Consider the following 144,179-nt stretch of genomic DNA (forward strand, 5'->3'; position numbering starts at 1 on the left):
GACACCTAACTGTCTATACCATCCCCAAACCGGAGTAAACCGGACTTCACCTAGCTCCGTTTCTCACAGTTCTGCCGCTAGTCCCTCGAGGTCCCTATTACTTCCCAACCCCAGAAATCCTTCCAGCCGCACCAGGCACACTTTGCACCCCTTACCCGCGGCTCTGCGAGCTTGGCGCTGTGGCGGAGTAGGGCGCTCTCCCAGGGCGTCCTGGGCTCCCGCCCCACCTCCCGCCCCAGCCTTTCGCGTTCGCAGCCCCCACGCCCCGCCCCAGGACTCTGCAATCATTTTCCGCTCCTAAACTCTCTGGGCGCTCTCCCGGAGGACGCACTCCTTCTTGCAGCCATCCAGGGAGACCCTTTCCTTCCCCTCATCCCCAGCCTCCCCGGCCAAAGCGAGAGCCAGTCAGTGGGCAGGGCGCCTGGCACAGTGGAGCCTCTCGGACCGGCCTTCTGCTGGGCGGGGTTGGGAGGAGGCACCCGTCCTCTCTGGGATCGGGGGTGCCGGCTGGCCAGGGGTGCTCAGCTCTGCCAGGCATCCGCTCGGCAGGATCGGATCTGGAGAGCAGCCTCGCGCTTGAACCCATCACCTAAGCGCCCGAGTCGCAGCCTCCCTCCCGCGGGCGCCCCCAGCGCTCCCCTCGAGCCAGGCCAAGCCGGAGAGTCCCGGGCGCGGCTGGAGCCCACCGCCGCTTGCCAGAGCTCCAGCTGTCCCGCTCGCTTTTTGCCGGCGCCCTCCAAGTAGGGGCGCGCGGGGGCCCAGAGAGGCACCTCCCGTCTGCCCACCCTCCCCCTTCCCCGCCCGCCCACCCGGCCCGAGCTGCGCGGCGCGGCGCAGAGCTCGGATTCCGGGAGGGAAGCGCCGCGCTGTGTCCCTGGCGTCCTCAGTCCTGCCCCGCGAAGTGGAGATGCGCGAGAGGCAGGCGAGGGCGCGCAGCTCGTGAGAAGCCGCGCCAGCCGGCACCATGCGCCTGCGGCCGCTGCCCCTCGTCGTGGTCCCCGGCTTACTGCAGCTGGTGAGTGTCCGGCCAGCGCGCCGCCCCACGCGCCGGGGACGCGTTTCGGCGGGAAAACCGCGCCGGAGGCTGACTCGGAGCCCAGCCTGGGCCTGCTTAGGAAGTGGGGCTGGAGGCGCGCGGAGGGCAAGGAGTTTTGGGTTGCCTTAGAGGTTGAAAGGGAAGAAGGGAAGAATTGAAGAACGGAATAGAGAGTATCTAGAGGCGACTGAGGGGCTTAGCACAGGTTGGGACTTGAGCGCTGGGGTAAAGTGACCGAAGGTGGCCCGGAAGAAGGTCCGGGAGAAGGAAGAGGTTTGTTGGTGCAGCGGTTAAGGAAAGAATGGGAGGTAGATGGATAGGATGAGAAGGGGCAGAAAGACCTTCCTCCAGTTCACAGTTTGAGAGGCTTGGTGGTGTTTATTTTTCACGTGTTTTGCCCCGATGCACACCGACACTTCTTCCAAAGCAGGGCTTCGTGCATCCTCGTTCTTCCAGCCAGGTAGTGGCTTCTTACTGGGGGAAAACTTAGGCAAAATACAGATTTGGGGACAGCTTGGATTCCTCTGCGTATTCCGTCTGGCGCTGGGGACTGGGATGGGGTTTTCTGCCAGCTGGGGAAGCAGGATGTAACTTTTAAGCCCCGCTCCGCGCCGGGGCCCCCCCTCTCGGGCATCTCTAAGCTGCCTTTTCTGGGAGACCGCCCCGGCCCGTCTGGGCGGCTCGGGGGCGCTAAGGAATAAGAAAGGTATTAAAATGCGGTTTTGGGTTCGCGTTGTCAGTCTCTTCACTCTTCCCGCGAGTCGCCACGCTCTCCTCCTCCTGATGCGTATATTCTGTATGCAAGGCCAGTTAATCATATTTAAGGGAAAACCAAAGCAAGACCTTCGAGAAGAAACTTTTAAAGTAAAATTATAGAAGGGGAGTGCTTTAACTGGGTCCGCCTCTGTGATGGATTTCTTCTGGTCACTTAGCACTTGCCTTGACACGGTGCTATTAAGAGGGCTTTCTCCTGATGCCACAGTTTCTTTGGTCCTCATACTTAAGTCTCTAACCAAGCACTTAGAAGATGACAGATTCTCTCTCTCTCTCTCTCCCCCCCTCCCCGTGTTCTCTTTCTCTCTTTTCCTATTAGAGGGAAAATCAAGTAACTGAAAGTTTCTCTATGTTATGTATGATATTGTTAAGGCAGAGGTACTTTGCAAGTTCTGAGGGTGGAAGGAAGAAACTCTAAAAGGTGGAGAGGCCACTGAGGTGCCCGTGGTCCGTGCTTATTACGTTGGAGATTAGCTTCACCTGCACAGCGTTAACTCAGAAATTCTTCAATGGCATCAAGAAGAAAATCCAATGATATGCCCAAATGTCCTTGAATGAGCTAGCATATACTGTCTATGTACAATACTGCATATTAAAATACACTTTACATATTAGGCATTATGAATCCAAAATATATGCCAAATTAATCTTTAGTATCCCTTGCTTTAAAAATTTTTATTCTGGATTCTAATAAAAGGTGAGCTAACAAAGCAGCATTTATATGGTGCGTGTAAACAAATGCCTGGGGAAATCAGGTGTTTATGTGGGGTCTTCAGAATATCTTTATGAACCTTAGTTCCTTCATTTTGCGTTTAATGATCATGAACTGTGTATCTGCTCCGCAAGCACTGTGATAGGTTCTTAAAGATGAGAAAATGTATTTGGGCATGTGTCAGGGAAAAGTTCTCCTCCCAGCTACTATACTGGAAATGTTAGATTCTTTTTTTTTTTTTTTTTTTTTTTTTTCTGCACCGCCATAGTCAATAAGGAATAGGAAATACATCTTGAAGGGATTATATGCCCTCCTTAACAGCTAGATTCTAATATTACAGCATGGATTGATTGATTAGTTTTTAAGAAAGCTTATGTCAAATGCTAATCCATTTTGGGTTTGTGCTTGGGTTGTAATGTTTTTCTCCTGGAGCACTTTATCGTGGTCAGTGAGGTGGGGAGCTGCAGCTCTGTGATAAGCACACATTCCTTACCTTGCCATCCTTTCCGAAAATAAAAGGCTGTTTACATTCGCCACATTCTTAGAGCAGTTGCCAGCCTAATAACACAAGGGGGTTAGAATGTGAAAGGAAAACAGAGTGGCAGCGCAGATGTAAATTGTAACATTCCCCAATCCCACTACATACTCCACTCCAGTAGATCTCAAAAAGGACAGATCATATTTTGCTCCTTTGGATGGCTCGTGGTTTTGTTCTGCCTTTTTCAGCTGATACTGAACTTCTTTGTTAAACCCTAACAGCAAGGGGATAAAATGGTTTCTAGATGTGAAACTAGTCTTTGACTTTTCTAGGAACCATATCTACTCAAAAAATCTGCGCTTTGCTGACATAAGGCTTTTCTTTTAAATTTTTTTGGTGAGGGAGGAGGGAAGTTACTTTATTGCTGAAATTGGATTTTACTTTTCCATCTGCACTGCTAGCCTGAAGAACATACTTTTAAAAAATATTAAATATTTTAAATGAGTAATAGATTCATGTGGGCATATTGAACATCTGGGGATATGAAAATTACCTGTTTTTTTAAAGCAGTCGCAGGGAGCTGACCCCAAATAATTCACTATGGTCATATATAACATATATAATATACATATACATATAAAATACAATCACAACAACTAAAACTATTTTACTTGTTTATGGGATATTTAAAACTTCTAAGAAAACAATAAGCGGAATTGATAAGTACTGCAGGTAGCCTAGGAAGAACGTGTGTCTATTACCCATGCTTGCCCAATTTTCCTGCCTGTGCATAGTGTTTTTAACAGACAGGTTGCTATAGTGAATTAATGAGATCACTAGGCATTTGCAAAATTTAAGTATCCATCTTGAACGTATTCCTTTTTTTTAGTTCTTATTCAGCAGCATACTGTTGTAAAGAATATTAAGAGCACGATATTTCTCTTCTGCTATCTAATGAAGAAAAAATTAGCATTTGAAGTGAATATTATAATAAAATGAGTGTTGTTTCATCATGATACAAGGTAAAGACTTCACCAGATGTCAACTGTTTACAGATCTGCATGATGATTTGTAACTGGTAATAAGTGTGATATTTTGCCTTCAAGTAAAATGAAGATTATAAAAAGATTAAATTTTAATTTAAATGAATGATTAGCTAGTGTTTAAGAAAAAATTAAGTGCTGATTTAAATAATCAGTTTCTCACACATTTCAACTTGTTTTTCTGTGATACAATGCTTAGTTTACAAAATAAAATAGTTAAAAGCAATGTAAGTTGGGAAATTTTTAGAATCCTATAAAATCAGATCCTTGTGATAAGCAATAGTAAAATTTTAGGTTAATCCTTATAGTGTCACATAATTTATTGAGGGTAATTTATCTTCATGAATCTACATTAAAACAAATTAATAGTTTTAATACTTGTTTAGTCTGATGATCCTATTTATTTCCTGTTCTATATTTATAAGAATTGATAACTTTTTACTATCTTCCATTCAAAAATCACAATTTTCCTTATACAGCCTTAATCAATAAACATCAAAATAGTATTTTCCAGTGCCGGATCAATAGTCTTCTGTTGGTTGTATGACAATGTGGAGGGGGAAAAAAAAACACCACTATATCATTGTTATAACTTAGAGTTGGCTGGGCTTTAAAATTAACTCATTATAAGTATGATTATTTTAGACATTAAAAAAATGAAAATTTTTAAAATTAAGATTAGACAATTAAATCCTTGGTTCCAGCTACCCACCTCCCAGTAAAAGTTGTATTCCCTTGGTTTTATTGTGATAATATGTTGTCTGGTCCAGTTTTAAATGCTTTCCATTTTAGATGCCTTCTATACAAAAAACTGACTCCTGGGGAAATTATTTTATTGTTTAGTTTCCGAATGGAAAAGAAAAGCCTTCTTAATCTGTGTTCTATATATTTTCATAATTTATTCTTTTTTGTTTTTTATTAATAATTGGAATGCTAAATAAGGCAGATGGCTTTTTGAAAAATCTTTTAGAAATTTACATTGTCAGCTTAAACTGTGTAGTTATTGCAAATCAAATGTATAAAGAAATGTTGGTCTTCACAATACATTGCCCACTTTTTACCTATTAAAGAGCTAATCAATACATCTTGAATGATTTAGTCGTTTAGTGGTAGCAATCAAAGATGAATATAAATGTGTCACAGGTTTGTGATTTTGTAAAAGCTCTAGGCTGTCTCTTACTGTTTACATATTCTGCGGACTCTTACCTGAAGCTTTGCTGGAGAAGATTTGAAAAAAAGAATTATAGCCGAACACTCAAATGCTTACGGTTAAGGCTGTGTCAGCATTTCTGTAAAGAATCTCATTTCTATCTTAGCCATAAGCATTATTGCCGGTTAGAAGCTGGCATTTAATATCTTGATTTGGTAGTAAATTATTTCAAAACTGCTTTAAAAAATTGGACCAAATGATTTTGAGTGCTCCTGATATGAGGCTACTCTCTAGGTATCCTTATAGTATGCAGGATGGTGATTTAACAAACTAATATCTATATTATTGACTTGGTGACTAAATTAACAGGCACAATCCTGTTTTGACTTGCACGATGGTTGTAATTTAAGTTGGGATACGTTTAAATGATTTTATATAAACTTTTCCCAGTTAACATGTTTAACACTATTTCATCATAAGTATTTTAAATTATGCCAAAACAGGTGCCCTTTTATATGTCTTTATTTAATAATGTAATTTTTTCATTTTGATTTAATTAATGGTATTGATGACAACTCCTTTCTTTATTTCAAAATCATGCTAAATAAAAAAGGGATCTAAAGCAATTTAAAGTATAAGTTGTGGTACAGAGTTTCATATTACAAAAAGAATCTTAAGATGTGATTGACTGAAAACTTCTATTTTATGTTATTTTTTAATTTATGAAAATCTAGATTAAAACTCTCAAACAAGTGTTTGGTTCATTATGCTGTAAGATTAGTATATAATAAGGAATTCTCTTTCCTTATAGAATTACCATTAAAAATGAAATTTCCATTATTTAAATCCAAATGCTGTAGGAAATATTTTTCTTTTTCCTAGTCAGATAACTCACAAAGTTCAAATAGCTGGTTTTAAAATCGCCATTCTTGTGTGTGCTTCAGCAGAACTAAAATTGCCATTCTAGTTAATTTTTCCTTTCTTAAATGGTAACAGAAGTGAGACATTTTATAAATTTAAACTATAATAATACTGACTTAGATTTCCATACACTTACATAATTTTAAGTTTCTTTCATGTAATTTGTCACATTTTTTTCTCCCAGTAAGACTAGAAGATAGAGAAAGATATTTTAAATGTTTCCATTCATGATTTAGAAAGAACAATGAATTTCGTGTCAAAAGACTTGAGGTCTATTTCTGAATAAGTTGAACATTCGACAAATATTTGTTCACTATCTGTTTTGATCCAGACTTTACAGAGGCTACAGCAAGCAGTGAGAACATAACAGTTAACAAAATAGAACTGGTCCAAGTGCCTATGTGTGTATGTATATGTGTGCATGTGTGCACATGTGAGTGTGTTTGTGTCTTGGGCAGTTCGTTTAATAGTCTGAGATCTTTCATCTATTAAATGAAGTCATTAATGACAAAGTAGATAAAAATTATTTCTAACATCTCTCCTTTTTAAATATATTATAAAGGGATTCTGAATTTTTCTTCATATGATTTACAACTTAGTTACTGTACATATGTGTTACATATAAACGTAATTGTTTTAAATATAAATTTTACAATATTTTATGCTGTTAACCACATCACAAGTATTGTATACACTTAGAAGTAGATTTAAAACACCACAACACTTATTACTATATCTGTGCTTATGGAAAAGGAAAATTTAGTAAAACTAGGCAGGAATTGATGAGCACTTATTTAACATATAATCAACAAAATCAATAAAAATTTAAATTAAAATGGTGCATTCAGGGATTGCTTCCTGCATACCATTTTAAATTGTAAACTCCTAACATCTAGTCATTGCATTAATTTAAATAAAAGGCAAATTGACTCTCAGTTAAATTCTAATTATTAAGATAAACAACATTACAGATTAATACTGTTCTTCAACCAGAAAGCTAGCAAGTGACTTTTGTATGCTTGAGTAGAATACAGTCTCTTTAAATCAAAAAATACTTTTTAACTAACTCCAATGCTTTCAGGAGTTCACATGTAAATGTTACAAAATTTTAAAAATAAAACAAGCAAAAAGCTGGCGTGTGAGACCTACAAAAGATGGAGAAAATCACCAATGGTCCTAACCTTAGGAGAAAATCCAAGTGAAACAGAAAGACTAACTAGTCCTGGGATTCAATCCAACTGTAAAGACCATACATGTCTCTACAAATGAAACCTCACTTTGAGATATGGCTGGTTTTTGGCCACATAAAGTTATTCTAACGTCATAAAAGCAAAATTTACATAAATTATATGTCTCTTTATGCGAGAATATGCAAGATTATGGTTTTCAAGCATAATCATATATAATGATAATTTTTAAATCTCATCAATTTAAGTTATATAGCATGTATATTTAGTCACCCAAAACAGTAATTTAAGAAATAGTGTATATTATTCAAAGGGAAAGAAAACATTTGTAATATGGCTGCTCCCAAATTCTATTCCCAAATTCCATTCCTCATTTGTGTATGTAGACAACTACTGAAAGTGATTGGTTAGTATGAAAATCTGCATGATCTTTTCAATAGATAAGGCATACAATAAATGAATAGGGACCATAAAGTATCATTTAACGTTTTGCAGTAAAGGTAACAGGAATATATATTAATAAAGTTTTGCACTTGGATAGGTCAAACAGGAGACGATTGGGATTGGCTTGAAGAATATGTCTATGGAAATGGAAAGAAAGGTGAGGTTTTCAAAAGCGTGTTTTCCATAGTCTTGAATTTACCTGTTGCCTCTGTGTTGCTGACTCTCAAATTTGTATCTCAGTTCCTAACCTATTGCTCAGGCTCCAAGCCCATGTCTCCATAATTTACTGTTCCATTTTACTTGAATATTTTACTGTCAACTCACACTCAACCTGTGCAAAACTACGCACATCTGTCCTGAACAAATGCCTTCTAACGTTCATGGATTTGGATCTTGAAGTCACCACCATCCCATTTTTAATGTTTGGAATCTTTGTACTAAGACAAGTGACATGACGTCAAGCACTAGATGGTTTGCAAAATTCTTTCATGGTTAATCTTTACATCAGCTCTGAAGAGTAAGTAGAGCAATAGTTATTGCATCCATTTTACAAGTGAAGCAATGAAAGCACCTCAGGTTTCAGAGACAGACTATAGACTGCACAAATAGCAAACTTGAATCATCCACTTTGATGATGACTGCTGTCTTTCTAGGTAGTCATCACTGACACCCAGAATGATGGACTTAAGGGACATTTCTAGGAAACATCCCATTCTGCTCAGTGACTACTGAGCTAGAAACCTCAACTCATTCATTTTAGGGATTTTAAAAATAAGCTTTGCCATAAAGTCAAACAAGTTGAATAGAATAAATGAATTCATGGAGCATTTCTTTAATCTGGAGTTCTATTTAGAATTTAACCTCATGGAGCCTAGCTGCCAAGGGTCCCAGCTTTAAATGGTGTTTTCATGTTAAGTTGGTAGCCGAGTACTGTGGCTCCAGTTAGGATTAGCAGAGGTTTTGAGAGTTCCTCTAACTTCTCAGGATCTCACCTATACCATCCCAGATGGAAAAGATAAAAAGGAGAAAGTGTGGGTTCATGGGTTGCTAAATCCTGGTTTTTCTAGTGGACAAATAGGAATACGAGAAGGAGCAGGTGGGTGTGGGAACCTGTCTAGTAGGTGCCCAGAGTTGTGAGGAATTTGAGAGCATTAATATATGATTTTGCTTTACTAGTAGCACATGGCTCTTGCTCTCTTTTTCTTTCTTTTAGTGAAAATACATATTTTATTATAAAGGTAATATTGTAGTGATGTTGTTGGTCCTCCACCCAGATTTCTTTCGGGGAGGCACTTTGCCAGAATGCACCAAGTGCCACAGGTGCCATTCACTTCCTCTGGAAAACTCTTGACTAATGACTGACAGATGTCAGAATGAGAAAGCTCAGCTCCCTTGCTCCCACTCTGGACAGCTCCCAGGTGTAACAGCGGTGAAAGAAATACTCTGTGGTGTCCCTGCATGAGCAGGCTGAAGCTACTCTCTGCAGGACTTTGCCTGAGATCACACGCTTCCAAGACTTTCTCCCATTCTCTCACCAGCTGCCCTGCTCCCTTACCAGGCTTCCCTGGAAGTGTTTCTGTTTTAAATCAATAGCTTTCGAATACTTACTTCAGTGTGTTCTTCTGGGGAACTCAACCTAATATTTCTGCGTAATTTTAAAAAATAATTCTCAGAAATTTTTTAAGTAGCCCTCCTAGCCCCTGCCTGCTTTCTGCTACCTCATACCTTATCCTCAGGGCATTATTAATAGTTTAATGTATGTCTTTCCAGTTATTATGGATATGTATGCTTTTATCATAATTATATCATCCACAGTACCATGTTCTGTAACAAGCTTTTTTAATGCAATAATATATTTGGCTACTTTGACAGAGCAACTTATATTTTTAAGGATTCATAGTATTTCATGGCATTGATATGCCATAATATATTTAATCAGTTCCTAATTAATGTTTCAATTGTTTTGAATTCTTTAATGTATTTGCAAGTACACCTGTAACACAAATTCCTAGATTTGAAAATCTTGGTTCAATATTGAAAATGTACATATTGAACTTTGATAATTATAAATGTTTTCCTTAATGACCGTACTAATATAAGGTATAACACTATGTGTGTGCCTGTATCACGCTACCTGAATTATGGTATTTAAAAAAAAAAATTGGCAACCTATTAAAGGAATATACTTCATTGTTTTTAACATGTGTTGTATACTGTTTTATTTCTTAGGAATGTAAAGCATGTTTTCATATTTAATAACCATTTTTATTTCTTATTTTGTGAATTGCCTTTGTAAATAATTTCCTATGTTTCAGTTTTTTACAGCCTTTAAGTTTTATACTTTCTTTTTAATATTGCTCACACACAATTGTTCTTTATTACTCCTGAATATTTTGTACATTATGGGGTTGCTATGGATATCTTTTTTATGCCTGACATTTTAAAATTGGTTTTTGCCTGAATGTAAGGAACACTATTTATTTTTGTATATTTATGTTTGTATCTGTTCTATTTCGGAGCTCTATTATTAGTTGTAATATTTTTTTTATTTGATTCCCCTGGATTTTATGTCTAGACAATCATCTCATCTGCAAATAATCTTGTATTTGACTTTTTTTGAACATTATGTCTCATATTAAAAATTATTCTCCTAGTGAACTGGATAGAACCTTTAAAATATTGTTGAATAAAACTGAAATTAAGCATCTCTTATGTTTCCAAATTTAACATATACTTTACTAAGTATGAAGTTTATTATTTATTATTTTATATATGTGTTTTTAGTATACTATTTAGAAACACTGGCTATATTCATAAACGAAATATAACTAAAGTGAAATATGCCAGATTTTAGCATAAAGATTATGCTAGGATTAGAATTAGAAAGACTTCTATATTTTCCCCCTCACTTCTAGGAAAAGTTAAAATATTTGAGAGCTGCTTTTTTAAAATTTTTTTGGTAGTTTGTTGGGAACCATTCTAATCCATTTGGACCTTTTCGTTTTAGGAAAAGCAGTCTTTTATAGACTTTTCCTTTTTGACTACTTACCACTCAGGTTTTTTCCTCAACCAACCTTATTGAATCCCTTTTATTAACTGTAAAATTACGCATGTTTGTGTATCCTTAAATTTGTTTCACATAAAATTATGTATACTATTACCTTAATTTTTAAAAACTTACTCCACAATGTGAATTTGCACCTTGTTTTGCCCTCAAGTTTGTATTATATTAATTGTTTTGGAAGAATGGTAGTTAGGGGAGTGTCTTAATTTTCTTTCTAGGTCTAACACCATAAATAGAAGACTTCTGGGGCAAATTTCATAGATGAGTTACTAAGAGGTCCAAACTGAATGGAGCCTCAGGGTAAGGAGTGAGCATCCAAATCCCCACCAGCTTTGTGCCTACAGGGGAGCCTCCTGGTAGCTGCCTTGTTGCCTGCTTCACACCCAAGTCCTGCTGCACTAACCTCGGTGGCGAGAATTGGGTGCACATGGGGATAAGCCTCAGTTTCCTGCCCAGGTGTGGTTCTCCTTTGCCTTTGTTTGGTTACAGGCTGCTCAGCATGCTTGGCTTTTCCATCATTTTTATTTACTCTCCTTTTTGTCTTCTGGGGATTCTAATTTTATGGACTCTTTTGGCATCCTTCTCTCTTTCTAGCACCCTTATGCATTTATTCTTGTTTTTGCATTTCTAGTTCATTTCATTGGGATTTTTAGAGGGAGGCGAGTGCATGCATTCTTTCAGCTTTCTTCATGGCAACTGGCAATCTTGTAGTCATTTTTGGCTCATCTTTCCTCATCCCCCTATAATAACCATTCAGTCACAAAACCCTATGAAATTTCCTTCCAAATCCCACTGTAAACTCTCTCTTCCTCTCCATTCCCAGCCACTTCATCACTACCACAGCCTCCTCACTGGTGTATCTCATTCCAACATAAGCCTTCTGAATTCATCCCACATATCACAGAATCATCTTTCTTAAATTCTCCTTTGATTTACTATACCACTACACTATTAAGAGTGAGATTGAGATTCTCTTTTTCTGAACATAGTGAGTCTAAATTCTTCTTCCTGGCTTTCCCCACCTTAAATCTCTCCTCCAATATTTATCACATACTATTTACTGTATCAGGGCCTGTACCTTCAATGCTCCATGAATATTTCAGGGTGGAGGGAAAAGTGTAGGTTTTGATGTCAGACTGACTTGGATTCTGGTGCTTCCTCTGGCATCTTGGATAGGTAATAAATCTACTGAATCTCAGTTTCTTTCCTTATAAAATGATGTGAGTTATAGCTATCTCAGAAAGTTATGCTGACTACTTACAAAAATATAAAATACCTGGCCCATAACATAAGCTTGACAAATGTCAGTTTTCCTTTCCACCTGTATCAGCTTAGGGTCTTTGTGCACAAGCAACATAAACTAATTCTGACTAACTTAAGCAGAGAAGAAATTATGAAAATGGGGCAGCTTACAGAAAGGATATGAACCGGGCATGTCTTGGAATCCAGGGTTTGTGTGTCAGGAAATTGTCAATTCGCCAAGATAATGAATAAATGCCAACCATTTTTCCCGTGTTTCTCCAATCCTTGCTTCACTTCATTTAAGATGTCATGTCCCGATTGAGAAAGTCTGGTTGGCTTGGATCATAACTCTTAGCTTGAGAAGGACGGGGCACTTTGATGAACAGTTCTTCGTATCTTAGGAAATACACACTAGATGTTCCCCTTCGAAAACTTGTGATCAGCACTCTCACTAAAGAAGGACCTCTGTTAGAGAAAGAGACCCAGACAACTACAGAGAAGACCCAGTCCAGCTGTTCATATTAATCCACATGGTCTCTACTCATAAATAGGCACAGATAACCAGAGATCACCAGACATATAAGAGAAATTATCAGGAAAAAAACGGACAGAGAAAACAGAACAACTTACATTGGAAGCAAGCAATAATACAAGGAACCAATTATAATTTTTAAACTGTCCAATCAGTATTCTCAGAGAGTCAAAACGATATTGTATCTTGAAAATAAGAACAGGCTGCTATGAAGAAAGATCAACTGGGGAACAAAAAATAATTATTAGAGATGAAATTTTTAACTGACAGCATAAAAAGTTAAGGAGAAGGCTGAAAAGAATAGAGATAATAAAGTCCATGCTGGTGAAGTGTAAAGTACAGTCACGGAAATTTCCTATGGAAGAGAGCAAGGAGACCAAACTGGAAAATATGAGAGAAGTGTGAAGAGACACAGAGGATAAATCCAATGAAGAGATCCAGAAACAGAGGACAGAAGTGATGAGAGGAAGGACATGGTCAAAGACACAGTATTGAATAGCCTGACTTGAAAATTTTAAAAACTGGTGAAATTTCTACACTGAAATGAAAAAACTGAAAATTCTAAAAGCTTTCAGAAAAACAAGATAGATTATTTAGGAAAAAAAAGTTCTATCTTATTAACAACAAAATAATATCTTTAAAGTTCTTAGGATAGGAGTTATTTAATCAATAGCCAAATTATCCATCAAATATGAACAACAGAAGAGGAAAAAGTCAGAAAAGGTAAAAATGATTAGGTGCAGCCGACCACCATGGCACATGTACACCTATGAAACAAACCTGCACATTCTGCACATGTATCTCAGAATTCAAAATAAAAATTTTTTAAATGATATTTCGGGCATGCAAGGGTCTCAGGGGAGTTACTTCTCTCTCTATTCGGGGAAATCTTCAAAGAGAAGCTTCAAAACAAGAGAGAGATAGAACAAAGGGATGACAAGGCACTCAGTTGCACCCAAGTCTGAGTGTCAGCCTCTGGCCCTGGGAAAGCATGGGGTTCCATTTCCTTCTGTGGTCAGGCCACACTGTGACTCTATAGGGGGTTCCACTGAAGTTATATCAGTTTTATAAGTGCTATTTATTAGTTCGCTGTTTCTGAAATGGATTTATATTCAAAGCATGAATGATTTAGATATTGCTTAAGAACAGAGTATAATATAATAAATATTGATGAACTAAAATAATAAAAATTTAGAGGTGAAGGGAATACAAGAGGTAAAAGTGGGCGAGCATGCCACGTTCCTTATCTTACATAGTAAGAAGTTAATAGAAGCCGTCTAATGTTAATAAATTAAGAAATAGACATAAAGTCTTAAAAGTTACCAAATACTAGAAGAATTAAAAAAAATACAATCAACAAAAATCCAGTATGCACCTTTGTTTATTTTGTGATTTCATTTCTTCTGTAATTTAACTAAATTAGAAAATAAATTTAAAATTAGCATATGGAAAAAGCATTTTGGCCTTAATATATATTTTCTGTTTTGTATTTAACCTCAAAGTATACTTCTTTTTCTGTAGTGCTTTTGATAAATGTTTATTACTCCATAAATTTCAAAATGAAGGTGGTTTTTTCAGCAGGGAGAGCCATCCAGCAGTGGTAAAATCATGCTCCTGTAGCCATGAGTTGACTTCTGGAAGTGCAAAAACAGAGGCCATCTGCCAGATCGTGCTGTAGGGCAGGGTGTGTCAACCTCAGCACTGTTGTCATTTTGAGCCAAATAGTTTCTTGTTGTTGGGAGCCATCCTGTGCATTATAGGATGTTTAGTAACACATCTGGCTTCTACCCAGATGCCAGTAGCAACTTCTCCCACTTGTATGATCATAAAAAGTCTCCAGACATTGACAAATGTCCCCTGGGGAGCAAAAACAACCCCATTTGAGAAACCTGCCATAGGTGATTTCTGGCTATGTGAGAAGCCGAACAAAGTGACCGCTTCAGCCTCTCTCAACTAAAGGCTTTGTCTTTGAACTGTTAGGAAGGGGGTCAGCATTTTGCTTAGACCTAATTTCTTTCTTAACATTTTAGTTTTTCCAATTCAGACAAATTTCCCTTGGTTCGGTTCAATTCAACCAATATCTCTGAGTGCCAACTCTGTCAGGCACTGTGCCCAATGCACACATCTCTGTTGGACAAATTTTCCTTTTTGAGAGTAATAAATGATAAATGTTCCCCCGGATATTTTTTGCCTGAACAAGATTTCCTTTCATACTAGACACTGTCACACATTTCATTTTGCCTCAGGTACAGATATTACCAGTTACTAGGGCTTGCTCTGAAAGTTTTAGTAGAGCCTTCTAATTCCCACACTTTAAAATGAAGTAATGAGAGAAAAATTACTTTGTAGAAGACAGTAAATAAAACTGAAATTGGCAATCATAAATATTGGTTGGTTAATAAAAACGTGAACTTGAAATTTGCATGTCACACTTGACATTCAAATTTGTTACAATTAAAATATAGTAGGATTCCTCTCTTCAAAGAGTTTATCACAAACCCAGAATATATTTTTGGTATGAAAAAGAGTGCAGTGGTTCTCAGTGTAAAATTTGATTCATTGTTTTTGAGCTGTTAGAAAGCAGCTTACAGCTATTATATTTCACTCCCAGGAGCTAGGTTATGTTTCCTTTTTATTGAAAAATTGGAGACTTTCAAGTTTACTGAAATGTAAACTGTGAGTTACTCTATTTTTATAGATGGCATGAATCATTTTCTTCTATATTGGAATACACTTTTAATTAAGTTTTTCCTTTAAGGCAATTCTTAGTTTTTAAAAAACGTGTCTATGAAGACATCCTATGAGGATTGCATGTTAACCTCCAGAGATAAACATGATAATAGAAAAGTAAACGGAATCCCTGGTGGTGTTAAAATTTGAAATATATTTTCACAAAATTTTACACTATGCGTAAATATTGACCTTATTTATTGTGATAAGGTCTGAGAACCACAGTGGACCACAGCTGGGCTGCTGCTCGATCCCTTTGTATATATGGAGAAAGAATCTGCACATAGGCTTCGTAGCCTTCACAGTGAGTGGGTCAGGACACCCTGCACAGGCCAGCACATTCCTGCACTTGCCTTTATACACATACATATGCAGGCACACAAATAACGCTCTCTTACTGAACTTTCTCACTACACAAACGGCTGTATTTTTCATTTGCTTGTCTTTGCCTTGAAAGTTATAGACCTCATTATGCTACTACCATTCTCTGTACACATCCCTAAATAAATCAAGCCCTTCTTTATCAATGTATTCTTAGCTTCTATTAAAGATTAATGTAGGAAATGGCCATAGAAAAATATTTTTTGCTAATACTTGTGTTCATATTTTTATTCATCCACACAGTAGTTTAAGTGTCTACCATAGGCATGGCACTATGCTAAGCTTTTCCTTAGAAAATATTTCTAGGGGCAAATTATTTCTTTCTGATAAATCAGGTATTTTTAAGAATGAGAGTTTCAATTCAGTGTTTTCATGTATAATTTTCCTACTGGGAAGAGCAAAGTTACTTTGTAGCTCAGTTGCAACAAGTACATTTACTAAACCTCATTTTCTTGATGTATTCTTACCAATTATATAATTTGCGACCATCATATATATATATGATGATATATGATATATAATCATCATATTAATGATATATGATATGTAATCATCATATATATATAGTCTTTGTACATTATATAGTCTTTGTACATTCTCTGTACACATCCCTAAATAAATCAATCCCTTCTTTATCAATGTATTCTTAGCTTCTATTAAAGATTAATGTAGGAAACGGCCATAGAAAAACATTTTTTGATAATACTTGCATTCATATTTTTATTATATATCTGTATCATGATACATGCATCATGTTAGGAAGGGGGTCAGCATTTTGCTGATACCTATATATGTGTACATATGTATGTATGATATATATACATATGTACATAATTTCTCAAGCTTAACTGTTTTCTCTACCAGGATGTATCATATGTATCAGCATATGAAACATACTATATATATGTATACAGCATATATATATAGTATAGCTAGCATATACTATATATGGTATAGCATATACTATACATATGTATACATATGCTGTATACATATATTTAGCATGTATAATATGCTGATACATATGCTGTATACATATATATAGTATGTATCATATGCTGATATGTATGCTGTATACATATATATATAGTATCATATGCTGTCTGTATCAGCATATGATACATACTATATATATGTATACAGCATATATATCAGCATATGATACATACTATGTATATATATATACACACAGTATATGTTACATACTATATATATGTATACAGCATATGATACATACTATGTGTATATATATATATACAGTATATGTTACATACTATATATATGTATACAGCATATGATACATACTATATGCTGTATGTATCAGCATATGATACATACTATATATATGTATACAGTGTATGTTACATACTATATATATGTATACAGCATATGATACATACTATATATATGTATACAGCATGTTACATACTATATATATGTATACAGCATATGATACATACTATATGTTCAGAAGCCTTGGAAATGTTTTTTGAAGATATTTGTGCTAAAAATTCCTTTGCCAGATGTTTCACTATTGCTGTCCTAATGTGCCCATAACACTAATTTGCTGAAATCATTTTAATTGTATGAATATTAATTTTCTCTGATTCTTCCTTCTGCAAATTGAAATGATTGGATTCAGTGATTCCCAGATGTAGCTGGCCCATGGGTCAGCTACAACAGCCACAGCAAGAAAGCATTTTCAGAACATTTAGGCATGCTACATCAGTGTCTCTGGGCTGGAGCCAAAGTGCCAGGTGATACTGGGGCCCATCCAGGTTTGGAGACCCCTGGACCAGATTTTCTCTTACATATCCTTTGGTTTTGTGAGTTCATGATGCTTTTGGAGCCCTGGTTTTGGTGGGTGGAATGTAAGTCAGCACAAAGGGAAAGACTGCCAGTGACTCAGGAAGGGGAATGCCTTAGGTCATGAGAAGGTTTTCCAGCATTCGCAGACCTCTCCCCCAAAGATATGTTAAGTGCTTCTCTGTGGTCTGTTGTACACTATGTGCATACCTCTGTTGTAGCATTTATCTCATGGTATTGTAATTGCGGATGCACATCTTTGTATATTCCACTTAGCTCAAGTGAAATCTATGAACACAGAGAATGTGGATGTCAGTCTCTGCAATATCACAGCCAACCTCATAGTAAGCATCAGATAAATGCTTGAATGGATTAATGAATGAACTATTGAGAGAAATCACTCAGTAACTCCTTTGACAGGTTATGCTTCAGAGCCCCTGGAAAACTAACTGTAACAGATTGCAGGGGAAAATATTGGGTGGCATATTCTATCTAATCCCTTAGTCTGCTGGTTCAGTGTCACTGATTTTCTTCAAAGCATGCCCAAAACCCCTTTGTTTTGGAGCTCTGAGTTTATTTCCTTTCCTTGCAGTATGGGCATAAAGATCCTTTGGGACAAGACTTCTACACTTAGGTTAAAGCACTGTACTAAAATAGATTGTTACTTGCTCTACATGATTTTCTCAAGCTTAACTGTTTTCTCTACTAGGACAAAGAAAGGATATTCTCAGTAGCCAGAGAACCGGTTGAGTCCATTGTTTGACCTTTTGGAAGTAAATACATGTAGCCACAAAAGTTTGATATTCAGTCAACAATATCCACATTATAAGACTTTATAATACTTATTATTGACTCACTTTTTTCTACTACGTGCAATATGCTATGCAATATTTTTAATGTATTTTTATAATTAGAGGAATCATTAATTAATATAGGGAAAATACTATTTCGAACATTTAGATTAAATTCTTTAATAGAAAAATATTATGAAAAGAAAGATTTACACAGTCAATAATTTAAAATTTATGATCAAAATTTCTGATTTTGTGTTTATTCTGATATTTTAGTGCTTTCCTGCATTGATCTTACTTCATTGATTCATGATTTTTCTGGTGAGGTAATAGATTTAATTTGCTAATATTTATATGCTAAGGACACTTTCTTAATATAGCTTAATTTACTGTCATTATAGCTTAATTTACTGTCTTTTCAAATTCTATTCATCATGTATCAGATTCTTATTTTAGTCTTAATTAAAGTGATTATTTCATGATTTAAACTTTAAAATTTTTGAAAGACCAGATAAGATTCTAGCAGTTATCACTTCACCTACCAATAAGCACTGTAACTTATTTGTAATAAGCTCTCCTTTATATGAAAATATATACAATGCAACATAATTATGCATATATTAATACATAGATATGGTCTGGCCTAAGGAGTCAAGCTTGGTCTGTATGCAATAGCTCCTCTTCTTATTATACTAAGCAAGCTTGTTTCCAGTAGATAAAGGGGGCAATCTACTTTCAGTTGAAGAGTGTCATCTGCAGACTGTTCTGGAGTAAGCCAGACACAGCCCACAGTCTCCATTTAATGAAGGCATCTTATCTTAGACTGTCAGCCCCAGCATCCCATCTTAGGGCAGTCAGAGAAGGGACTTGCATTTTCATCTAGGAACAGCTTGACTTCTGGATTCTGAACAAGAAAAACATTAGGGTGTAATAATAAACCCTTCTCATCTTTCTTACCGCCTTTAGTTAGTAGACCAGAATTGATATGATGAAGGCATGTGACCAAATCATTAAGCAAATTCCTTCCATAATATTTTATTTTGTCTTTGGATTTATATTGAAATGAGGTGGAACCAAAGCAACTGTACCCAAGATATTATCAAAAGAAATGCCTGCAATGGAAGAGCAGTATTATATTAGTGCCTGCAGTGGGCAAAGGCTGTGATCTTTGAATGCTATTCATGAGAGCTTTGACTACTTTCATTAAGAATTTTTGGATTCTAGAAGCTTCTGAGTAATGTCTGAACCATAGAAAGTGATGTGCTAGGATAGGGGCACAATCTGGAGAAAGAGCAAACGTGGACCTCTATGACCTCAAGTTGACCATTGTTGATCATGTGATAAAGTATGTTTTGACCTCTCATCTCTAGATATACCAGAGACAAGCTGGAAGTGTCATCACAGAAACAAAACCTGTGATTTTTGTCCTCCCACCTGCTCCTTTCTCCCTCACTCACATTCAGTTCTGAATCTGCTTAGTGCATTTTCCAACAGAAATTCCTGCTAAGCTCTTTCTCTAAGGACTCACAAGCTTATCTAAGTTTCAGTCGTGCTTATGCTACTTGATTTTAACCAGCCTAATCTAAGATTCCTGCCTTTGTGACTCTATACTCTCTGAAATATGATGTTTTTGTGTGTTTAGCATTACTCCCTTGACATCATCCCTGAACACTGATCAGTACTTTAAATGGTTAGCTTTGGACACCTGCCATTTGGCTACATAAGATAAAACATATTTTGCTTTAGATATGTACTTCAACTAGAATCTTTGAAAGTTAAATATTCTTATATCTGCAAGGGGCTAGATAACCACTTTCCCAACTTTTTTTAGTGAACTTTGGGGGTGGGAGAAGATGTACTTGGGTACTAAGCCCAAACTAGGATCCTTCTTTCTTAACTTCAAGTGGCACAGGAAACCCCCTTCGGATTTTCTACATCCTCTCTCAGAATAGCACTCCTTTCTGTGCGACAGAATATACTTTAGTTTCTTGCTTGAAACCAACAGGAGGCACAGCAGATGTATTCGTAAGTCAAAGGAATTTAAAACCCATAAAGAAATGTAGCCAAATGACACTGAAAAGCTCTGATGCATAAATGTGCCTAGGAGTGTGTCCTGGCCCCTGACTACTGGAGACCTGGCCAGGGAAATGGTCATCAGGTTTGCCCCGTTGCTAGAGTAGTTGACAGCCATTGGTGATTCGTGAGATCAGATGACAGATCAGACGAAACATTTGATGTAGGGGTTAGCAATGGGACCCTTCAGAGAATGCATTGGTGAAAGAATTAGATGGAGTTAGGCAGAGCCTAGGCAGGGGAGACTTGAGGTAGACTGGATATGCTCAAATGGAGATGAGGATTGGGGCAGATGCTGGCAATAGGTTTGGACAAAATCTTTCAATATTTGTAACTTATAGAGCTTTAGGTAGAGCGAACTCTGGCACCCTGAAAATCCTTTTAGGATAGATATTTACCTGGAAAGGTTATTAGTTGAAAGAGTATACGTGCAGAGCCTGGATTTAATCAGGTGTCTGCTCTTGCCATGGTTTGCCTAGCCAAAGGAGTTCAAGCCTTTCTCTGAGCTCACTTTCCGTCTGGAGTTGCAATGATTGTTCTCCTATCAGCATTTGGCTTCAGACAGGAAGTCTACACCTGGCTTGACTGGGAAATCTGCCAGCCTGTCCACTCCATCCAATAGTCTAGTGTTTTAATCTAAGAAAGCAGTTCACAACTTTTAGTATGCAATGATCTGGGATAGTTACTGAAAATGCAGGTTCTTGGCTTTCTGCCTGGGAGATAGCTACCATGGGTTTAAGGTGGTGCCAGGAACCTGATTTTAATTTTTAACCGTCATCTAAGGACTTTTAATGCAGTTTTTGAGATGAGATAACACTTTGAGAACACTAGTCTGAAGGGAGCTAGTTATACTTACTTTTAGAAAATCCTATAGACACATTATGATTTTTGATGATAGATGATTGCTTCAGGACCCTGACAGCATTTTCCCTCCAAAGCAGGGGCTTCTGTGCAGTGGATGAGGTATGGTTTTCTCTGTTCTATATGTATCTTCTCAGAATTTTGCTGTTAGGAAACTTGTTCCTAACATGTATAGTTGTTTCTTTGTTTGTTTCAAAGGGTCAGGCTGAGAGATCTCAAAAGTTAAGCAATGAGATGGGGACAGACTCCGTATGCAACAGGGAACAAGGGAGATGGTCTGCAGATGAGTGTCTTATCACTCATTAGTAGTTAGGGAGGAGGTAGCCTATTTATCTTACTGATATGTCACCCTAGATATATGGGTATTTGTCTGATGTAGAGTTGGGTTTGATAATTTTCCCACTTCTTTAGGAATGAACAAATGTAATAAGTTTTTTTTATTTAAAATAAAAATTCTAGAAGTAAGTTTTGAATTTAAAGCCTTATTCAGAATGATTCTTAAACACTTTATAGAAAAAGAGTGGCAGAGGAGTCTGTGGCAGACACTGTTAGTTGGTTGTCACAATCTCAATCCATACCCACTTTGTCTTTTGTAAAGTTCCAGAATGATTAATAAGACAGGTATGGCTGGTGGTACCACAAGTGTAAATTTACTAAGCTTTATTTCTGGATCAGTGGTTGCCAAAGGTTCAGAGGATAGGGGAAGGTTTGATAGCGAAGGGCAGGATGTATTTTAGTCTGGTGAAACCATTCTATAAGATACTCTGATGATAGATATGTGATCCTACGCATTTGTTAAAGTCTATACAATTTTTGCAGCATGGCCACTGAATCCTTACATATGTAAAATTTAAAAAGTCAATAAAGAGGCTGGGGTATTTCAGGATGGAATACAAATATGACAAAAAGCCTAATTGTATTAAAATTAATTGAAACTGTAGTTCCAGGTATTTGGGAGGCTGGGATGGGAGGGGATCACTAGAGCCCAGGAGTATGAGTCCAGACTGGCAACATGGCAAGATCCCATCTCCAAACAAACAAACAAAAAAAATTGAAATCACCCCACTGAAGACAATAGGGAGGGGGTGATGTTTCCAGATCTAAGTAATTGTATACATGAATGACAAGTGGAGTCTATAAAACTAAAGGCAAGACACTGTATATAAGCACTGTACTCTAGTTGACAAAGTTATTGTCCATGATGTTATAGGTTAACAATTCTTATATCACAATACATAAATACTGAAATAGATCAATTAAGTAAATGTACGGTGTACAGTGGGAGCTGGTTTTCTCATTATGAAGCTGGAATTTACAGATATAAAGGGGAGGAGCTACAGGGATCTATTTGATGATGAATTAGAATTGGAGACATCAATAGAAACTCAGATTTAGTTTAATATAGATATACATGGTTGCACATAAAAATATTTATAGATATATGTATATATTTACAAGTTAGTACACACATATATATTTTCTTGCTCTTACCAGAGGAGAGGGCCTAAAAACAACAACACTCCAGTAGCAATGAGCATGCTCAGAAACCAGATTTTGGTGTGTAATACCATTTTCCCTACAAGAAAAGAATTAAGGCTTCTTAAAGAAGTGACTGATTCTAGAGCCTGGACAGAAAATATACAACATGGTCGTAGACAACATGGTCTAGTCTTGCAGTGCTAAGAAGTAAGGAAATGCTCAAAAACAAAATTACCAACAAATACACAAACTGCAAACAAATCCTTAATGTCACTAGGACACAGGAGCCAACTGGAAGAACCTTCGATGGTCAAATCTGGGGCAATGTGAACAATAGAATAAATTAATGTTAGATTATAACCCAAAGTATAAAATTAATAACCATGTGTCCTTACTGATATAAATTATTGAATGAACAAATGAGGAAGAATACACAAATCTCCCATGCAGAAGGATTCCAAGTGATTTATACAGATACTTCACCCTCAAGGAGGGGAAACATAATTAAGCATGGGCTGTGCATAGTAACTTCCTTCCAAATTACTGTATGAAAAGGGGAAACAAATTTATGATGGAGAAAGCTGACAGCCATACCTCATCCAGATGATCAAGGTTAAAATTAACAGTGATGCCATGTTGATTTTATATGTCCTTAATATTGTGGATGAAAACAGCACATTATCTATATAGTATTCCTCCCCCAAACAGGTAATCCCAGTCTGATTATGAGAAAAACATCATACAAACATTTTTCAAAACCTGACCGGTACTCCTCAAAACTGCTAAGGTCGTCGGAAACAGAAAGTCTGAGAAAGTGCCACAGCCAAGTGGAGCCAAGGAGACATGACAGCTGAACAAAATGTATACCTGGATGGGATCCTGGGACAGGGAAAGGACCTTAGGAAAGAACTGAGGAAATCTGAACAAAGTATGGGCTTCAGTTCAAAATAGCATCTCAATAGTGGTTTATTAATAATATCAAATAGGCCGGGCATGGTGGCTCATACCTGTAATCCCAGCACTTTGGGAGGCTGAGGCAGGTGGATCATGAGGTCAATAGACAGAGAACATCCTAGCCAACATGGAGAAACCCGACTCTACTAAAAGTACAAAACTTAGCTGGGCGTGGTGGCACACCCTGTAGTCCCAGCTACTCGGGAGGCTGAGGCAGGAGAATTGCTTGAACCCAGGAGGCAGAGGTTGCAGTGAGCCAAGACTGTGCCACTGCACTCTGCCATGGTGACAGAGTGAAATTCCATCTCAAAAAATAAGTAAATAAATAAATAAATAAATAAATAAAATGTGTTATACTGACATACGATGTTGAAGCTAGGGAAATTAGGTGTGGAGTATATGGGAAATCTGCTCTCTTGACAATTTTATGCAAACTTAAAACTGTTCTGACATTAAAAATACGTTTAAAATGTGTAAGAACTGTGCATGACGTATAAAGTTGTATATGTCTCAGATGTAGATGTCTCTTTTGAACTGGACCAGTGCCAGACCTAAAGGCATCAGATAAGAGGCCCTCTCCTGAAATCTCTGTCATTAATTCTGCGCCAGGAACTCTACTGGATGCCTGACTTTTATTATCTCATTCAGTCCCCATCACGACCCCACTGGGACAGTGTTTTTCTTTCAATCTATGGATAAGGAGTCTGAAGCTGAGAGAAAATGAGGGATTTGTCAGAATCCTGTGCCTAGTAAATAAGATTTGAGTGTAAAAGAAATCATATGTGGATTTTTTCTCTTTATGTCACCTTATCGCAATGTGAGATACATGAGGCCTTTAATACCATGTTGTTAGCTAAAATTAAATCATTCTTTATTGCTTTATTCTCAAAATTTATTTCCTATCCTTTTCGGCCTCTATTTCATAGTTTAATGTATCTTTGAGACCAAACTCAAAGTAATTTAAGCTTATTCCTAGAGTTATCTCCCCACAATTTCAACAATGTCTGTTACTCAGTTCAGTATTGAGCACTTCGAGTATTATATTTAGAATTTAGTATTATAATTCAAATTCAGAATTACCTACAACCTTTCAAATAAGAATTGAAGACACCTTGGAAAAAAAATAATAAAATTAATTTTAAAAATTCTAAACAGAATTATGAGGGAATAAACAAATACTTTAACCATAAAGGTTAATACAGTTATTATAATTCATCATGAAAGCTGACACTATTTTATCTTGTGGCCAAGAAAAATAAGGAAATATGATTATATTATATGTCTCCTTTGAAGAGGGAACATACCAATTTCTCAGAGAAGCAAAACTGTCCCTTGTCACAAATTCTGAATGAATTTATTAGGATATTTTAAGTAGGTAAAAGGAAAGAATTGTTCACAACAGTTTCACAGCCAATATGAAAATAAAATTTATATGGTTATTTCTCATAAAATCTGAGTAACAGATTGAAGCCATAATTAAAAAAAGCAATTCAATGCATATAGTTATTTGAGATGATGTTATAATGTAGTTCATGTATTTTTGGAGTACATTCCAAATTTTAATTTGCTTTGAGGATATGTTAGACAACTGAGAGAATTACACAGTTATCTTGTTCTTAAAATTATCTTCCCTAAATATTATCTTTCTTATCTGGGTTTCTGTGGGTAGCTGGATCACAGAGAGTGCATGGTCTAATATGTGATATGTACTGCTCACTGATGCCATGCACAAATATTTTTGCCAAGTACCTTCTGTGCCCCAAGATATTCTGGTTCATTTGACAACTAGCTACTTGCTCTCCTGAGCAAGTAAATATCCAGAGAGCAAGTAAATATTCTAGCAGAGAGAGGAAAAATAGCAGTAAGTCATCAGGAGACTGTTGGGCAGTAAAGGATACTATGCAGGAAACACAAGGTAATGGGAAAGAGATGGGGGTGGGGATGGGGGAGGGGCGAGGACATGGAGTTGAGCAGGAGAGCACAGCTTTATAGAGGGTGGCAAGAGAAGGCCTAGCTGACTTGGCATTTGATCTGAGTCCAGATTGAAGTGAAGAAGCCAGACATGGGAATATCTGCAGAAGATCCAATTACCTCCTGCCAGGTCCCACCTCCAACAGTGAGAATTACAATTCAATATGAGATGTGGTGGGGACAGCGATCCTACCCATATCAAGCCTGTAATATTTAGATTTTTATGGTTGTTGTTATTGTTGTCTTAAAGTTACTGAGACTGTGTTTACATCTCTTTTTATTTGTAACTTAATTTTTAAAGTGATATTTTTGTCCAGCAGATTTGTCATCATTCACTTATCTGCAAGGCCTTCAGTAGCGACTGGGTCTTATTCACCTTTGTGTCTCTGATACCGAGGCATAGTTCCTGGCCTGTAGCAGCACTCAATAAATATTTGCTGAATGAATGAGTAAATGACTGAATGATTAGACAAATGAATGAGACTTCATTCTACTGGTCTACATTTATAGCTCTACTTGCTGATGATGTTTATAACTCTATAATTTAGCTATTTACTAGATAAATACTTGTTTTAAAATTTCATGAGGTTTTTTTTATTTTAGCACCCCACAACGATAAATTATTTAATCCTTCATTTGCTTATGCCACAGTATATATTTGGACTATGTATTAATGTTTAGAATTAAATTATTTGCATCTATTCCAGGTTACTTACTCTACTTACTTCATGAAAGATAATAAAACCAGAATACAATTTTTACATTTACAAAAATGCTTCTTTGAACATAGTATATGGTGGGATATAAAAGAAGCATCATTTCAATCTTCATCATGGAAAAGAATAAAGTAAGAAGACTTGTATTTTGGAACTAAAAAAAAAAAAGGCATTATTATTTTCATCCTGTAGAAGCTTCCTGTCACCCTGAACATCATTGTGTGTGTATTACTTGTGCATTTTCTGTTAAGACTGAGAAGAAAACGATGTTTAAGTTGGAATGTCTTCTAATAAGTGAAATGCCTACTATGCTTTTTTTCTTTGCCTTGAGACTGGACAGCTGTGGCCTTAGGTTCCTAGCTTCAACCTGACTTCTAAGCATCATTTGAAATGAAAAACAAAACAACCCCTTTTTATAAGCAACACATTCTGTGTTATTTAGATACCAGGAAGTGCTTTCATGGGTCTTAAGTTTGTAGAGGAATATTTGCTCATTTAAATTTTATCCCTTACAAAGAACAAAATGTAGGTTGTGGTATTTCTATAAATGTTTTATGTCAGTGAAAGTTATTATTTTATTCTGACATTATAAATTGTATTATTAACTATTTGAAATTTAAAATTACTTTCTCTGCAACTATCTTCAAAACCTTGAATATTTTTGTTTTATATTTAAACTAATAATTCTGCTTGGGATAAAGAGGCAGATGAAAGATAAAGCATAAAGAAAACCTCTTAATTCTTGAACTGTGTTAAATTATTTTTTAAATAAAATTTACACTGAACATTTTGTATATTCAGGATTCATTATTGGAAAACATTTCAAACATATCAATAATCAAAGATAAAGTATATAAAAGGAATTTTATAAACATAAAGGTATATCATTAATGTAAGATATTATCATTAATAATAACCTTACTAGTTGTATTGGTCCATTCTCACACTGCTATAAAGATACTACCCAAGAATGGGTAATGTATAAAGGAAAGAGATTTAATTGACTGAAAGTTCCACGTGGCTAGGGAGGCCTCAGGAAACTTACAATCATGGTGGAAGGGAAAGCAAGGCAGCAGGAGAGAGAAGAGTGAGTGAAGGAGGAATTTGGCAAACACTTAAAAAACCATTAGATCTCCTGAGAACTCACTCAATATCACAATAATAGCATGGGGGAAACTGCCCCCATGATCGAATCACCTCCCACCAGGTTCCTCCCTCAACACCTGAGGATTAAAATTCAAGATGAGATTTGCCTAACCATATCATTAATGAAATAAAAGCCATAATGAAACCTAAACCTTTAGGACTGGATGAACTAAAGTAATAAGAAATTGTGTTCTTTTGGTAAAAGCAGTAGCAAAAAAGCAAAAATGCAAAACTGCTTTTCTTTGATTCTTTTTATTATATAATCAGAGCATCCCTTAACCTTGCTGATCACAGTGCATAATTTTCTTTTTTAAAAAAATGCTGTTCTTAGTCTAACCTCAGGCACTCTGCTTTGTACCCTGATTACTCTTATTCTTAGCTTTGCAATAACGTGCCATCTTTGATTTTTAAAAATTAATCCAATAGTCAGTAAGAAGTTTCTTCTTTTACTATTTAAATATGAAAATTTCTTCTTCCTCTAATAATAAGTAGAGTTTCCATGGTATATTACTGTGTGTGTGTGCATGTTCATGTGTGTTGGCAGGGGGAGGCAAAGAGAGAGAATCTCAGATGCAGGCATTCCTTATTTCTAATTTATTTCTAGCCATTTCAGTAATAAGTTGTTCCAGGCACTACCACATTTTTTGCACACCATTTTTTAATTCCTACTCTATTCTTGTCCTAGAATTGTCCCAGATTGGACCATGATGGGGAAACCCTAGAAAGTGGCCTTGTTAGGCAACAGGATGCCTCATTGCAATGCTGACCTGCAGAAGATACAAATGATGATATCGAGTGAACATCTAATGAGCTTTCATTCTCAAACACTACTGAAAGCCTTACAGCAGTCCTCACCAAGTCCACTGTGATAGTCGTAACTGTTTTATTCTCGTGTTTCAGATTAGAAACCGAGGCTAGGGAGCTTAAGCAAACTTTAATTGCTCATTGTCCTTTTTCCTTTGTGACACATGGCAGTGTTACTTGCACCTAGCACAGTGCCTCCCACATGACAGCATCCGTGAAACACTGGATGAATGAATACATGAAATGATTTATCCTGGTAAATGGCAAAGCTAGTAAAGGAACCCATAGCTGAACTCCAGACCCACTCACCTAGCATCAAAAGTCATGTTAGAGGGAAGATGTTAAAATCATCCTAGAGAAGTACGTCCAGAAATAGTGATCAGAGCAAAGAGATCCAGAAGATGAGAGCCTCTTGGGGAGGTTTGGAGGAGAAAATAGAGCCAAGGCAGCATAAATGGAGGCAGTAAACTGAAACTGGAGAGAAGTGAGGCAGTGTAGACAAGTTCTGGAGAGACAGTTGACATCCCTCAATGGGTTTTATGAGTCCTTGGGAAACATCTTCTGTGGTCAGGCTAGTGGACCTCAAAAAGAGAGGGGACTCCCCCAGTCCTTCTCAGGCCTCTGTAACAGGAAGGATATGCCCAGCCAGAGTGACTAAGTTCAGATAAAAGGTCCTAAAGCACACTACCACGTGTGCATGGTGAAACTTATGGCCACCTTTTTGACACCCACTTATTCTAGATCCAGCCAGGGCATAGCAGAGCCTCCAATGTTGCAAGGGTGCCATTTTCCAGAGACATCCATTAATACCATGGTGGTCTCACAGCCACTGGAGGGGACAGGCCACAATCAGGGACCAAGTGTACCACACTGGGCCCTTCGCAGCCCCTGGGATAACATTCAGCTTTTCAGTTGGACCTTCAGTGGTCCATCCAGTTAGTGTCAAAGTGCAGCCCCAGAATGAGGGCAGGTACCTCTCTGAATTTTTATCCTAATATCCAGCCCCTCCTCAAGCAATGTGTCCAGCAACAATCAGCCCCAGAACACCTGACATCCAGTGAGGTTCACTGGGCAAGGGCATCAATTTTCTTTCCCTGCCTGATCTCCTTTAAGCTTAATAGGAACTGAACTGTCAACCTTGTCAAGCCTCAGGATGAATGATAAATGTGCATAAATGTTCATCACAGCACTGTGTATGATAGCAAATAATTAGGAATGACCTAAACGTCCATCAGTAGGAGAATGTTCAAATAGCTTGAGATTTATCTTCAGAGTAGAGTATTTAACTTTAGGTGGGAGGGAAGTATAATGTATTTGATGAAACCTTGATTTGGATTGTTATCTACATATTTAAAAAGAAGCTTCTTGCAAGATTTAGCAAAAAAAAACAAAAAGAGTACCCACTTTTCAGGATCAGGGCCAGGGCCCGTGTTTATCATACAGTCACTTGTCTTTTGCTGTCTTCTGTTTCAAAACCCTTTCTTTGTAGGAAATTTATTTGAGAAAAAGAAAGTGAAAGGCAGTATGTGGTGGCAGAGGGACCTTTTGTGGGGTAGACAACACAAACAGCAGAATTCTAACGTGAAATTGATAGTAGGAATTTGTTCAGTGATTGTGTTGTCTGGAGTTTTGAATAAGAGAGGCCAGGATGAGTAGGTAATGAGCAATAGAGAGCAGTAGTCTTTTGGGTGTCTTCCCATGTGCTCAATTCAACGTTTAATTTACAAGAAAATATTAGCTTCCTGAGGATTGTCAATATCCTCATCCACTGGGGCAGTTTGGAGAAGCTGGGCCTACCAAGAAGGGCTTGCCCACCAAAGCTTCCTGTTGCCCTGAGGTCTGTCACAAGCTAACCCTAAAGTCAGATACAGGTCACCTTTCATCCTTTGTCTGACTGGAGCCAGGCACGATGAGGGAGCATGGAAAGCCTTGGCCAGTTCTTCCCCAAAGGAGGTTTCCAGTTGCAGAATCATGTCCCTAGGTGCCTGGAGGCAATGTGAACTGCCCCTTCACAGAACATAAGTTTCACCTCTATTCAATAGCTTGTCTTTTCTTGAGGTCTCAGTGGGGGACAAGCACAGGCCGATAATAGAAATTGATGGGGGCCATGAAGAAGTCTCCATAGGTACTCAGGGGTATCTCTATTATGTAAAATTGAAAATTGAGAATTTGGTGTGCTTGGCTGCTACTGCAGGCTCAATGTGTAGCATCCCTTAACACCTTCCTAGAATGGGCTCGAGGGGCCAACCTGTCCATTCAGACAACCACACAGGAGGTCGAATCCCCCTATGTGCTGCCACCTTCCTTGTCTCCTATCCCCATGACTATCATCAGCACTACCACCAGAATTTCAGAGTCTGTAGATGGATATTTTGACCATTTCTTGGTGGACTAGGCCAGCAGCCATGCTGTCACCCAGTGAAGTTATGACTCTTTAATCATACTTATGGACGATATCAAATTTCCTAAATAAAAAACATTAGAGATACAATTAAAGCACCTCCTGCTGCTTCCCCCGACCCAATAATTGAATTCCTCTCTTTCTCACTCCAAAGATAATAGCTGTCTTGAAATTGTTGGGTAGATTTGCCTGGCATTTGCAAATGTCTATTTAACCCAACATTATGTTTCCAAGATTTTTCCATTTTGAAACATAGTCTTTCATTTTTATTGCTATAATATGTACCACTCTATAAATATGCCACAATTTATTATTCTTTTCTTGATGTTCTTTCACATTCCTCTGTTTTTTCTGTTATTAGAAAGTATTATACAATTAACTTTGCATAAGACCTCAGATCCAAAAAGAAAAACATGAGAACAACCCAATTAAAAAGAAAAGGAAAAAAAAGATGTGCATAGGCATTGCACCAAAATGGAAACATAGGTGGCCAAAACATAGTTAGCTTGCTTAACCTCGCTTATAGTCACTAGCAAAAAGGTTCTATTCCATATCCATGTACGTGTTTGGGAGAAGGTAGGCAAGTTGACACTCGTATGCACTGCTGGTGAGTGTAAATTCGTAAAACTACTTAAGAAAGCAATTTGTTAGTATCTGGTGCAAACCCTACAATCTGTTAGTCCTGTTTGAGGGAATGGCCCTTTGCTGTACTTCTCCTTTGTAGCATTAAGACAAAAAGCATTATGCATTCAGTTTTCCCAGTAAACTGGGTGCCTGGCATGCCCAGCTACAACTGCAACTAAGACAACAAGCAGGGTAGCCTGAGAGGGTGAGTCTTAGGGGCAGCAGTCACAGAGGAGTTCTGGAAATCGGGTCACGTTTTCATCATTGCAGCAGCTGCAGCTGTTTCCTTTGCTTTGCCAGCCACACATGGAGAGCTGACAGCTGGGCACACATTTCTGCACTTGCACCTAAAGGCTGCATGGCTAAGAGTCCTGCACTCTCCAGAAACATTCCCCACGTCATCTTCCACAGCATGTGGGCATGGAGATGGGAAAAGTCCTCTGGAAGCAGCTGTCTACACTCAGAGATCCTTTGCCCAAGCAGAGAAGAAGTGAGCTTGATTTGCTGTCCTTACATGATGGGGCTAGAGCCAGGAAAAGCTCTATTTGTCACACAGTGGGAGAAACCAGACCTTAAGGACCAATGCCTGAGAGAGAGTGACTGGGAAGCATGTTCAAGCAGGTCTATAAAGTAAGAGAAGCTCAAGAAAAGGAAGAAGGCTTGGAGCACCTGGAGGAGGGAGACATAGGGAAAATAACAGATTAAATAACAGATTAAATGCATCAGTAACTGTGGGAGGCTAGGATCAGATGGAGACCTACCCAGTGTCAAAACATTGAGCTGATCAAAGAAAATATTGGTCCAAAAGGTATCTTTTGGTACTAATAGAACTGTCAGTTTATAGTCTATAAGGAATAATGTGAAGCAGTCAGACCAGAACCAAAGATAGCAATGCAGTACTATTCTCTCTCATTCTCTCCCTCTGGAAAAGCCTTGTCTTTTTTGTTTTCACTTTTATTTATTTTGACAGAAAATATATCCATTATGAAGCCAATCATCAGTTTCGCAGACTATTTATCTGTACTTGTTAGAGAAAAAATACTGTCACCTATTTTATTTATGGAGACAACATTCTTAAAAAGGAAAATACAGTGTAATAGACACAATGAATCCATATGATATTATACCTACTGAAAACATATATAATTTTTTCTGGCCAAATCACCCCTCTACTAATAATGAGGATGGAGTAATGTTTTTAAAGAGAGCAAGATAATTAAAGACAAAGTAAAATAATAAATTAATGAAAATAACAAGATAGCTTCCTTTTTTTTTTTTTTTTTTTTTTTTTTTTTTGAGATGGAGTCTTGCTCTATCACCCAGGCTGGAGTGCAATGGTGCAATCTTGTCTCACTGCAACCTGCACCTTCTGGGTTCAAGCAATCCTCCTGCCTCAGCCTCCCGAGTAGCTGGGACTATAGATACATGCCACCACTCCTGGCTAATTTTTATATTTTCAGTAGAGACAAGGTTTCATCATTTTGGCCAGGCTGGTCTTGAACTCCTGACCTCAGGTGATCCACCCACCTTGGGCTCCCAAAGTGCTGGGATTACAGGCATGAGCCACTGTGCCTGGACAGTTCCGTCATTTTTATCACAGTTTCATTAAGATATAATTCACAAGCCATAAAATTCACTCTTTCAAAGTGTCTTATTCTGTGGGTTTCAGTACATTCACGGGTGTGTCATCATCACTGCTATCTAGTTTTAAAACATTTCATCTCCCAAAAAGAAACCTCATGCCCATTAGCAGTCACTCTTCATCTCCTCTCTGCTGTCTCCTCAGTCCTAGGCAACTCCTGATTTACTTCTTTATGGATTTGTCTATTCTGGACACTTCATGTAAATGGAATGATACAATATGTGGTTGTATGAACCAGCTTCTTTCTTTCACTTACCATAATGTTTTCAAGGTTCATTTGCATTGTAGCAGGTATCAGTACTTCATTTTAAAAATAACTGAATAGCATTTCTTTGTATGGATGTACCACACTTTATTTATCCATTCGCCAGTGAATGGACATTAATTTCAGTCTTTTTTGACTAAGGTGGATCCCTCACAGGTGACTGTGACTTCCAAGAGATATCTTGTGGTATATGTAAATCCATTTCTTCTATGTAACTAATGCAGGCTAACTGCCTTTGTTACAAGCAATCAAAATAACTACTTTGACACTAGCATAGCTCTCTTGAAATACATTTGTGAGTGCTTTGGCTAGTGTTTTTCTTTGAAATGTGAGTTACAACTGTTTATCAGAAGGACTAGTCCTGCACATAAGAAATGATCTCACTAAATTATACCAATACACACGGATTTAGAAGTGAAAATGCAGAATAAAAATGTTGTTGCTGTTTGTGGTTGCCATATCCGAGACCAATCAATATTTGTTGTTATTTTTAATCACGACCATACCTCTATTGTGATGTAATCCATTGTTTTCAAGGTCAGTCTCTAGACCTCCTGGATGCCTTTGGAAGCTAAGCTTCAAAAATACTTTGTTGACTTGGCAAAACTACAGTTAGGATTTATAATTAGGTCAATATTTCTTTTTATTTGAGTTCATCAAATGAAGCTAATTTGCTCTGGGCCCAACAGCAAGTGCAGATGCCTGCTTGCTAGGAGTGGATATGGTTTCAGCCAAGCAGGAGACTTGCTTGCTCATTCTTTTGCCTTGCTGGTGTCCTGTACACCTGTCACTTCCATACATCATGGGATCCACTGCTGTTACTGGACACTCTTCTCCTCTTCTCTGATTCCAGAGTCAGACCAGGGTTTTTGAAATGAATATTTCACAGAAATATTAGTGAGATAATTCCTGTCAGAAATACATTCTGATACGTTCCCATAAGACCCAAATTCATCTCTTCATTAGTCAAAAGCAACCTATGTTTTCTAAATATGCTCCATTATTTCCAAATAGTTCCAGGGCATATTTTCAAATATGTTTTGCTAAAAAAGCCCTCACTTTGTTCCAGGATTCCTCAGTATTTGAGCTCAATGTAGATTCCAGAATAAACCCATACATCTTTGCAGCTCCAGCCCCTCATAACAGTAAAGCGCCCTGAAGATAGAGTCAAGGGTTAGCTCCGAGGTGTATCACATGATGAGGCTGTCGGACATCCCAGACTTGGAGCTGCAGACGATCAATAAAACAATCTGTATCTGAGCCCAAGACTCATTATTCCTGGGATTAATACCCTGGTACTGAATTTGTTCAATCTGAGCCAAATTTTGTGTTGATCGCTTTCATTTGGAATGCTGACAGTTGGCTAGAATCATGAGGTAATGATGGCATGGGATTGACTTTGCAAGCCCACTAAATAGAGAGCAATATGCTCAGTTTTGTGCAAGTTGTAACTGTCAATTAGCAGTAGTGCATTTTACCATGCTATTAATAACATTTTCCCCATTAATGTCCCCAAATGAATGCAATACAGGTATTTCTCTGCTTTGGGGATCTTCTACTTCTGTCAATTTGGCATTTAATTAATTATGTAAGGGCAGGAAGGAAATAGAAGCAAACGTAGGTGATATCCAGTTATTTCAAGCAGCAACCCAGAATAGAATTAGTTATAACCACCGCAGAAAGTATGTAATCTACTAAGTACCTTGCTTTCACATCAATTTCTACTACTTTTGCTGCTTTAATATACATTATTTTGTTTAAGTAGTATTTGCCTCTAGGTTATTTCAAATTAGGATTTATGAGTAGAACTACTTCTGCAGACAGGGAAATTATAAGAAATTTCATCCCTAAATGAGATATCAGCTTGTGCAGCTTTCCCCAAAATCACTGGGATTTTTGGACTAAACCATTTGAGCACTCATTAGTAAGAAATATGAGGGGAAAAATGTGGAGGATGATTTCCTGTTTTTCTAGCATTCTCTAAAATCACTTCAAAGAAAGGTAAGCCACAGGAGGTCTCAAGGACATTCTTCCACCAGCATTTCTGAGCTCCTCCTGTCTGAGTGGTTGAATGAATGAGTGTGTGCGAGTCTCTTGGGCCAGTGATGCCCACAGCTCTGCCAGCAATCGCTTGGCCAGAGACAGTAACTGAACATTATGCTGCCATGGACTAATGCCCCTGCATGCTTCCCTGGTCCCATCCTCAACAAAGCTGAAAAGTCAACAGCATTTGTAGAGAATCAGGCCAAGTTGTCAGACAAAGGTGTTTTCATTCCCTTTCTCAGATCTGTTAAGTGGAATTTCTGTTATATTTTAAAATAAGTCATTTTCACCAGGAGTTTATATAGCACCTATTACTTGCCAGGAAAATGTGGAGGGAGGTGGAAAGCAAGGGGATTGTCCCAGTATGGTTCTCCACTTCAAGCATCTATTTCAAGATATATTTTTCCCACCCCCTCCCCCATATCTCTACTATATTGGCTGTTCAAAAGTGGAGGAATAATTGGCACTTTTTCCCTGTATCTCTGTAGCAGAGTTTACAGCGTGGCTTCATGTGTACATTTCATACCTAATACATACCCTCCTTTTCCCCCACAAGCTCCATTGCAAACTAATTCTTACTGTGATCTATAAAGCAAGCAGGAGACTTTAAACTTTACAACGCAATAAGAATTAAAATCTTGGATGATAAAAGTTATTACACATGAGTGAGTTTGTCTCTCCAAATCAATGAAATAAATTAGGTTCCCTGCGTTGTAGCATATGGCATCCTCAGAATTGCCTTCATATAATTATAACTCTGTTTATTAAAAAGAATTATGTAACAATATGGTTGATTTATTCTGATGTGATTGGCTTAGTAACTTAATTAGACTAAGCAATATACCCTAGATAAAATTAATTTAATTAGTGGATTCATTTCAGGGTGACTAGAACCCTTCATCACATTTTGATAAACTTCTAAAAAGGTGTGCAAGCAAACAAGCAAAGTTCAAGAACCAGTGGACACCTGTGTGGCATATTAAGAGAGGAAACAGAAAAACAGAGCACTGTTGCAGAGCACCTCCAGCCATAAGTTGAAAAATGATACTTTACTTCATGCTGTTAACTCTTTTTTTCAAGGGACAGACATAAACAGTTCTACGGCCCTCTCTTCCTAAGTTACCTAAGATCCAGTTACTAAACTCTACACTAGCCTCACCCTTTTCTATTCCATCATCATAGTCAGGATCTCCTGTGGCGAGGTCATTGGTGGCCTTGGGTCCCTAACGTTTCAACATAATCTTGAGCCCAGCATGGGCCAGTCTGTGTGTGTCTTTTCTGGGGATATGGAACGCCATTGTGAAAACTGGCACCATTGTGCTCAAGAGGATTATAGAGAGAAGAGATAGATGGATGAGGGCAAAATTACCACAGCTATTATAGAATCAATTCAAAGTCTATATATCCAAACAATTCTAAGGTCAAGAACTGTATCCTCCCACCTGCTTTCTATAAGGGCTCTCTGTTTCTGTTTTCTTTTTTTTCTTCCTCTTCTCTTTCTAGTTCATTCTATACAATGCCACTCACTTGTGGCTTGCTTATGTTTATTTTTTATCACATTAAATAAACCATACAGACCTTGCTTCATTCCAAAAAATTAACCTGAGATAGCTTCACTATTGCTGAGTTAAGCTTGCACAGCCCCACTGATCAGATGTTATTTCCTTGCTTGAGAGCAGATGGCTTGCATCAACTAAACTACAGAGGAAAGTCACATGTCCTCAACCTGGCATCCAAGTTCCTCAGTAACCTGCCTCCATCATGTTCCACCAGGCTTGCCTCCCATAATCCCCCTGTGGGTACCCATGTGGCAGGCGTGAGGGATATTTCCTCCCTCCCCGATTCCCCTCCTCCTGTTCTAAGCCCTCCACACCTTAGCTCAGTCCATATTCTATTTCCAAAATTGTTCCTCACTGCATTTCATTGCTGCTTCTCATATGAAGCCTTTCCTGGTCATCCCAACCAGTAACTATTACTCCCTCTTCTGAATGTGTGTTTGTATTTATAATTTTGGTTTTAAATCCTGTGTTTGTTTGTTTATGTCTAATGGTTTCACTCACACTGGGGATGGGCCCTCATTCTGCTTCTCTTCCCGGGGCCTCCTAGTATATTAATCTAATGTGATTACTTGGTTGAATGAAAGCATATTATCATTATTATTATTGTAGTGTTGTTGAAGGCTGCTATTTTATTTTTTATTATTGATGCAATGCTTTACAATTTCTGCCCTTCCAGGCAGTAAAACACTGCCCATGGAAGAAATAATATGCACATTCGTTCACCATCCTACATCCATGCTGGGTTTTAACCCATTGTGTTTAGAAGTTTCCCTTCTCAAAACAAATAACTCTGTATCCCAGAAATTCATGGTTTGTTAACTTCCATTGTGCAGTCTATTGAGTCTTTGTGAGTTGCATGCAGACAAGGTCTTATAGATCTGTCCACCTCCAAAGAAGCTGATGAGAGACAAAGTTCCCAATCATTCTATTTTGTTCCCTTTGATGCTGCAGCACATGTGGTGTGAGCGATAACATATTTTCTGCACGTGGCATTAACCAGGCGAAGCAAGGGGAGCAAATTCAGACAGTCCCCTTGGTACTGACTCTTTGTTTAAGTGTAGTTAGATCAGAGTTGCACTGCATCACATTGAACTTGGGTGCTTTGATTTCCTTTGTTGTAGGGACAAAACTGTAAAAGAGAGAATAGAACAGAGGTGCTTCTATAATGAGCATTGAAGTGATTGAGGAAATCTATATTGGACAAAAGACCCATTTATCAGTGCCATGAAAATCCTTTGAATCACTCCAATGTTTTTTGCTTTAAATCTTTTATCCTAGTGGATTGGTGTAATAGGTATATCTCTAAAGGCTAAAGATTTTTGCACACAATGAGGAGAGATGAAAATGTTTTCCAAAGTAAAATCATAAATAGTAATTTCCATTTGGGGGATGAGTCCACTAAGTGTTATGCATTTTTCCAAGTGTTTTCTTTCTTCATCATTTTATTTCATTGCTAGTACATCACCATGAGCTACATATTATTCCCATTTTACAGATGAAGAAAATAAGTTTTAGAAAGTAATAAAGTGAGATGTGTAACCCAATCCTAAACTCTGCTTTTTTTCTATTGCACTGAATTGTCTCTATATACGAAAATGAAGGTGTTTTGATTGACAAGGCAATGAGTCAACTCCTTTGCATTGATCACTGGGTTATTTACCACATATTAAGTCTGGCAGTGCCTTCCAAAGAATGGCTATGTAGTGATTCAAAGACACTCTCCACTTGTTAGTTGCCTACAAATCATGTATTTTATAGACACTGATGAGAATACCAGCAATTTCAGGAGCTATAGGGAGCACTCACCTCTGAGTAATCCAAAGATGCTGCTCTTGACCTGGGAGAGAATGACCCAGAGAGGCTGAGACATTCCAGAAACACACTGACTCTGAAATAAATATTAAAATGTGTGGGTACTGGAGACATGGGTAAGTGAAAAGCAAGGATACCTGATATGGTTAGGCTGTGTTCCCACCCAAATCTCGTCTCATTGTAGCTCCCGTAATTCCCTTGTGTTGTAAGAAGGACCCAGAGGGAGATAATTGAATCATGGGGGCAGTTTCTTTTGTACTGTTCTCATGGTAGTGAATAAGTCTCACAAGATCTGATGGTTTATAAGGGGAAAACCCTTTTGCTTGACTCTCACTCTCTTTTTGCCTGCTACCATCCATGTAAGATGTGACTTGCTCCTCCTTGCCTTCCACCATGATTGTGAAGCCTCTCCAGCCATGTGGAACTGTGAGTTTATAAAACCTCTTTGTCTTTCCAGTCTTGGGTATATCTTTATCAGCAGCATGAAAACAAACTAATACAGTAAATTGGTACCAGGTGTAGGGTGCTGCTAAAAAGATACCTGAAAATGTGGAAGCTACTTTGGAACTGGGTAACAGGCAGAGGTTAGAACAGCTTGGAGGGCTCAGAAGAAGACAGGAAAATGTAGGAAAGTATAGAACTTCCCAGAGACTTGTTAAATGGTTTTGCCCCAAATACTCATAGCTATATGGACAATAAAATGATCTGAGGTGGTCTCAGATAGAAATGAGGAATTTGTTGGGAACTGGAGCAAAGGTGATTCTTGTTATGTTTTAGTAAAGGGACTGGTGGCATTTTGCCCCTGCCCTAGAGATTTGTGGAAATTTGAACTTGAGAGATGATTTAGGGTATCTGGCAGAAGAAATTTCTAAGCAGCAAAGCATTCAAGATGTGACTTGGGTGCTGCTAAAGATATTCCATTTTAAAAGGAAAATGGAGCATAAAAGTTTGGAAATTTTGCAGCATGACAATGTAATAGAAAAGAAATCCCATTTTCTGAGGAGTGATTCAAGCTGGCAGTAGAAATTTGCATAAGCAACCAGGAGCCAAATGTTAATTCCCAAGACAATGGGGAAAATGTCTCTAGGGAATGTCAGAGGTCTTCATGACAGCCCCTACCATCACAGGCCTAAAGGCCTTGGAGGAAAAAATGGTATTGTCAGCCAGGCCCTGGGACCTTGTGCTGTGTGCAGCCTAACAACTTGGTGCCTTGCATTCCAGCCACTCCAGCTGTGGCTGAAAAGGGCAAACGTAGAGCATGGACCATGGCTTCAGAGGGTGCAAGCCCCAAGACTGGGCAGCTTCCATGTGGTGTTGAGTGTACAAGTACACAGAAGTCAAGAATTGGGGTTTGGAAACCTCTGCCTATATTTCAGAGGATATATGGAAATGCCTGGATACCCAGGCAGACGTTTGCTGCAGGGGTGGGGCCCTCATGGAGAACCTCTGCTAGTGAAGTACAGAAGGGAAGTATGGGGTTGGAGCCCACACATAAAGTCCCAACTGGGGCACCGCCTAGTGTAGCTGTGAGAAGAGGGCCACTCTCCTCCAGAGCCCAAAATGATAGATCCACTGGCAGCTTGCACTGTGCACCTGGAAAAGCCACAGACATTCAATACCTGCCCATGAAAGCAGCTGGGAAGGAGGCAGTACCCTGCAAAGCCACAGGGGCAGAACTGCCCAAGACAATGGGAACCTACCTCTTGCATCAGTGTGAACTGGAGGTGAGACATGGAGTCAAACAAGATCATTTGGAACTTTGAGATTTGACTGCCCTGCTGGATTTCAGACTTGCATGGGACTGGTAGCCCCTTTGTTTTGATCAATTTCTCCCATTTGGAATGGCTGTATCTTCCCAATGCCTGCACCCCCATTGTATATAGAAAGTAACTAAGTTGCTTTTGATTTTACAGATTCATAGGCAGAAGGGACTTGCTTTGTCTTGGATGAGACTTTAGACTGTGGACTTTTGAGTTAGTGCTGAAATGAGTTCAGACTTTGCGGGACTGTTGGGAAGGCATGATTGGTTTTGAAATATGAAGACACGAGATTTGGAGGGGCCAGGTGAGGAATTATATGGTTTGGTGATGTCCCCACCCAAATCTCATCTCTAATTGTAGCTTCCATAATTCCCTTGTGTTGTGGGAGGGACTCAGTGTGAGACAATTGAATTGAGGGAGCAGTTTCTTCAACACTGTTCTCATGGTCGTGAATAAGTCTTATGAGTTCTGATGGTTTTTTAAGGGAAAACCTCTTTTTCTTGACTCTCACTCTCTTTTTGCCTGCTGCCATCCATGTAAGATATGACTTGCTTCTCCTTGTCTCCTACCATGATTGTGAGGCCTCCCCAGCCCATGTAAAACTGTGGAACCATTAAATCTCTTTTTCTTTCCAGTCTTAGGTATGTCTTTATCAGCAACAGGAAAACAGACTAGTACAACACCATTATAGAATCCCAACTATAAAACTCCTACAAGAATCAGTCTCACAATTCAGCTCTTTCATATTCACAGAATCATAGGAGGCTGAGTACCTCATAACTCATAGGAACCAGCATCTCCAAGTTCAGGTGCATCCATCGTCACACCCTATATTAAGACTTTAATTACCACTTGTAGATTGAGAACCCCTAAATCTACATTCCTGGCCCTTGACCAGTTTTCTGATTTCTATCTCCTCATTCTACCTCTTTATCAAGATGTAGAATGAGCCATTGCAAGCTCAGTTTGCCCTATGCTGAATTCTTTCTCTTATCCATGCTCACCATGTCGCATCTATTTGCAAATGGTTCTATCAGCCATCTGAGCTCACAAGCACACATCTTTGGAATCATTCTGGCTTCATACTTTCTTCCCCTCATTTTCTATATCTCATCAGCCACCAAGTCTTGTTTGTTCTGCCTCTTCAAAATCTCCCATCACTACTGTGGTCTCCCTCTGGCTTATTGCTGTCACTGGCATTCCCATCTTCAGGATTACCCTCTCTATTTCACATTCCATCTTTCTACAAGGAGGTATTCATTTTTTTTTATTTTTTATTTATTTATTTTTTTTTTATTGCATTTTAGGTTTTGGGGTACGTGTGAAAAACATGCAAAGTTGTTGCATAGGTGCATTCATGGCAGTGTGATTTGCTGCCTCCCTCCCCCTCACCCATATCTGGCATTTCTCCCCATGCTATCCCTCCCCCACTCCCCCCCCCGTGGTCTCCCCCACTCCCCCGCAACAAACCCCCGTGTATAGTGCTCCCCTCCCTGTGTCCATGTGTTCTCCTTGTTCAACACCCTCCTATGAGTGAGAACATGTGGTGTTTGGTCCAAGCCCATTCAAAAATGGGCGAAGGGTATTCATTTTTAAAATTCAGTCAAGTATGCCCTTCTCCCTAAAGCTTTCTCTGGTTTGACCATCTCTTCCTTTCTACCACCTGTCACATCGATTAGTTAGTGTTTACCTCATTGCCTTCCTCTCTAAATTATGAATGAGACAACGGAAATTCAGACCTATTTATCTTTGTATCCCCAATATTCAGAACGTGACAGATGGTCAGACTCATTGAATTGAATATCTCCAACCTAAATTCTGCTTCTCAGTGACTTCCATTCATTTTAGACCTGCCCGTTACAACTACCTAGAATACCTCATTCTTCTTTTTTTGAGACAGAGTCTTGCTCTATCACCCAGGCCGGAGTGCAGTGGTGGGATCTTGGCTCACTGCAACCTCCTCCTACCAGGTTCAAACAATTCTCCTGCCTCAGCCTCCTGAATAGCGGAGATTATAGGCACCCACCACCACACCTGGCTAATTTTTGCGTTTTTTAGTAGAGACAGGATTTCACCATGTTGGCCAGACTGGTCTCGAACTCCTAACCTCAGGTGATCCATCTTCCTTGGCCTCCCAAAGTGCCGGGATTACAGTTGTGACCCACTGTGCCCAGCCTCATTCTTCTTTTGCTTGACATTTCTTCAAGTATTTACAACAAGCATTCATATTTTTCCCTATGTTTTCTCCTTTCCTGATGTATAGTTGCAGATATTTCCACTATTCCTGACTTTATTTTCAGGATACTTCCTGATGCTGGTCACAATCTTCAGGAAACAATGTATTACTTGATGCTCTCTTTAGAATCAAGTCTGAATATCAGGATGCAGTCTGAGCTCCATGGGTACAGTAGCCTCCCTTGAGGGTCCCATATAGTCTGTAGTTACAATGCAACCGAACATTGTGAGAGCTTTCTTAGATGTCATATCCCTTGTTATTAATAATTGTAGCTAGAGGACAATTCAACATACAGATAAATTTTCATATAAAATGACAATTTTTGAAGAATTTTTCTCTAAGTTTAAGTGCAGGACTTCACATGTTTCTCCATTTATTCCAACTCTTTTCTTCTTGCCTTTCAAGACCATTTTGACTCTTGCTTATGTCACCTGAAATATTAACTATCTCTTCCAGTTTTGAGTTACTTAAAGACTTGATTCATGGCTTTCCTCTAGGTTTACACAGAAATAAAATATTGAGATCTTCATTCAGCCCATGTTTAAATTCAGATATTTCTTCTCAATATGTGTAACTTTGCATCTGTTCTTTCTGAGTTACCACTAGTTAGCAAAGTGCCCTTTTGTTTATCTTGATTTCTTTAAATACACTTATCAGTAAACCACTCATACTAGGGAATCTCAGAAACTTTTTAATTCAATAGAAAGAACAGCTTTAAGGGAATTTCTCCTTAAAACCATTTCATTATAGACTATCTAGATACAGGGTGGATGTACAAGAAAAAATACACAACACAAATTACTTCAGTAAGTTCACTTTTCTCAAGTGTTCAGAATAAAATAACCATATAAGGCATTTGAAAGATTTGTGCATGTCAAACAGAACAAGAGATGATTTAAGAGGAAGAAGTCACAGAAGCTACATGAAAATGTGGAAAATATATTCAATTACTTAGTAGTTTATTTTATAGAATGCCAAATGCTTGTGATTTGCCTCTGAATTTTTTCTTTCAATCTAGAGATTTTGGCTTTAAGTAAAATGTGCTATAACGTGCTTAATCAGCACTGGTCAGCAGACCTCTTGAAGTAGAATAAAAGAATAGGGAATGGAACCAGGAAGAGCCACAGTATTAAGAATTACTAAGAGCCAGTTATTAGGACTTCAGAATAACAGGTCAAAGCCAAGTATTAGAATCAGAATATTGGCAGGAGAAACATTTAAAAGACCCTAGACAAAGAAGGAAAAGAAGAACTAAAAGAAAAAACACCTTAGCATGGCTGGTAAAGCCAAGGTGACAAGTCGGAGAAGTGCAGGTCCAGCACAGCAAAGCTTTGAGGTACAGGAATGAAATCTCAGCCAACATGCCTGAGAGAGCCTGAAATCTCACCGCACTGGGAAAGAAGTGTACAGCCTGAGGCTGACATTGACAGATTTAAGAGGAGATCATCTCCTGAAAAGAATCCCCTCCTTCACAATCTCACACATCAGTGTTTCCACTTGTCCTCCTTACCTAACCATGCCAGTGCCTTTTAAAAGGCCCAGATGCATCTTGCACTCTCTTCCTGTGCTGGATGTGTGACCAGTCACCAGGAGAGTTTCCCAATCTTCTCCTCTTCTCTATGACTTTCCATAGGCCAATTTTCCCTACACAATTCAAAAACCATCTTTGATTGCCCAAGACGATTACATCGTTAATCACAGAGCCCTCCTTTTGACACACTGCGTATGAGATCAGCAAACTTGAAACACAACGTTGTCCATTGTTTCCTATTTTCAACTTGACATACTCTGGATTTGAATCAAGGTATTTTGGAGCGGTAAGCTGGTTCCTTAACCCACATTGCCACATTAGTCACTGTTTTCTTATTTCTGCTTCTTCTTAATCCATTTATCCATACACACCTGCCTATCCATAGAAGCCAATGCAGAGAAAATTTTCAGATTTTGGCAGAGGTGCATGCATATGGATCAAAGGTTGAAGCAATGTATACCTTGTGAATAATGACAGAATCTGCTAGAAACCACTACAAAACTGTTGGACCAAAAAACATATTATTTCAAAAGAAGGTTACTCTTAGGAATTGTGAAGCTGGACTTGATGAGGGCCATGCTACTGTCTCCTGCTTGTGCTGGTCCAATGGCCCTACTTGCTCTATAAATGAATGCTGATCTCAAGTCCTGGGTCCCCAGTCCTATCTTTGGGACCTTCAGTCCTCTCTGCAGGTTGATCTCCCCATTCTTTAGAAGATTTACCAAGTTTTCAAAAATTGATCATCTCTAGTGTATTTCCTGGTAAACTTGGAAACTCAGCCCTATCTACCAAGTGATTAACATTTTTAGCCCAATCATTATATTAATCATGACTCTTACCTGAAATTGTCAAAGCCCGGGGAGACAATGCCAAACGGGGGATTATTTGTGAGCTGCCATTGTGTTCTTCTCTAGAAGATCTATTTATACATTTGGATTTCCTTGGTCATCATTGGATTATTAGCTACTAGATTACAGCTGGCAAGAGCAGGCACACAATAAAAGCATACCACTTAAATTTGACCAACTTTTCCTAAATCCTATCAGTTTGCTTTCAGTGACTTTTTTTTCCAACAAGAATACAGAAATACTGAACTCATAGTCATTTATTTATTCAACATATATTCCACAGCCTTTTATTATGAGTACATACAGCATATCCTATGCAGGGTGAACAAAAGAAAAGTGGTTCCTGCTCTAAAAAAGCAAGCAGCACAATGGAGGATGCAGAAATTGAATAAATAAAAAGAAATAAATAATGATAAATGTTTAGGGAAGCTCTGCAGGAGAGGAACAGGGACCTGTAAGACAATGAAAGGGGACACTTTACATTGGCATTCAGAGGAGGCCTGTCTCAAGAGGTGATGTTTAAGGCGAGGGAGAGAAAAAAGCCTCTGTGAAGACCCAAGATGGTGTTATAGTCAGCTATCGCTGCATTACAAACCACTCCAGACCCAGTGGCATAAAACAGCAACCAATTTGTTGTGCTCATGGGTTTTGTGGTCAGGAACTGGGGCAGAATGCAGGAGAAATGGCTTCTCTCTGTTTCACATTGTACAGAGCATCCACCGAGAAGACAGACTCTCAACATGTGTAACTTTGAAGGCAAGGGACTGAAACCATCTAGAGTTACTAGAACTTTGCTCACGCCTGGCTCTTGTGATAGCATGACTTGAAGGCGAGGCTCAGTTGGGGCCATCAACCTGACTATCTATACAAATGGTCTCTGCCCTGGGCTGCCTCATAGCATGGTGTCTCAGGGTAGTTATATTTCTTACCAAGCAGCCCAGAGCTTCAAGAGTAAACAAGATATGATGCCTGGCTATTTTTAACCTTGCCTCAGAAGTGCTATGGGCTGAATTGTGCCTCCAAAATTCATATGTTGAAGTCATAACCTCCAGTACCTCAAAATTTGGCTGTATTTGGAGACAGAGCCTTTAAAAAGGTAATTTAGGGTCAGGTGCAAAGGCTTACACCTGTAATTTCAGTGATTTAGGAGGCCATGACTGGAGGATCACTCAAGGCCAGGATTTCAAGGCTACAGTGAACTATGATTACACCACTGCATTCCAGCCTAGGTGACAGAGGAAAACTTTGTCTCTGTTTAAAGAAAAAAAGGATGGGGGGAAGTTAGGTTAAAAAAGTCATATGTCACATGGTTGGGCCCTAGTCCAATATGACTGCTGTTCTTGTAAGAGAAAGCAATTATGGCACAGACAGTACAGACCAAGAAATGACCATACTGAGGGCACAGCAAAATGATAGCCATCTGCAAGCCAAGGAGAGAGGCCTCAGAAGACACCAAACCTACTGACACATTGATCTTGGACTTTTAACCTCTAGGGCTGTGAGACAATAAATGTCTGTTGTTGAAGCCTCCCAGTCTATAGTATTTGTTATAGCAGCTCGAGCAGACAAATACATCCGTCTAACATCACTTCAGAAGCATGCTATTGACCAAAGAAGCCATAAACCCACACAGATTGAAACAGGGGAGTCATAAGTCTTTCAAGAGAGGAGTGTCAAAAGGCAATGTTTGAAAACTGCAGTATGTTGGAAGGAGCTTGGCAGCTTGAGGAACTAAAAGGCCAATGTAGCTCAGACATGGTGCACCTCCGTGGAAAGTGTGTGCTGCTGTGGAAAGAAGAACTGTTAAGAGGGTAGGCAAAGATTCATGATTTGAGAACATTTTGGCCATAGCAAAAAATTTAGATGTGTTCTAAATGTAGCAGAAAGATTTTAGAAGGTTAAATAGGAGAGCAACATTTTGATATCTATTTTTTTAAAGCACTTTATTAGCTTATTCTCACGCTGCTATTAGGATATACCCAAGACTGGGTAATTTATAAAGAAAAGAGGTTTAATTGACTCACAGTTTCATAGGGCTAGGGAGGCCTCAGGAAACTTACAATCATGGCTGAAGGGGAAGCAAACACATCCTTCTTCACAAAGTGGCAGGAGAGAGAAGAATGAGAGCCCAGTAAAGGGGGATGCCCCTTATAAAACCATCAGATCTCATGAGAATTTTCTCATTATCACAAGAATAGCATGAGGGAAATCACCCCCATAATTCAATTACCTCCTACTGAGTGCCTCCCATGACATGTAGGGATTATGGGAACTACAATTAAAGATGAGATTTGGGTGGGGACACAGCCAAACCATATCAGGCACTAAAGCTGTGCAGGGGAAGGAGCCAGTGGGAAGTCAAGTGGATACTTGGGTGGTTAACTGAGCAATTCAGGTGAACAAAACCATTGGCTTGGCTAAAGGCAATGGCAATGAAAGTAGAGTCATAGGTGGGCATCAAACTAGGGGTTGAAGGTAAAATTGACAAGACTTGATGAAGAACTGAATGTGAGTATGAAGGGAACTGAAGGTATGAAGAAAGGTCACCACAGGGTTTCTGGCTCCAGAAACTAATGGTTTTATTTACTGGGGTGAGAAAAGCTTGAGAAAATACAGATTTGGATAGGAAGAGGAATGTAGCTCAAAATATTTTTTTTGGAAAGGTAAGAACTTTTGAACTTTCCTCAAATGGAGTTTAGCAAATCTCCCCTCAAATACTAATCCAGAGTTGGTAAAGGCCCCTTCATTATTATTCACATTTTTCCATTAGGGAAAGCAAAGTCGAAGTAAATTATCTGGACACATCAAAGGCAAAAGAAACTTACCTCCAAGTCTTCTAAGCCCTCTATTTTTCCCCTCATTTAAAGGTATAGACTTAGTATGGAAAGATGTACTGAAAACTGTGCTTCTAATGAAAAAAGGAAAAGATAGACCTGTTGGACTATTGATCTCATTTTATACAAGAAGAAATGTCACATTTTTAAAGGAACAAATAAATCCCATTTGTCCAAGAAAATACTTGGGGAGATATTAGAACTCTGTATACTTCTAGAAAAGAATAGAACTATCAGCAGAATTCAATATCAATCTCATTTTTTATAAAAGGAAATACATTTGATTTTTAAGATAATAAGAATAATTTATTCTCTAATGAAATAATTGGCAAAACTTCAGGAAAGTGCTGAATAGCTTGGGAGATTGGAACCATACATTGTAATCTGTGGCTCTCTCCAGAAAATTTGTTTAACTGGGCTAATATGTATGAAAAGAAATAGAAGCAAAGTCCTAGTCTACTGACCTTAGAAAATTAATTAGATTCCTACTAGACCTTACTAAGGTATAAGGCTATAGTGTACCAGGAAGTAGTGTAAGCCCTTAGCAAAACTTTGACTGTGTTTGCATGATTCCCAACATTTAGACTAAACAATGAAAACAGAAGTCATGAAAATACTTTGTAAGGGCACATCTGGATGTTTTACTGATGCGTGCCATTTTAATCTACAATTTTTGCTTTATTTATTATGCATAGCTTGCTGTCTACATAATGTCAAACATTTTCATCAGAGAATAAATGCATCTATGTTGATGTTCTGGCAGTATTTTCATATAGGAATTTTAAAAACTACAGGGCACATTTATAAGCATAATTTATGCCTTAAGGAAGAATGTGTTTTAGGTAAAAAGGCTTCTGTTAGACTGCCAGTAGATTAAGCACCCTCTTATTAAGAAAATAATAGCTAACATTTATCTAGATCTTTCTATATGTGAAGTCCTATGCCAAGTCATTTAAATGCCATTCTTCTCTATCCAAATAGTTCTTATCAGATACGTATTATTGTTATACATGGAAGACGGAAAACTCAGTTTTAGAGATTATGTTAGTCTTCTAGGGCTGCCATAAGAAAACCCGCATACTAAGTGGCTTAAACAACAAAAAAGGATTTTTTCACAGTTCTGGATACTGAAAGTCCAAAATCAGAGTCCTGGTAGGGTTGACTTCTGGTGAAGCCTCTTTCTTTGGCTCACAAGTGGCCATCTTCTCCCCGTGTCTTCATTTGATCCTCTGCATGCTCGGGGGGGGGGGGGGGGGGGGAGAGAGAGAGAGAGAGAGAGAGAGAGAGAGAAAAGAGGCAAAGGGAGAGAGAGACAGAGAGAGAGAGAGAGCGCGCACTCTGATGTCTTCTCTTATAAGGACACCAGTCCTATTGGCTCAGGGCCTCACCCTTAAGACCTCATTTAACCTCATAATTACTTCCTTAAGGGCCCTGTCTTCAAACACAGTCACACTGAGGGCTAGGGCTTCAACATACGAATTTGGAAGGAACACAATGTAGTCCATAGCAGAGATATTATGGAACTCACCCAAGGGCACATACTGAGGAAATATGGGAGCCAGGATTGGGACCCTAGCAGCCTGATGCTAGAACCTCGACCCTTCAACTACTTTATATTTTCATTCATGGAGAAATGTCTGCTTTTGTCTTCTGAAAGCTTGGCAAGGTACAAACACACACACAAATAAGAGTTAATAAAGTGGGCACACATTTACTTTGACCAGAAAATGTGAAAACATGTCTCATTAAGCTGGATTTTATTAAATTTAAAATGCTTTGTAAAACACAGTGTCAAGAGAAAGAGAAGACAAGCCCCAGACTGGGAGAAAATGTTTGCAAAACCCTCCCCTGATAAAGGACTATTACCCAGAATATACAAAGAATGTATAAATTTCAACAATAGGAAAACAAACAATCAAATTTTAAAGTGTGCCAAAGACCTTAACAGACATCTCACCAAAGAAGGTATGCAGATGGTAAAAAAATACGAAAAGATGCCCCACACCACATGTCATTAGGAAATTGCAAATTAAAAAAAAAAAGTGAGATACCACTACACACCTATTAGAATGACCAAAATCCAAAATACTGACACCAAATCCTGGCAAGGATGTTGAACAATAAGAATTTTCATTCATTGCTGGTGGGAATACAAAATAGTATAGCCGCTTTAAAGATAGTCTGGTGCAACCATGCTCCTTGATGTTTATCCAGATGATTTGAAAACTTAAGTGCACACAAAAACCTGAACATGGATGCAGGTTTATCCACAATTGCCCAAACTCAGAAGCAACCCAGATGTCCTTTGGTGGGTGAGTGAATAAATAAACTGTGGTACATCCAGATAATGGAATATTAAGTGCTTTAAAAAAATGAACCATCAAGTCATGAAATGACTTGGAAGAACCTTAACTGCATATTACTAAGTGAAAGAGACAATCTGAAAAGGCTACATTCTACAATATGATTCCAATTATACGGCATCTAGAAAAGGCATGTGAAAAGATCAGTGGCTGCCAGGAGTGAGTGGGGAGGGAGGGATGAATTGACAGAGGACAGAAGATTTTTTAGGACAGTGAAACTATTCTGTATGATACTATAATGGTGGTTACATGTCACTATATGTTTGTTCAAACTCATAGAAAGTGCAATACCAGAAGTAAACCCTAATGTTCACTCTAATAAACACTGTGAACCTCAGGTGATAATAATGTGTCAATGTAGGGTCATCTAGTGTAACAGATGTACCACTGTGGTGCAGGATGCTCACAATGAGGAGGCTGTGCATGTGTAGGAGAAACCTCTGTGCCTGCTGCTCAATTTTGCTGTAAACTCAAAACTGCTCTATGTAATAAAGCCTATTTAAAAACACACACACACACACACACACACACACACACACACCTCATTGACTCAACTGATAAAATTTGGCCTTTGGTGCTGTGTGTGTGTGTATGTGTTTCTCTTTTTTTCAAAAATATGCAAATTAAGCAATTTAGTTCACTATAGATTGAATATTTTTAATATCTAGAAATCCTAAGGAAAGTATAGTAACATGGTATCTGCATCTTAATTAAACTCTAAGTTGACACACTGGACACTGTGGCTCATGCCTATAATCCCAGCACTTTGGGAGGCCAAGGCAGGTGGATCACTTGAGATCAGGAGTTTGAGACCAATGGCCTGGCCAATGTGGTGAAACCCTATCTCTACTAAAAACACACGAAAAAAATGAGTCATGCATGGTGGTGCACGCCTGAATCCCAGCTACTCAGGAGGCCGAGGCAGGCAAATTGCTTGAACCTGGGAGGTGGAGTTTGCAGTGAGCTGAGATTGTGCTACTGCACTCCAGCCTGGGCAATAAAGCAGGACTCCATCTCAAAAACAAAAACAAAAACAAAGCAAAACAAAAAACCTCTAAATTGACCACCCTTTGGGAGGTGTTATGAATGCTGAAGAGAAAAAGTCAATATGCAAAAACCTAGAGTATCCAGATATAGTAAAGGAATTGGAGCACAGAGACAAATTCTTACATCCTGAAACAAGAATATAAATGGAGATAGAGTGAATGACATTACTGGAACAATGATAATACTTCTTACCTGTGCATTTGAAAATTCTTTACACCGAGTAAATGGGATTTTTATGCAGGGGAAAAAGCACAGAGCAGCTGGCAGAGAAAGCGACTGCTTTCTCATTGAAGCTAGAAAACACAATTCATTGTCAGAAGACGATTTTGAAATACAAAGAACAATTATATACATAGCTTGATGGGTAGAATATGGGATAAACTTCAGAATAAAAAGCAGTACATCTACAATGTGAAATATTATGTAACATAAGTCTATAACATCTTTTTGTCCCAACCTTGAATTGAAACTGTGAAGAAAATGATTTTGTTCATGAAACAAAAAATCATGATTTTAGCTTCTGTTAATGACTTACTTGCCTTTAAGCCAACAATTATTTACGGAATCCGACACTTACATGAGGTATCCTAACTCTCCGGATTCACTTTGTTTTTCAATCCTTTCCCAAGAAGCTCACATCTATTCCAGATTGGGATAGATATGAGTAAAATGCAACGTAAGGGAAGATCTGGGTTCAGAGGGTAGGTAAGTGTGTGAGTTTGTCTTCTCTGTTTTGGAATGCAAGCTCAGTGTCCATTTAACGTAAAGCACCAGCTGAAAAAGTTAAACATCAACCACTTCGTAAATATTTATAGTGAATTACTTCAATAACTGCACATTTTAAAAAGCACAGAGGATTAAAGTAGGAGGATAAAGTATTGCAATAACTGGCCTCCTAACTCTTCTATGAAGTAAACAATCTTTGTTTATATTTGAGACCACATTTTAAAACAAATATAGATTTGTTTTAATCATACTATGTTTTGGTTCCTCTTCCTCACTGTTCCCATTTGTTAATGCAGAAAATACTGAGTTGTCCATAATTGTGGAGCACCAGCACAAGGGAGAGCTCAGTAATAGCAGCAATCACAGTGCACAGCAAATGCCGCCATTGGCATAGCATCTTCCACCCACAGACTGATTTTCAACTGTGCGTAATGCTATTTATTGTGTGTGAGTGCCTGGTTTCAAAGAGAGCATGGAGCATAAAGCATGTTGCAGAATAAGCACTCTGTTGCCGTTTGTTTAATTAACTAATTGATTAATAATATTTATCTTCTCGAGTTACTAACAGACTAATTTGGACAAGAAAACACACATATACACACAATTATGAGTAGTGGAGTTTCCCTGTTTCACCACACCTCCTTTGCACTGAAGCAGTTGTGTATTATGAGCTACTCAGTGTCATCACCACCCTGTGAGGCTGTACTTTTTAAAGGAAGAAATAATAAATAGTTCCAGGGGAAACATGGTTAGGAAGGAAAGAACAGGCATCCAACAGTGAACCATGATCTGCTGAGCTCTGCCCCACAAAGGGATTAGGTTACTTGCAACATTCGTAAGCACACAAGCATGCACACATACACACAATCACCCTGTTCAACAGCAGTGGCTTGGTGATCAGACCTGAGTTCATTACTACCCATAGCCTCATCACATGCTGCAGACTCTGAAGACGTGATAGTGATTGGCAGAAAACAGAGCCATGCTAAATGGATGCAACACTCCCTAAAACTGATAGAATGTTCTGTCTACAACTGTTCCTGATAAAAGTATTGAGAAACTATGACATGCCTTTGCAGGGACATGAATAGAGCTGGAGGCCATTATCCTTAGCAAACTAACACAGGAACAGAAAACCAAATACTGCATGCTCTCACTTATAAGTGGGAGCTGAATGTTGAGAATATGTTGGACACATAGAGGGAAACAACACACACTGGGGTCTTTCAGAGAGTGGAGGATGGGAGGAGGAAGAGGATCAGGAAAAATAACTAACGGGTACTAGGCTTAATACTTGGGTGATGAAATAATCTGTACAATAAACCCCCATGACACTAGTGTATCTGTGTAACAAACTTGCACATGTACCTCTGAACTTAAAATAAAAGTTAAAAAAAAAATTATGACATGAATGGTTTAAGAGCAATGGTGAAATAATCCAGGAAAGTCAGTGTAAAATACCGGTCAGCAATGGAGAATGTGCTAGGAGGAAGGCTAGGGGAGGCCAAAAAGCCTGGGATCTGTCTCAGCTCAGCTGCACCCTGGCGTCATGAAGAACAGCTGTGAGGTGTGGGCGAGCGGCCCAGCTTCTCCCCAGCACCACCTCTGAGAAGCAGAAATAATGACACTCAACCTAGAGTGGTACACTGACAATTCCGTTGAGTACCAGCGTCCTGACGGGAGGCAGGGCTCAACACGTGTCAGTTTCCCTTTATGAAGTAAAGCCAGGGGGGCTGTGAGATGCCCACCCTAGGAAGGACAAAGGCCAGTGTTCCTCATGAAGATAGAACTTGGGAAAGCAGAGCGTTAGGAGGAACCAAGGCTGCTCCCCTCACAGTTGGCTTAACATAAAGACCTCACTCGGAGAAGAGCAGCCTCACAGCATAATCACTGAAAACTAGATTTCAGGGATAGGTTTGAGCCAAATGAGCTGATTTTTTTCCCCCTCAAATGCCAAGTATGGTGCTAAATACACTTAAACACAATTTTTCATTCATTTTCCAGTATGTGTAATCTTCAATTAATTTTTTTTTTTTCATTTCTCCCTCCTGGAACTAAATCCTCTGCCATTGCTGTTTGCTTTTCAAGGCTTCATTAAAGTTCCCTGGATGAGGGCTTTGAGCTTTGAGAAATGCACCCAGTTTGTTTGTCTGCTCGCTTGCTCGCCTGTCTGTCTGTGTTGCTTAGCTTCGCCATAATGTGAAACCCTACAATAAATCTCCTCAGTCTTGTTGTGGGAAAGAAAATATCTTATCTCAAGCAGTTTTTGCCTTTGCTTGCCCTAGAGATAGATATAAAATAATGTGATACTTAACCTTTTTGTTTTTGTTCACCCAGAAAACAAGTAGACAAGGACACAAGAGGCAATAGGTAATGGCTGAAAATCACCCAGTGCCACTCTTGACCAGGTTCTGCACATGCTGAGCACTTGCAGAGGCCTGAGCTGCAGAGGCCAAAGAACATCAAAGGAAGGCAGAAAGGACTGACGTTTTTGAGTAATTGTAGGCACTTTATTTACTTTGTTTTATTCTTAAAAAACCAGCCAAAGTCTCTTGAGCCAAAGATCACATCTTGGCAATCCATCAGCACACGCTATCAGCGCCACCTTCTAAACGTTATCTAGAATATAACCACCACAGAACACTGCCACCTACTAGCCTAGACTAGGCCTTCTTCATTGTTCAGCCAGAATCATTGCAGGAACTCCTTAACTATTGGAGGATTTCTTCTCCCACTGTCTCCTATAGTCTGCACTCAACACTGCAGTCTGGGGATCCTCAAGCAGGTTAGATGGTGCCTCTGTTCTGCCAGGACAGCTTGCTGTTCCTCTGGTCAGTTAAAGGAGATCCTGGCCTGGACACGTGCCCATGTTTACTGGGTGAGTCTTCATGCTGCCCTGCCCAGGCTCAACTCCAAACATACATATTTCCTTGATTTTTCTTTTCCCAAGCCCAGCTTTCTTCTGTCTTAGGGCATTTGCATTTGCTGTTTTCTGGGCATTGAATTCTCTTTCTCCAAAACGTTTTCAAAACTTATTTTCTCACTTTCTACAAGTGTGTTTAAATATGATCTTCTCATGGATGCCTTTCTTGACCACCTTAAATAAAAAGCAGTTCTCAGCTACTCTCTATCCTCTTGCTCACTTTGCTCTTTACTACCAGTAGCATTCTTTAATATGTATTTGTTTATTGATGTCCTGTCTAGTTCTACCAGTGAATTTCATGAGAGACACTAACAGATGAGACTGACTTTCTGAGAGAAATTAATTTATCTACCTATAGCGTAAGTGGAGCAACTAGCATTCAACCCCGTCTGACTGTCTGTAGCCTGTGCTCTTTCTACTGAATCAAGCAGCTGACTTTGAAGCAAAAATAGCCATGCCCCATCCATTGCTATTGTAGGTCTGTAAATTCAATAAAGACAGAATACTCAAAGCATACTGCACTTTCATATCTACCTGCTGCATCTAAATCCTGCAAACTTACAGACATTATCCCACTTGCTAACAAGGTTACTCAGCCTGGAAAAGTTTAAAGCTTTATCAGTTTTAGGTTTGCCAAGAGAGAAGAAAGGTAAGAAAGCGAGGCTGAGCCTAGCAAGGGCGATTCTTTAACTCCCATAGTTTCTGTCACCTCTGTAGCTATTAAACATGTTCTTTTTTCTAAATTAGTTTTTTTTCCTCACACATCATATCTCTTCCATTGTGACTTAAAAAATAAAATGATCCTCCTGCCTACAGTTTTACCACACAGCCCTACCTCCAGATTCCTCTAGTACATCCTCCATATTGTTGTCTGGAGGGTCTTTATAAGACATGAATCTTATTATTTTGCTCCATTAAAAATAACTTCTATAATATCAAATCATGATTTCATGATTTAGAATATAGACTTTTTATAGACTCTTTCTAACTGAATTCCTGTCCTCCTTTCAGCCTTCTGGTTCAGGTTTCCCCGCCTCTGACAACCTTTTTTTTTTTTTTTTGAGACAGAGTCTCGCTCTGTCACCCAGACTGGAGTGCAGTGACGTGAGCTCAGCTTACTGCAACCTCCGCCTCCCGGGTTCAAGTGATTCTCCTGCCTGAGCCTCCTGAGAAGCTGGAATTACAGGCACATGCCACCAAGCCCAGCTAATTTTTGTATTTTTAGTAGAGACAGGGTTTCACTATGTTGGTGAGGATGGTCCCGAACTCCTGACCTTGTGATCCGCCCACCTCGGCCTCCCAAAGTCCTGGGATTACAGGAGTGAGCCACGGCGCCCAGCCCGTCTGGCAACTTTTAATTCACAATTCAAAAGTGTTTAATAATGCCCTGCGTGCGTCCTTCAGTTCCACATTTACACACTTTCTTGTACTTCTGACACTCTTAAATACTACCTTCTCTGCCCTATTTCCATCTGTTTTGCATTTTGGACTATCATTAATATCCAGCATCTCTTGAGAGACTCCAGTGTGTCAAGCTTTGTCCAAGGGGCTTTGTATCTGGTTTAATATTCACAACATCTCTACTCAGAAGCATTTATCTATGATAATTGATAATTATCAGATAAAGGAATTGAAGATCCGAAAGCCCAAGATCTTATAACTAGAAAATGGGAGAACGGGGTTCTAAATTATTTTTTCTAGGTGCACACTCAGCCCCCTGTGCACCTAGGATTACAGTGCCTCCAAAGAACTGCATGCTCCTGTCAGAGCCTTTTCTCTGTCTTTGTAGCTGCAGTGCCTCAGTGACCCGGTCATCCATTTTGCAGTTGCATAAATAGATTTAATTTATGACTGTCAATTACCTTTTCACACCAACAGTCTTGGGGCAGTCAGCCCTCACTCTTGACCGTGTGGCCTTGCCTCTCACCATCCCTTCAGAGCTGCTGAAGAAACGCCTGCACTTCTCTGAAGTTTGTTCACTTTATGATGGCCCTGGTCAGTGAACATTGCTGTCTGTGAATAATCATGTTTCGTCATGGTCTGCCTGTGAGAAAGTTTACAAGCACACTTGTTTTCTGTTACTGAGGATTGTATGTAGGAAGACAAGACTCTCTACCAGGCGTTGCTCTTGTTCTTCACACCATCAGTAAGAGAACTGCTTTGCATTGTCCTTCCAGTAGTGGCGATCGACCTCTGCTGATCTAATCATATAGCCTCTGTTATTTTTTAATTTTTTTACCATAAAAATGCATGTTTCATCTAATCCAAAAACATTTCAATAGTTTATTTTTTATACTGCATTGAATGATTTGAAAGTTCATAGGGAAAAATAAATACAAGAATTCCCAAGAATGTGTGAGTGAAAACAAATAATGAGGTGGTACATGTAGTACCAGATATTGAAATTTGCTTTAACATTAATGTAATAATCATTTTTTTTAAAAAAAAGCAAAAGCTATTTGCACAAGGAAGAGCAAATAGAGCATTAGAGTCAAACCAAAAACGTATACACATACATGTGGGATGTTACAATATGAAAATGAGAGTTTGTCTATTCCACAGGAAATAGTTTAATAAATAATACTGGCATTATTTGGCTATCAAAAAATAAAGACTAATTTTAATAATATATTTAAACATTCAAAGTTTTGTGGGTTTTGAGGGGATGGGGTCTTGCTATGTTACTCAGACTCCAGACTGGTCTTGAACTCCTGGGCTCAAGCAATCTTCAGCCTTCCAAAGTGCTAGGATTACAGGCATGAGCCATAGCGCCCAGGCTGTTCAAAGTTTTAAATGAAGAAAGTAATACTATACATCCATATACTTGCTTTTTTTACTTTTTAAGAAAATTACCTTTGTAATTATAAAGTATAAAATTATTTAAAAGTAATATTTACATATTACTTATATTTACTTATTACAAACAGTAAAACAATTCAGAAGCTTAAAAAGTAAATTCTGAAAGATCTTTTCTTTCCCTGTATCCTCAGTCTATAGCTTCTCCTTTGATATTTTTTAATGCATTTACATATATACATGCACACAGACATACAAAGAATTTTCTTACCTTAATAGGGATGATACTCTATTTTGCAAATTCCATATTTTGCGTTAAGTATATGTAATTGTGGATAATGTTCCACAAAAATATGTATAATATCTCATCCTTTCCAAAGGCCACACAGTATTCCACTATATAGGCCTATTTCAGATTATTTAAGTAATTCTTAACTAATAAAGGAGGTTGTTAATCAAAAATGAAAAGTTAAGCTGTCTTTCTTAGTGTAAGTCCAATTCTCTCCCCAGGGATAAACATACAAAGGTGTTTTTGTGTTGTAGTGTTTCTAGGGTTATCATTATAATTTAAACTACATTTTCTTCTTCTCCCTCCTCTCCCTGCCAACTTTAGAGAGTAGTTATTGACTTCTAGATTTAGAAATGAAACTCTACACTCTAGTGAGATTATGTCTCCCATCTCCTTGACTTCCTTTTATCTACTTTTTTCTGGGACTATAATTATGTATTCCATGTGTAGTCTATAGGTTAATTCAAAGCTTTCAAACCAACTTTAAAGGCATTAATGGGATTATGCTCTTATAAATATTTACTACAGAACCAAGTTATGCTGTTGGATTTATAAAGAATTAAATATAACGTTAAGATACTTATCTTTAGCCACGCAAAGGATAATGCCCCAAGCATCAAGGTCCAGTGGCTTCTCTTTTCATTTCCTCTTAGTTTTTCCCTTTTCAAGTCATATTCAGCTGCTACCTTTCTGACTCATATACTCTTTTTTTATATATTTCTTTTTCGTTTGTTCTGCTGGAGAGCCTTTTTGAGTAATGTTTTTGGAGAGCTTGTGAGGGCAACAAGCTTTCTGAAACTTGTACGATTTAAAATGTTACATAAAATAGTAGTTTCAATATAAAATTCTAAACTCATAGTCATTATCCCTGACAGTTTTGTGTTTTTTTGTTTGTTTATTTTTTGTTTTTGGCAATCTTTACTTCTTTGAGTTTTAGGTGTCCACTGTTGCTGAAGGGAAATCTGTTGTTTAATTCTCCTTCTTTTATAGGTAACTTCATCTTTTTCTCTCTCGTTAGAAATTTTTTAAATTGTCTTTTCACTAATTTCAACAGAATGTAAAGTTTAAGTATTTGTTTTTTCTCCATCAAACTCACTTAGCCTTGGTGAGGACTTCTGTCCGCTTTCCTGTCTGTTCTCACCTCTTGGAACTTCTTTTAGTCAATTATTTAACTTCCCGAACGCATTCTTTATATTTTTACTTTCTCTTTTATTTCTTATGGCCTTTTGGTTTTGGTCATTGGAAATTTCTTTGCTTGAGCTTCTAGATCAATAACCTGATTTTCAACTCTTTGTAATGTTTGAGAGGTCTATTGACTTTGATTTCAGCAATCATATTTTAATTTCAAACCATCTCTTTCTTGACCTGTTTCAGGTACAATAGCCTTCCTAATCTTTCTAAGAACATTATTTAGAATTTTTAGGGTTATTTTTGATCCATTTGATTCCTCACATTTCTGTCGATAATATTTAGAATTTTTAGTGTTATTTGGGATCCGTTTAATTCCTCAAATTTCCCTTGATCTTTTGTTCATATTTGTAAATCATATAAGGTTGCTGCTGTCTGAATGTTTCTGTCTCCCCAACATTCATACGTTGACATTCTAACTCCCAAGGTGATGACATTAGCAGGAGGAGTTTTTCGGAGGTGTTTAGAACCATCACAAAAGGGTTTAGTGACCTTTTCCCAAGAGAGGCCCTTTTCCCTTTCCACCATGTGAGGACAGAGCAAAAAGGCTCCATCTGTGAACCAGAAAGCATGCACTCACTAGATACCAAATCAGCTGGCACTTTGATCATGGATTTCCCAGCTTCCAGAACTGTGAGATGTTTCTGTTGTTTATAAGTTACCCAGTTTATAGCCAAAATGGACTAAGATAGTTGCCTTGAGATGCCATATTGTCAATACTGTTAAATGTTCTCCAGGTGATTCTCATGGGGGATAAAGCCCTAGGAATGTTGCTACTGGGTCATAGGGTAGGTGTATGATTATATACATTCTTCTTCACTTTGTCTTTGGCCATTTAATGACATATCCTGTATATTTTTCCTTATCCGTATATAAAAAGCTCCTTCCTTCTTTTTTACAGCTTCATAGCACTCTGTTGTGCAATGAGTCATTGTCATTGCACTATTTCTCTGTTGATTTGAAACATGTGAGTTTCAAATATCATACCAAGATATTCTTTCCTTTAATTGTGTAGTGAATAATCTTATCTGTCTGTCATTTCAACATGTGAGGTTATACCTGCAAGATAAATTCTTGAGAAAGGAATTGCTGGCTCAAAAGTTAAGAGTGCTATTAATTTTGGTAAACATCAACCAATTGCCCTTCAATTTTAAACAAGAGGAAGGAGCCCCAGAAAAACAAGGTGATTTGATCATAGTTTCTTAAAAAGTTTATTCCAGTGTAGGAACTAGAACCATCACCTCAAAACTTTAAACCTAGTACTTTTTCACTGGGTCACACTGTTTTTCACTGTGCTTTATGAGCAGACACAATAGCTATGTCAGTCAATTTGGTGGAACTGATCATGAGGAGCTATTCAGGATAACATGGATAGGTATCTAGAAAAGGACGGAACACGTGTTGCCTTAGTCATTTCAGGCTGCTGTAAACAGCAATACCACACACTGGGCAGCTTAAACAACAGATGTTTATTGCTCACAGTTCTGGAGATTGGGAAGTTCGAGTTCAAGGGGCCAGCAGATTCAATGTCTGGTGAGAGTTTTCTTCCTGCTTTGCAGATGGCCATGTTCTCAATGAATCCTCACATTGCAGAGAGAGGGTGCTTTAGTCTTTCTCTTTTACAAGAGCACTAGTTACACCCTTAGGACTCCACTTTCATGCCCTCATCTAAACCTAGTTACTTCCCTGAGGCCCCGTCTCCTACTACCATCCATTTTAGGGGTATATAAACATCCAGGCCATAACACCTACCTTCCTCCCATCCATCATGGTTTTATTGCAATAATAAAAAGATATATCCATATAAAAATAATGCAACATAATGTTGCTATTTAAAAAATGGGGTTAGGTGTGCCATGAAGTATAAGGAAATTTTGGAGAGAGAAATCAGAATAAGAAAAACTAAAACCAGAAACACCAGGGGTAATAGCAGTTTTTCTCAACTTCCAAAGAAGCTTACAAAGAAACTCCAAGTACAAAGTCAACGAGGATAAAGAAAAGTAGATCATCAGACAAGTGTCAATATATGTAAGAACTAACTTCAGAATAGCCGGTCCAGCTATTTCCCTGGACCTCACCCCAACCCAGGACACAGAGGCTACTGCGTAGCTGGCATGGAGAGTTCCTGCCCTTGGTATACAATTCAAGACCTGTTCTCTGTTGAAAAGGTGGCTGATGAGACTGGGAAGGGATTCTAGTAAAAGTACTGGACATGGGAGGGAAAAGAAATGGAGATTTAGGTGACACTAGACCTATAAAGGGAAAATACAAAGGAAACCGTCTTGTATTTCCAGAAGGAGAAACAGAAAAGCCCTCTACCTCCAGAATAAGGATCTCCTTCTTTGGCCATTGTAAGGATTCCCAGCTTCCTGTCTGCTTCCAGTTAGTGTGCCCTCCTGGGAAACTCATCTGTCCACATGCTCGACCAGTGACACAGAGGTGTTCTGCCCTCCAATTCAGAGGAGAAAGCCCTTGGTAAACAAACCCTGGTTTATTTACCCTGGTAAGCAGGGTTGTGCTCACTTTGTTATAATTCACCCTGCTATTGCAATATGATGTTTGTTACATTCAATACATTCATTTTGAAATCCGGTGTATGGACCCACATTATGACCAATTAAATCTCTAGAGGAAGGACTTAAGCATCGACAATTTATAAAAAATTCCCCCCAAATAGTTGTAAGTTGCAGCCAAGGTTGAAAAACTTTACTCTAAATAACTGAACTAAATAATTTTATGTGTCCAGTGTAAAATAATCTCTGCTTTTTAAATATTGGGATGATAGTGAAAAATCAAACTCTAAACTCAATAGATAATAAATGTTGAGTCAAGAGAGCTATTAGCTTATAGGCAATTATAGTAAATATCCAGGGATTCCAGTAAAAACCAAATTGACTGTAGTGAATCTACAATGAAATAGAGTTCTTCTCAGCATTATTGGATGAGAGTACCTAGAGTTGACAGTGATGGTTAATCATCCATCACTGATGATTAACCCATATTTTGCTATAAATTTCACTTCTAGGTTTTACTTTTCCTCTTTGCCATTGATGTTCAGGAATTTTACTATAATGTGTCTATTCATGAAATTCTTTTAGTCATTCCTGCTGAATTATTATCTGTACCTTAATGTCATTCATCAGTTCTGGAAAATACACATACACATATTATGCCTTTAGATGTTATATTATTTGACATGAAGTCAAGTTGTTTAAGTATGTAGTCTAATTTATTTCAGGCACTAGACTTTTGTTTTTGTGTTCTTTTGTATGAATCTATTGAAATAAATTAGATAATTTGGTATAAGGACATAGTGGAGCAAAATAATTCCATGGAATTAACACCATTATCCCAGAAGGTGGACTTGGATCTTCAGTACCTCATTTCTTTCTTTCTTTCTTTCTTTTTTTTTCTTTTATCAGACCAGTAACAGAAATGTGTGTCATTTCCAATTTGTGGGGAAGTGAACGCAGCCTGCTTCCTACCTCTGTGTTAGATAGACCAGTCCAGCAGTCACTTCTTGTATATAATCTTCAAAAAGACTTTAAGTTTCTTCCTAAGGTGTGGGAATTGGGGAGTCTCCTAATTAATGAGAAAAGTTACCCCATTTCTAATAATTCAAAGGTATTCAGGATATAAAATTTAGCTAAAAAACATATAACCATCATCAAGTGGGATATAGGACAGGAACTTAATAAATAGTTGTGGAATTAATGAAAATATGAATAAATAGTTTTTAAATAGGGAGTCAATAATACAAAAATACACCTACCTGTAGGGATCTTATGCTGAGATTTTATTTGCAGTTTTACTTAGCATGCCCTCTGCCCCTATGCACACACATACCTACAGCAAGAGAGAAGCAGAGATAGAAAATAAATTTAATTTATTCTAGTATGAATTTTGAGACTTGAAATAACCAATAATAACAGTACAAATGAGTGATTTACTGAATTAGAACTTATATTTAAGCTGCTACACTTTTATGACAATAAGAAAAAAGAAGTAAGCTCTTCTTGCCTATTCTGTTTCATTAGTTGCAGCAATTTTTTTTTTTTTTTTTTGCTTTTTGATTTGTTTGTTTGTTTGTTTACATAACTTGCGAGTGGTGCACTGAATAGGAATGTACCAATAGAAACTAATATTGATCTAGTAAGGAGATAAAAATCAGTATCTGGAGAATTCTTCAGTAATTTGCACTGAAAATAGAAAGGTTTGATAAGAAACACGTTGGATTCCCCTGAGTATATTGCAACTTGGTGCAAAACAGAAGGCTGGAGAAGCTCCCCTGTGTCCCTGCTGTCCTGTCTCAGTTCTATTGCCTGGTCCAATGGCCTCATCATAGAACACAAATCAGGATGCAGTCTCTGGAGATTTTGAGCACATGGAGATTTTGCACACCAGTTTGCAATTAAAAAAACACACACATTTTCTACATTTGACTTTAAGTGCTGTTAAAGCAAATCTTTAAAAGGGTTTTATATAGCCAGGAGCAGTGGTTCATGTCTGTAATTCTAGCACTTTGGGAGGTTGAGGAAGGTGGATTACAAGGTCGGGAATCTGAAACCAGCCTGGCCAATATGGTGAAACCTCATTTCTACTAAAAAAAAAAAAAAAAAAAAAAAAAATTGCCAGGAGTCATGGCCGTGGCGTGTGCCTGTAGTCCCAGCTACTCTCAGGAGTCTAAGGCAGAAGAATATCTTGAACCCAGGAGGCAGAGGTTTCAGTGCTCCAGCCTAGGCGACGAAGAGAGACTCTATCTCAAAAAAAAAAAAAGAAAGAGTTTTATATTTATCATGTTTTCTCTTCCTATATTCATTTTATTTCCCTCACTGAAATCAGGAGATGAATCCTGGGCACACTGGACAACCCAGTACCATGCAGCAAAGCTGTGAGCCAAGTTCACTGGTCTTTCATCTTGTCTCTCTTCCTTTGGAAGCTGCTAAAGATGGCCAGGGGAACAAACCATCTGTCACTCCCAATGTACAAAGGTCCCTCTTCAGACCATTTGGGTCAACAACAAATGCTCCCAGAAAATTCAGCATGCTGTCCTGTGACTGCTGAGGCTCAGTGCTTGAATCAAGGGAGGTCAGACCCAAATCCAAGGGCAGCTGGCCAGAGCCCAGTCACAGCTCCATGTCAGAAGAGCCACCGGCAGGGGGGAAGCAGATTCTGAATGGCCTCTCAGAAGGAGGCCCCTTGGGACTTTGCAAGGACTGTTTCTCTGTAGTCAATTACTGAAGACCTGGAAGCTTTGGATAATTAATTTAATTTGTTTCTTCATTCAGAAGATTTTCTTGAATAACCAACACTTAAAATTATGTAACGACTATAACCAGTGTTAGATATAGCTGAGAGAAGGAAGAATTGAAAGGAATTTATCACAAGTATTTACTAATACAGCCCTTGTTTGCTGCTTTTCTCAATAATATTGGCTGAACACCTGCTGTGTGCTAGGCCATGTGTGGCATAGACCATCATATAAGGCCTTTGTCGAGTCTTCATGGAGTTTCTCTTTCACATATAGAGATAAGAGCTGAAACCAAGTGTTTATAGTGCCGTGGAGTTTGTGGTCAGAGACACAGTAGCCAATGCTTGGTGAAACAGTGAAGTAACTCCCAAGAACATAGGAAGGGAGTGAGGGGAAGCATTGCCTTCTGGGAGTTAAATCAAGAGGATATACTTAGACATACTTACAGCGGTTGAACTTGGTCAGGGGATAAACCAAAGATACTGTGCTGCCACAGAATCTGGGGAAAGCAAAACTGCACTTGAAGGCTCCTTAGTATCTCAAGGTGGAGGGCAATGTTGTGATGATTTGTATTGTTGGCCATTCTGAGTAAAACTGAGTCGACAAATGTGGTCAGCCCAGAGAAGAGAGAACTCCAAAGTCCAGAAACAGGAAATGATCTTTGGCCTAAGGTTATGAGCAGTTCGGCCTCTGTGACAGAGAAATTCCTGTTTTGACTCATTGAACCAGCAGCTTGTTGTGACTCCACACTGACTAAAAATTCTGATTATAAATTGGTGTCTTGTTTAGGCCTATCCACTGGGGAGAGACTCCTTTACTCATGTGACACACAGACTTCCATCCATGTAGGTTCTAGTTGTCACTGTAAATTAATTAATTCACTGTAAATTAAATAATTCTACAACGTATGTGCATACACACTTAGTTCCATGAGCTAATGTGATGTGTATCTATTTCTAAGAGGCAATTCTGCCCAGGATGTGCTGTTCCAAGTCAAGTTCCCCAGCCTACTCAACTGAAGATCAGACACTGGCCTTGTTGAATGTCCCAAGGTGCCCTGATATAAGACTATTAGGCAGTCAGCCATCTGCCCTCTTCTAGTGAAACCCCAAGCTAACCGGATGGTCTTCAGATCAAACTAAACGTAAGCCAAATGGTACAAACTATGCCAGACCAGCAGAGGTGGTTCACTTTACTTCTAGCTATCATGATCATGGAAACACTATCCTTGAACAAAATATAGAAATTCATTAAGCAAAGACCTATGTAAATAGGAACCACAAAGGCCAAGTCATGAGCCAGAGACAAAGGGATGTGCCCAGCATGGCAGGCAGGAGCTGGAAGGGAGATGTCTACAAGGAGATATCATGGAAAAGGTGGACTGGGCTTTTGTGGGGGGCATGAACTGCTGGAATCAGCCTTTCAAATCATTGAGTAGGTACTAAAGAACAATTGATAATTTGGGTAAAAGAATCTGCACTATATATGATATTGCAACCAGCGATGGACTCAAGTAGAATTTAGAAGCAGACACAGGTTTGCAAGCTGTTGTCATGAGATAGCCAAGTAGGATGGAGGCAAATGGACGAATGAAAGGAAGTTACAGAAGCAACAAAAAGGGAAGGAAATTCCATTAAAATGTCCATTAATTAGTCAGCTTTTCTTCTCTGGGTAAGATTTTTAAATAGAATTGTGCAATTGTAACATTTTGCAATATGAGTCAAAAGGAGCATCTCACCTCATTTTAAGTGGGGATCTGGCTCCAGGAAGATGGTAGCAAGATGACTGTGAGCCAAGGAGCAGGGAGGACATCAGCAACAGATGCTGAGTGGCCCAAGGAAGGTCAGGCAGAGACTGAGGAAGTCGGGGAAGCCAAATTGGGTAAGTGTTTGGCTCTTGTGTTTGTATGAGTGTTTGGTATGAGTCAGGGAGTCAGAGGTGTGTTGGACTGCTTCAGCAGGGTGGAAAACAGAGGGCGAGTGAATCAAGGTTGTCAGGAGAGTGATGAGGCCCAGGGAAGAGCAACAGAACTCTTAGTGAGGGAAACTAATAGAGAACTGTAGGCCTGAGGGTGGTAAATTATAATAGCTTATAGTAAAATTTATCTCATGGAGTCTGTGGTGGAGGAAGGATGCCAGCTAATCAGTAAGGCAGGTAACTTCAAGATAACTCTCATTTGGTCTAACTATTCTGCTTGGGTTTAAGAGAAGCTGCAAATTGGAACCCTTGTGTGTTGTTGGTGGGAATGTAAAATAGTGGAGTTGCTGAAAAAAGTTTGGCAGTTTCTCTAAAGGCTAAACATAGAATTACCATATAACTCAACAATTCCTCTCCTGGATATATACCCAAAAGAACTGAAAACAGGGACTCAGGCAAATACTTTTATACCAGTCTTCATTGCAGCATTATTCACAATTGCCAAAGGTGGGAACAACCCAAGTATTCATCAAGAGATGAATGGATGAACAAAACATGGTACATACATGCAATTAAATGTTATTAGCCATAAAAAGGGATGTAAGTTCTGATACATTTACAGCATGGACCAACCCGAAAGCATTATGGTAAATGATACAAGCCAGACACAAAAGGACAAATATTGTATGATTTCACTAATATTAAATATCAATAATAAGTAAATTCATAGAGACAGAAAGTAGGTCACCAGGGGCTGGGAGGAATGGGAGTTACTGCTTAATGGTTAACGGAGTTCCTTTTTGGAGTGATGAACAAGTTTGAGCAATAGGCAGTTGTGATGGTTGCACAATATTGTGAATGCAACTAATGCCACTGAATTGCACACATAAAAAGGGTTAAAATTTGGAAGCAACCAAGATATCCTTCAGTAGTGAACGGATAAATAAATCGTGGTAAATCCAGGCAACAGAATGTTATTAAGCAGGTAGAAGAAATGATCTATCAAGCCATGAAAAGACATGGAGAAACTTTGAATGTATAATACTAAGTGCAATACTAAGATACTGACCTGAAAAGGCTATTTGCTAATTCCAATTAGATGATATTTTGGGCAAAGTAAAACTAGGGAGACAGTAAAAGGATCATGGGTTGGGGAGAGGGCAGGATGAATAGGCAAAGCACAGAGAATTTTTAGGGTAGTGAAACTATTCTGTATGCTACTATAATGGTGGGTGTATGTCATTACATATTTGTCAAAACCCATAGGGTTCGGCAAGAGTGAACCCTAATATAAACACGGACTTTGGGTGATAGTTGCGTGTCAATGTAGGACCGATTGTAACAAATGTACCACACTGGTGGGGGAATGGTGGTATTAGGGCAGTTGAGGGTGGGGCGGTGGAGGGGTATATGGGAAATGTCTGTACTTGGCTGCTTAATTTTGATGTGAACTCAAAACTTCTCTAAAAAATAAAGTCTGTTAATGATGGTTACGATGACAAATTTTGTTATCTCTATTTTACCACAATAAAATAAAATTATAAAAAGAGAAACTGCGAAGGCTGCTATAGGATTTAGGATGAGAGAGAAAGTGCAGTGTGAGCCTCCCCAGGGCAGCTGCCCCTGTTTCCCTGAGAGGATAGAGGGGCTGTTGAATCAACTCTAGTGGAGCCAGCACCCCAGCATCCCCCAGCGACTCTCGGAGTCAGTCTTGTGGGACCTCAATAGCTTCCGTGTTGATTGGAATTAGCTCCACTGCCAGTCCCTGCTGCTAGAATACATGTGTGGACCAGGGGAATATTTGAAGTGCTGGTTTCTGAAGCTTTTTGTTTGGTAGAATGCCAAAGAACACAGCTTTTGCTGTCATAATTGGTCTAAATTTAAATTCTCACTTGTTTTTGTTTTAGATTGGTTTGTGTGTGCATGGACACAGCTTAAGTTTGTGGGTATAGAGTATATTTTGTCAACACGGAGAGAGTGAATCAGAGTTTTTTGTTGTCTAAATCAGCCCTTGTTTTCAGTCCCAATGTCCTTATGCTTTGATAAATGTAAATGTCCTCCAGCCTGTGAGTCAAGGAGAGGTTGGAATCCAACTACTTAATTGGAGGTTTTCCAGTTCACAATAGTTAACTTTTCTGCAACTTGTCTCCTTAATTTAGAACAACATTCAAAGAATAATAAGCACTATACCTCACATTAGCTTGGCTATTTCTAGACTGCTATATAGAGTATTCAGAACTAAAAGACATTTGTTGTCTTTCAAGAGTTTTCAGTATGATTGTAGAGGAAAAAGACAACTCTGGAAATGTATTAGCAATGTTCATTCAGATTGCTAAATGAGCCGGTTTAATAGTTTTCAGTGAATGCATTAATTTGCATACTAAATCACATTACATCTTCTTCCATTAATGAAATTATTTTTAGATTTAGGCAATCAATACAGACTTTTGCAACATTCAAATCCTGATGTAAGAAATAGTGCAGACTTAATTGTATATTCAGATACTTTCTAAAACATCTTAATTCACTGATGCTCATTCTTCTCTCAAGTTCAAGTTCACGGCCCGGGCAATAGTCGTGAAGTTAGTAGTATGTATGACGGCTAGGGAAAGTAGCAGCTGTCTTGTTGCCGTTATTGATGTTTTCCAGATAGGCTTTCCTGTTGTCCCAGGCCAGAAAAACAATGGAATTCTGTGATTTAAACACATTTATTAAGTGCCCTGTATTGTAGGGTAAGTGCCATTATGGAGAAGACAAGCACAGTGCCACACACGAGGCTCTTTGAGAGGAGACAGCCCTGGCACCTTGGGACAGTCAGATTTGTGACTGCCATCACAGATTATTTCAGGAAGAGAGAAATGGAGGGAGTATCTGTAGTAATCAGCTTGACTGTCCAGGGAGTCTTCTGACAAGGTCAGAGATTTTAAAAGAGCAGACACAAGTCTTACTTATTAAATTACCTAATGACATGAGGCTTAGAGAGAGAGAGGGACCTGTTGGCTGGCAGGATTCAAAAGGATCTCAGCAGGCTAGAATGATGGGTGAAATCCTCAAAGAAGAAAGTCACAAGGGATAATTTTAAGCCCTGGCACTTGGATACAAAAAGAACACCACCACCAGAGGATAAAGGATATATGGTTAGCAAGTATGGAAAAGTTTTAGTTGAAAATAAACTAAAGTTGTGAGTCATCAATATGGCAAAAGCTTTCCAAATGTGCATAAGCTTCCCAGAATGCTTATGCAACCCTAGACTGTATTAATAGACTGTGGTATTTGGTAAGAGGAAAGTGATAGCATAAAGCATTTGGAGGCAGTACACACAGATGTCAGGCAAATGCTCTTTGGGGTCAGACAACCCAGTTTTAGATCCCAGCTCCAACTCATAGTGTAGTAGAGGCTTTTCTCCCCCCAGATCAGGCCACGAGTGATTCATAAAAATATCCAACATACATGAAACTTTCAAACTTAAATACTGAAGGTTCATTCTTTCACAAGTCATTTGATGTAGGATCAAACATTTTCCTTTGAGGGTATATCAAGTACACACTGGTATGGCCATATCTGTGGTTTGTGGCTGGCCTTTGTTCTCATTTGTTTGATGTGTATTCTGATTGGTTGTAACAATATGTGGAAAATCATCCTTCGGAATACGAATCCCCTGACTGAAGTTTTTCATTTAAATAAACCTCACCCATAGTGAATCATCTAAGATTTCTAGCTGTTGCTTCTTCTCCTTGTTCTTTTTTTGTCATGGAGCAAATGCTTAAAGACATCCTCCAATTAATCTAAATCTTTCTAGAATTTTTACATTTTTCCTTTTATCCTTTAATAGTTTTCTTGCTCTCACTTATTGAAGAGGAGTTTTTTTAAAAAAGACTCATCTGCAACAGGTTTCTCTAAGCATTCACCTTAACTTTGTTTTCTTTAGAGACAGGGTCTCACTGTGTCACCTAGGCTGGAGTGTAATGGTGCAATCATAGCTCCCTATAACCTCAACCACCTGGTCTCAAGTGATCCTCCAGTCTCAGCCTCCTGAGTAGCTAGGAATACAGGTGCACGCTACCACACCTGGCTATATTTTTGAACTTTTTAAAAATAAATTAAGTCTTGCTTTGTTGCCCAGGCTGGTCTCAAACTCCTGACTTCAAGCAATCTTCCTGCTTTGGCCTCCAAAAGTGCTGGGATTACAGGCGTGAATCACCATACCTGGCCTTACTTTTCATATAAATGACAACTTTTTTCTGACTCATATTCATCAGCTTATCTAATACTTTATTAAATTATGTAATTAAAATGACAAATATAACTGGCATAAACAGGATGAGGATAAACAGCTGTCACACATAAAATTCAAAAGAATTGGATAGATCCCAGAGAAAAGCCCACTAGCTGTGTGCATTCAGGATACGTGAGCATCAGTGAGATCCAGTGGAGAACAGTGGTTAATCTGGTCAATTGGTTAACATCCTTAAACAACTTCTTAACCTTTCTAGAGCATGTCATTTAATATAGACTGCAGGAGCTCTGCTACTTTCTTGCTCACACTGCCAACTTAGTCCCTTAAGCATCAGTTCCCTCATCTGTAAAGTAAGGATAGTAGAATAATACCTGCCTCTCAGGGTTGTTGTGAGGTCTAAATGAGATAACAGGGTCTATGACACAGAGAAAATTCTCAGGAATTTTTTTTTTTATTAATAGACACCGTATGTTCTGTAATGGTCAGACCACAGGAATAGATTGTTTTCTTTTAAAACCCTCTGATACATAAAACTGTAAATGCATATAGAGCAGAAATCCTGGTTTTCAACTTCATATTCTTCTCACATTGTAAGGTTTTAATAAATGTTTCTGGAATTAATTGATGTCATTATGTTTTTATGGGGGATATAAAGGAGCAGGGTCACAATCAGAGTGAAGTCACCAGGATGGTTATGAGAATTGAAGGATGATTTTTGGTTAAAAAGTGGAGGCATTTGGTCTGAGGAGGGGCTTACTCAGCGATACAAACATCCTCAGCTATATGAATGCTGATTTTATGGAAGGATCACTGAGCTTCTTCTGTAGGACTCTAGAAAGAGAGAGAACTAGGACCATGGAATAAAGTTCTAGGCAGACAGATTTCAGCTCAGTAGTAGCAAGAACTTTAATAGAGAATTTAAAGATGACATAGGTTCCATTGGGAGATAGCTCCCTGTCATGTTCAAAGACAGGCAGGATAACCAACTTGGCAGTGATGGTTAGCATAAATTCAAGTTTTTCTAGGAATTCAATTAGATGATGAGAACTTTCCTCAAATTGTAATGGCAGCACCAAAATCAGTTATTGAGCAAAATCTACTAAGAGGGATTAGACAGAAGACAGTCTGGGTCTTGACTGCCAAAATCAGCGTAGTACTACATGTTATCACTTCATCTTCACTGTAAAAACTTTCCTTTTAAAAGAATATTTACTGTGTCAAAATGTCTCAAACATGACTTAAAATATACATATGTTTAACATGAGAACTCCATATCTCAAATCAAGAAGGAAAAAATGATCTTTTCAATGTTATTGTTAATAATATTATTGGCCAGGCATAGTGGCTCATGCCTGTCTCAACACTTTGGGAGGCCGAAATGGGAAGACTGCTTGAGGTCAGGACTGCTTGGAGGCCAGCCTGAGCAATATATCGAGACTCCATCTCTACAGAAAATTTTTTTAAATGGCTGGGTGTGGTGACTCACGCCTGTTATCCCAGCACTATGGGAGACTGAGGCAGGCAGATCACCTGAGGTCAGGAGTTCGAGACCAGCCTAGCCAACAGGGTGAAACCCTGTCGCTACTAAAAAAATACAAAAATTACTTCAGACATGGTGATGGGCACCTGTAATCTCAGCCACTTGGAAGGCTAAGGCAGGAGAATCTCTTGAACCCAGGAGGCAGAGATTGCAGCGAGCCAAGATTGTGCCATTGTACTCCAGCGGGGGCAACAAGCGTCAAACTCTGTCTCAAAAAAAAAAAAGATGGGGCACGGTGGTTCACGCCTGTAATCTCAATACTTTGGGAGGCCAAGGCAGTCGAATCAAGAGGTCAGGAGATTGAGACCATCCTGGCATAACACAGTGAAACCCCGTCTCTACTAAAAATACAGAAATTAGCCAGGCGTGGCTACTGTAGTCCCATCTACTTGGGAGCCTGAGGCAGGAGAATTGCTTGAAGCCGGGAGGCGAGGGTTGCAGTGAGCCAAGATCATGCCACTGCACTCCAGCCTGGGCAACAGAGTGAGACTCCATCTCAAAAAAAAAAAAAAAAAATTACCTGGGTGTGGCGGTGCACACCTGTAGTCCAAGCTACCTGAGATGCTAAAGCGGGAAGATCACTTGAGCCCAGGAGTTCAGGCTGCAGTAAGACATGACTGTGCCACTGCACTCCAGCCTTGGCGAGAGAGTAAGACCCTGTCTCTAAAAGCAACAAAAAAGAAACCCCTAAAATATCACTACAGTAGAATCTTCTAAAGGAGCTAAATACCTTGAAGATGTGGAGGCTCCCAGTTCCCCTCCTTCTGATTTAGTTGATCTGAGATGGCATAAGCTTTCTAGGACTGCGTTTCTCAAACTGTCTGTATAAATAACCAGTTGTTGTTGTTTAGGTGCCAATCTGATGTTTTTATAACACGCACAATCCATTATTAAATAGTGTTCTAATATCAAATTGCTATAAACGTTTCCAAACACAGAAGGATCTATTTGAACTGCTGACAGTTTGTAGACTGTACTTCTTTAAGGGGAAGTGATTCTATCGCAAAGCTGGAGTGACCAGCCCCTGGCTTACAGAGCCTGGGTTATCTGTCAGTCATTACCTTCCGTGGAACTTCTTACATGTCTACATGTATTTTATACTCTAATAGCCTGAGGACACATTCCAGTTGGCAACACTGGCCTGTAGTTCGGGTGCTCCCAAAGCACATAGAAAAGGCTAGACCTTTATCAAATATCCTGTATCCCAGGCATTGTCAAGGGTCTGTGAGACAAAAGCAGACTCAGATCTGAGTTTTGCCCTCAACAGATTCACATTCGGGTATGGGCAGAGGAATGCAACTCACATGCATTCAAACCATTACAATGTGATTTAGCAAGTGATATAAGAAAGTCATTTCCAGGGTGGTGGTGTAGGAAAGGCCTGTGAATGTCAGGGGTTTTGTAAGTTTGGCAGGAGGACTAACCTCTTATGTTTTAAATAAGATTCCCCCCTAACCTCCTTTGCTAAAGGATAAACAAGAGTAGACACATAATGGGTTCTCAATAAGTGCATGTTTCTCAAATAGAAAGTTATTTATCATATATTTTAGTAATAGCTGTATCACATGCTAAGCACAGGTTAACATGTACTTGCAGAATCACTGTTGTTATGTTTCATTTTATTGGCCAAGTTCACATTTAGTCACATGATGTCACAAACATTGTAACTGAATTAGAATCCTATAGAAATTCCATTTGACCCAGTAATCCCAAATGGGTATATACCCAAAGACACATGCACATGTTCTACTATAAAGACATATGCACACATATGTTCATTGCAGCCCTGTGTACAATAGCAAAGACCTGGAACCAACCCAAATGCCCATCAATGATAGACTGGACAAAGAAAATGTGCTGCATATACACCATGGAATACTAGGCAGACATAAAAAGCGATGAGTTCGTGACCTTTGTAGGGACTTGGATGAATCTGGAAGCCATCATTCTAAGCAAACTGACACAAGAACAGAAAACCAAACACTGCATGTTCTCACGCATAGGTGGGTGTTGAACAATGAGAACACGTGGACTGAGGGAGAGGAACATCACACACTTCGGGCAGTTGGGGGGGGTAGGGGAGGGACAGTGGGGGATGGGGAGGGTGGAGAGGGATAACATGGGGAGAAATGCTGGATATAGTATACACCTAAAGTAAAAAAAAAAAAAAAAGAAAGAATCCTTGAAACTCCTTTTAAATAGAGAAGTAATGTAAAAGCTGTCCTTACTTAAAGCTCAGTGTGGTTAGAACCTGTGCTAGGTTTTAGTAATACACCAACCTCTCCAATGCCTTCTGGGTTGCTAGATAATGACCCCCAGGATGCATCTTTCACTTGTACTCAAGTGGCTGGAAACAGTTTACTGTGGCACCTCTGCCTTTAGAAGGCCCTGGAGACTTGTTATTTTAATCCTTGTATGGCCTGATTTATCCCTTCAAACATCTGTCAGCTGTGCTTTGTCTTGAAATTGGTACTGATGCTGCTGCTGATTTTTCAACAGCAGCTGGGAGATGTTCATTAGTTAGACTCTCAGAGGGTATGTACGGCTTTAATATTTTCTTTTACTGATGATCTCTGAAGCATTAAATATTATGCATCCCATATCGACAGGAAATCTTGAATTTTTATTTCCCTGTTTCAACACTCGAAGCATTAGGTTTTACTCAATTAGCTAAATTATTAACAGTTCAATATAAAAGAAAAATGGACTTTAAGTTCCTGGGTTAAATACTTGCTATTTAAAGCAGGGGAGGGAACATGGCCCATTCATTCCAGCAGACATAAATTAAAGGCAAAGCACTATTTTTCTTAAATGATTTCTAAATTAATTTGTCAATAGAACATCCCTCGATTTAGTTCTCATTAACTTTGATTTAGCATTCATTTGCTTTACCTCCTTCTACACTCAGGAGAAGGAGTGTAGAGAAGCTCTTTTGCCCTTCCTTCTTCCTAAACTTCCTTATCTTCTCTTTGCTGTGGACATTGCTAAAGCTTATTTGTCTGCTCAAAGATTTAAAAAATCTTTCACTTCCATTGTTGTTGCTGTTGTTCTTAGTACCTGGCAATTGAGTTTTCACATCCAGCATAGAGGCAGCAGCATTTTGTACTGTGTTTGAAGCATTGAACATTCTCTGTTAAAGAAATAGTCTGTCCTCTGGCTTCATTTGTTACTGTGCTTCCATCATTATTTTTTTCTCTTCAACTTAATTTATGCAGCTTATTGTTGTGGGGGTTGGGAGACTGGGAAGGTAACTCAAGAAAAATTTTCAATCTTTTGTAGTTTCTTCTGGTAGTGGATGGGTAGGAATGGAAGTCATGAGGTGAGAGGAGGCTATGGGACAAATTATAGTTTTATTCAAGTCATGACCTAAGTATAAAATACACTCACAGATAAAGAAATAGGCCAGGTGCTTTTGCTCACGCCTGAAATCCCAGCACTTTAGCACTTTGGAAGGCCAAGGTGAGAGGATCACTTGAGGCCAAGAATTCAAGACTATCCTGGGCAACATAGCAAGACTCTCTGTCTCTACAAAGAATTTTAAATATTTAGCTAGGTGTGGTGGCATGCGCCTGTAGACCCAGCTACTCAGAAGGCTGAGGCAGGAGGCACACCTGCACCCAGGAGTTTGAGATTACAGTTAGCTACGATTGTGCCACTGCACTCCAACCTGGGAGACAGAGAGACCCTGTAAGAAAGAAAGAAGGAAAGAGAAAGAAAGGAGAAAAGAAGGAAAGAAAGGAAGGAGAAGGAAATAAAAAGAAACAGTCTCTGGGAAATGAAAAGTGCCCTCTGTGTTGCAGAGGATTCTCCCAATATTCCTCCACACTAGCTTTGCCTTAAACCAGAGTAACAGACCTGTCCCATGATAGGCAGTGGCAGGGCCTGCTCCTTGTGAAAGCCAGTTGACTATGAGGGTGGCGTTCACCTAGAAATAAAATGTTTTCTGGAGAGTCTCCCCAACTACCAAGTTCAGATTCTGTATGCAGGCCAGAGCCCCTGTTGAATGAGGCAAGTTTCTGTAGCATATGGATGACACTGCTTTATGATTTGTACTAAAGACCTTGAGCTCTCTGAAGGAAGGATATGTGTCTTACTCATCTCTATCTCTCTGAAATATTGAAAAGCAACATCATATAACGAAAAAGACATAGAGTAAGTAATTAGACAAGCAGGGTCTCAAACTCAGAATGCCATCCCTCCAAGCTGCAATCTCCTCATCTGCACGCTGCAGATGATACCACCTGACTCAAAGATGCGAATCACTAAGCATACAATAAACCTTCAGTGAATGGCCCTTCTTTTTATCCTTCCTTCTACTGTACCTTGTGTACAGTTGCCGCTTAAAAAATATGGCTGCTCCTCCCTGAGGTGTGTATTTTCTTGCTTCCTTCTTCCTTCCTATTCATCTTTTTATTCCTATTCCCTTTTTAAAACCCATTCTATTTTTCTCAGTTTGCTTTCTGATTTTCTTCTCACTTATTTACGGCTTACATCTGAGAATTGTACTCAGTTCTGCCAACCAATGGGCATTCCCTAGGCTGGCTGATTCCACTCCAGGCTAAAGACATCCTTGACCTTTATCATAAAACAAGGAATAATCCACCTCACCCCACTTCCCACCCACTTGGGCCGGCAGATTGCAAAGGCTTCTAGAATTAGATTAGCTACTGCAGGGTTAAGATCCTCTCAAACTGACAACAGCAGTATCACCTGGCATGCTTCCTATTTGATTGCTTTGGCTTTTTTCCCCAGAAGGTATTATCATGAATAGTTTTACAATTGAGTCTATTTACCATATTTATAATTCTTCCTGCCTGCCTTTGTCACTTTTCTTAAAACGCTGTTCTCTACATCTCTTTCAAACTGCCTCCTTTCCAGCACCACGTCTTGCTCAAGACTCCAGGGGATGAGAACAGATGTGAAATTCTCCTGCAGTTAGAAGATATCAGCGCCACTGTGGTTCAACCACTGATATGAACCAACAGATAATTACAGTTTAAAATTGGTATTTTAATGAACCAGTCTTCACAAATGTAAAGTGAAATCTCTCAGGCATCCAAGAAACAAGCAGGAGGGAGGATATTAACTAAGAAGTCCAACAGACGGATGATCAGCAGGTGCTGGTCTGACAGAGTTGGACATTCCCGTTTTTACGTCTTGCACAAGGGGGAGGGAAGCCCATATTTAAAGGTGAACAGAGAGGTCTTAAGAGCCACGAGAAATTCTCGTCAATCACAGACATGAAGCCTCAATTCAAGAACCTCAAATTAAATATCAGTGCAAAATATGGGGAAATAAATTCCATATCCATTTAAGCCTAATGTCAAAATTCTCTTTTTTCCTTTCAGAAATTAATGGTATCATTAAATATTTATGTGGCCTGATACCCAGCAGTAATTGTTAGCAATATCATAAACTGTTTCAGCACAGTAGAAATTTTCAAAACCAGATGTCGATAGGTGAAAACATTGTTGAATTGTTAAGGTTTGTTTTCTAAATGTTTATAGTGCTAAATACGCATTTTCCTAAAGGTTTGGTTATTATACAGCCTATTCAATTAAAGGAAAAGCTGTAGATAATGTTAAAAGTGGTTTGAATGCTGGATTAAAATGGGTTATTCGATGCATCCCTGTAGGGGTAATAAAGGGACTTGGGCTATGTTTATTTTCCAGGGTTCACTTGCTCAGGGAACTTGGATTAGTTGCTTAAACTCTCTGTGCCCTGATCTCTTATCTGCAAAATGAGGATATTATCTCTTGCCTTACATGGCTTATTGGCAAGTAGGGAAACAGAATTTGGTGACTCCCTCAAACAGCACAGCCCAGCACAAGGATGTATTCAGCACCTGAATGGAACAATGTTATATTGTTACATTGAATGTGCATTGAGGAAAGCATATTAACACTCGAGCCTCGACTTACATCCTAATCTATTTTGGTGCCCTGCAGCCAAAATAGATTTACTTTCGCTCTTTTGAATTAAAGATTGCTATTAACAAGAAAATATGCGTGAACATATTTTCACAGCTGATGCTTTGCACCCCAGCAGGAAACTGACTGGGATCAAGTAGGAAAGTTCTCACCCAAAGCTCTGACTCAGCCTAATCCTTGCAGAAAATGCACCCATTGTGCTAGCATCCCTTCTTCTCAGAGGCCTGGCCCAGCAAGGCCTGACCTCACTCCCATGTCTGCCTTAGGCTACCTGCATTAATCTACTTGCTTCTTTAACCCTATTCATCTGGTCTCACCGCTGCCCCTAGGCCATCTCTACTATCCCATGTTCTGGATGCTGCTTTTGCAGAGAATAGCACAGGAAGCCAGAGGGAAATGTCTTGCCTTCTCCCCCTACTCTATTAGGGATGATTCTTAATGAATTATTCACAAGGCATAGACTGGTAATCTAGATTGCATTGTTTCTTTACTTTCCCTATTTTACAGCTCTACCCTGGGGTCAGCTGTGATTGGATAAGGGAGGAAAAAGCCTTCCTCTTTGCTCTTTTCTCCCGGGGCTATAGGGCAGCACTTTCATTTCTGTAGACACTTAAATTCCTTCTGCTCTTCAAAGATTAAGATTTGTACTTTATTGACAACTGCAAAATGGGTTCATATTTATTGCAATTTTCTCTACAGATATAGTTGAAACTTTGTTACATATTATATTATAGATCAAGTGGGGAGATTGCTTTATATGGTGTATGTTTGTATATATGTTTATGTACATACATACATTTATATACATTTTCAATAATTTTTTCATTTCTGTTTAGTGTAATGAGCATTTATTAACCATCATGTGCCAGGTATGCGAGGCATCCGATATACAAAGATAAATTTGTTAAATGCCTAATTATTTACTGTCCAGGCATCAAAGTACTTTGAGTCTCAAAATTCATTACCCTTTTCAATTTCACCAGAAACTAGAAGACTAAATAATTCTACTTTCTTTATTTATTTGCTTTAGAGATATGATCTCTCTTTGTCTCTCAGGCTAGAGTACAGTGGCGTAATCATAGCTTACTGCCCCCTCTAATCCCTGGGCTCATTCAATCCTTCTGCCTCCATCTCCCAAGTAGCTGGAGCCACAGGCATGCACTAACTACACCCAGCTAATTTGTTAATTCTTTGTAAAGATGAGTTTTGCCAGGCTAACTTTGAACTCCTGGGCTCAAAGAATCCTCCCTCCTTGGCCTCCCAAAGTGCTGAAATTACAGGCCTGAGTCACCACATCTGGCCCTGATTCTACATTAAATAGCAAGTAACCTGAATCTGTTCACCATGATCTAGGAATATTTTAGTTCCTGAGTCTTACTGGAAGACGTTATTAAATTTATACCTGCTTATTGACTATTTTCAAAATAGAGAAATGTATTAAAAATAAAGGGGAAATTATGAGAGACCTTTCTGTCCAGTCATAACCTGTAAGTACTTTAGGCTATTCATTCTAACTTTTTCAATTCATTTTGATAAACAGTATACCTAAAATAGTACCTTGTATACCATTTTGTAACTATTTTAACCTAACATTATAGAAACAAGTATTCCCCATCTTATTAAAGCCCATATCATTTAAAAATACTGCATAATAAGTTCTTAAGTAAGTGTATTAAAGTTACTTAAATTTTTTCTTCAAATTTGAGAGATTTTGGTTGTTTGCAGTTTATCAAAGTATAAATAACATTGCAGTAAACATCATGTGCATATGTCACCATTGGTATTGAGGAAAAATTTCCTAAGGATACTCAGAAGTGCAATTATTACATCAAAAGAATGAAGAACTTTAAGGTTTTTTTGTGCATATTATAAATTGCTTTCCAGAAATGCTTTACTAATTTATATTGTCATAGCAAAATGAAATAGCCTTTCAAGCAGTAGATATATTATTCTGAAAAAAGTTTGTCGTTTTCATATATTTCATATTTGCTAATTTGTTAATCACAAAATTATCTTGTTTATGTACTTCTTTGCTCAGTGGTAATGTTGAACTTTTTATGAAATGTTAATATTCACTTATATTTTCTCTAGAGATAATTACTTTATCTATTAGTTTATCATTTCTATTTTGTTTTTCTCAAGCATAGTGCATTATGTTTCCAAATTTTTTTTAAAAAGTATGTTTAATGAAGAAAATGAAACAGAGATAAGTACAAAAAAGAAAATAAGAAATACCAAGAATTTATTATTTTGAGATAACCAATTAATGCACTGTATATTTCCTGCCAATAATTTTAAATCTGTATATAAACTATTTTTTACAAAAGTATATCACTTTTCCCCACTTACAGTATTTTATTTTTCATATTATTAAACATTGTTTACTTATTTTAATGGATAACCATATAAATTATATTTTATTACTTCCATTAAATGTATATTCTTACCATTATGAATAATGCTGTGATTAACAGACTAATACATAAATTGTGGGCATGATTTATTTTAAATTTTTAATAAGCTTCTAAAAGGTATAATTTACATACCATAATAAACCATTTTGGCTTATTATATAAATCATTTCTAAAAGTTTTGACAAACGTATACACATGTATAACCACCACCTGAATCAAAGTTTAGAACTTTTTTATGTCCTCAAGAAGTTCTCTTATGTTCCTTTGTAGTCAATACCACCAACCCTTTGATCAAAGGCAACCACTGATATGCCTATAGTTGAGTTTTGCCTTTTCTAGAGTTTTATACAAATGGAATTATACAGCATATACTCTTTTATTTTTTGAGATCTTTTTGAGAATCATTCATTTGTTGCATGTTATCAGTAGTTTTTAATCTTTATTCTGAGTACTATTTCATTATATGAAATTACCTATTCATATTTTCTCCATAATTACTTTTTATCTAATAGTTTTAGTGCAGGTATTTTCAATTTCATTATCTATTAGTTTCTATTTGATTATCCATTATTTAATTATCTATATTTGATGGTTCATTATATGGACATTTGGGTGTTTCAGTTTGGAACTATTACAAATAAAGCCACTATAAATATTTGTGTAAAATTCTTTGTTTAGACATATATACTTATTTCTCTTGGGTAAATACCTAGAAGTAAAATTGCTAGGTCTTAGTAGAGGTATAGTTTTAACTTTATACAAAACTGCCAGATTGTTTTCCCAAGTTGCTTTTTACATTTTATTTTCCCACTAACAATGTACAGGAATTTTAGTTAATCTGTGTCTTTACCACCGTTTGATACTGCCAATCTTTTTAGTTTTAGCCCTTCTAGTGGGTATGGAGTGCTAGCTCATGTGGTTTTAAGTCTCATTTCCCTGATGACTAATGAGATGGAGCACTTTATAATGAGCATATGGGCCATGTGTATATTTTTAGTGAAATGTATCTTCTTTGGCTCAATTATTTTCTCTATTTTTTGACACTGGATTGTTTGTCTTCTTCTTATTGAGTTTGCTAAGTTCTTTATTATATTTTAGATACAAGACCTTTGTCAGATTTAAAAAAATTATTGAGATATGTGGATTTATTTCTGAATTCTCTATTCTATTCCATTGAGTTACATGTCTTTCCATATACCAGAACCTTTAGACATCATTTTTCCCTTAGTGTAAATTCCTAGACATGGTATACTGGATTCAAAGGTATCATACTTTTTAAAGATACTGGTTCATGTGCCTAATTTTTCTCTGGGAAGATTGTGCTTGTTTATTCTTCCAGGCACTTTCCCAACCTTCAACACTGACTGTTTTACTTTTAAAAAATAAAATCTACACCAATTGGTCAGAAAATATTTATTCATTTATTTATTTATTCATTTATTTTTAGAGATAGGGACTTGCTCTGTTGCTCAAGCTGGAGTGCAGTGGTGCAGTCATAGCTCACTGCAGCCTTGACCTCCAATCCTCAAGGGATCCTCCCACCTCGACTTCTCAAAATGGAGGACTGTAAGTGTGAGTCACTATGCCTGGCTTTGTCATTATTTTTAAATGGATACTTACCTGCTTACCACAGTATTCATTGGCTATTTGTATATCTTTTCTATGGATTGTGTGTTTTTTTCCTTTGTCTATGTTTCCATTTTGATTTTTACATCTTTTCTTGATGATATATAAAATCTCTTTATCTGATAAGGGAATGAAGCTTTTTTTCTACTGTGTTTATATCAAATAGTTTATCAGTTTATTGTTTGCATTTTAACTTTACTAGTCAGCTTCCTGATTTCAAGAGATATTTAATATTATTTTTTACTTCTGAATAAAAATCATTTTTACACTTCTCAAAAAATTTTTAGGGTTTTTAAATCAAAATACATGAAAAATATATGTTTATTTGGGCAGAAATAATATCATCACATTATTTGTTCTTCCCAAGCAAGCACATGGTGTCTTCATTTAGTGTAGACCTGTGTTTTCCTTGGCAGAGTTTTATAAATTTACTCATAGAAATGCTAAATGTTCTTGCTAAGGCTATTCCTTCATACGTTAAAATTTATGTTGCTACTATGAGCAGTATCTTTTTCAAACTACATTTAACATTGTTAAAATTTAGAAAACTGCTTTTGTTTATGAGTCTTTCATCTAGTCACTAATATCAATTTGGATTCGTTTCCCTTGGTATTCTTGGATTTCCTATTTATGCAACTTATTTTTCTCAGCAGATAATGATATAGTCATGTACCACATAATACCATTTTAGTCAACAGTGAGCAGCATATATGATGGTTGTCCTATAAGATTATAATACCATATTTTTACCATCCCTTTTCTATGTTTAGACATGTTTAGATTCATGAATCCTTACCATTATATTACAATTGCCTGCCATATTCAGTACAGCAACAGTAACTACATACCATATAGCCTGGGTGTGTAGTAGGGGATACATCTAGGTATATGTAGTACACTCTATGATTTTCACACCTGCTCGGGACACTCACATTAGCCTACAACTGGGCAAAATCATCTGGCAGCACTGCATTCTAGAATATCTGTTGCTTATCTTTGTGATTAGATGGCTGACTAGTTGAATAGCTTGTGTAATTTATTGATATTCTATTGAATGTGTCTCACTTTCACATCATCATAAAGTTGGAAAATCATAAAATTGTAAATTGAACCATCATAAGTCAGAGACCATCTGTGCTACAAACCACAAGCCAGGTGGCTTAAAACAACAGAAATTCTCTTACCGGCTGCAAGCCGTAAGTCTGATCCAGGCATTGGCAGGGCCATGACCTCTCTGAAGCCTCTAGGGTGGGGTTCTTCCTCACCTCTTTCAGCTTCTGGTAGCCCCAAGTGTTCCTTGGTTTGTGGCAGCGTAACTCCAATCTCTGACTGCATCTTCAGAGACTGTTTCTGTCTTCACATGGTGTCTATCCTTGTGCTTCTCTCCTCTTCTTGTAAAGACACCAGTCAAATTGGATTAAGGTTGACCCTAATGACTTTATCTTGATTACATCTGCAAAGATCCTGTTTCCAAATAAGGTCACAATCACAGGTACCCAGAGTTAGGATTTGTTAAAAGAAAAATCTGAGGCAAAATAATAATTTAGAGTTAATTTGTGTAAACAACAATTCCTCAGTTGAGAGACATCAAACCAAAGAGGTGTAGTGCTCCACGGAGGAAGCATTCAAGGAAAATATTTATCAGGTGAATATGGAAATAAGACAAAGCAATTATTTGGCTGTTTACAGTCTTAAAAAATAGGCTTTTTTGTTTTACCTTGATGGAAAGTCCTCCATCACATAATTATATTTTAGTTGGCTGCTTTTGATTGGCTGAGGTTAAGTTTCAGGTTAAGTTTTGTTTTTCTTTAACACAAGCATCTGTCAGAAATCACCCAAGTTTCACTCATGTTTGCAGCTTAAGCAAGATGAAGGCTATTTAAAGCCTACTTGGTTTTGTTTGCCCAGGAATTTTTCAGGCCCTTTGCTTTAATAGACTTCAACATATCTTTTTGAGAACACAATTCAACCTATAACACTGTGATAGGAGGAGCAGGCTGGGGCAGGTTGCTCTGTTGATGGGTAGTCCTCATGGTTAGAAGTCTCATCCTTTTCCCAAGCCACGGTTTGCCTGCCTACTGTCTCCATTCTCAGACCTAGAGTGAACCACTGTGAATCTCCCCTGGCTACTGCAAGACAGGCCTCTGCAGCTCTCTTATAGTTTACTGCTTTGAGATTGTCACATCTTTGATGAAAAAATAATAATAATAAGACATGGTTACAATCAAGAATCTATAATTTATATGGCAACCTTATACCAATAATTCATGGAAGATACTGAAGAAATGCACACAATAAAGCTAGGCAAGCAGACGCGTGGATTCTGAATAGCCTGTTCTTGATTCTCATCATCTGTCTCAGAAGTTAATCACTAATTCTGGTGGCTCACATGGCAGAGCATGTGAGTTGATCTTTTCCATACTCAACCCAGCCTACGCCCAGACATAAGTCTTATGTTTTCAGTCTGACCAAAGGCAGTTGATGGAGGGACTCCCATGATTTTGCAACAGTGAGTTCCCTCTTTTAAGTGTGTGGTGGGTAAGGAAATGGGGGATCAGCAGTTACATTCTTTCACCTTCTTGTAATTGACCATGATGGCTAGAATAGATGGCCACTCCTAAGTGTTTGGTTATCTTGAGAGGTAAAGCATGAGAAGCACAGCACATTCATGAAGCAAACATGAAGGAAAGTCAAGCAAAGGCATTAAGAAAGAAATAACATGGAAAAGAGGAAAGCAGGTGTTTTTAAAGGTTAGAAAGCCGTTAATTGCTTGTTTGCATCTTCATTTAAAAGAAGAATATGCATGAAATGGAACTATAACTTACATGCATTGTAGAAAGAAATGAAAAATGTTTAATTTATATGAAAGAAAGGCTTTCTTGAGATTCTGACAACTGACTGAGCTCATATTTTGGAGGCAGAATATAAGAATGAGTGATGAATTGAGGACTGAGGACAGCCAGGCCTCTTTTAACTGCTTTCTCTTCTGCTATCTTCTGCTATTTATGTGATTTCTTTATAAATATTAGAAATCTCCAGGTATTTTGAGGCACACACATTTTAAAATTAGGTCATAGCCAGATGAGAAGAGATATCTAAAGACCAAATATGCTATGCATAAGAATGATGCCTGCTGTGAACTTATTACATAAATTGAAACTAACAATTATTAATTTCATCTGCTTTCTCTTGGCCCAGGTTAACAATACTTGCTTTATCATTTTCATCTTTTTAGTGGACATTCAGGGTTAATCTTCGAGAATTCTCTTCATGGCAAAAAGGTACCTGGTGAAGACCCAAGACAGATAAGAACTTTTAGGCAAAACAAAACAGAGAGATGGTTGCTTATCACTTGGGGCTTGTTTAAAAGCTTCCCTTACACACATATTGACCATTGTTGAAATATACAAATTGACCAAAACTGCAGTGGCTGATGATAAACAAGAATTGATGTTTTGGTGGTATAAACATGATGACCTTCGTGTCTTGTGGAATTCATACCAGCAGTGACAGTGTGACGGTGTTCAGGAAAGCCCAGGGATTGGGTCTGGATTTTTTAAGAATCTGCCTCAACAGGAACCATAAAATCTTGGAGGCAGAATTTAGGCAGATTCCAGGCTTTATGTTCGCTCTTTAAATCAGAATGACTCAGGGCTGAACTCTGTAGGCTAATTCTGCAGGTCATTCCACATTGAGACAACCTCATCTATAGGGCAAAGCTCTGATTACCTCTTTAGCACCTGTGCATTGTGGCTACTACTCTATCACCTTACCTCATAGAGCTGCACACACCCTCCATATTTTGGTTATTTTGTTAACCATAAAATTTTATGTCTTAAAGCAGCAACCGTTTTATTACATCTTATGTTATGGGTCTGAATTTTGGATAAGGCTTAGTTGGCGGGTTCTTCTGCTTCTGTTTTTGGATAGGGCATTGACTGGGATTGCTCAGTGGTACTCACCTGACAGCTGAACTGATCTGGAGGACTCAAGATGGTTTTGCTCACATATCTGGGTCCTCGGAAGGGATGGCTGACAGTTTGTACTCATCTGGGCCCCTTACCATCTCCATGTATTTCAGGGCCTCCACGTGTGGTCTTTCCAGCAAAATGATTAGACTTCTTACCTTGTTGCTCAAGTTCTAAGAGTACATGTACCAGAAAATTATAACTTTCTTCCAATAGTGGGGAATAGCTTCCCTGATGCAGAAAACATAAGGGGCTAATTAGGCAAAAGGAAATTAGGAAAGAGGCCGCTTTCAAGCACAAAGAAATATTTGCTTTTAGAATGAAGATAGACTCATGAAAACTAACAGAAGCATTCACTCATGCTGATAAGACTGTCAATTAATATACATCCCTCATATTCTACCTGTGCATGATAGAAGATGTACCAGTCATCAGTCACCTTCAGATGCTATGGAATCATTTGTACTTAACACCTTATAGTGATAGAGAAGGAACACTCAACTGGGAATGTGGCGACTTCAATTCTAGACTTTCTCTTAATTTTAAGTACCTTGATTTTGTAAGTTGAAGAATTTTACAGTTGGAATAGAATAACCTCCTGGAAACTCAATGAATATCTATTATTTCCTTCAAGTGAGACACTCACCTTGATATGCAAATGTTTTGACCCCTGCCCACTTCTCCAAAGTCAGCCGTGCCCCTTCTCTACACTAACTACCTTCATCTAAATCTCAGAATTTACCACACTTTCCCTGACTAGAAGGCTCCTCACTACTGCCTCTCTACCCACAACACTCCTCTCCTGTTTTGATGGAGACCTCCTACTCACTTTCCCTGTGTAAGCTGAAATGTCACCTTCTCAAGATGGTCTTCTTTGGCCACCCAATCTAAAGGATCCCACCCTATTCTCTGGTCCATCTCGTATTGGGTTTCTTCTCTGCACTTTCCATGGTTTCTATTTATTTTGTGAATGCGTTTGTTTACCAGGTTTCTGTTGGTCTCCTCTAGACACTACACTCCATAGAGTAGGAACCGTTCTTTAATAGTGCCCAACATAGTGCCTGAAAAACGGGAGTGCCCCTAAAATATGTGTGAAGTGGATGTTACAGCACACCGTAAGTAACTTGCAGTCTAGTGGGGGATGGTGAAACAAGGCAAAATATTAATATGTCTTAAGAGAGCCATGAACAAAGTCGTCTGAGGGTTTTCAAGGGGAGTTGAGAGAAAGTCAAACACGGTGAGTACATAGCAGTGAGTGGATTGTGCATTGGAAAGGCAGAGGGAGCCATCTCTGGAAGCACCTTCTTAACCATTTAATGAATCTAAATTCTATTATCACTACAATGAAAGACACTGAGGAATGTGAACTGTGGAAGGACGTGGCCTGAGTGTATAAAGGTCACTCTGAATGTTGCGTGTGAAGCAGTTTGAAATGGCAAGATGGGACATGAGCATTTTTGAAGGCACCCAGGAGAGAGGTCATGTTGACAATGGAGGAACAGAGGTAGACAAATATAAAATGGATTTGGGGATAGAAAATACAAATTAGTGGTGAATTCAAGAGTGAAAACAAGGGAGGTATCAAGAAGTACTTGAGCTCTGCATTGAGCTAATGGGGAAGGGAGATAGAGACGCACCAGGTGGGAAGGATGAGGCATGTGCCAAGGGAGGAGGAAATGTTTGCAGGAGGGAAATCAGAAAGGAAATAAGTGCAAATTACCTTATTATCAAGTGAGGGACAGGCATTGTGGAGGGGAAGTTTACATTTCAAGATTGTCTCTAAGTTTCTGGGTAACTCTACTTTCTGACCACTTCCTCCCTCCGCCACGCCTTCAAGCTACTTCCTGCATGTACAAGCCCATTCGTTCCACCACAAGTTCTACCTTTGAGGAGCTGTTACCCGTACATCATAATTGTTCAGAAAGCATCAATGTAAACTGAGTTTAATCAGAAGTCAATTAGTTCATGTCTTGATATGTCTCTGTACCTAAAGACCTAGTGAATCACTTGCTGCTCCTCCCTTCCTAATAACACATTGGGGCTGTTCCACTAGATATTAAGTATTCCAGCTTATTTAACAGACTGCAAAATTTGCCTGTAAAAGCCAAATCAAGTACAGTGAGAAATGAAGCACTTACCTATGTGATTTAAGTCCAGAACACTTGTAGTCTGAAATAATCAGATCTCCCTACAATACTGGGATTGATCTGAATAACGTCTTCCTTGGTACTTTACCTCAACATGGGCACTGCAGGAAAAGCTTGCTCCCTCCATGGCAATTTAGTGGGTGCTGTGCTAATTGCCCCCTGGACACTGGAGGACACTCCTCCCAGTAGTCTTTCCCTCCCCTACCCTGCTAATGTGGGTAAACCACAGCCTCTATTTTCCAGAACCCTTCTTGAATCCGACCACGCCCCTCCAACAAACCCAACCACCCTCGTCCTATGGGGCCAGCAGCCTGGAATTACATTTGAGTCTCCAAGGGCCAGAGCTACTAGGACCCCATCAGGAATGGCTTGTAGCTTCTCACTTTGCTCATTCTTCAAGCATGGCTCTTCTCTTCAGCTTCCCTGCAAAATTATAGTCAATTAAACCTTATGGATTTGATCCCCTATTTGGTACATGCAAATAATAATTTTCCAATTCATAAAAGCTTCAGGGAAATTTCAGGGAGAAAATTTAACCAAGTCATCAAATTAGTATTGAAATGGCATTGGAGCTTAGTGGGGAGGCTTACACATTTTCAGAAACTTATATTTATTAAGCATGAGTGCTTTATTGTACAAGGCATTGGAAACACAACAAAGAATAAGAAAATGTTCCTATCTTTAAGGAGTTCAGCCTACTGAAAGGACACAAACCAGTTCAGGTGCTACTGTAGGAGTATAATGGTGGCCGGAGTGGGGTGGTCACCAAGTCTATCAGGTTGTCAAGAGACATTTTATGGATGAAATGCTGCCATGAACTGTTTTGAAGCTGATATGACTGCAATGATCATCTGTAACTTCTGATTTCAAGTTTCATTTTTGTCATAAGCTGCCCATCATGAAGCTTTCAATGATAATTGTTACACATCTGAACTCATCAATCGTGCGTTAATAAATGGTATTGGTATCTTTATATAATGGAATTCCACAAAAGCTTACTTTAGTGGAGAAAGGGTCCCACTGCTGAGTGTGTAACCACTGCTCTAGGTAACAGGGAGCTAGGTAAAGACTTTTTAAAAAAGATGGCTAAATTTGCATTTTAGAAAATTTACTGGGCCAATTCCCGATGGTTGTAGCTCAACATGAAATGATGGCAAGAGAGAAGCTGTGCTTCTTCCTGTGGTCTGGACCATCTCCTAATTCCAGGACAGTCCCGTTGAACCTTCTCTAGGACTTCTGAGAAGGTATGGGAAGAGGGTGCTGGAGAGAGAGAAGGGAAAGAAGACCACTAGGAGATCACCTACTAGAGAGGTAGAGGAGATTTTGATTTTTATCTCCTTTACAAGTAATGGCAGACGCCAGGAAAATCGCCCCCTCATTTCCCTTATTTTTCCTGGTCGACTGCTTTATTGACTAAATTTTAACTAGAATTTAAAACATTTCCCAAAGTGGTCTAAAAGTAAAGTCTAAGGAAATAAAGAGTTGTGAGAGGCCCAGGAAGTTACACATTGCCAGTCAGATTTATTTTTTTTAATTTTTATTAGGTACTTATTGTGAATCAACCACCATAAAAGGGTCTAGAGACATATGATGAATAAGATCCAGTAGCGGCCATCAGGAGTTTACAAGAGGAATAACCAAGTCAAAAACCAAAAACGATAATAATAAACAATGTGACAAGTATGGTGACCTATGGTTCGATGGTTTACTCTGGGAGCATGGAGAGACATTTGGCCCTAAATCTGAACCTGTGATTAAGTCACCATCAAGTAACCGTATACAGATTATCCCCAGCTTACCATGGTTCAATGTAAGATTTTTCAACTTTATTGTGGTGTGAAAGCAATAAGCCTTCAGTAGAACATCAATTACATAAGATATTCAACACTTTATTATAAAATAGGCTTTGTGTGAGATGATTTTGTCCAACTATAGTTGCCCAACTAAAGTAAATGTTCTAAGCACATTTAAGATAGGCTAGGCTAAGCTATGATGATTAGTAGGTTGGGTGCATTAAATGCATTTTCAATTTATGATAGTTTCAACTTAAATTGCGTTTATTGGGACATAACCCCATGGTAAGTCAAGGACAATCTATAACTAGGTTCTGTGGAGGACACAAGAAATCAAGAGGCATAATTGAGTTATAAAAATAAGTTATTTACACATGAGCATAACTATTAAAATCAAATAGGCTCTCCAGAGATACAGAACCAGTAAGATAGAGGTAGATATCTAAAGAGCTGTATTTCAAGGAATTGGCTCACATGGTTATGGGGGCTGGAAAGATCAAAATCCATAGGCAGATCAGCAAGCTGGGAATTCTTGCGCAGAAGTTGATGCTGCCATCTTGAGGCAGAATTTCATCATCTTCAGGGCAATCTTAGTTTTGCTTTTAAGGCATTCCAGCTGATTGGATGAGGACAACCCCCATAATCAAGAATAACCTTTCTTACTTAAAATCAACTGATTGATCTGGAGAAGACATCAAAGATGTGTCTGGGCAGCTTTCACCAAAGCCACATGGATGCAACCTGTCATCTCAACAGAATCCAGGAAGAGAAATGCAGGTATCCAGTAAAGATGTGTGGAAGGCTCTCTTGTTGATGGGTTGAACTCCCATGAATTTCACAGGAGGCTGAAAATGTTTTGAGAATTTTATACTGCCAGTAATATTGCTAGCCTGGACTGATAGGGACAGAGAAGGGAATAAATGAAGGAAGCATGACTCTGAGGGCAGAGCCATGGATGTAAAGGGGACTCAAGGGCTAAAAGTGCAGGCAGCCACCCCAGCAGGCCCAGAGGACAATGAGCTTGCCCCTGCCTGGAACAGTCCCAGTTCCCTCTGGTCTGGGCTTTGATGACAAATGCTGAAACAGGAAAGTGTCATCCAGGATTTAGGGAGGAAGTCTAGGTAAAACTGACCCTCATTTGGATTTAGATTTTACTTATAGTGATAGCAAGATTTTTTTTTCAGATCATTTGAATTATTTTGCAACTATAGTATTTTATCCTTAAAAATAAAGATTATATATAAAATACGGATCATTTACATTACACAGAGAGAAAATATGAATTAAATATTAAAATGTTAACAGTTGTTATCAGACTTCAATTTTTTTGTTTTCTTAGTTTCATTTTCTAGAATAAACATTTTTACTTTATAATGAGAAAAATTGGTTTTTATTTACAAGGCAAATACATTCATCAGTCTTTTTTGTTGTTTGACATTTTGTATTGTTTTGTCTGTTTTTAGTGTTGGGTCCATTAGAGTATTAGTACAGAAAGCACAATGGCCTACACAAAGACCCAATTCCTAGATTTATTGCTTCCTCTCAATACTTGGAGCTTGCACAAGCCACTCAACATTTCTAAGGCTATTTCCTGCCCTATATACCTCACAAAGTAGAGTAAGAATCAAATGACGTTATTTGTGAAGGCTCTGTAATTCTCATTAGAAATATCAGGAATGATTATTGCAAAAATACTTTTAACACAATTATCAGTTTCATATACACAAGTAATAGGCATTTATATTTTTAGTAGATATATATTTTATAATTTGTAAACTGTCACTGAACTTAAAAAACGTATTTATATTGGATCATAATGAAGTTGCATATTTAGTAGAATCTTGTAAAAATCTCCAATACACTGTAAATGTTTACATTTAAGTGAAATACTGTACTATGTATCTAAGGCAGTTTGAAAATTTATTTTAAATTAACAAATGTTGTGTTTGGTGAAAGAATGTAACCAATAAATGCTAATATCGTGAATAAACATAATAATAAATGGACTGATTGTAGATATAAATCACATCTACAAAATCTCCTCATGGCAACACCTAGATTAGTGTTCAGTTAACTGGATATTATAGCCTAGCCAAGTGGGTATCACAGTGAGTATGTACTAATTGCCAAATTAATGGTATCTGAAGACTGAAATATTAAAAGGATTTGATAGTAAAATACAAAGCATTCACAAAGTCACTTTTCCAAACCCTGACTGCCTGTGTCTTCTTCCTCCCCTGTGTACATCTCCTCAGCTCTCATTGAAACTCTGCCTAAACCGGCATGGAAATTGAATAATCTGGCATTAGTACTCCTCATTTGACTGTTCTTCCCTCTGTTGCAACTTTCCTTTTTAAATGCCAACTTTCAGCGGTCAAGACACAGACAGAGGCATGTTGTCTCTCCCAGACCATTATATTTCAGAAGTATTTACGTGTTCCTATCACGTGAACCTCATCTCTCTCATTGAAAATTTGAATGATGAAAGTAGACGGTGCCACTTGCCATGCTGAGTCACTTACTCCTTAGCAACAAAAGGAGTGCTTCAATCTACCAGATTATCAAAAGAATACCTTGTTTGACTTTGCAAAACTTGTATTGAGACTGTGATCTGGCCCTTCTTAACTCAGGAAACACAGCCGTATCATATTCAGCAGCCCCTTCCAACAAGGCATCTTTAACATTTGTGTCCAGCCCGTTCATAATTTGTTAAAGAGCTCTTTTAATTCAGCTTTCTAATATAAAATAAAATGTAAGGTTTTTTGATACTATCTTCCTACATGTTTACAGAGAACTATGGTATGCACATGCACATGATATTTCTGTGTCTAGTGTGTATGCATGTGTGCACGTGTGTGTGTGTGTGTGTACTGAAATTTTGCAGAGGCTTGTGTCATTGATTTTTCAGATTACTGTCATCAAGATAAAATAAGAATTGCCATATTTAACCTTAGCAATAAAACTACTGCCAAGCATTGCAATCTAGTTTTTTTGGCTCCTACTGCTAAGATTTCTGTCTTCACATTTATGTTTCCTGTTAGTTCCTGTATCAATTTAGAAAAATGTAAAGGGTAGCTATTAAAAGATATCTGGAAGGTAAAATGAATTTGCCACTCTCAGCAAAAAGGATGTCCACTGTTCAGCTTTCTTCTCATAAGCAATCATTTGTTTTTCAACTTGCAAAATGAATTTTGGAGCAATGCCACATTATGCCACAACATATTAATAGGTACAATTAGTACATTGATATATGTTTGATTCTATCATTTTTCATTCCTTTTTTTGTCATTCTTCTTTTAATCTACTGTGACAGTTCAGTAATGGAGCACCAGAAATATGACTCTAGGGCAAGCCATGCTAGTAATCATCAATACAGCATTGTACGCTGTCCAGCAGATGCATGTTCCTGTTTTGTCAGCAGGAATGATATTCGGCAAAATTTCTACCCAGAGAAATGCTTTCCAAGATTTGTTTATGAGCAATACATTTAATGGTATGCTGAATTTTATCATTAATTGTATATTTTCTTTTTCATATTGAAATGAGATGCCGATGAAATTGATCATGACAGATTTGAGATCTTTTGTTGTTCTTTTTTTCTGCTGAGCGGCTTGTCATTTGAGTTTTAGCTGCAAGATATAGGACAGAATTGTCAAAGCAATCTAACTGCATATGCTATATGTAAGCAACCCAAATGAGGCTTTGAACCGCGTTTTATTATTGGTTCTATAATTCTTCAACTGTAAAGGGATCTATAAGCCACCTCTAGATTGTACAACAGTGGCCGCTTTGGGGTTCTTGGCTTACACTGATAACCCCAGTGAAATCATTAATGACCACCTATATAGAGCCCATCATTAACAACACTATGAACAAATCCATTAAGAAAACCACTCATTCTACCAAACTTGCACTTAGCAATGGTCATCCTTCTGAAAAAACAATGATAAATACTTACAGGCTATCCAAGGCCGATAAGCCAGCTGCCTTTAAAAAATATTTGTACAGATCTGTATCAAATTTTCTCTTGTAGCATATGCCCAGTCCTGGTATCAGGGAGAAGCCAGCTCTCCCAGATTGTTGCAAATCCACACATTTGGAGTTTTCAGCTCATTCAGCTTAGTCCTGGAAAGTCAAAATTTTCTTCTTTGATAAGTAGAGAACTACGTGTTTTTGGTGTACTATAAAATAGTTACAGCATTCCTTCTTAGTGGTAGGTGATCTATGCAATCTATGCATTGTATATTATATATGTTATAGCAAGTGCTTCACAGGAGATCAGTGTGGACATAAGGATTTTATACTGAGTATAAACACAGAAATCTGAAAACATCCTCTTGAAGTATAGACGCCTTTTCAATTTTACGATTATGGGAGGAAATTACGTTGTTTTGCTTTGCCATTCATTTAGAAAAATCAGTAATCCCTGCAAAAACCATGGATGTTACCTACATTTACTTTCTGTTAGCATTTAACACACCTATAAACATAAAGACAAATCTATATGGTTTCAGAGTATTCTTTTTAATCCAGAGCATACTTACCTAATTATCAAGTAGCACTAATATATATTATATTGATTATATAGAAGAGGGCTATAGCATAATCATGACAAAGGACTGACTGCTCCAGAACCCAAGACTGTGTCTTATACACCTTCAAAAGCTCTTTGGAGGTGAAAGGGTGAAAGGCCAGGCCTGCTGAGGTCATCACGTTCAAGCACTGTAGCTGGTAGCTGCAAGTGAGGAAGTCAGCATTGACTGAACATCGGAGCCTGTTTATGGTCGTGGAGAAAGTCATCAAGTTAGCATTTCATTAGAAGAAAATATAACTACTGTCTTACAATGTTATCACACTCTCATTGGTAATTATAAACAAATCAATATACAATTTGGGGCCAGAGATAAAGGAGTATAAACACCAAGATCAATTTGTTTTGTCACAAATTCATTCTTTATCAACTATCAACCAGTAAATCCTGGATTTTATTTCAATCATCCAAATAAAGATATTAATTGCTTAATTCTGTTTACTCCCTGCCCTGTTGCTTACCCTGTTCCTTTAATTAGAATAAACATTTCCACCTTCTGATATACTGAGATATATATATATATATATATATATATATATATATATAGAGAGAGAGAGAGAGAGAGAGAGAGAGAGAGAGAGAAAGATGGGACCTTATAACAACTATGAATAGGTGAATTAATTACTTCACTGCGATCTGCAAATTGTGTGAAGATAGGACCTGTGTCTGTTTGGCTCAGCAGTGTCCTCTCAGTGCCTACAGCACAAACATGGGCTCCTGAAATATATTTGAAAATTATGCGTCAAATATGTGTTTAAAAATGAATGCATGCATTTGTGAACCTGGTTGAGGGTCTCCTCACTTCTCTGTGGTGCAGTATTCACCTCCTTACAAGTATTCCTGCCTATTGACAAGCCTCACTCAAATTCACTTTCCACTTTGCAGCCTCCTTCTTCTCTTTGAACTGCAACCCTATCTTGTGCTTTTCACCACTTTACTGTTAAGAAAACCAAGCTCAAGAGGGACTGTGGCTTGCAGAGTGTGCTGGGATAGTTAAGTTACAGCATCCAATATCCATTTTTATGTTCCTGACACCAAGTCCTTCTAATAAATCAAAGCACTCCTGTTCCTGTCTTGCTCTTCCCTGCTTGTTCTGATTGACTTCATTGCCCCTCCTTTTTTCATACATTCCTTTGCTCTTGGGACAAGTGGGCAAATTCAGCCACTGAAGGATGCAGTGACAGATTTTTTTCTGCAAGGCACAGATTTGATTGGGAGACTCCACTTTTTCCTCTCAGTCCAATGTAGCAGCATTCCTGTGATTGCAGGTATAGGCAAAAGTCAGTGAAGCAATAAACTTAATCCTGCAAAAATAAAATAGTATTTTTGTGGAAATAATTCCAAACTGATTTACGCTTTCCATTTTCTTAAATAGGGTGTGTTAATGTCACCTAGTCTCTTTTTGCTGAGTCAGAAAGGGCATATTTAGAGGCAGTGGGCTTAAAGGGCTCGGTTTGAATTACTTAGAAAATTCAGGCCTCTCCTACTTCCCTGGTGCCACGTAAGTAAAGCGTCAATATGTGCTAATAAACGTGTCATTCAGACTTGTTAAACCCTGGCGTAGGACAACCAGGATGGTGGCCATATCTCTTCCCTTGGTGTCTCTGTAAGTAAGAAAAGTATCACCTATTAGGACTGTTCTGATAAAGGCATGATTTATATCAAATGGAATTTGAACCCAAGAAGCTCAAAGTTTTAGATGTTTTTTGTTTAGTTTTTATTATTCACTGGGTATGGAGAAATCTCTTCCTCTTGAAATTCAGGATTCAGCGCAACATAGAGTTCCAGAGAAGAAGCGAAGCTATCATGGTGATGAAACTGTAGGAAAGTGTTATTCTATAAATGTAGCATTTGCGTCCCTACACCACCCAGAGCACCACATATAGAAACAACCTTTGTGATGGTTTCTTTCATTAGCTCCCTTCCCTTTGGTAAACAAGTTGAACCACAAAGAAAGCTGCACCTAAAGACTGATCCTTTCTCACTGGATGTGCAGAACAAAGTAAAATGGACAGGCTCCTAAACTCAGAAGGGATATTTGATTCTAATATAGTTAGCAAGTAATTCTAATTCTATGTAAGGTATTCATAGAATAAGCTCTTTTTAATAGAGCTATCGACTATCAAAGTGGGTATAATTTTTAAGGAATTAATATTAAATAAAAATAAAAGGCTAGGTGCAGTGACTCACACCTGTAATCCCAGCACTTTGGGAGGTCGAGGCAGGCAGATCACAAGGTCAGGAGTTCGAGACCAGCCTGATCAACATGGTGAAATCCCATCTCTACTAAAAATAAAAAAAATTAGTTGGGTGTGGTGATGTGCAGCTGTAGTCCCAGCTACTCAGGAGGCTGAGGCATGAGAATCTCTTGAACCCAGGAGGTGGAAATTGCGGTGAGCCAAGATGGTGCCACTGCACTCTAGCCTGGGCAACAGAGTGAGACTCCATCTCAATAATTAATTAATTAATTAATTAAAATATAGCAATATGAATGGTGAAGACAGACACATTAGTAGCATGTAAAATTGCGAGAATAATTTAGAAATAGTTGAAATTCCTAAACAACTCTGAGGTTATTTTAGATAATTCAGTTATACTCTAAAGAGTTATAAATTGAAATGTTTGAGTTTCTGACTTAAAAAAAAAAATAAATCCTAAACCAAGTGCTGCTGAATTAAAGGTAAATTCAACTAAGGTTATGATAATAACAATCTGCAAGCTTTATGAGAATTCTGAAAGCAAAACTTTAAAAACATACATTTTCTCTACCTCAGCCATATCAAGATTAGCATCACAATGACAAATCACAGTGACAAGTTGCTTAGCATGTACCCTCAAAAGAAAGTGATGAAAGAGGTATTTTACCTCTGTGTATTTCCTCCCCAAAACCCTTAACCCTAGTGTAATCATGAGAAAAATATAGAATAAAGCCAAATGGAAGGGTATTCTACAAAATATCTGCCGAGTACTTCAGAAAACATTTAAGTTCATCCAAAACAGGGAAAGTCTGAGAAACTTGTAACCAAGACAAATCGAGAATCTTTGTAACCTAAGGATTGATGATGACCAAATTTAATATGGGATCCTGCATGGGATGCTGGAACAAGCAAAAGGCATTAAAGAAAAACTAAGGAGAGCCAATTAAAGTATAGACTTTAGTTAGTAATAACATATCAGTATTGGTTCAATAGTTGTGGCAAATATACTATAGTGTTAGATGTTAACGATAGGGGCTACTGAGTGCAGTGTCTGGATGCAGAGTCTATGGGAACTCTGTATTATGCAGCTTTTCTGTAAACTAAAGTTATTCCAAAATAAAAATGTTCATTAAAAAATACATAGCGAATACAGTTGAAAAAGTCTCTTCTGATGTAATGTTTACAGGGGAAGATGCCTTTTACTTTATAAATTATTTCCATAATTTGTGACAGTTCTCACATCTGCTACTATAAAATTCATTGCAGCTTCTCTGCCTCTTGGGAAAAAAATGCATTTAATTATCAGTGAAATTCAACTTTAGCTTGTTATGATGAATGATTTGAACCTGTCAACTTTTCCCCCACTTAAAAACAAAAGAACCAAAATGAAATACAGTCTTATTCCTCTACTCCCTTCCTTCCACCTGCTTCATTTAATTGATGAAGGCTTGAGTATTTATTAATCTTTTTGAGCTCTTCTGTAAGATGCAGAAAAGTTAATATGATATCATTGTATCTAGCTAATGTGTGTGCTTTGTGAAATTGATACACCCTGCCAAGACATAAATTACTTAAGCTTTGATAAATGCGTTGAAATCAAGGAATGTTCAAACAGATAAAGCGCAGCAATTTTTCTTTTTTCCCCTTTTTAAAACTCCATTTTATGCCTGAGGTTAAATGATTTTGCATTATTATTATATGATAGGAAAAAAGACAGCAGGGATACTGAAATTAGCACAAAGAGCCCCAGCAAATACAAAAGTAACCAGGAGTATACAGCTACGTGTTTTGTAGATGATATCTAACAATCTTGCCTTGGACAGAGTGGTTTGCCAACAGATTCAGAACCACCTACAGTCTTCTCCCAGCGTGTTGTATCACGGAAATTGTCTGTTCAGAAATGAGGGCACCTGTCAGGCCCTTTGTATTCTCAACTCCCTTTGCTGACTCATGTAGTAGGTTGGAATCAAAGATACACAAACACATTTTGTTGGCAAAGAGAGCTCAACTGGGATTTGGCTATGACTCAGATGACTGTAAGACTGGAAACATAGGGAAACATTTGATTGATGTTCTGGGGTTGAGAGAGTTGATTTCTACTTGGTCATTAATTTATCACATGGCACTGAACAAGTTACTCAATTAACCATTAATCAGTTTCCTGGAGGCTTGAGAATTCATAGAAACCTTTGGAGACACTTCTTGAGTAGGAGGCACAAGATTCCATTGGACCATGGAAGAGCCATCAGTCATTGAATGCCTCTTGCCAAGGAATAGGCCCAGTAATTTCCATCCATTCTTTTAGTCCTTACAGCCAACCAGCAAAGGAGACATAGGTGAGAAAACTGAGGCTCAGGTCACACACTTGAGCAAGGAATGATAATGCCATTAGGCAATAAATCTATGCTCTTCCATCATATCAGGCTGCTTCCCTACTGGGAATATGTGAGTCAAGCAGTGGGGAGCTGGGCAGGGTTGTGGCTCATCAGCCCCCAACCTTCTCTGATGAGGTCTTCATGTTGAGCGTGTGCACTAGGGACTTAGGTCATATAACCATCTATGCAAACCTGGTGTATAAAAGGGTGCCTGATCTCTCAACAGTGATGTTATAAAGTGATGATTTATAACAAGAGGAAGGATGAACAAGTTATACCAAGGCTGAAAATTGGGAGGGGAGACAAAATTGTCAGCTTTTAAAAGACATAGAGAAATATATTTGCCTTTTAAATTATGTTCTTCTACCAGTAAATCACTATCAGATAGCTTTTTGAGATTTGGGTTTAGATTTGGAAGTCAGCACTTGTGAGAACTGTCCATGTATTTCAAAGTAATAAACAGATGAAGTTGTACACAGTTTTTCCAACTTGACTAATGTTGTTGTCAAAACAAGCTAGAAATAAGATGTTCTAAGGAAAGCCAAATTTAGAAAGAATTAGTGCATATATATATATATATTTTACATACTGCCAATGAGTGCTGTCCCTGGAAGAGAAAAACAATATATATTTTGCTATTAGCTAACTTCTATTATTTTTTATTATACAGACTAATCTTAAAATCAAGGGATCTTTGAGCAGGTTTGGATCTGAACAGCAGTGTGTAAGAATGATTGTTTTTTAGAAATCTAATTTCATTTCAAATTCTTATATAGAGAACCTTTTCCAAAGAATAAAACAGCCTTTGTAAAAGCAAATAATGATCCTCAGTTTATTGTTTCATAAGCTTAGAATGTTTTTTACTTTTTTTTTTTAAGAGAGTCACATATATTTGGGTCAAGTTCTCTTACAACACAAACTGCTACTGGGAAAGTCTTCGGATCTTTAAAAATGTCTCAGTAATGGCCTATTGTTATTATTATTACAATTATTATTGTTGTTATTATTACTGAGCAATCTCAGAACCATCACAATGGAAGTCGTAGAGATAAGAGAAGAATCTCTTAAGGTATTGGTGTCTATAATGTATTTGAAAGTGCACCAAGATCAGCTAAGACTAAATGATTGCAAAACATACTGATTGTTGAATGATGGGCTCAATTCTTTTGGGCTTTTCAGTAATGGAACAGTGAGGAGGAAATTGGGCAAAGCACTAAATCAAGAAAAATGATCCAGGCAGAAAAAAACTTAGGGAAACATGTAACATAAAACAAGTACTTTAAAGAAAAAAAGGGGGCATGTTGCTGCTGATAAAAGAGCATTTTTATATTTGTGGTTGAAAAAAATATTTTTGAATGGAAAATGTATTTTAGTTCTGCTAATAAAGTTTCATGGTATAAGTAATAAAGTAATTGATATTATGATATATAAAGGTAAGAATCAAGACATATTTTAAAAAGCAAGCTTAAAGGAGAAAATGTCAAAAGGGATCTGTCCCATGAAATAGAGGAAGGAAGGTGGGAGTAAGAAGAAGTTCAGAAGCTATACTGAATCAGGGAGTAGAGATTAGGAAGTAAGGGAGCTCTTCTTGTAAACCAGGTGTCCAGCAAATGGTAGGTGTGTCTGTAAGCATTTACGAAGCAGGGTAAGTCTCATGAAATACTGGAAACAGGTGAAAAATAGGTTGTAAACTATGGGCAGCAAGAATCATGATCACAGAAGAGACCCTGATCAGCAAGAGCTTCTTATCTACCCATGTGTCCTTGGCCTTCTCTCTGGAGAGAGCCTATCTCCATTCTCAGGAAACTCAAGTCAGAAGCAGACTCAGGATGTTGAGCTCCATGGGCTATTACCAAATGATTGAAATGAGGTTCGTGCCCATCAAGAGTTAGAGCATTCAAAAGACTGGACATGGTGGTTCACTCCTGTAATCCCAACACTTTGAGAGACCAAGGTAGGAAGATCACTTGAGGCTGGAGTTCAAGACCAGCCTGAGCAACATAGCAAGACCTCATCTCTATAAAAATAAAATATTAAGCCGAGTTCAGTGGCTCACACCTGTAATCCTGACACTTTGGGAGGCCAAGTCAGGCAGATCACTTGAGGCCAGGAGTTTGATACCAGACTGGCCAACATGGTGAGACCCTTTCCCTACTGAAAATACAAAAACCAGCCATGCATGATGGTGCATGCCTGTAATCCCAGCTACTTAGGAGGTTGATGCACAAGAATGCTTAAACTTGGGAGGTGGAGGTTGTTGTAAGCCAAGATTTCACCACTCCACTCCAGCCTGGGTGATAGAGCGAGACTGTCTTAAAAAAAAAATTAAACAGGCATGCTGGTGTGCACCTGTATTTCTAGCTATTCTAGAGGTTGAGAAGGGAGGATCACTTGAGCCCAGGAGTTTGAGGTTGCAGTGAGCTATGCCACTGTACTCCAGACTGGGTGACAGAGTGAGTCCCTGTCTCAATAAATAAAAAATATATAAAATAAATAAATAAATAGTATTAAAAGAACTAGAAGCCATTGTGTTAAGTGAAATAAGCCAGGCACATATTCTCATCCTTATGTAGGAGCTAAAAACTTGACCTCATAGAAAGAGACAATAGAATTATAGTACCAGAGGCTGGGAAGCATTTGAGGGTAGGGTGGGAGAAATGAAGAGAGATTGATGAATGAGTACAAACACAGTTAGATAGAAGAAACAAGTTATGGGCCAGCCACAGTGGCTCACATCTTTAATCCCAACACTTAGGGAGGTCGAGGCAGGAGAGTCACTTGAGACCAACAGCTTAGGACCAGCCTGGGCATCAAACTGAGACCCCATCTCTACAAAAAAAAAAATTAATACAATTTTTAAAAATAAAATAAAACAAGTTCTGATGTTCAACAGCAGTCTAGGGTGACTATACTATAATTAGCAACAATATATTGTATAGTTTACAGCAGCTAGAAGGGAGGACTTGAAATGTTCCCAATACATAGTAGTGGTAAATACCTGAGATGATGTATACCCTAAATACTCTGACTTAATCATTACACATTTTATGCGTGTATCAAATACTCACATGTACCCCCATAAATATGTAAAATATTATATATCAACAAAAGAGAAAAAAGTGTTCGAAATCAGAAAACTGTAGTAACAGTATCAGAAATACTTTAAGCCAGAAATCCAGAGTAATAATCCCTTTTTCCCTGGGGAGTATGCCAGCCTTTCAACACCAGGAGAGAGAAAGGAGTATCAATTCAGGGTGTATAAGCTCCTAAGAAGAGGCCATATGGATTTAGGTTCTCAAAATGTAAGAACATGTATCATACCAATTTGTTCTGAATTTTTTTAAACTCCAGAAATGAGGAAGAAAAGCTTTCAGGAAATTAATCAAAGAGAGGAGTATATTTTGTAGCACCCTCCCATCCTTACCAAAGCAAAAAATAATTTTAAAGCAACCTATCTATACATGTTGAGTCCTTGAATTCCTAAAGTCATTTTAGGACAAGACATAGGTAAAAATGCTTTTCACAAATTCCTTCTAAACTTTTATGAACTTACAAAAGATAGCTTCGTGTTATCACACTATACCATCTAGTGAAGTGTAGCATTTATAATCCAGCTATGTCTTTCATTTATTTTCAAAATTGGATTGAAAGCAATGATTTCGGGAATAATCTGAAACCATTGTTACCAACTGCTTTGCCAAGTTTGAAAGGGCTAGAGAAAGTACATAAACGCAGCCTCACTACTTTCCGCATCCATTTCATCATGCTGACAGTTTTCTGTATAATCATTACAAGAGTGGTTTGTGCCATTAGAGATAAGAGGCTGTGTTTCCACTAGAAACCTCTATTTCCCAGACTTTTTATAAATCATCCATAAATATTCACGTCATGCAACAGCATCATATATAATGATTCTGTCCCTCAAAATCTGTATCTACTTAACTAAATTATTTTTGGTAAACATGGAAACTCTTGTACTACACAAAGAACAAAAAGGAAAATCAAATGCAAATAAAGTCTTATGTTTCCGTGGCTATGATTTGAACCAAAATACTGAGGAACTCATAAAACACATGTCCATGACATTTTCTTAGCAATTGTTGTAGGGTACAATTCAGTTGTAATAAAATGCATTAACTCATATACGACCTATTAATTCAAAATATATCTCTCTACCTTACTTTCTATTTTTATAAAGACAACTAAATTTTAACTTACATTTTTTCAGCTAAAACTTTTTGTAGAACTTTCTAATCCTCATCACAGGCCTTTTTTGTTACAGAGTTTGAGATGGAATTATATAAAAAGCTATAAAATTACATGGTATAAACCTTTGAATGTAATAATCCCCTTAATATTTCCAAATATACTTAAAAGACTTATAAATATCGTAGAAAGTTTCTAGCTCCTTGATAGATACCTTCAGCATTCTATTTTTGTCTTCCACCTGAAAGAAAAGAGTTGACAAATTTAATGATTATATCAAATGAGAGGCCAAAATATACTACTTCCTCCAATCTGGAAAAAAACAATTGTGAAGATCAGGAAACAGAGACTAAAACCACATCAACCCATTAAAATGAAATACTTTGTTCTTAACCTCGCCATGTTAATTTTCATGCTCACAGTTTTATATTGCTTGAGTTAAATGCTCATCTTGTTACACTGTTGAGCCTGGCTGTGTGTGTGAAATGTTGTCGAGCTAGAATCTAAATAATATTGAAAGAATTTCCCTTCTGCTTTGACTTCAGTTTGCGTGCTCAGTCACGGCACTAACCTAAAGTTTATTTCTCTTTCTTCTTTTCAAACAGCTATTTTGTGACACTAAGGAAGTGGTGCATGCCACGGAGGGGCTGGATTGGGAAGACAAAGATGCTCCAGGGACGCTGGTCGGCAACGTGGTGCACTCGAGGATCATCAGTCCCCTGCGCCTGTTTGTTAAACAGTCTCCCGTGCCCAAGCCCGGCCCCATGGCATATGCAGACAGCATGGAAAACTTTTGGGATTGGCTGGCCAACATCACGGAGGTTCAGGAGCCATTGGCAAGAACTAAACGGAGGCCAATAGTGAAAACTGGAAAATTTAAGAAAATGTTTGGATGGGGTGACTTTCATTCCAACATTAAAACTGTCAAACTCAATCTCCTCATCACAGGGAAAATTGTTGACCATGGAAATGGAACCTTCAGTGTGTATTTCCGACATAATTCAACAGGCCTGGGCAATGTTTCAGTGAGCTTGGTACCACCCTCCAAGGTGGTGGAATTTGAAGTCTCCCCCCAGTCTACCTTGGAGACCAAGGAATCCAAATCTTTCAATTGTCGCATTGAGTATGAAAAAACAGATCGGGCGAAAAAGACCGCCCTGTGCAACTTTGACCCGTCCAAGATCTGCTACCAGGAGCAGACTCAGAGCCATGTGTCTTGGTTGTGCTCCAAGCCCTTCAAGGTCATTTGCATTTACATTGCCTTTTACAGTGTTGATTATAAACTCGTGCAAAAGGTGTGCCCTGACTACAATTACCATAGTGAGACCCCATACTTATCTTCTGGCTGATCTTCCTGCAGTGGTGGAAATGAGGGACATATATATATATATAATTAGAATGACCAAGAAACAAGCCCAGCTTTTTATGGTAAAGGATCCCTTTCTGTTTCTGGCAGTGAACAATAGTTCCCTATCAGGTTTTCAAATTTAAAAAAAGGAAAAGAGACATCTTTAAATGTGAAATTCGTTTGTTTCTATTGTAAGTACTTTTATCTAAAAAGTTAAACTGTTTATGAAACCATCCCTTTCATGCAAGATGACTAAGTTCTAGAAATCTTATTGTTTCTCTGAAAGAAACATCAGTGGCAGGAATGTGTGACAAGAAGGAACCAAATTATGCATGTGATAAACATTGCTCTTGAAATGAGCCTGCCTTTGAAATATGTTTTGGAAGGTTACCGCAAACATAGCAGATGCAGTAAAGGAAAAGATTGTATTTGATAGATGAATTGTCTTTCTGATATTGGAACTTCTTTTTTTATTTCTGTCTTTCCCCCACCCATCTGTGCTGTTATTGATATGAGAGATAAAAGGATAAAATTTGTTTCAAAACTCATGTGTGAAGTTACAGTGCCACAGTGGAACCAAGTTCATCATCATCTGAGCTAGAGTTGCATGGAATGTGATTTACACCGAGCCCTGTGTTGGTCACCATCCGTGTGATTCCCCTCTGAGTTTGAATACTGATGTATTGGGAAAGCAAATCTGAGAATAAGTCAGTTCAACAATAACAAAGAGCATGATGCTTTTGGACTTTCTGATAAATTCAAATGCTGTGGCATTAATCAAAAACTGACACAATTTGTATGCATCCTATAGCTTAGAGCCTTATTCAATTCATTTGATAGTGTGATTCTTTACACATGAGTGGAACAACTCTGAAGTTGAGAGAAAGTGCTTGTTTCCTAGACTAGAATAGCAAAAAAAGTGTTAAGTGGAGGGAGGAAATTCCAGGGTTATGTATTCATTATTTCTAGCCTCCTGGATTAAGTTCTCCTTGCATTTAGTTAATATTTCAATGAGGGATCAAACTCTATGTGGAAAGAGAGGGTTATATTTAAGCATTTCTAATTATTAAGTGCTGACAACCAAGGTACCTGGCTTATCAGACTTTTGAAATGACTTCCAAATTAATGTCACTTCACAACTGTTTCCTTCTCATCTTCTCTGAGGGAGTGAATGGCAATCCTATATGGTAGAACTGGATAATCATTAAATTAGAACAGAAAGAGGGTCTGGTTGGCCAGGAAAAAGACTTCTAGAACTCAGGACACTCATGGAATTGTCACTTTTTTTACAATAGATGTTAACTTCTTTCTCCCTTCTTATCTGTAAATTATTAATTAAAGTAAAACACTAAATTGAGGACTAAAGGAAGATAAGTCCTAAACAACAAAAAATACTCTTACCACACTGTTCAAAAAACCAAGAGCTCTGTTCTCTATTTTACATCTTCATTCCTTTCCTTTTACTGGTAATATCTTCAGTGTTCAATTTTTGTCTTTTGTAAAAATTGTACTAGGCTTAGTGTGTGGTAGTACAGGCTTGAAATTCTTGCTCTGAGTTCACCAAGTGTTTTTGTAATTTTGTGGTTGGTGAGTAATATTTTGAGATATCTTCTTATTTTCACCTAGAAACAAGAATAAAATATTATTTATTGTAAAATATGTGGGAACCATATATGTATATATATACTTAGAATTTTCTGTGTACAGAGAAAGTGTGTACACATTTCTATGTAAATAAAAAGAATTTGCTAGATCTGTCACATGACTCCTGGATGGTTAGTTTTTAAAGACTCTGTTCTCCTTGTTTCTTTTCCTCACAAGGGCTCGTTCTGTGCTTGTGTGTATGTGTGTGTGTGTGATCCCAATTGAACATGAAGGTTTCTCTTAGCTATATATTAAATAGGAAGCTTGGCTGTGGAGATTTTAAAGTAGGGTGAAAGGATAACTCACATAAAACATTTTGTACATAGCATGGCATCTAGTAAGAAAGAACTCTATACTTGAGAGCTGCCATTATGACTATTATTGTTTTCACATGAAATAATGAGGTTTGAAACTATCTGATGTTCAAAAGTTAAGAGATGTGAACATTATTTCTATGCTAGAAAAAAAGAAACTGTAAATCAATTTATATAATTCTTAGATGTTAGCAGGGTTTGTGGAATATTTTTAAAGTTTACCATAAGCTTTTTTTTTTTAATTGGAGTAGAATATATGCCACATATATTCCTAAGTTATAATTTCATTTCAAAGTATACACAATTGTCAGTAATGGGACTTGTCACAAAATAAATCAGAGCCCACTTAAGCATACAAATACATTTCCACAAAACCATTTTTTGCCTTTTAGTACTGCTGTTGAGGAAAGGGACATTCATGAAAGCTAATTTTGTACCCAGTCACAAACTGTTTAAATTAAAGCAACGGAACATGTAAACATATAGACATATTAACATATGGAAGAGTAATATTTCAAAGAGAGTGCAACCTATAATACCTACTTAATCCCTTATTTGACAGACAGGTAAATCCAAGTCCCCATGAGGGTAATGATGTGCCCGCTAGTAAACGGCAAACCCAACTGAAATGCATTTTTCCTGACTCCTAGTCCCAGGTCCCATGTTCCATAAGAAATGTAAATTGAAGCAGATATTCAAGACAACAAAAATAATTGCAATGAGTTGATAACAAGAGAGGACCCAGTAGCCAAAACTAAACCTGAAAATGGTGAAAATACTCCCCCCTAAAATATTTAGGATCGTAATTTCTCTATGTCACAAAATATTCAAAAACTGAAACTACAGAAAAGTAAGTCAAGATAAACCCAAAATAAGTCAGGTTAAATCCTTATATCCCAAAGATAAGAGCCCTGGAATACATTAGCAATATGACTGGCTAATAATTAACAGCAGAACACTACATTGGGCAGTTTTCAGGTGATTATGGCACCTGATAATATATTTTCATAGAAATTGATATGTTTTGGGGAATACCTTGATTGTCTAAAGGTTTGATTTCACCTCATAAAGAATTTTAAATTAATTAACTGGCCTGTAAAATATAGAGGCTGGAGTTGTGCATTCTTACTTGCAGTGAAACTAAAGTTAACTCAATGTTGATTAATCAGAACTCTCAATGAATGATAATTTAACATTGCCAATTGCAAGAGACAAATCAGGAAAACAAGCTCATATTAAAGATTCTTTTTTCTTCAGAAAAGTTTTGTAGATGATACGCAAATATCATTTCATATTCATCCCAATCTTCTATACCATATTGTGAGGTCTGGAACCCTGGGAGTACATCCTATTCTGCTTCATTTTTAAACTTCCCTTTTCTTCATTCAACTCAGCTGTCCCATAAATACAGACAGTCCCTGATATACAATGGTTCAACTTAAGATTTTTCAACTTTGCAGTGGTGCAAAAGCCATAAGCACTCAGTGGAAACAGCATTTTGAGTGCCCGTACAACCATTCTGTTTTTCACTTTCAGAAAAGTATTCAATAAATTACATGAAACATTCACCACTTATTATAAAATAGGCTTTGAGTTAGATTATTTTACCCAATTATAGTCTTAATGTAAGTGTCTGAGCACATTGAAAGTAGGCTAGGCTGAGCTATGATGATTGGTAGATTAGGTGTATTAAATGCATTTTCAGTTTAGGATTTTCAACTTACAATGGGTTTATCAGGGCCTAACCCTGCGATAAGTTGAGGTGCATCAGTAGTACTTAATCTATTCTCTAAAATAATGGATTAACTCTTTTGTGTCCTCCACGGCACCTGGTAAAGTGTATGGTATGTAATAGTGTGTTAGTCAGGGTTCTCCAGAGAAATGGAACCAATATGATATGTAGAAAAATGTATGAAAAGATGTATTATCCTTATACTTGGAGAAAATTGGCCCACACAGTTATGGAGGCTAAGAAGTCCCATCATATGCCCTCTGCAAGCTGGAGAACCAGGAAAGCTCATGGTTCAAGGTCAAAGGCCCAAGACTAGGAGTTCCAATGTCCAAGGTCAGGAGAATGTGGGTGTCCCAGCTCAGAAAGAGAGTAAGAGCAGACTCACTGTTCCTTAACCTTTGTGTTCTATCCAGACCCTCACTAGATAGGACGATCCCTACCCATATTGCTAAGGGTGGATCTTCTTTACTCAGCCTACTGATTTAAATGCTATTCTCTTCCAGAAACATCCTCATACCCCTAAAAATAGTGTTTTACCAGCTAGATGAGTATCCTTTCACCCAGTCAAGTTAACACTTAAAATTAACCGTCACAACTAGGTACTTGATTGACACCTGTTGCTTGATTTTTTTAAAAAATCTCCAGTGTAATACTGTGATTATTCAAGACCCACTCTACCTACATCATAAGAGTTATCGTGCACCATTCAAACATGAGCGCTTTGCTTCAGCTGAACATAATACCACAAAATGTTAGCTCTCAGAAGCACAGAAACTTAGAAGCTAGAAACAATTTTAGGAAACATCTAGAATAAGTTTTGTTTATCAGCTGAAGAAATGGAGGCCTAACTAGGTTTAACAGCCTGGTTATACTGACTGTTTTTCCTGCTTGGGCAAAGCCATTTCTGGACTTCTTCATTCCTCCCAATCATTGATGTTTCGTATCTGTGACAGAAACTCCCAGCTGTCCATCAAAATCCATTCTACTTCTCCGTTGCAATGGAAGGGTCAGCTGTGTGGCTAGCCCTGCATCTCATGTAGTGTGGTGTGGCCTTATTGCTGAGCCACAGCTAGTGGAGTGTGAGAGGAAAGGGTGTGTGCACTTTTAGGAGCGGACTCACACAAGAGTGTTCCCATGCTTCTGTGTACTCTTTTCCCTTCGGCTGACTGGGTTAAATGCCCTGAGGTCACATTGATAGAGACAAAGCAACCTCCAGTCTGAATTCTTTTCTGATTATGGAAAAGGGTCACTCAGCTAACCCCAAACCAAACCTGGACTGCTATATGAGCGATAAGCAAATACATTGTTGTTCAATCATTAAAAACGTTAGGATGAATGTGTTACTGCAGCTTGATATGACCTAACTAATAATAATATTGCATAAAATCTTCTCTATCTCTATATTCTAGCACACTCTGATCTTTGTCTAGTTGAATTGTTTATTTGTGACTATGCTAGGCATTGTAGTAATAGTTTCATGTGCACAACTTTGAGTTTGCCCTATTACATACTTCTTTATGTTTTCCATCATCTAAAAATTATAGATTCTCCATATTTTATACTTTCTTGAACATTTCACAATGCCCAGATGAAGCTGTTATCTTAAAAACTGTCATACATATGCTATTAAACTGCATTGAAAGATAGTTTAGGGAAGTTTACTTACATACCTGTGTTTTGCAAATGATCCATATTAAATAGAGGTGGAGAATTTTTAAGATAAGGAAACAAAAATTCAAGAATCACGGTAATCCTACTTAGTGTACTGAGGCAAGGAAGATGAGTATACATTTTTTTCTATGTTTCTTTTTGTTAGTAATGCACTACATGAATTTCTAATTCAAACGGTACCAAAACGGTATACAGTGGAAGATCTCCCTCCTACTTCTTTCCCATAGCTACCTTGTGCCTTTCTCCAGAGACAGGCCAGAGTGTACATTTCTTATCTAACCTGGCAGAGAGACAAATTAATATGCTTTTTGTTCTTGCTCATAAGTGGGAGCTAAAACCAAAAAAAATTGATAAAAATTTCTGGAAGTAGAGAGGTAGTCTGATAGTTATCAGGCTGGAAAAGGTGTTGGGGGTGGTGAGAGGGGTTGGTTAATGGGCACGTACAGTTACAGAGAAGAAATAAGTTTAAATGTTCTAAAGCGGGATAAGGTGACTATAGTTAATAACAGTGTGTTACATATTTCAGAATAGCTAGAAGAGAGGACTTGAAATGTTCCCAACACAAAGAAATGGTAAATATTTGAGGCGACGAATACCCTAAATACCCTGACTTGATAGTAATATATTCTATCCATGTAGCAAAATATCACACATACCCCGTAAATATGTCAGAAATCAGGTATCGATAAAAAATGTATTTTTTAAATTAGTAGGTTTTTGAAGTATATTATTTTTATTTATTTATTTTGAAACAAAGTCTCACTCTATCACTCAGGCTGGAGTGCAGTGGTACAATCTCGGCTCACTGTAACCTCTGTCTCCCAGGTTCAAGCGATTCTCCTGCCTCAGCCTCCCGAGTAGCTGGGATTACGGGCGTGGGTTTTTGAAGTATTTTAAATGATTGTGAATGTTTCCTTCCGTTGTCTGGGATGCTCAATTTTGTGTGTATTCTGATTAGTTGAAGCATCGTGACGCACTAATTCGTTGTTGTTTCCTTTAAATAAATCACTTCTAAATGTTAAAAAAAAAAAAGAAAATTTTTATTTAAAAATACTACCTATAATCCCATTACTAATAAATTAAATATATTTGTTCCATGTTTTTTTCTCACTTTTATCTATATATATGGATGTGTTTGTGTGTATATATGTGTGTGTATATATCTGTGTAGTTTTGTGTATGTGTATATATGTGTGTGTGAATATATAAATATGAGTTTTTATGGAGTTGCAATCATGTACTACGTGACAACATAATAAATATAGCATTATAGCTGATATACAAAACTTTTGACTGAATAAAAAGACACTAAGAACACTTCCTGAGAAAACCATGTGGAAAATAGTACATGGCTAGGTATGAAGTCATGAATGGAATACCCCCAGGATTATGTGAGCAATGGGATGCCCTCTACCTTCTTTCTTGTTATCCACCCTCAGGCAAAGAGAAGTCCAATATAATTATTCTAGTCCCTGAAACTTAATTTTGCCAAACTTGGTGGGTCAAAACAGAAATTACAAGCTGTGAGCCGTTGTTTATGCCTATAATCCCAGCACTTTGGGAGACCAAGGGAAAAGGATTAATGGAAGCTAGGAGTTCCAGCCCAGCCTGAGCAACACAGTGAGACCTCTACAAAAAATAAAAATAAAAAAAAATAACAAATTAGCTGGGTATGGTGATGCACACCTGTAGTCCTAGCTACTCAGGAGGCAAGATGGGAAGGTCACTTGAACCCAGGAGTTCAAGGCTGCAATGGGTTCTGATTCACCACTGCACTCCAGCCTGAGTGACAGGGCAAGACCCTTTCTCTAAGAAAATTCAAAAAAAAAAAAATTTCAATGACAAATCCATTTTAAGAGGATTAAGCTCAGATCCCACTCCCAGTAGAATCTGAGAAGTCAATTCATTCTCAGAACCCCTGTGACATCCATTGTGGCAAATGGAACCTATCATTATCATAATCCCCCTCCACTCACTTTATAAAGGAACCATGCAAATTACAGCATTATATAAGTGAAAGAACCTTTACAGAGAAAAGAAGCTAATATTTATTGATGCCTATACCCTGGTATGCCACCATACTAGATAATTTACAAGTAAGCACAGACTTTGGAGTTAGTCCAACCTGGATTTATGTCTTGAATCTGCCATTTAATAGCGCTATGAAGTTAAGCCAGTACTCACCCTCTTCGAGTTTCGGTTTACTTATCTGCAAAATGAAGTTACAATACCTGTCTCACAGTGTTGTTTATATCACACAGATTATGAGCAGTAGGGGAGGATAAGAACTTTAAAGTACAATACTCCTAGTATTTTTTTTTTTTTTTGCTACTAATTACTTTCATATTGTATAGACATATCAAGGTCGGTGTAAATAATTAGATGTCATTATTTTTATTCAAAATCTCTCCCTCTAAAATTACCTGATGTGTCATTGCAAATATCTTCATTACTAGGCTCAAATCCATATTTGCAGGTAGACTTCTCACTTGTCTTCAGAGAGATGTCTACTTAAGATGTTTTCTTTCTATCTGTATTTGAAAGAAATTGAAAATTTAGACCTAATGTATTGCACAGAGAAATATCAAAGATTTGAAAAACAAGGGACTTCATATTACAAAGTCCAGATTTCTTTTAAGTAGAAAATAAATATTGCACTAAACAAAAAAGCAAAACAAAAAAACACCAATTTTACTTAGTAGATGCCGCTTAACAAAACAGCCATCACCAAAGGAAAACTTACAGCAAAAAAGAGGTCTGGACGTGGTAGGCATCTGGTCAACAATGTTGCTCTTTACTGTTAATTTTATATCAGCACAATCAATGTTACTCTGCAGGGTCCCAGCAGCTACTTTGTACAGTGTGGCCTTGCCCATTGTGCCTTGACTGTAGCACTGGGAACAAGCATCTGACCCACACTGGGCCAGGCAGAAGCCTTCTCTGTGAATTTAGAGGTAAGACCAACAGACAGTTCATCTTGGAATGTTACACTTAGGAGACATTGGCCATAATGCTTTCCAAAATGTAGTAAGAGAAGCAAGTGAAACAGTCCTGCAAAAAGAGAAAAATAGAAGCAAACAGTCAGAAAGGAGCAGAGAGGAGAAAAGGCAAGTCCTGGAAGTTCTCCAGTCTCTCATTCCGGTTCATTCCTGAAGGCTTGCAATGTCTGCCTTTGGGTCCAGCGAGACAGCTCTATGTATTATTGTAATAAACTTTCCTTAAAAATATTTTTTCTATAGATTACTGTGTTAGTCAGAGTCCCAGCAGAAAACAAAGGTCACTCAAATGGTCTAATACTCTTGTGGGAGAAGTATACATCCTCACTTGTTTGACTTTGGATTTGACCATAGTACATGCTTTGGCCACTTGTATGTAAGTAAACTTGACACTTTCCCTGTCCTGGTAGAAGGTTTACATGCGACTGTAGTGTTTAGGTTCAGCTCTGTCTTGTGTTTTTGCCTATACGACAGAACATCATATGCTTTCAGCCTGGGATCCAGAATGAGAAGACACTTGAACCTGGGCCACAGCCAAATCCATTTTGTGTGTTACAAAATTCTCATGTTTCATGAGAAAAATACTAATACCTATTATTCTAAACTACCAAAATGTTGGAGTTGTTTGTTGCCACAATAACAGGTGAAAAATACAATGAAAGGCCCATAGATTGGCAACAGCTGGAGACCATTACCATTGTTAGACCAAAGAGAAGAGAAGAAGATGTAGTCTGAGAGCCAGTGAGAGCTGGAGCGTGAAAAAAAGGCTTTCTGGCCGGGCATGGTGGCTCATGCCTGTAATCCAAGCACTTTGGAGGCCAAGGTGGGCGGATCACCTGAGATCGGGAGTTCAAGACCAGCCTGACCAACATGGTGAAACCCTGTCTTAAAAAAAAAAAAAAAAGAATAAAATAACAAGAAAAAAAGATTTTCTATCCTGGTAGGAGCTATGATCAAGGAGTATAGCTACTGCTTAAATGAGAGCACCGAAGGAAATGTCCAGTTCTCTCTTTCCTCTTACTCTCAACTTTGACAGTGCCTCCCATTGCCAAGCCCATCCAGAAATTAACCAACGTGATGACCCAGGAGACTGAGTCCACAGGGCTCAGCATCCCAGAACATGAAGCAATAGAGTGGCAGACACACACCACACACTAATCACCAGCCCACATAGCAGAGAATGGATGGAAACTCGGGGAAGAAGGGAAAATGTAGAATAATCCAAAAAACAGTTCAGATTGGCTTATGTTAAATAAATTTATAAAATTAAATAAATTTAATTTGCATGAAGAATTACAGAAACATAACCATTTCAGAAAAATTTCTCAAAATGAGCAGAGAGATCATATGTTACCAGTAAGCTAAAAGTTTCTTTACTTAAATGAGTCTCCCCAATTAGAACAGGAATCACATTTTACTAGAGATTCCATGTTACTTAGCATTGTTTCATGAATTTGATGTGTTACAATAAGTTCTCGATCAGGATAATGATGCTGATACGAGATTTGCATCTCTTTTAGCAACAGTTTGGATAGTTGCACTTCTACTTTCCCAGTCATACAATATAGAAAAATACTTTGCACTATAGTTCTCAAATATTTTAGGTAAGGTAAAACAGAGAGTGTTATTTTGCAAAAGACAATCCTGAGTTGTTGGATTCTACAAGTGATTTATTCTGCTACGTCACAGGAAAACAAATGCCCTTTCCAACTGACTGAGACTCTTTTCATTTGTCAACTATTGATCCCCTCCCACAGCCTCTCTTCTTAGCTCCATGATTCTTCTGGAGGTTAAACCAGGGAAGCCCAGTCCCATTTATTTCTTCCTACTTTATGCTGCGGTATCACCATCGATAACATCAGAGCAGCCAGCCACTCATCTTCAGTTAGTAGCAAAGTGGCAGGCTAGAAGGAAGCTTTTAGAGGTTGCCTAAGCATTTCCGTTCAAGACCCAATAATATAAATTAAGCCTTGGAAGCAACTATGGAATACATATTTTAAATACTTATTTCCTTTAAATTGTATGTGCAGCTATGCCTACAGTGCCATTGTTTGCCATCTTAAATGAAGACTGAGAGGAAAAGTCATAATAGGCATCAGCATATGGTATGTTAAATGGAAGGCCAGCAGCTTACAAGAGGGAGAACGAAGGGAATGGGCCAAATTGAGTGAAGGAAAAATCTGCATCACTCCCAAGTGCCATGCCCTTGATAATTTATTTCCGGGTTCTACTCTTTTAGCTCCTCACTTCCTCCTGAAGAACATTTTGTTACCTGAATACTTGTATTGTTTTTAACTCGTGAATAACTACTTCCGATTTCTGAGCTGTTTTGCAAAGAAGGTCATCTCTTTCCTAAGCTCTTTCAACTAAATTAAACACTGCAAGCAGCAATCCTCCGTAAACATTTAAGAGTACCCAACACCATCCTATATTATAAAAGTAAGAGGTCAACAAAAAGCCTATGTGTCTGTCTAAATAATTGTTGCTGATTCCTTTAGGTTTATCAGTAATTTTGTCATTTGAAGGATATCATCATTTGAATTGTGCTGACTTTCTGTTTAGACTGGAAGCTACACAATTAAAGAAAAAATAAAAGGTTTCCTTTCAGCATCCTTTCCAGTCTGTGAAATATTAGTAGGTTGTTTGCCCCCAGTGGTTCTTTACCAATATTATTAAAGGTAACAGTAGATGGGTCTATATCTGCTTATTTACTTACACTCCATCTTGTCTAAGAAAGTACTTTAAGTGGCTTATAAAAATAGATTTGTAGCCTACATGGATGCTCACTAAGAATGAGTGGCATAATCGATTAGCAGAGTCTGCTGCCAGTGTGGAAGGGGGAGACAGTGCACATGCCATTCTAGTTTAGTACATGTAAAAAATAAAACCAATTTTTTAAGGAAAATGTAAGTGAATAATCATGTAAAACTATAAATGAATAATCGTGTAAATTTATTTGTGGGAGCCATAAAACAAAAGACTGGTATATTTGATAACTAAATTGTTTAATATGATTATGTGAAAGTAAAAATGAATAATCATGTAAATTTATAAAAGATCTTTCCAGCTGAGCATGGTGGCTCACGTCTGTAATCCCAGCACTTTGGGAGGCCGAGGTGGACTGATCTCTAGGTCAGGAGTTTGAGACCAGCTTGACCAACATGGTGAAACCCTGTCTCTACTAAAAATCGAAAAATTAGCCAGCGTAGTGGTGGGCGCCTGTAATCTCAGCACTTTGGGAGACTGAGGCAGGAGAATTGCTTCAACCCAGGAGGTAGAGGTTGCAGGGAACCAAGATCACGCCACTGAACTCCAGCCTGGGCGACAGAGCAAGACTCTGTCTCAAAAAAAAAGGGGGAAGGGGTGTTTCCAGATACATCACTACTAAAGCAGCCATAAAACAAAAGACTGATAAATTTGACAACTAAACTTTTTTAAATATCAGAACTGGCCAAAAACAAAAGATAAACAGAAAAGAAAAACTGGAAAGTGTTTGACAACACTTATTAAATAAAGTGTTAATACCCTTCAAGTCTAAAGACCTCTTCCAGACCAATAACCAAAATATATTCTCCACAATAATATAGACAGAGAGCATTACATCAGCTGCACCTAATAGAAAACCCAACTTAGGATGATTTAAGCTAACAAAGTTTTTGTTTTTTACATGTAAAATAAATCTGGAGGTAAGTTGTCTGGAGTTGTTATGGCAGCATCATGATGTAATCTTGCTGATAGGGACTAGGGTTTTCCTTCTGTGCCATCCTTAGCAGGTGGCTTTTAAGACCTTCTCACTCGACGGTGACAACCTGCAGCAAAAATGAAGTCTTATATCAGGCAGTAGAAAGAGACACAGGGCAAAAGCAAAATTAAATAAGCTGGCGTATCCATGCTCATTTTAAAGGGCTTTCCTCAAAGTTCTTCTTAGCAACTTCCAGTTCTCATTAGCCAGCACTGTGCCATATGGCCAATCCTTGCTGCAAGGTAGGCTGAGAAATTCAGTTCTTCTTGTCATTTAATTTGACAGATGACAGCCCTAAATAAATTGAAGTATTTTCACTAAAAAAGTGGTGGGGGAATGGATATTGGGAAAGTTACAGTTGAGCCACAAGCATGAGCCTGTCATTCAAAGGAAGAAGAAAGGAAAGAAGGAATGGATGGGGAGAGGAAGGGAAGGAGGGAGAAATTTTAGGATGGCGGGAGTAGGAAGGGAGAGAGCTCAAGAGGGAGGATGGAAGGAAGGGTGAGGAAGAAAAGTGGTTAGTAAATATGTGAAAAGTTTTTACCCTCACTATTGTCAAATTAACGCAAATGAAGGTTTGTTTTTCACCTAACAAATTGAAAATTAAAAAAAAATATTGACCAGGTTGAAAGGTATGGAGGAAAGCAAACTTTCTCATAGTCTGCTTTCTCAAAGACAATTTGGCAATATTTTCAAAAACCTTACAGGCTTTGCTTATTACCCATCTACTGCACTGCTAAGAAGCCAGTTATAGATAAGGGTAAAGATTAAGTGATGAGGATACCCACTGGAGCATCAGTATTAACACAGATATATTAGAAACAACTGAAGTTTTCAGATAGGAGAATTGCTGAAAATATCAAGGCACTTCTATGCAACAGAATTTTGCACAGTCGTATAAAATGATGATGTGAAAGAAAATTCTGTTGAGACAAGTCTATCAGAGGTAGGTGAGTAACATTTAACAGAGGTTATTTTTTAATTCACTCCAACACATAAATTAATGAGCACTGGTGTCCTCAAAATTTTATTGCACAAAGGATAGTTGGAATAGTTTGGACTTGATAATCATCCTAAGGCAGAAGAAACTAGACAGCTACCCTTCCCCAAACAAACTGTCCACAAAGAACCCATCAATTGCCCAGCTTTCAGCAAGGCTATTTTCTGATGTATTCTACAAAAGAAAGTGTTTCCAAAATGTATGCCAAGGGAAATAAATAAAGTTATTTTGCAATAAAGCATGATTATTCATTGAGGACATTTACCAAAAATAACAACTGTAGTTAAGAAATAAACGGCAGCCTTTCTTTTTGGCAAAAATCAGGAAGGTGGTGTTTGTTCAGGTCTTCTCTAACTCATTATAATAAAACCCTATCAACTGCAAATACAAAATGGTCTTCCTGTTCACAGTAGTGAGGGACGGAGGGAGATCAAGCTGTTAACTTACTCACAAATAATATAATTATGTAAGAAACAAGTTTCAAAACACATCCTGGTGTTACCCATTTGGAAATTCTTAATTCTTTTATCCCCAAACCTTCTCAGACTGACTCTCATACCGATTCTGTCTGAGTATCAACAACGGAGGTTCCATGCTGAGTGTTAGCACCTTTGTCCAAGGACATGTCAATGAAACAAAAAATAATTATAACTGAATATTATTTTTACTTGGCTTTCTTATAAGATGGTAATGAATGTAGCATGGCATAATAGCTGTGTCTGAAGACCACATGCTACATACAAGATGTTGCCTTGAGATACAACCTTAGTTATAAGATATCTGGCCAGTGTTGATGCAATAATAAATAATGGGTACATAAATTGTGTAAGCAAAGGGCTGTGCTTTTAGCTAGACTGCCAGCTTCCTCAGACTGTGGAACTCTTCTTTGTTGTTTTTGTTTTATTTATTTATTTAGAGACACAGTCTTACTCTGTTGCTCAGGCTGGAATGCAGTGGCAAGAGCTTGGCTCACTGCAACCTCTCCCTCCCAGGCTCAAATTATTCTCCTGCCTCAGCCTCTCAAGTAGCTAGGATTATAAGCATGTGCCACCACGCCCAGCTAATTTTTTATATTTTTAGTTGAGACAGGGTTTCACTATGTTGGCCAGACTGACCTTGAACTCCTTATCTCAAGTGATCCACCCACCTTGACCTCCCAAAATGTCGGCTCAGAAGGCATAAGCCAGCGCTGTCAGGCCCTTCACTGTTTTTGTTCATTGTCTCTCCCTAACACTAAGGAAAGTGACCCCTGGTGTGCTCAATAATATATGTTTAGTTTAGTTCAGTAGAGACACTATGTTCTGGGTGCATCTATTCAGGGCCACAGTTGTAGAATTAATAAGAGTTCACCTGTCAAATGGTTCTTTAAAAGCTTAGCTGGTGAACTGATCAGTATTCCAGCAGGAATAGAATATACCCTGAAGAGGTATTTTGAAGGAAATTTAATAAAGGGACTATTTACAGAGGAATTGTAAGAATGGGAGAACTACCAAGAGAGGTTGAGACTTCCAGGGACGGCATCCTTAGGAGTCTGCACTACCCCAGGCCTAAAGGAGAAGGGAAGGAAACAGTGTTACAAAAGCTCAGTGAGCTGAAACTATGGGAGATGGGATGACAGACAAGGGCTGCAGCCATCAAGGATTTCAAACACATCCTGCACTACAAGAACCTTAACTGGAGCAAGGAGAAAAGAGAGAAAGAAACACCTCTACTTTTCTCTCCTCCTGCCTTCTAATCTGTTAGTGTCTTCCACTAATCGACCCAACCATGAGCCAATAAGCAACAGAGACCACAAGGTCACAAGGTGTAATATGTAGAGGTCAGAATCTCATGGGACAAGGCTGGGTGCAGTGGCTCACACCTGTAATCCCAGCTCTTTGGGAGACAAAGGTGGGTGGATCACCTGAGGTCAGGAGTTCAAGACCAGCCTGGCCAACATAGAGAAACCTCATCTCTACTAAAAATTTAAAAGTAGCCAGGTGTGGTGGCGCATACACCTATAATACCAGCTACTCGGGAGGCTGAGGCAGGAGAATGGCTTGAACCCATGAGGTGGAGGTTGCAGTGAGCCAAGATTGTGACACTGTACTCCAGCCTGGGCGACAAAGCAAGACTTCATCTCAAAAAAATACTCTCATAAAACAAGGCAAGTAAGGCAGAGTTTGGATGGGTTCGAGGGAGGTAGCAGCAAATGGAGAAAACCAGGCCGGAAGAAAATAGTCTCCCTTGAGGCGTATTCAGAGTGTGAGGCGCCATTATTGGGATTCAACTGAAAAAAAATGAACAGAAAATCCAGATTTGTAGTATGGAAGCATGTGCCTCTCAGGTGTCAACTAGGGAGTGGCTATCTAAACCTTACTCACCAGGGCTGTGTCTTTGCTAACCATCTCACTCTTCCCTCATTTCAATAAAGGCAGGAGAATCTCTCGAACCCAGGAGGCAGAGGCTGCAGTTAGCCAAGATTGCTCCTCTGCCCTCCAGCCTGGCGACAGAGGGAGACTCCATCAAAACAAACAAACAAAAAAGAACTGCCACATTCATGTTCTCCACAAGGTATTATTCCAATTTTCTGTAGAAAATTTTATAATATGCTTTACATTTTATAATAGCCTCTGTACATTTATATGCTATAATTTGTTGTTGTTTTGATTGTTTTTGTTTTTGCAGTAACTTGGCAGCTGGAAGGCTTTCCCCAGAAAATCAGGCAATAGAATATCCGTGTCATATTTGTTGAGTCATTTTTATTAATTAGGTGAAACTAGTTTTAAGCTATTTTCAAAATTCAGTTTCATTAAAAGAAAGGAAGCCTGTGCCTCTAGGTGCTTAAAGTTTTATGTAGTCCTTAAGTCTGCAGGCCTTTGAGTGCATCATGCTCAACGGTGTCTTAACCTTCTAAGGCTTCTAGTTTCCCCAGATTTCTTGAACAGCTATGACCACGGTTAATACAAAGAGGATCTCTCCCCTGAACTCCAGACCCACACATCCCATTGTCTATTCATCATCTCCATGTAGAGTCACAGTAAGCATTTCAACCTGAACACGTCCAGGTTCAAACTCCTAATCCTCCACCCAAAGTCTGCTCCCATACTGGCCTCTGTCATTTTCCATTTGCTCAGCCCCCAAATCTTTGAATCATACTCAACTGCTCTTTTTCTCACACCTCACATCCAATTCAGGGCTGCCATTTGCACTGTATTGCTGTGTTCCAAACCACATCGCCTCTGGCCTGGATGATTACCTCCTAGCCGGCTCTCCTTCTCTAGCTAGGCCTCTGACAGTCCATTCTCAAGCAGCAGGCAGTGATCCTTCAGAAGGTAAGGCAGATCATGCCCCTCCACTGTCCACAATGTCGCAAGACTACTTTCTCATTTAGAGGAAAAGCCCAAGTGCCTACAGTCACCCCCACCATCTGACCCGTCTACTTCTCTAATCTCATTTCCTTCCGTTCCACCGCAGCTCCACTCACCTCCTCCTCTTCTGCAAACCCAGCAGGAATGTCCCTGCCTTGGGACATTTCCCCTCCTGTCCTCTCTGTGGAAGACTTCTACCCCGGAGTCACATGGCTTTCTGCTTTACCTCCTTGAATCTCTGCTCTAATGTTCTCTCATCAAGTGGGGCCACCCCTAGCCATCTGATATAGTTCGGGTATTTGTCCCTGCTCAAATCTCATGTTGAATTGTAATCTGAGGTGTCTGGGTCAAGGGGGTGGATTCCTCATGGACTGGTACAGTGTTTGCAACAGTGATTTCTCATGAGATCTGGTTATTTAAAGGGTGTGGCACATTCCCTCACCCCCACCCAACCAGTCCCTTGCTCCTGCTTTTACCATGTAACATGCAAGCTCCTGCTTTGCCCTCCACCATGAGTAAAAGCTTCCCGAAGCCTCCTGAAGAGCCACGCTTCCTATACAGCCTGCAGAACCATGAGTCAATTAAACCTCTTTTCATTACAAATTACCCAGTCTCAGGTATTTCTTTACAGCAATGTAAGAATGGCCTAATACACCATCCTCACCCCCATTCTCTATCCTCCTTTCCTGCTTCTATTTTTCCCATAGCATGTACCACCATCTACATTTTGCATATTTTTACATTCATTTTTCTTACTTCTCTTCCCTACCCTAAAGAATAAAGCCCCAAGGGGAAAGTGGTTTGTTTTGTCTTCCTAGCTAATCACCTACATCTAGTCGTGTGCCTGGCACATAGTATGCACTCAGTAAATAATTACTGGATGAATGAGAGATTGAATGAATAGTAGCTAAATACCATAGGAGAAGTATGGGTAAAATATTCATTAGTTTTTCTTTTTTCTTCTTTCCTATACCTGTTATTTGACTTCTCAAATATTATGTGATAAAATTTTTTGAGGTTTTTTTAAAATTTAAATTAGTGTATCTTTCTCTAAAATTGTGTTGCACCAGAAAGCAAACTTCTAGTACCTCAGTATCTCTAAGTCAATGATCAGCAAATTTCCCTTTCAAAGGACAAGACAGTAAATACGTTTCACGTTGTACACCAAAGAGTCTCTGTCACAATTCAAGTCTACCACTGTAGCTAAAGCAGCTCTAGGCAATACTCAAGAGCAGATGGAGCTGTGGTCTAGTAAAACTCATTCACAAAAGAGGGCTTTGAGGCAGATTTGGCCCTTGGGCCTTCGTTTGCCAACCCCTGCTCTAGATGAAATTCCAACACACTTGCTGCTAATCCTGGGGTATAGAGTCCCACAAATAACTAGCTCTGCCAAAAGATGTGTATGCAATTCAATTTTTTTTTAAGATAGGGTCTTACTCTGTTGCCCAGGCTAGAGTGCAGTAGCACAATCTCAGCTCACTGCAGCCTTAAATTCCCAGGCTCGGGTGATCCTTCCCCCTCAGCCTCCCAAGTCGCTGGGACTATAGGCACACACTACCATGCCCAGCTAATTTTTGTATTTTTTGTCGAGATGGGGTATTGCCATGCTGGTCTCAAATTCCTGGGCTCAAGTGATCCACCTGCCTCAGCATCCCAACATGTTGTATTATAGGTCTAAGCCACTGTGCCCAGCTGCAATCCATTTTTCAATGAAATGAACTCAATAGGAAGCAAGCAGAAACCAATTCCATTCTTGCTCTTACTGCCCTCCTGTGTGATCTATGAACCATGTTTTCTTTTTTCTCTTTTGGAGGAAACTTGGGCTTTTCCAGTCACTCTCAGATAATAAAGAGTTTCGGCTTACCTTAAGACAGAAAAAAGTCCACTACAATATTTTATTCATGTAATTACATCACTTGTCTAAACTCCACCAGTCCTTCAAGGCCCCACTCCTCCCTGAATTTCCTCTGGTCATTGTGGCCTATACCACGTCCCACACCACCTGCCCACTGCAGTGTCACTGTGGTCTATGATTTCCACGTGAATTTTGTCAAAATATCCCACCATATAAAATTTCATATGTTTTCTCTGTATTGATAATAAGTTCTAAATCTTATAGACCCCAGAGAGAGGAGTCTCCCTCATCCCCATATCCTGTCAATCAGGCAGTCTTATTGATTTTGCTTTCCAGTCACCCACACCTCTCCCTCTCCACTAACCACGTGTGCTCCGGCCATTACCCACCCTGTGTGCAGAGACGTAAGCTTACATGTGTGCCTCATTCCCACTTGAGCCCCCACCTTGAATTCATTCTCTACTCTACAGCTGGAATGATCTTTCTCTTTCAAAATGTAAATCTGATCCTCTCCTCATACTGTCCCAGTTTTGGGTCCCCCAACTCCTTATTTAAAACCTTTATTTACTTGCCATTGCTCTTAGAATGAAGACATCTCTCTTTAATTAACTTAAAAGACAGTGTGTTCGTGGTCTGCTCCTCCCAACTTTCTCAGGTTCACTTGGCCCCAATTCCCCACCTTCAGTCCCTTCTGTCACCCTAGGTTGTCTTTGAGTTCCTTGTACTCATCAAACTCCTTCCTGCCTCTGTCCTCACACTGTCCTCTGCACATTCCTTCATCAACTCACAGTAAACCTTACTACTTCAACCTAATTGTCACCTCCCTCTATTATTTGACTTCTAAAAACATTTGGAGGAATAAATTGTGTACAAAAGCAGGGAATTTATCTATGTGTGCTTGCAGTTTTATTTACTGCAATTTGCTGCTATTTTCACTTAACTATATCACCTAAGATATTCTCATATGTAAGTAACCCAAATTCCAAATCAGACTGACTTAAACCATCAAATAAATCTCTTAATTCATGTAATACAAAATCCCTGAAATAGGGCTGTTTTAAGAATCCAGCTAAATTTTTTTGCAATTCTGTCACCTTTGCCCTTCCCATGTGTTGGCTTCATTCTCAGGCTCACTTCATTATTTGTAGAAGCAAAAAATAGTCTTGTCAGTGTTAAAAGAAAAGCCTTTGACAAATTAAATTTAACAGAGTTTAATTGAGCAAAGAACGATTCGAGAATGAGGCCGCCCCAGATCAGAATAGGTTCAGAGAGGCTCCAGCGCAACCACATGGTCAAAGAAGATTTATGAACAGAAAAAGGAAAGTGATGTACAGAAAATGGAAGTGAGGTATAGAAACAGCCCAACTTGGTTACAGTTGATGTTTGCTTAATTAGAACACAGTTTGAACAGTTGGCCTTTTTTGATTGGCCGAAACTTGGAGATTGACACAAGAGTAGGTTTCAGTCGGTTTAAGCATCCAGTTAGGTCACAATTCACTATGCACAGAGAAACTTTTGGTCCAAACTTAAAATATGTAAGGAGCCAACTTTAGGCTAAACCTAATTTAGACTCTATATCCATTTAGTATAACTATAGACTATATATATTTCTATATATATCTATATATTTAGTATCTATATGCCACTTCATCCAGAAGATAATCAAGAGAATACCTCCCTAAATCATAAAACAGAAGCCCTTAGTTTCATTCTCATGGGCTCACTTAGGAGAAGTGCTTCTCTCAGTGAGGAAGTGGGCGAACTAGTGAGCTTAAACCCAGCAGAGCTTACCTTAGAGTTGGCAGCTGAGGAATGGGAGAAGCGGAATCTATTATTCCCAGATTCCATGGCTGCCTCACCAAGGGAAGGACTGCATTTCTGAAATGGAAGATGAGGCCACTTTGGCAGAAGGAGCAGAGACTTGAATGCTGGGAAAGCAACCAACTGTGTACAATAACAAAATGTGAACACTTACCGTCCAACTGAATCATGAGCTAAAACACTCCATTTAAAGTCTACATGTAGTGTTCCATTCCATGATTATGCCACCCTAATTTTCTTAGGCAAGAAGTTATTCCTAATGTGTTGCTGTTATAAATAATACTGAGATAAACAGTTTTTGTGCATAAGTTTTTTTCTACCTCTCTCACTATTGCCTCAGCATAAATTTATAAAGGTAGAATTAACGGGTCAAAGACCAAGACTATTGACACGTAAATTGTCCTCGAGAAAGATTGTACCAATTTGTACTGTACAGGCCGACCCTCAGTGCACGATTCTGCTGGTTTCTTGACATTTTGCTAATTGACACAGGCCTCCCCTCCAAGTGTAGGGTTTTTGTCCCCTGCATGCCTTTGTTTCTGTTATATACTCAGCCTGGCTAATTTCTACTCCCCTTCCAATGTCCATGACCTCGTCTTGAAAGCATTTCCTCACCGTCTCTGCCAGGTTCCCTTTGTTCCATGTTTCCATCATAACTCTGGCATCCCCAAAAATATAATACATTGCAATCATTTATTTATTTGTCTGTCTCTTACACTAGATAGTAAATTGAGGAAATAGACTATTTATTATTATTGCTAATATTAGGATTATTACTATTCATCCTATAATCTTGCTATTTGGCACTGTGTCTGAAACACAGGAATTACTCAGAACTGTGCTATAAATTAAAGAGATATGGAAGCTCAGCACTTCATGGTATGATCCAAGAAGTCCCCTGAGTCCACAGCTTTGTCGCTCCATTCAGCCTGGCTCTGCATGAATCACGTGGTGTCTTGCCCAGCTCTGGAGCAGAGTGAGTGCTTTTCTCCAGAGAACCATGAGGCATTGCTGGCTATGGAATGTTACCCAACCTATTCTTCAGGTGTTGCTAAAAGTAGCAAAACAACATCAGATCAGCGAGATAGGGACTTGGGGTTGGCTGAGTTCAAGACAAGACTTCGCTCCACCATCTTTCCTCCAGGATCTGTTTATATTCATTAGTTTGCTTGGCCTGAGAGGGAAGGGGAGTGGAGGGGAGGAGGATGCTATCAGAGAGGAGTGGGAGTGAATGAGGAAGCCCTGAGTGGGGAGCTAAGAACTAAGAGCAGACAGACCTCCCTGCCTACTCAGTCAATAGACTAGGCTTGATTCTTTATGACTAGAATTGTGAAAGTGTCCCCACAGGGCTGACAAGAACTACATGCCAGGTTCTGGACAGAAATATCGTTATAATGAAACACTAATCAGGCTGCACCTGGCCCACCTCCTTGTTGCTAAAAGTCAGATAGTGACCAGGCACGGCAGCTTACACCTGAAATCCCAGTACTTTGAGAAGCCTACGAGGGTGAATTGCTTAAGCTCAGGAGTTCAAGACCAGCCTAAGCAACATGGTGAAATCCCGTCTCTATCAAAAATACTAAAAAATAGCCAGGTGTAGTGCTGAGGGGGAGGGGCTTGGGGAGGATTTAAAAAACAAGACCATTTGCATAGCCATTGTTCCTATAGACAGGATCTCTGGTTAGAATCAGAAGGGTTTTTATTAAAGGGTGGTTTAAGATGTTTTTTCAGGCCCTAAATTCCAGCAACCAGTTTGAAGACCCCGCCAGGGGAAGGGATCAGCATGAGAATGCAGCTGCTCCATCTCCCTGTCCCAGGACTTCACCTTGCACTCTTCAAATTATCAAGGACATCCATGCTGGAACCTCTCCAAAGCCCTTAAATTCCTAACCCAAAATTCCTGAGAGAGATGGATTTGAGGTTTCCTCTCCCCTCCTCGTGCAGTGGCCCTATGAGTAAATCTCTTTACTGCAACCCAGTGTCTGCACATATTGACTTGCTGTGTGCATCAGACAATGAACCCATTACGGTTACAATTATAAGACAAGACCGAAAAACAAATTAAATTGTTTTTGTTGGTGTGTTTCCTTGTTATTTAATGAAAGTAATGGTGAGACATCAGGGCAAGGTGAGAGCCAGCAGCTGATGGATCTCGGCCCTTCTGAGCTTAGGATGAGCGACCTTGGGGTGAGCGGTGGAAAGACGGCAGAGCAGTGAGCATGGGGCGCTGTGTCACGGGGCTGCAGGGTTGCTGAGAAACACTTGCTCCTGAGAGCAAAGCCGTGTTCACCCTGTGGCAATTGTAACAGTGAGGTCTCAGCAAATGGCCCTGCAAGCCATGGAAGTGGACACTAGAGGAGAAACCAGAAAGGACAAGCAAAGAGGCTATAGCTGGGAGCACATGTGAGAAACTCCTTCAATGACACTCCCCTAAAATAATAAGGGGCTTCCTCTTTCCCCTTCCCCTTCATAGGGTTCAATGTATACTCAGTGGACCTGTAATCAGTGGGGCTGAAATTGTGATGGGAGGCACCCAGCGTATCCAGGACCCTATTTTCAGCTGCTGTGGCCAGGAGATTTGACAAATGAAAAAATATTTTGAGAATAATGGGAATCCAGTTTTTCATTGTCAGATCAGGGAATTACAATTAAGAAAAACAGAATGCTAATAAACCTTATAGCGCTGGACCAAATTGGCTTGTAATAGATAAATTGGCTTCAGATAGATATAGATGATAGACAGATAGATAGATAGATAGATGATAGATAGATAGATAGATAGAGATAAAGGCATATATATGAGCATACTTACATAGATTTCCTAGCACTGCCCTATGAGAGACTCTAGAAGCAACAACACTAGAGGTCATATCTTGTTTCTTTGTCTTTCTCCATTAAAAGAAACCAAGGCTTCTTGGGGTTAGGGCAAGGAAAATTCATAATGAAATGAAAACATTTTGTGCCAGAGATTAACAATAGGGAGATCAAAGGGGCACAGGAACAGCTTAGAGAGGCTCTCCTTGGCAAAGTCCAGGGCAATTGGAGTGTTAAATAATGACTGTAACATATTGTAACCCCTCGAGCAAAATAAGAACCCTTAAGTACATGCTGATATAAATGAAGAAAAAAATGAAGGCGAAGAGAAAGCTCCACCTTGCAGTAGATTACCAATTCACAAATCCAGAAGGAATGCTGGAGTTAAATTATTTGCCATTGCCTGGTTCACCCACTGAAATAATCAGAGGCAGCAGATAGGAATATTCTCCCTCTCCTCCCTGGTGAAGTTCATTTTTCTCTTCACCACATGCACTTTATTTATCATCCTGAACATTTTCTTGGTACTACTGTTGATCTTATCGCTATCTGTAGTTATTTTTAAGTCTCCAAATTTAACCTCCTCCCAGTTTGGTTAGGTGGGACCCACCCTCAAGGCAATAGTCCCTATCTTCACTTCCTTTATGGCTTCCTTTATACTCTTGCCATGCCCTCACCCCCTCAGCCCCAACTATACCCTAAACGCAGAGCCCTCAGACAAGCACAGACACAGAGTAATTTCTGCTTGATAATATGAAGGCAATGGAGAGTTTTCTTTGTCTTTCAGGAACTCATCATATTCTCCCCCCGTTTAATCTGAAATGTGTTTTCTGCAATATTCTTGTAGTATTGACTGCTGTTTAGTATTCTTCCTTCCCCCTCGTAGTTTACATAATACAAAAGTCAGCTAAAACCCTGAGCTTCACATAGTATGTGTTCTGCACCTATTACAAGGATGAAGGGCAAACAGATGGTCCAGCAGTTTGTTTTCCGCTCTTTTCCTTTTATCCCATTAATCCCTTCCCTCTCTTACCCTTCATCCCAGGAATTATTATTTTGATTATGAGATAGATTAAGAAGCAACATGATGTAGCCCAGGGGTCTGGATTATTGCCTGATTCTGCAGCACAAATTGACCTTGTATGAGCAGTTTAACTATTCGGGCTTTAATTTCGTCACTAAAAAAAAAAAAAAAAAAAAAAAAAAAAAGGGGGGGGGCGTTAGACCTAACAACCTCTTAGAGCCTTTTTATTTCTGAGTCCATGAGTCTATGATTTGAGCTTTAAATGTTGGAATACTTCTGGGCATGGTCCTCAAAATTCTTCTCTTCTCCAGCTACAGTGGTCGCTTAGTATTGGTTTCATATACCAACACACTGAAAACTACACACTTTATAGCTCCAGTCTCAGTCTCCCTTTTCTCCCACCATGAGCTCCCCATCTCCAATTGCCCACTTGACATCTTCAGTTGGCTACTTCATAGGCTTTATAAACACCGTCTAGAAGAGACTCCTTCATGTCTGTCTCCATACCCTCTCTATTCTTCCCCATCTCTGTAAATGACACAACCATTTACCTAGGTTCTGCAACAAACACACTTCATTGATTCTTTCTTTCACTCTTCACATTTAGTTTGACAGAACTTGTATTGGTTTTTCCCTCAAAAAAATCTTCCAAATGAGACAATTTCTCAGCATTTCACCACAGCCATGATCTGCTCAGGGCTATCATTTCTCCTATCAACAATTGCCATAGCCTTTGTTACTCCCTCTAGATAGTCTCCAAAGAGATTTCAAGGTGTTTTTAAAATATTTAAATCTAAGCATATCACGTTACTTAAAGTCCTCCAGTAGCATCCCACTTTACTTAGGAAAGCAATACAAAGTCCCTAGCATGACCTCAAGACCTTCCCTTCCCTAGCACTTGTCCATCTCTCAAATTCATCTTTTATTCACTCAGCAACAGTTAGTTATTCTTGCCTTTTGCATATTTTTCATATTTCTTGAGGAGATTGAGTAGGTGTTTACCAAGTCTGGATCCTCTTTCTCCTGAACACACAGCCAGGTTACATATCCTAGCCTTCCTTGCCATTAGGGGTAGCATGTGACTGAGTTCTGGCCAATGGAATAAGAGCATAAGTGCCACATAACATTTCCAGACCTAATAGGTAGAAACCGCCACGTGATCCATTTCCCTCATCAGCCAATGAGATGCAGAAGATCTGGTAGAGGACTCAGGACCTCCCTAGAGGGTTGTAGAGCAATCGGGATGTTTGGAGGAATACATGGACACACACCCACTAAGCCACACTAGTCCCTGCTGTGGGCAAGGGACAAACTCCTTTTGTATCAAGCTGCTGAGTTTTGGTGGTGGGGTGGGTGGTATTTGTTAAAGCATTTAGCCTCCTCTAACTAAAGCATAAACCAAACTCCTTTCCATATCACTTATTTCCTCTGCTTGAAATCTTTCTGTATTCATATGGCCTATTTCATGAAATCTTTACTTAAATGTCATCTCCTCAAGAGGCCTTTTCTGATGACTCATCCAGAAGAATCTAGCTCTTCTTCAATCCCTCTCATCTATTTTCTTCGAACTGTTCACCATCACCTAATGTTACTATGTGTTTAATTATTATTTATTTATTGTCTCTCTCACACTAACACATAAGATGAAAATAGTGACACTTTCTTTCTTTTTTTTTTACTTGTACACTTCATGTTAGATCAGTGCCTAGTGACACAGTAGGAGCTCTATCGACACTTGAACGAATGAATGAATGAATGAATTCTAGCTGTCCTTGAACAGCCTGGCCCTGTTTCAGCTGTTGCCATCACCACAAATACAATTTCCTCTCACACACCTCATTTTCAGATGTACAGCAGCACCTATCTCCTCACTCCCCATCAATTAAGCTTTCACATCCCTTATCTTAGCAACTCCAAATGAGGCAGCGCATCTCCTAAAAGGTGATATTCTGTCAAGGCTGCAAAACTAGAGAGAAGTTAAAAAACAAAAGTGAACTCCAGTGGCCGAGGAGCCAGGTGATGAAGAGAGAACACAGCACTTGCATTCACCTGATCTGGGACTAGACCCACACGTAGGTGCATCCTGGACCCTGCTTTCAGGCAGAACTTTGCAGGCTGCTGGGACTTCCCTCCTCCACTGTGCTATCATCCCTTGGCAGCCCTTTCACCTCGGTGCCTTTGCAAAGAATCCTGGTATAGCAAGGAGTCAGGCAGCCTTAGGTTCAAAGCCAGGGTCTAGCCTCATTGGGTTCATTATTCAAAATGGGACCACATTCATTAATTCAACACTATTTATCAAGGACTTTCTTTGTGCAACACTACACTAAGTGCTGAAAAAACAGCCTGAAGATAGATGTAGAAGACACTATTGCAAGGAGCTTATAGTGTAGAAGGAAAGACAGACAAAATTTCACAATTCCTTGGTTACAATTGTGATAAACTTCCTGAAGGAGAAGCCACTTGTTCCATGATGGTTCACATCAGTCTAGACTGTGGGATCAGGAAACACTTACAACATATAATTGATCTGAAACCTAAAGGATGAGAAATTAACTCGCCAAAGCTGGACAAGAATTGAGGGTGATGCGAATGTGCTGGGTGAACTGAGGAGGTGCCCGGAATATTTAGAAACATGGCACAAGGGCCAGGCTAGATGGCTCACATCTGTAATCCCAACGCTTTCAGAGGCTGAGATTGGAGGAACACTTGAGGCCAGGAGCTGCATACCAGCTTAGGCAACATAGTAAGACTGTCTCTACTAAAAATTAAAATTAAAAATTAAACTAACTTAAAACACATCGTAGGACCAGCATGGCCAGTACCTAGTGAGCAGAGTGGAAACTGATAGAAAGGAGGCAAAGGAAGTTGGTTCAGAGCCTGATGGACCAAATCTAAAACACTGGTGTTATACTAAGAACATGGGAAATCATTGAAATCTAAGCAAGATAAGAGGGCAGGGTGTAATCAGTTCTGCATTTTGTAATGACTTCTCAGGTTTCTGTGAAAAGAATGAATTATTAGAGGAGCAATCATGGCAAAAAGTAGTCAATTAAAAAGCTGTTGCAAGATCCGAGTGAAAAATAATGATTCCTTGACTTAGAGTGTTAACCATAAACAAGGAAAGAAGCAGATGGACTTGAGAGGTATTTAGGAGGCAAAATCAATAAGATTTCATGATGGATTAGCTATAGGCAATGAGGGAGGGGAGTGCACAGGGGAAGATGCCTAGGTTTCTGATCTGAGTTAGAAGACACTGCCATTCACTGAGTTAGGCTACGCTGGAAGCAGACAGGTTGAAGGGAAGATCATGACTGTGATGTTGGACATTCTGACTTTGCAGTGGCAGCTACTTATTTTCGGAGTCTTGAGCCCATGTGTGTAACAGTGAGAACATGACTATCCTACAGAGTGGTTCAGAAGCCTGGCGCATCACCCAGCAAAGGACAAGAGCTCAACAATGTCAGTTCCCTTTCCCTTCTCACCCCTTGTCCTTATTCATTAATTCACTTAACACATATTAAAGGATAGTTTCCTGAGTGTTGGTACTCTTCTAAAGACGTGAGTGAACTCATAAAATCCTTGCTCTCATGGAGTTGACTTTCTAATAAGAGTAGGCAGATAATAAAATAAGCAGACATATGCTGTAGCTAAAGCCTAGGAGGATCAATTGAGCAGGGAGAGGAGATGAGAGAGTGCTGCAAAGAGAGTGCTGTTTTATGTATAGTGGTCAAGGAAGGCCTCTCTGTGGAGGTGATGTTTTAGTACACACCCAAGTGAAGTGAGGGCTCTAGCCATAACGATGACGATGAAGAAGAGTGGTCCAGACAGAGGGAACTGAAAATTGTAAAGAACCTAAGGTGCAATTGCTTGGTCTGTTCTGGGAATAGCACAAAGGCTGATGTGGCTGGAATACATTGAGCAAGGGGGATGTGGCAAGAGTTGATGCTAAGGAAATGGCCTGGGCTAAATCATGCATGGACTTGCAGACCAAGGTGAGGACTTTGGCTTACCTCTGAGTAAGAGAAGCCACTCGAGGTTTGAGTCCAGGAGTAACAAGAGCCATAACCAAAATACAGAATGTTTTTGTCTATGTCTGAAGCCAGAAGTCTCCATTGACAGAACCACCTCTCTCTAATGCTCTCTTCTTCTCCTATTTCTGTTTCAACTCAATGAATAAATGTAAAACAGCTATAGAATCAAATTAATTTTTTAATTAGATTTATGGAACATTTACTATGAGTCCCTGCCAGGCCCTTTCACATGCTGCAAATGATTCTAATAGCAGCCTCCTTACCTGAACCTTTGCTAGAGACCAGCCAGTATTAGTGTGTTCGTATGTTACTATATTTAGTGCTCATGACAACCTAGGAACGAGATTTCATTACCTCCATTTTACAGATGAGGAAACTGAGGCTCAGAGAAGTTAGGTAACTTGTGTGAAGTCACACAGCCAATAACTGATAGTCAGGATTCACTGTATGTGCCCAGGACTTCCAGACTCTGAGTCCATATTGTTCCATGACAACATGCCAAGTTGTCCCAACAGCACCTGATTCTCCCCTGAGCTTGTTTTATGTTGAAAGGAATGCAACTGAAAACAAGCAGGAAAATGCCCAGCACGTAAGTGTATTCACATTTTTTAGAAGGATGCATGTTAACTGCCACTGAGAAAAGTAAAGTTCATCACTAACAATGAATAGAGGGGTGGGGTTTGAGGGCAGAGAACTCTTCTGGAAGGAAGTTTTCACATTGCATGGGTCACCACCTGTGTGCTGGGCCAGCTGAGGGTTGCCTTTTAGAATTGCATGACACACCTCCAAGAGGTCTAATTTTCCAGGCAGCAATCATTTACCAGAATATATCACTTCAACAGAGAGAAATTCCATGAGTCTCAATTCCCCTGCGTGACACTTTGTCCTTATTTTTATCCTCCTAACTCCAAATACCCTGACATCTCTTGATATAACAATGACAGAAGCAGCTACAGCCAAATGTACATCAACCACATGTCTGGTGTGCCAGCCACTTTTTATACACCATCCCTAACTTACGTCATTCAAATGTTTTGGTTTTCATTTTTATGAATAAATAAACCAAAGCACACATAAAACCCCTAAATACCTTTTTAAAGGTCACTCAGCTATTCTCACTCCAGTCTGACTCCCTTTTCATCATCCCATAGTGTTCCTGCCATCCCACAGGCAAATAGTTTTAAAGTGGAGACTTTGAGAGTGACACCTAACCTAGAAGAGCAAAACACCCAGAGTGGAGTTTCTACCTTGCAATGCTAAAGCATGGAAGGAATTTGGACACTTGAATTGCAAAGACCTCTTGTTCACTGGCCTGATTCCCCAAGCTTGTGAATTGGTCCACAACTCGCCTTTCTGCAGCATAATTGCTGATCACATTCCTCTCTAGGTGGCTTATTTGGAGAAGTTTTTTTTTTTTTCCTTGAGATGGAGTCTTGCTCTGTCTCCCAGGCTGGAGTGCAGTGGTGCGATCTCGGCTCACTGCAACCTCTGTCTTCCAGGTTCAAGCAATTCTCCTGCCTCAGCCCCACCAAGTAGCTGGGATTACTGGTGTGCACCACCACGCCTGGCTAATTTTTTGTATTTTTAGTAGAGATGGGGTTTTGCCATGTTGCCCAGGCTGGTCTCAAACTCCTGACCTCATGATCCACCTGCCTCAGCTGAAGTCTTCTTAATGAAACAGTTTCACATTCAGATCCATTAGTTTTTGCATCCTGATACAACTTCCCAACATTGGGGAAACTTGGACCCTGTAAAGCAAGCACCTTCCTTTAGCATGTACTGGAAATCAACTGACAGCCACACATGCAACCATCTCAAATTTTCATGGCAGAAATCTTCTAGTTCATTCCCTGCTTACAATTGTAACTCAATCTAGATGAACAACCCTCAGAAGAGTTGACGTTACCTTGCTCTTCAGTCAACAATTCTTACCGATAGCAAATCCTGCCTCATTTCTCATCTCTATATGCCAAATTCTGCCAATCTAGTTCATTTCCGTAGTTTTGCTCTTGTAATAGAAGGTATCTGTGCCTATTTGAAGTGAAAAGCATCTGAACATTGAAGGCATACAGGTGAAAGAGTTGGTGGTGGTCATATTTACCTTTAGAGTTCCCTCAAACTGCACCACATGGTTGGTCGGCTAACTCTCTTTCTCTGGGAATCTGGGTGTCAGCCAAAGGAAGATGCAATTAGAAGACCAAAGAAGGAGCATTACGAGTAAAGAAAGCATAGATTTGGAGCCAGACACACACTTGAGTTTAAGTCCACACTCTACAACATGATTGTAGTTAAATGTTTTGAGGTTCTTTATATAGTAATGATAATAATATATACCTTGCAGAACTATTGTGAAATGAAATGATTTATTTATTCATTCAAGAAATAGTTGTTTTGTTCTTGTTATGTAATGGGGTTTATTTTAGGCACAGTTGAGGTGGTCATAATAGCTAAGAAGAGATCTATAACGTGGAAGAAGCATAGGGAGCCCCAGAGTCAGGTGGAGGGTGCTGCCATTGTCTATAGGGAGGTCAGGGAAGGCCTCTCTGAGATGGTTTCGTTGGAGCTGCGATCTGAAGGAGCTGAAGGGATGAGCCATGTGCCTCTCTCAAGGAAGAACCTCCTTCCAAGCAGACAGCATAGCAGAGTGCACTTACTGTTTTTGTTTTCATTTTTCCCAATTTCTTTTATGTTTGCATAGTACACAACGCATAAAACATATCGCCTTAATCATTTTCAAATGTTCAGTTCAGTGGTGTTAAATACCTTCACAATATTGCACAACCATCACCTCCCATTGATATTCACAATTCTTCTTATAAAACTGAAACTCTGTACCCATTAAACAAAAAATCCCCATTTCCCTCTGGCCCCAGCCCCTGGCAACCACCATTCTGCTGCCTCTGTGACTTTGAGGACTCTGGTTCCCTCATGTAAGTGGAATTGTACAGTGTTTATCTTTTGTGACTGGTTTATTTCACTTAGCATAATGTTCTCAAGTTTCACCCATGTTTTATGTGTCAGAATGTCCTTCCCTTTTAAAGCTGAATAATATTCCTGCACATATTGCTAAAGAACCTGTCATGGTGGTTCCCCAACCAAGCCAAAAGAATCACCAAAGAGGGTGCATGCACGCGTGTGTGTATTTGTGTGTGCACATGTTCCACACATACACATATATACTCTAGCATCACTTAAGACCAATTAAATCAGAATGTCTTAAAAGACCCAGGTCTATTCCAATATTCAGCCAGGATTAAAGACCCTGGGTTATAAATTGCAGTCAAACTTTACTGTCCACATCCCTGGATTTCTCCTTTGTTGGTTCACCAGTGGGGGCCCAGGAATCTGCATATTAAGTCGTAACTCTGATGATTCTAATGCTGGTGGTGCAGGGACTGTGCTGTGAGAAGCTTAATAGTCACAATTCACTCGATGATAATAATGATCATATTTGCCAGAAGCAGCCATTTGGTCTACAGGCAGGAGAAAAGTAAAAGACAGTACAAGTGTTTAAGAAAATGTCAAAAGTTAACCTGAGTAGAAAAAAAACATGAATCATCAGAGTTCATCCCAGAACCTCAGTGGCCCTCTGACTTTCTAATGCACCCAATTTAAAAAATAAATAAATAAATAAATAAATAACTACTTAGTACTTTAGGAAATGTTTACCCAGTACAAATGGGAAATACTGACTTCATAGAATTTCAAACAATTTCAGAAAAAAAGTACTGCCTCTTTTCAGAGTTTCCATTTTCCAAGTGGTTTCTAAGTGCTTTTAATATGGAGGGCCATAACTTGCGTTGTTTTTTTTTTTTTTTAATATAGTACACGACTAATTACCAGACATACCCATACTGCAAGCACTTAATGCCAACATAAACCATGGGGCCATAATGAAGATAATTGAAAGTATGACTTTCATCAATATTTAATTAGCATTTGGTGCTAACTCATTATTTCGGTACAATTAATTTGACATCTTGCTATATGTCCTGAACAGATTTCAATCCAGAGGGCTGTTTTATCGGCAAGACGTGTGTAACATCACACATGCCCCTGCCCGGAGGAAACAGTGTGAAATATGGGGGAGATGATTGACAGTTTAATCTAGTTCTGAATAGCAAAGCCTAATATATTAAACCAAATAAGCATGTTTACTTAGCAAGGCAAATCCAGTACTAATGAAAATCCTGACCTGGTTCAAGAGAGTCAGGGATAGAACCCCCACTGTTTCAACGCAACTTCACGGGTGTCAGCTGGTATCAGGAAACATTCAGAATAGAGGCGCATTGCTGGTCACCTGCAATAAAAAATTGTAGTAACTCACATATCTATACAGTCTGAGATGCTCAATGTATTAACCTGCTAAAGGCAAGGGATTTAGCAGCAGGAGGAGAGCACGGAACAGTAGACCAGGAGTCCATGGCCCCGGGTTTTATTCAGGTTCTACGATGTTAACTTCTCTCAGTCATTGGGCATGTTTCTGAACGTCCCTGCAGCTCAGTTTATATATATATGTGGGAATAGTGAATAAGCCCATTAAACCAGCATCTGTCAAACTATCTGTGTTGAAGGACCACTTTTATGTTTATTCTTTTAAAATTTCAATTTTAAATTGTGAATGGAGACTTTCTTAAAATACAATTAAAAATAAACAAAAACTACAGGACTATGTCCTGACACTATACTGGGCCCTGAGGTGATGATCCGACAAATAAATACACAAGCAGGTTTTCTGAGTCTATGACCCTTATATTCTAGCAAGAAGGAAGAAAACAGCAAATAAATAAACAAATAATGGAAAAGATAATTTGAGGTGGCGATAAGAGATGTGAGGAAAATAAATCAGGTAATGAGCCAGACAGTGACAAAGAATGATGAGTTGCTTTCTTTTTTTGAGATGGAGTCTCACCCTGTCGCCGAGGCTGGAGTACAGTAGCACGATCTCAGCTCACTGCAACCTCCGCCTCCCGGGTTCAAACGATTCTCCTGCCTCAGCCTCCTGAGTAGCTGGGATTACAGGTGCTCACCACCATGCCCAGCTAATTTTTGTATTTTTAGTAGAGATGGGGTTTCACCATGTTGGCCAGGCTGGTCTCAAACTCCTGACCTCGTGATCCGCCCACCTCGGCCTTCCAAAGTGCCAGGATTACAGGCATGGGCCACCATGCCCGGCTGATGAGCTGCTTTTTAACTGGGTGGTGCCTGAATGAGTCTCTGAGGCCAGGACTTTGAAAGTTGAGACTGGATGGCTGGGCAGTGAGAACAGCCAGGCATGCCAGGTCCTGGGGAAGGGTGCTCCAGGCGTATTTATCAGGTGCCAACAACATGCCAGGTACTAGTGTAGATTCAAGGGTTGCAAAGAGTGATAGAGCAAAGTCCCACCGTTGAGATATGGCACAGCCCTGCTGTTGAGAAGATCATTTTCAAACTAATAATCACAAATACGTGGAACATTTTAATGTAAGAAAATGTGGTTTGTTTTATTGCACTCCTGATTTGACTAATTGTTTTTTAAATTATTAATTATTGTTGAGTACCTACTATGTGTGAGGTCCTCTTGTAGGCAATTTTTATATACTCATGGAAATCCTATTAGAGAGGTGTGATGAAGATTTTATTGTTATTAAACAGTTAATTAAAAAAAAAAGCCCCAAGTAGATAGTTCACCAAAATCACAGTTAGCAAGTAGGACAGGCAGAAATTAAACCACAATAGCCTGATGTCAGAGACAGTACTGTTGACCTTTTATATTAAACTGCAACGACTCCTTTCTGGGTTAGTAAACATCTTTTCTATATGGAATTCAGAAGGTTTGTATGCTGAAGAGAGAGAGAGGAGAGAAAGAGAATATTTTCATTTTGGAGCAATACATGTTTTCTGTGTCAATATTCAATTCAATTATCCTGCAAAATAGAAGGTAATATACTCCTCATTAAAATAATTTATAACTTGAGAAAAGAGTAGAAAAAGTAAAATTAAAATAACATATCAAATGAAGCCCCAAGTTTTATTATTAAATTTAATATATTTAAAATGGCTCTTTCAGATTGCTCTAACAGTTTCTGTACCCTCATGCTCAGTTTTTATACCTATCTTGTGGATTGGTAAACGTCTGCAGACCCCACTTAAGGGGTACTGCTTTAGACTTCCTCAGAGTTGTGAGAACCGGTGAATTTAATATGTTTTTAAAGAATTTGAAGAAAAGTGAAAATCACTCTATCAATATAAGATACTACTTCTTAGAGAAGGAGACAGCCAGGTGTGGTGGCTCACACCTGTAATCCCAACACTGTGAGGCTGAGGTGGGCAGATCACCTGAGGTCGAGAGTTCAAGACCAGCCTGACCAAAATGGAGAAACCCCGTCTCTGCTCAAAATACACAATTAGCCGGGCATGGAGGCTGAGGCAGGAGAATCTCTTGAACCCGGGAGGGAGAGGTGGCTGTGAGCCGAGATCGTGCCACTGCCTTCAGGTTGGGCAATAGAGCAAGACTCCGTCTTAAAAAAAGAGAGAGAGAGAAGGGGGCAGCAGTGGCACTTGGCTTTTCTTTCTTTTTTCTTTTCTTTCTTTCTTTCTTTTTTTTTTTTTTTGAGACAGAGTTTCGATCTTGTTACCCAGGCTGGAGTGCAATGGCGCGATCTCGGCTCACCGCAACCTCCGCCTCCTGGGTTCAGGCAATTCTCCTGCCTCAGCCTCCTGAGTAGCTGGGATTACAGGCACGCGCCACCATGCCCAGCTAATGTTTTGTATTTTTAGAAGAGACGGGGTTTCACCATGTTGACCAGGATGGTCTCGATCTCTTGACCTCGTGATCCACCCGCCTCGACTTCCCAAAGTGCTGGGAATACAGGCGTGAGCCACCGTGCCCAGCCCGGCACTTGGCTTTTCTTACGATTCAAGGAAGAATGACAGTGATTCCCAGTTTCCAGTTAGTTTCCTCTCTGAGATCTCCTGCGACACATATTCGGGAATAACATAGTTTGTGTTGAGCCATGCTATAAATGGAAGGGGAATGAACTGAGTGAATTTATTAGTATGTGAATAGTATATATGAAATATCAAAACCTTTAAAAATCAGGGAGAAGTCTGGTTTATAATATCCTAAGATAGATGCTGTGTGTTTTATTGTTTGTTGATTTAAAAAGTTTTGTTCAGGTTAACTTGGCATGAAATAAACTACATATGTTTAAAGCACATAGTATGACTTTTAACATGCATACACTGGTGAAACCATCTCCACAATCAAATAATGAGCATACCAAAAGCACAGACTATAGGCTCTAGGACATATAGGTCCATATTCCTGCCTTACCACTTTTGAGTGTGTGCATTTAGAGGCAAAACACTTAATTTCCGCTATCCTCACTTTTTACATCTATAAGATGAGTAGAATAATTGTACTTCCCTCATAAGGTTATTATGAGAATTATATGGCATAACGCATATAAAGTGCCAACAACGACGTCTGACATAAGGGTGCCTAATATAGTTTATGCCATGTTGTATGTATATGCACCCAGTAAATGTTGCTAAATGAGTGGGCGTCGGATTAGGGAGAAATGAACACACTCATCATCCCCCAAATTTTCCTTATTCCTCCTTTAATCTTTCCTCCCTCTATTTCCTGTTGTCCATCTCCGTATCTCAAACCCATAATCATGGTTTCTGTTTTCAATACTATAGATTGATATGCATTTTCTAAACACTTATAAAATTGAAATAAAAAATGTTCTCTTTTTTATCTGGCTTCTTTCATTCAGTATAACTATTTTGAGATTTATCTGTGTTACTGCATATTTTGACAGTGCCTTTTGAATACTGAGTAATATTCCATTGTATGGATATAAAAGAATTTGTTTATCCATTCACTTGATGATGGATACTTCAGTTGCTTCCAGTTTGGGGCTATTTAAAGTAAACCCATCATAAACATTTAGGTATAAGCCTTTGTATGAGCATATGCTTTATTTTCTCTTGAGTAAAAATCTGGGAGTGAAACCAGTGGATTATATGGTAGATGAATATTTAACTTTTTCAAAAAATGCCAAAATTTCCAAAGTGGTTGAACCATTTTACATTTCTACTAGCTTTGTTTGAGTTCCACTTATTCCATGCTCTCACCAATGCTCGATGTGATCAATCTCTTCTTTTTTACTTCAAATAAAATTCCCATAAAGTAACATAAATATTTTAAAGTGAACAGTTCAGTACCATTCAGTACATTCACAATGTTATACAACTACCAACCCTATTAGGTTCCAAAACATTTTCATCACCTGCAAAGGGAACATGATGACCATGAGGAAGTCACTCTAGGGATTTACCTGTCTTAATTGTTTGATAGAAATATAATCATATAATATGTGACTTTTTGTGTCTGGTTTCTATCACCTAGCATAATGTTTTTAAGGTTCATCCATACTGTAGCATGGATTAGTCTTTCATTCCTTTTTACAGCTTAGTAATATTCCATTATATGGATATACCACATTTTGTTTATCCATTCATCCATTAGTGAACATTTGGCTATTGTGAAATACTGCTACTATAAATGATTCATGTACAAGTATTTGTTTAAATGGTTGTTCTCAATCTTTTTTTGGTACATTTTTTGGTAAGTAGAATTATTGGGTCATGTGGTAATTCTGTTTGACTTTTTAGGAGCTGTCAAATTGTTTTCCACAGAAGCTGAACCATTCTCCATTCCCACTAGCAATGCACAAGGATTTCAACTTGTCATCATTCTTGCCAACACTTATTTTTCATTAAAAAATATAGTCGGGCTGGGTGCGGTGGCTCACGCCTGTAATCCCAGCACTTTGGGAGGCCGAGGTGGGTGGATCACGAGGTCAAGAGATCGAGACCATCCTGGTCAACATGGTGAAACCCCGTCTCTACTAAAAATACAAAACATTAGCTGGGCATGGTGGTGCGTGCCTGTAATCCCAGCTACTCAGGAGGCTGAGGCAGGAGAATTGCCTGAACCCAGGAGGCAGAGGTTGCGGTGAGCCGAGATCGCGCCATTGCACTCCAGCCTGGGTAACAAGAGTGAAACTCCGTCTCAAAAAAAAAAAAAAAAATATATATATATAGTCATTCTGTCGATGTGAAGTCATATCTCATTGTGACTTTGACTTGCATGTTTCTAATGGATAATGATGTTGAACATCTTCTCATGTGCTTGTTAACCATTTGTGTTATCTTCTTTGGAGAAATGTCTATTCAAATCATTACCCATTTTTAGTTTGGCTTTTAAAATCTTTCTGTGGTTTACTTTCAATCGTTTTTATATATTCTAGATGCTGGGCTCTCTCAGACAAACAATTTGTGAGTTTTTCTCCCATTCTGTAGGTTGTCTTTTCACTTTCTTGATGAGCTCGTTAATCCTTTTAATTTTAACTCTTCTAATACACATGTAGTGATATAAAGTTTTGGTTTCAATTTATATTTTTCTAATGACTTAGGTTAGATAACCATGTGCTTATTTGCCATCCATATATCTTCTTTAATGAAGTGTCTGTTCAAACATTTTGCCATCTTTTTTTAAACTTGGTTGTTTTCTTATTATTAAATATAAATACATGTTTCTTATGCATGGATTCTGTATCTGCAAATTTTCCTACATGCTAAGATGTATTTGTAAATTCAAAATCAGTACTTATAGCACAGTCATAATCATTCATGGATGTGCATAGACCGGTAAAGAATTTGAGTGGCTTGGGCATATGTCCTCTCCCAGCTGAGGCTGAACAAGGCAGTGCTCTGCCTTCTAGTTTAAGCTCATGTACTCTCTAAGTAAGTGTCCTTTTCACAGACTATCTTGCACCATGTCTTTTGCATTTTTGTGGTTTCTTTGTGTGTTGTCACTGTTTTAAATGGCCTCCAACCCTAGTGTTGAAGTCCTCTCTAGTGTTCCTAAGCACAAGAAGGCTGTGATGTGCCTTATGGAGAAAATACATGTTTTCCATGAGCTTCATTCAGGCATGAGTTACAGTGATGTTAGCAGTGAGTTTAGTGTTAATGAATCAGCAATATGTATTAAATAGAAATATTTATTTAAACAAAAACACATTTTGGTCTGTGATCCATTGTAAGCTAATTTTTATATGTAGTATGAGAAATGCATGGGTTTTTCTTTTTGCATATAGTATCTTACTGTTTCAATACCCTTTGTTGAATAGAATATCTTTTCTCACTTAATTGTCTTTGACATTTATTGAAATTCAGTTGATCATATGTGTGTAGATGTATTCTTTTACTCTCTATTTTGTTCCATTGATTAATTTGTCTATCATAGTGCCAATACCACATACTGTCTCAATTACTGTAGCTTTATAATAACTTTAGTAATTGCAGAGTTTGAGAACTCAAAATTCTTTCAGTGATTCTAGGTCTGTTGCTTTTCAACGTGAACTTCAGAATCAGCTTTTGAATGTCTATACACAAGCTTGTTGGAATTTTGAAAGGTATTGTGTTGAATCTATAGATCAATTTGGCGACAAGTGACTTCTCAACAATAATGACTCTTCTGATCCATAAATACAGCACACATCTCCATGTATTTATGTCTTCTTTTTTTTTTTAGCAATGTTTAATTTTCAATATATTGTTATCATCCATCGTTGATCTGAGGTATCCCTAAATATTTTATATTTTCCCATTTTATTATACTTTAAGCAGTATTTTTTTTTAATTCAACCTTTAATTGTTGGCTTTTAGCATATGGAAGTACAAGTGATTTTTAAAAGATCCTCAGTTATCATACATCTAATAAAACTAAACAGAGTTCCCCAGGGATGGCAAATTCTAGAAAGTACAGCTGCCTTTGAGAGAGAAGATGGTTAGCAGGCCTTGTCATGGCATGCAACCTGCCTTTCTCAAAGGCAAACTCAGACTGTCTTCATCTCACTTGTGCCCTAGGAAAGTAGCCTCAGGTGCTGGATTGACTGGTGGCCCTGGATGTGTAGGGAGTAATCCCATGGATAAAGCATGCCTAATTCCACCAGGAAAATTGGCTTAGTGCAATGTGCTCGTCATCACCTCTGTTAATGGATCCACTGCTGAGTATTCCGAGGACTCTTGGGCTAAATGCAGTGTTCAAAAGGAAGAGAATAAATGGACACCTAGGTCATGAGGGGACATTACCATTTGAATAATTCTGGTCCCCATGTAGGTAAGTCTGCACCTCAAGAGAAGTGAATCCAGCCAGATGTGGTGGTTCACACCTGTAATCCCAGCACTTTGGGAGGCTGAAGTGGGTGGATGGTTTGAGTCCAGGAGTATGAGACCAGCCTGAGAAACATAGTAAAACCCTATTTCTATGAAAAAAAGAATATATACACACACACACACAAAAAAAAAAAAATTAGCCAGGCATGGTGGTACATGCCTGTAGTACCAGCTACTTAGGGGATTGAGGCAGGAGGATGGTTTAAACCTGGCAGGCAGAGGTTGCAGGT

General features: G+C 38.6%; 1 protein-coding gene across 1 annotated transcript; it reads left to right on the top strand.

The window, feature by feature from the left end:
• Nucleotides 1–816: 816 nt before the first annotated feature.
• Nucleotides 817–106,483, top strand: NXPH2 (neurexophilin 2). Its single transcript, XM_012461813.2, has 2 exons — nt 817–1,015; nt 103,981–106,483. The coding sequence occupies exons 1-2, from the start codon at nt 965–967 to the stop codon at nt 104,722–104,724; spliced, it is 795 nt and encodes a 264-aa protein (XP_012317236.1). The 5' UTR covers nt 817–964; the 3' UTR covers nt 104,725–106,483.
• Nucleotides 106,484–144,179: the final 37,696 nt, after the last annotated feature.

Source organism: Aotus nancymaae, unplaced genomic scaffold (genome assembly GCF_030222135.1).
Source record: "Aotus nancymaae isolate 86718 unplaced genomic scaffold, 86718_ANA_hifiasm-v0.15.2.pri h1tg000029l, whole genome shotgun sequence".
Taxonomy (NCBI): Eukaryota; Metazoa; Chordata; class Mammalia; order Primates; family Aotidae; genus Aotus; species Aotus nancymaae.

Excerpts from the sequence above, each read along its gene's own strand:
- NXPH2 (XM_012461813.2), top strand. The coding sequence starts at position 965 with ATGCGCCTGCGGCCGCTGCCCCTCGTCGTGGTCCCCGGCTTACTGCAG. Across the intron at positions 1,016-103,980 it reads TCCCCGGCTTACTGCAGCTG|CTATTTTGTGACACTAAGGA; the intron begins GTGAGTGTCCGG and ends CTTTTCAAACAG.